This window comes from Cottoperca gobio, chromosome 15 (assembly GCF_900634415.1).
Source record: "Cottoperca gobio chromosome 15, fCotGob3.1, whole genome shotgun sequence".
Lineage (NCBI taxonomy): Eukaryota > Metazoa > Chordata > Actinopteri > Perciformes > Bovichtidae > Cottoperca > Cottoperca gobio.
In genome coordinates, this window is record NC_041369.1 from 5,710,899 (window position 1) to 5,854,454 (window position 143,556).

Here is a 143,556-nt window from a genome sequence, read left to right on the forward strand (position 1 = left end):
ACGGGAGTATGGGCTGAGTGGGTCACTTTTGAGGGCCATCCAATCCCTGTACGCCCAAAGCGAGAGTTGTGTCCAGATACTCGGCAGTAAGTCGGACTCGTTTCCAGTGAATGTTGGCCTCCGCCAGGGCTGCGCTTTATCACCAATCCTGTTCGTGATTTTCATGGATAGGATATCGAGGCGTAGTCGTGGAGGAGAGGGGTTGCAGTTCGGTGACCTGAGGATCTCATCGCTGCTCTTTGCAGATGATGTGGTCCTTATGGCATCATCGGTCTGTGACCTTCAACAGTCACTGGATCGGTTCGCAGTCGAGTGTGCAGCGGTTGGGATGAGGATCAGCACCTCTAAATCTGTGGCCATGGCTCTCAGCAGGAAACCGGTGGATTGCCTACTCCGGGTAGGGAATGAGCCATTACCCCAAGTGAAGGAGTTCAAGTACCTCGGGGTCTTGTTTGCGAGTGAGGGGACGATGGAGCAAGAGATTGGCCGGAGAATCGGAGCAGCGGGGGCGGTATTACAGTCACTTTACCGCGCCGTTGTGACGAAAAGAGAGCTGAGCCAGAAGGCAAAGCTCTCAATATACCGGTCGATCTTCGTTCCTACCCTCACCTATGGTCATGAAGGCTGGGTCATGACCGAAAGAACGAGATCACGGGTACAAGCGGCCGAAATGGGTTTTCTCAGACGGGTGGCTGGTGTCTCCCTTAGAGATAGGGTGAGAAGTTCAGCCATCCGTGAGAGACTCGGAGTAGAGCCGCTGCTCCTTTACGTTGAAAGGAGCCAGTTGAGGTGGTTCGGGCATCTAGTAAGGATGCCACCTGGGCGCCTCCCTAGGGAGGTGTTCCAGGCACGTCCAGTTGGGAGGAGACCCCGGGGAAGACCCAGGACTCGGTGGAGATATTATATCTCCTCACTGGCCTGGGAACGCCTCAGGATCCCCCAGTCGGAGCTGGAGGATGTGGCCCGGAGAAGGGAAGATTGGGGTTCCTTACTGGAGCTGCTGCCCCTGCGAACCGATCCCGGATAATTGGTAGACGATGGATGGATGGATATACGTGTATATATATATATATACATCTATATATACATATACATATATATATATACATATAGGTATATATATATGTGTACGTATATGTATATATACATATACGTATATATATATACATATGTCACTGGCATTACATTGAAGTTAATAAGATGTTATTTTCATACCCTATTTCAGTACTGCATTACACTGTATTACACATAACTATTTTGATAATCAATTTGAGAAAAAAACATTACAGTTCTCTGATTCCAGTTTCTTAAATGGGAATATTTTCTGGTTTTTTTAACCTCTATGACAGTGTTTCTCAAACAGTTTCAGACCAAGTACCACTTAACTCCCCAAGTCGGAGCTCCGTGCGAGAGGAGGTGCTGTCTGGTGGTCTGTGGACCACTAGCGGTCGCTCACGGACCACCAGATGTCAATAGATGGAATATCTTTGAGTTGTGGACTAAACAAAACATGTGAGGACATGATCTCTTTCATGGGGAAACACTGATCAACATCTTTCACCATTTTTGGGCATTTAAACAACTAATTATCTAATAACTAATTATTATTACTGATTATCAAGAAAATAATCGACATATTAATAGAAAATGAAGATAATTGTAGTTGCAACCCTAAATACACACACTATCTTTTAACTGTAAAGCAAAATGTTAAGAAATGCAGTGATGCATTAAAGATGACTTATTTCTAGAAGTCAAGATTGAAGTAGACAAGCTCTTATTTGTTTTTGTTCCATTATTAATCTGTATTGTCGGAAGGATAACAAAAGCTGCTGAGCTGATTCTGAGAAAAATCAGTCAGTGTTTCTATTCAGCAGGAAGCCAGAGAAATCAAAATCAATTCAGCAGCAGAGAATGACCTTTATAATCACATTGATTGGTTCCTGTTATTCTCACTGAATTGACTTTTCTCCCTGTTGCTCTGTCTGCGTGACTCACACACCTTCCACACACACAAACACACAGCCAAAAGTGTTACGTAGTAAACATGGTTATCTTCATTAAGCCAGGCTGTCTTCAGCCTCTGGCTCTGCTCTCTTGTCTGGCCTCTTAAGCAGATCTACAGGTCAAGTAGCAGAAAAGAAAACTGGAGGAAAAGTGAGAGAAGGGATCAAAGGAGAGAAGAGAATCAAGAATTACTGTATAAACATCATACATTTCCAACCTTCTTCATTTACTGTAGTTTTAGTAAAAGCAAAAGAAAGATTAGAAATCACTTCTGAAGGGACACAACACACGTAACAGAATATTAACTTCTTATATCACAATGAATTTAATACTCTAAACATCACACAATGAAGAAAGTTTTTTTTCTAATGTAACACATGCACGTAACATTTTTAACATTTAACAGAACAATTAAGATGTTCCTTTTAACAGATGACCTTAAAAGGACTTGTACTTTGCTCCACCCTCTTGTGTCCCTTCTGGATCCAAAAAAACAAAATGGTGATGGTCAAAATACCAAACTCAAGGCTTCAAAACCAAAAACCACGAACCAAAAAAGCTTATAATACAATATACCTTTATTAAGGCGCCATTTTTTTAGGTCCAAAAATGCTCATGGCCCCAGCGTTGACAAATTGTCAAGTGAGCGAGGGTATTAACATATTTGTATTCTATTAAGAGAGCTCAAAATGGGTCTTAGAAATTATTATATATTTAAAATGTACGTGTTTTTCAATTTCAAACAAATATCAATATCTTATGAATGTGTAGCCGAGGAAAGAATATTCTAAACCAGCCTGATGTGTGCCAAAGTTCATCTTGTGACCCTTTGTTCAGGTAGTGGACACACAGAAAAGCATTGAGCACGGAGCCAGAGGATCATGCCATCCAGTGGGCCGGCGTCACACTGATCTGTGGTGTGACAGACTGATGGAGGCGAGGTCACCTTCTCTCCGTCTATTTCTGTCCTGTCCTCCTCTTTGAGCTGTCTGTATGTCTGCTCGTTTAGCTCAATGTAATGCCTTCCAGTCAGTATGATAACTAAATGTCCTCACAAGCATGGAGAGATGGATACCCTCATCGTGGCCTTTGTCATTTTATCCACTCACACAGTTATCGTCACTTGAACATGGAGCTCACTAAACCTTGATGTTGCCAAAAAGTGAGCTCAGCTCTTCCGAACCTGTCTATCTCCTGGCATACACCGTCTTCCTGACACTTTTTAAGGAGCTAAATCTAATTTGAGTGAGGTGTGTGTGAAGTCTGTGACTCCATCAATGTAAATAAAGCTCCACCATTTGCTTTTAAGACAAGTCATTAGTTGACCTTTGGTTTCCTTTGAATGTGTCTTAATCCTATTGTAGATTTGCTTTACTTACAGAAACTATCAACAGCTTGACTGAACTGACTACTCCAAGTTTCTGGAGGTTTGTCATGTGGTCAGTTTAGGGATTGGTTGTCAGTGCACAGATAAGGAATAGCATGGGTGCTCTGTTTTTCTTCACATGCCACTCCAAAAGATGTTTTTGGGTATATGCCTTTTATGTTTGTGTATTGTATGTTTTATTTTATTTTAAATCTTTATAATGTATTGATTTTGGGTATGGTTAAATGTGTCCTCGTTCATATTTTTTATTTCTGCTTTTCCAGGTGAGTGTACCCCATGTTTAAGCGGGTGGAATAGAGTGGTGGTCATGTTGATTGTTTTATTTACCAAAAGAAAAAAGGGAAATATTAGTCTAAGTACATGTTCGCTCTATTTATGTCCTTGTCAACATTTCCAAAGAAGAAACATGAAACAAAATGTTGGTATCAACATTTTCAGAAATGGGGTCAGAGGTCAACTACAGGGCCAAAATGGCTCAACTACCAAGTGATAAAATTACCCGGATGATCCAGTGATCTTTCGCATTTATGGGCCCACGGAGAAAGCGCTCTAGTGTTTTCGCTAAACCCCACCTCCGTGCCGCTCCATCAGCCCGTCTTTGTTTACTCACATGAACAGAGGAGGGAAAATAACTCTGGATTTAGCTATTAGCACATTTTACAACTTTGATTGAAGTTGATTTAGACTTTGCGTCACGTGATTGACACGGAAGTTGTAATTCCACGTTTCGGTCACAATAAAAATTGGCATCCAATCCTGGTACTCTTCCTGCTAAAAATCCCAGTTGAGGAATTCCTTTGGGAATTCCTTCAGTGTGGTTGTCACATGTGACTGGTAGTGAGTGAAAATGCACTTATGGGAATGATTTTTCCTGTTTAAGTTCTCTTGATGCAGGAGATGTGTTAGGTTGAAATTTTCAAAATTCATTTTTAAGATTGCCTTAATTTTTAATTTTCCCCATTAATATAACAGAGACAACCAACCCCACAATATGAATGCACAAGATGTATTTGACATATCTTTTGAACAGAATAAGCTTAAGGACAGTAAGGTCACTCCATTTCTATCTGATACTTCAAATTTCCATGAAGTCAAAAGCGTGACGACCAACCCCATGAGGAAATTATTGAAATTATGAAGATACATCTTTCAGATATTCAAAGTTGGTATTACTTTTCTCTCCATGGTCTGTCTGTACATTTAGAACTTCTGTAGACAAAACTATAATCATCAACAGTCTATTACTTGACATGTTGTACGCTATAATAACTTTAGCCATCAGGGTAACATTACTCCCTTTATGTCTAAACAAAGAAATCATGCAGACCTCTTCTGTCTAACAAAGTTTCTATTATTCAATCTTGTATTATTGTGCCCCAATGTGTCAAAATGTGCCCCTCTGGTTGCCCAACCCTTTCTCACAAGGTGTCAAATACGGCAGCTTGGCCATTGGCCCTACGCTTCAAACTATGACGCTCTACGTGACCGTAGTTATGGCGTCAGTAAAGGAGTTAGTCTGGTGAGGTAGTATATAGAGTGAAAAGGTCTGCATAGGAAGGAGGTCGGGGTGCATTGATGCACCTAGAAGATGATTCATCTGTGAAAGAAAAAGTCAAAGTTAAGTTAAGTTAAGTAGCATACTTAACTTACGTTACGTACGTAACATAACTAACAAAGGTACTAACCCAAACAACGATCTTTTCCTACCAATTAGTTTTGATGCTTAAACCTAACCAAGTTGTTTCTTGTGAACATGGAAGTTTATTTTGAAAAGACAGCGTATGCATGGAAGGGGCAGAAACTGACATGGGCAAAACTGACGCTAGTGGGGTACGTAGATCATCATAGTTTGAAGCCTGGGGACACTGACCAAGCTATACTGTATTTGACAAGTTGGGTAAGAGAGAACGTATTGGGTTGGCCCAAATGCCTTTCTGGTGTTCAAAATAGTCACACTAAAAGGTGGGGCGAAAACATGGATGTAATTTGTAAATTTACCAATTGATCAAACAATCAAAAAAAAAATATCATTGGCTATTTTAATTTTGTTTTATGACACATCTTATACTTATACTTATACTCAATTCACTATAGCCTTAGATTTACCTCCAAATACAGTTTGAACCCTGTCTGCTAAAAGGATTATCTCTGATTATACACCTTCCTGTAGTGATTTCAGTTGGGGCACACTCATTATCTGCAAGGAACCTGTTGAATGCTGGCAACATCTTTGCTCCTCTGTTCAGATTTAAGAGACACGTTGGACATCCGATCAGAGCTGAACAGGATCTGGACCGCCTGCTGAGAGCTGGCAGCAGCCAATTTAACTCTTCTCCACTTTCTCTAAAGTCTCTGTTATCTATCTGGCTGGCAGCCTGTCTCTCTCTCCACTTAAACTACATGCACTTTTATCCAGGGAAGCTCTTCTGCAGCAACATACTGCTTCAGTTTCTGTTCAGATGCAAGCACTGATATCTGAACAGAAAATCATCTACTCTTGTCCTCTATGTATCTCATAGAGAGCAGTTTGAAGTTAGGTGCAATGCACCTGAATTCTACATATGGAAAATGGACATATGTGAGTTACTTTTAACTCATTTTCACTCATTTTGCAGCTACAATTATTGGATTCTTCAATTCTCTTCACACAAACTTGATCCGGATCTCTACCCTTTAAGGCATCCACCGCCCCATTTTCTGTCATTTCTGATCCTCCAACTATAGTTGTCTCCTCTGTATGGTTGAGCCTCCGGATCACTGCTCCCTAGATAAATCTTAAGTCTCCTTAGACTGTCTGATTAGTGCTACGTCATAGAATGGGGTAGTAATCCCAGTCTGGGACCAGGAATAGAGCCCTGGGAGGGGCCAGGCCACTGGAGAGACACTGCAGAGCCACTGTGCATGTGTCACCTGGGTAATCCCTTCTTAAAGGGCAGGAAAAAAGGGAGGGAGCTGGGGCAGGGAACGTTACACCGTGGGAGCAGATCCAGTCAGTGTCCTCCTATCCCTCGGACACAACACAGCAGCCGGAAGAAGAGAGGGATTCGGATACAGCGACTTGTTGGACTGTAGGAGGACAGTTCTTTGACCAGGATGAACTTTGCTGCCCAGTTATTCTACTCGAGCTACTTGAGCGAGCGACTTGAGCGTTTGTACTCACCCAGGCCTGCACTTAAAGACAGCGAGGAAAATGACCCCTTCTGGCAGAGGTGGGAAATTACAACATGTAGTCCCCTGGACTCTCCAGACCCCTCCCCTAACCAGCTTAGCCCTATAGCAACACATCTACCCTTTTCCCTGAGTTCGGAGAAAGCTTCTACCTACGACTGTTTCTTCAGTTACTTTCTTTTCTCCTCCTCATCCACTTAGTTTGCAGCATACCCTGACAAACACACCCACACATCTCCAATCTCTTCCTCTGCCACCTCCTCCTCTCCTTTACCACAAAAGGAAATCAACACAACCACCCACTTGTCTTCCAAATCCATGTTTGGATGCTGCAAACCCCAAATCAAGGTTTTGCAAACCCTTCCAACAATCCTTCTCCTCAGATGGTTCCTCCTAAACCTTCTCCTGCTCCAGCCAGGACCCCAGCCGAAATGGCATTCTCCTCTGCTCTCTCCCCATCTTCTCTTCTCCTCCTCTTCCTCAGCTCCTGCTCCTTTCAGAGGAGAGCTCCTCCCGACCTTCCAAGCCCTTGTAGACTTTCTCCTTCGCATTGGTCCCTTTATCTTATTCTCCTCTTTGTCCCCAGGTAATTCTCGATTAGATAGAAATCAAAAAACAGGGAGGCTGTTCCCAAATCCTTATAGTGCAATACTGTGCTACTGTGTTGGCATCACATCTAGGGTCCAAATGGAGTTGCAGGGGTTATCTTAGCCAACATGGAACCATGATTTGTCAGGATTTAATACAATGACTTCAATCATGAAAGACAAACTACAGTAAACCAACTTTCTCGGACTTTAGTGTGAGTGTTCTGGTGCTGCTTGGGGTAGCTTACAAACAAAACCAGACAAAGAATGCAATATAGTTGCATGACTGAAATGTGCAGAATTGCACTTACAACAATGCAACAATCAGGTTCATATAGTGCTATTCTCCTCTTATGTGAACATTGTTCCACTCAAGCAGCCATCTCAAGTATTGAGTTGTTAAAAGGACATTAAGAAGCTGAGAGCCTCTGACTTTTCAATTCGCAGTCGTGTTACGAGCACACTGTGTGCCTGAATAACTCACTGAACGTGACTGACAAGTCGGGCGGAGGGCAGTACTTGACCCCGGGGACGAGGTGAAAGGTCACGGTATTGTTTATGGCAGATCATTGTGACATAAATAGACTGGGATGTTCTCTGCAGAGAGTTTCAGACGGTTGTTTGGGAGAACTGCTCCATCTGGTGGCCTCTTGGTATTTGAACACACTGAAAGCGCACCCTAAAGCACTTCCATCCCTGGATTCTTTTTTATTTTACTCTTCTTCAGTTACTCAGCTCTATCTGGACTCTCATGATGCAGCAAACCCCACCCTTGTGGCAGGTTAACAAGAAAACACTAACACAACTTGTAGTTCAAACTGCAGACTGGCACGGATCGACTGCACAACTTTATTCAAACTTAGCTAATAACCATGTATCTGCTTTAGTGGCTAAGTGACAAGGTTAATCTCCAAAGGGTGTAATCCTATTATTATGTTTATACTGTGTAAATATACTGTGTAATGTCCGTAACTACGTGGTTAAAGAAGTTTAATCCAGTTTTGACGTGTTGAGAAAAGTCCTGCTTTCAAAATTGTACTTAAGTAAAAAAAGTATTAGAATCAAATTATACTTAAGTACTTAGTATGCAAAATTGCCCATTTCAGAATAATACTGTATATGATAGGGTTAGGGTTATTTAATCATAATTATTGATACATTCATGTGTCATTTTAATTACTTTATCTACTGCTGGGTGGCTCAACCTAAAATCATTTATTAAAACCTTTTTGCAAATTTAGGTTATTGATACAAAATCTAAATAAACTAAGTAAGTAAAGCTTTGAACTCAATATAGTGGAGTTAAAAGTACAATATTTGCTTCCGAAATGTAGTTGAGTAGAAGTATAAAGTAGTACATGCAAATACTCAAGTAAAGAACAATCACCTCAAAATTGTTCTTAAGTATTGTACTCAAGTAAATGTACTTAAGTACTGTCCACCACTGAAAATGAAATTAGAGTCAGTAGATTTAGAAATAATTTTAACTATTTAAGGGCGCTGTACTGTTTGATTGTATTCAATGGCCATTTACTGAGCTGTTATAAATCAAACTGTCCTGCCTTTGGCCCTGATCGTTTGTGCGTATCCTAAAAAGAAGAGCAGAATGACACCATGAATCATAAATCGGCTGCGAGATGTAATCTGTCACAGTGAGTGGAAACTGGGTTGACATGAAAGGTGAATCCATTCATCTTAGACTGAGGGACTGGGGTATGTGTGTGGGGGTACACACAGTAACTTTAGTGCCAGGGTCTGTTCAGTTTCAATTGAATCAGTTCAGGAATGTTCTTCCAAAAATGTCACTAACACCTAATCTCAAATATGAGCAGGACCGGTAGCTCTAACAGTGATGATTACAGTTTCAGTGTATAATGTGAATTTGGTGAATCAAGATGTGTTTCTGTTGTTTACTGTTTCCTCAAGAAAGAGTTTCACTGATATTGTCTTCTGGGTCACTACTTTCTATTCTGTCTCAAGTGGGACTCTTATTTGTAAATTGAAAGACATAATTATTTTGTTGATTTTGCGTTTTACTGGAAGTTTAAAAATCTCTTAATTAGGTGGGTGCTAATTTGGGGTTAACCCTGTTGTACATCATCAGGGATTGTTAAAAGAGATACTCTGCTTGTTGTGAGGTTGTTGATCATATTCCGGGATTAGAAAGGTTTTACTTTAGTAATTTCTACTGAATTGAGTGTACGTAGTTACAAAGCAAATATACTGTACAAAGCGTCCTACCAAAGTATACTGTAGTATTTGTAGTTGTTTCTAACTTTCAGTAGCCATGTGTTTCTGTACCGTTACCATTGAAAGCATGACATTGATTGAAAAGTCTTCTGGGGCGGTGCATTCATGTGTTTTGGGGAAGTTCGAACTTTATGATGTGAGAGCTGGCTGCTGTACACCAACCTTTTTAATTCAAGGAGCTATCATATTCATATAATTCCTTAGTTTGTGAATTGTTATTAATCGTGGTTTGATTTCTGATAATAGGCTACAAGAAGTGTAACGAGAATCTCAGCTTTCTGGACACAGCCAGAGAGGCCCTCTGGCCTTTGTGTGACAAAATAAAACGATATGTTCATCATAGTGAGTTTCATGGATCTGAAAAAGTTACTTCCTACCTAGTAATGTGTGTATCATCGTTTTTGCCAAAGTACAGGTCAGTTTGTTCAAAAGCATGATATCCCATTAGAAAATGAATAACATGAACGTCTGCCTGTTGTCTTTTTCCCAGAGATGAGTTGCAGCTGGGCCCCAGCCAGCCTGGCGGCTCTTACAAATGTGGCCACGTCAGTAACGGCTCTGCAGGCCGCGGATCCACCCTCATTGAACCAGAGCGGCTGAAGGACTTTGGTGAGGAGGAGATGGTCAATGGGGATGTTAAGGTCCATGCCACCAAGGTGGTGGGGGGTCCTGTTGAGATCAAGCTCATGCAGCCCCCCAAAACCAGACGCGTCAGCGAGTTCAGGGACATCCCCAGACCTCTCGTCCAGTTTCTCCGCTTTGAGGACATCAGTGCCGCAGCCTTCAGGATCCAGACAGGGATACAGAAGACACCCTGCACGGTACGCTAGCATAGCATGACCGTAGTGGGAAAGGATGTAGTGGGAAAGTAAGTGTTGGGGCCAACATGTTCAAATGTCTCCATTTTATAGAAACAATCTAAAAGTAAAGGCTACAGAAAATGTAGAAATGGGCTATATTTGTTTACCTTTACAAGAAACATACTGTAGCCTTTGCTTCGCTGCCCTCACTGAACAATTACTAACGCACATCTTTGGGTCTATTAGCCTACATATTCTTTTTACACTGCACAGATATTTTCATTTTATATTTTATATACATTTTTATAGTATCATGTTATAGCAATTTTCTTCTATTCTATATTTATGTTTCTGGATTTTTGTACTTGCTTTTTATATTTAATTTATTTTCCTCTACTACGTTTATGTTATGCACCGATACACTAAAGTAAATTTCTTGTATGTGAAAACCTAGATTCTGAATAAATATAGAGACAGAAGATAAATAAAACAGATTCATTCTAATAACAAGAATAACACATTGTCATACACTGACAGGTATGGATCACTTTCTGATTTCTACAGAAATATTTTATTGGTGAATAAACGGTTTCTTGAATTAACTGGGTAGAATTAACCGAAATGGTATTTTTTTATGTATTGTACAGTATAGTTCATAAACATAGAGCTGCTCTTAAAATGCTGCTTGTTTTTTGTGTGTGCAGTACTCCAGACTGTCCAAACAGTACGGGATGGAGATCTACCTGAAGAAGGAGCACCTGCACTACACGGGCTCTGTGAAGGAGAGAGGAGTCCTGTACCTGCTCAGCTCCCTCACACAGGTCAGAGAGAGGATGATCCCTTCCTGTCTGTCAGGCTACAGCTAGTGTGACCTACTATCCGTGTGCTTGTGCAGACACACATGTGTTAACTGGCCATTACTGACCTGTAGAGACGAAAATAGTCTGAGTGCAGCTTTAATTGACTGTGGCTTGGAAATGTGTCCCTTTGCATGTGTTAAAATGAATTTCAATCATTGTCAACAGAACAGATGTCCTATCAGCAAGTTTTGGTCTCAGAGTTTCTTATAAATTCTTAGTTTTAAGCTGGTTAAGTAGTGACAGATTGAGCACAGTGATGGAAAAAATGACTTCCAACGTCTTTATCCTCGTCTGTAAAGCCATGCAAAGATCTTCTTTGTGACAGGAAGCATCAGGGATTAAGGGAATTGTGGTCTAAACATTTTAAAAACACTGGTTTAAGAGAGCGGCTGCACCACATGGGAGGCCTCATTTGGTTGCAGAAAGTTTTCACATGTTGAAGTTGATGGTGCTTTTGTTTCGTACAAACACTACAAGCACATTTAAATTCAGAGACTCGCCTAAAAGTAATTCTGTGGTGATGTAATGTGTTTTACTCTTAAGCCTTTTAAAAGACTAGTTTGTTATTTTGGGAAATATGCTTATTTTCTTTCTGGTGGAGAGTTAGATGAGTTATCTTAGCTTAGCATAAAGATGGTAAACACATGGTAACAGCTAACAGTGTCTCTAAAGCTCACTAATCAATGTTATGTCTTTTTAAAATGTTTTTTTAATCTCCCACAAAGTATCTCAGGCACTCAAATAATAATCCTTACAAGTGGATTGGTAGATTGGACCTGACAGGGTGGATCATTCTGAGCTAAGAGTGATCCAGATTCAGCTAGCTAACCTTGCTGCACATAAACAGCAAAACATTTATAACATTATCAAATAAGTTCTTACATTTTTTAAGCGGATCAACTTTCGCCATAATTTTAAGTGTGACAAACAGATTAACATCATGAATCATGGAAAAAAAAGACATGAGTGAAAGTTAATGCTCACCCTACTTTACTCCTTTTAGTTCCCTTACAAAAATAGTTATAACCTTCCTGAAAATGGTCTAAATGGAATTATCTTTTGTAAGTCGAGAAACTACAAACTGTTTGTTGGGTGGAAAATGACTTCAGGGACAAACAGCAAATGATGAAAATATTAGAAAAATGACTACAGTTGTCCCTAAAGAGAGTTCAAAATGACCTATAAAATAATTAAAGAATATTTGAGTATTTTATGGCATACAGTTCTTGTAAAAATGGATTACTTTGCACTGGGGACATGGTACAATTGAACATGTGTAACAAAAGAAAAGATCAGTTAAGTAAAACAAATATTCTGAGTTTATGTGATGAAGAAGACCTCAATCTAGGGGTCGGGAACCTTTTTGGCTGGGAGAGCCATAAAAGCCAAATATTTTTTTAATGTATTTCCTTGAGAGCCATATAAATTTGAATGCAACTTTATGCGTGCGTTTTTTAAGAATAACACGTCTCCGAGTACTAATAGCGGTATCAGTGTTTCATTGAACAGGAGCTCTTTTATTAAATAAACTAAACGCTTACGTTATTTATCTCATTTATGTGCACGTTTCAGTGTTTACTGCACGGGTGTCAAACTCAAGGCAATTATATCCGGCCCGCGAGAAAATATCATATGTCTGTCATAACTGGCCCGCCAGTTTTGGTAATTAAATCAATGCATGGCACAACCACGGGAAATACATATTCGAGGAAGTATCTAAATGTGTGAATGAAATGAAAGTTTTTGGAAAGCAAAGGGAAAGACAGCACAGATCTCTGGGACGATGTGAGCTGGACTGTTTGTGCGACATAACGAAGCATCTCACTGTTAAACCTCCAGCTTCAGGGCCGTGTGATCGCGGACATGTTTGATGCAGTGAGAGCTTTCTAAGCCGAGCTGCCTGTGGGAGACTCGGATGCAGAAGGAAACTTTGGTCACTACGTGTTTCCAAACACTGACAAACATCTCCACCGCTGTGTTCCCGACAGCATTCTGCTGATCAACTGACCGTATTTGCCGACTTTGCAGCTCAGATATTTTAATTGAACTGCTCAGCAATCCGTTTGCAGTTGACTTAAATATGTTATATATCTTTTTGCACTTTATGTGTACCCTGTTCATACATGTGGACCGTGTTTGGCCCTCGACCTAGTCCCAGTTTTTAATGTTGGCCCTCTGTGAATGAGTTTGACCCCCGGTCTACTGCTTGCTTTGCGCAGTTTCGCGACGGGCGGGGCTCCGCCCCCTACACACACACACACACACACACACAGTGGAGGAAAGGAGAGGGGAGAACTAAAAACAAATCCGCTGCTAAATGTTTTACTTTAAAATGACACAGTATAATTATTTATTACTTCTTAAGTTAAAAAATGTCAGATCAAAATTGTCTGCGAGCCATATCGCGTTATCGAAAGAGCCATATATGGCTCGCGAGCCATAGGTTCCCGACCCCTGCCTTAATCTCTCATTTTCAAGCCATTTGTTATGAATATTTGACACGCTTTCAATAAAATATGAGGAAGCAATTAATGGGGACAGAATTGTTGCTGCATAATGACAGATATGTCGAGCATGTCTTTGCGTCCCTCCAGGCACAGCAGAGGAAGGGTGTGATCGTGGCCACTGACTGTAACTACTCCATGGCCGTGGCTCACCATGCAGTGGAGCTGAAGATCCCGGTGATGGTCATCATGCCATCATGCTGCTCCTCGCCTCGCCTCAGGATCTACCGAGACTACGGCGCTATGGTCATCTCCTACGGCAGCACCGGCCAGGACTCCCAGAACCACGCCCGCCATCTGGCCACAGAGAACGGATACCTCTACCTGGAAGAGTCAGTCCCACTCACGATCACATTAACAATTCACTGTAGGGTTGAAGTTCTCATTTAGCAATATTTTTACACAGATAGAATTACAAAAAATTAAAGAAGAAGCTCACTTGTAGTTTGCAGTTAATTTTTTTATTTTACAGGCAGACATTTTGACTTTTCAGAGCAGGAAAAGTCCAGGTGTAACTAATATTGTTAACGGAGTCTCTGTTACCAGCCAATCCATTGAGCCACTTCGCACATTACAAGGACTCTGGTAACTGGCGTAAATGTTATTAATTACTGTTGTATTCCTGCGTGAGTGGGTTTCTGGCCTAAGTTCACCTCCTTGCAAGGTACAAGTCGAGTCTTAAAGGGGACGTGCTCTGCTCATTTTCAGATTCATACTTGTATTTTGAGTTTCTACTAGAACATGTTTACATGTTTTAAAGACACAGTTTATTGCAAGATGAACACACTGGCCACAGCCTGAAACAAGTCGCTCACACAAGGGTTAGAAATGTTGTCGTAATATTTCTTGCCATGAATGTCTGTTCTCTTGTCACAGCTGGAGAGTTACTGCAAACTGTAAAGACTGTAGGGCGTGGTCAGAAGACGGATGTGTTATGTTTGTGCACAGTGCAGAGAAACTGGAAGGAACAAAGCTGAGAATGATGTAACAGAGGAAACCTATGAGGTCTGCTGACCATCAGGACATGTGGAGCCTTTCACCTAATGCTTTGTTTTTCTTTCTATGTCTGTTTTCTGATGTCCAGAGATGAAAGTGAAGCGTATCTGGCAGGACTCGGCACTGTTGGCATGGAGATATATGAACAAGTGTCCAAACTGGATGCAGTGGTTGTCCCTGCAGCTGGACAGTATGGGCTACTGGCTGCTACTGCTGCAGCCATCAAACACCTCAACTCACGAATTCTTGTCATAGTAAGTAGCTGTATATCACTATCTACTTAATTACAATACTTGTCATGTATAATATAAGTTATTTCACACCAGTTGTATTGTTGTGCTGTATCTGAAAATGAGGTCACATTTCCCATAACCCTTACTACTAATTGCAAAGATGAGTCACCTCCTACATCTCCCTGGTGCTGATCCAAGGTTGTTTTTCATTCTGCTCGGTTTCCCTTAACAATATAAATGTGTTTGAAATGTTCCCTTGTTCCACTATCTGCCCACAGCCTAAACTCTGACAGCTTATCTCTGTTTACACTGGAGGGAGAGAACAGCCCTGTCCTTCTATTCTCAAGCATACAGAAGTGTCCCTGTGTCTGAGGAAGCAATCTCATTTACTACCAAGTTTATCACAGTAGTGAACATTATAAAATGCAACATAGAGGCCGATTATTAAGGAGGACAATGGTCCCATAGATGGTCCTGTTTTCATCATAGTAACAGTATTAATGTTAGTACTGAAGATGTAATAATAATAATAATAATAATAATAATAATAATAATAATAATAATAATAATAATAAGCTTTATTTGTATATCACCTTTCATACAAGAATTGCAGCTCAAAGTGCTTCACAGCAAAAGCATAACAATTAGTACAAGGACAGAATAAGAGCATTTACAGTACAATAATCACAGTGTTGATGTAAATGAGTCTGAAGTACCATTATAAAAATAGCAGAATTATAATAGTATAAAGTATGTAGCGCATGTAATTACAGAATGCATTCATGAGCAAGTTTATTTAAGAAATGCATTCTGTCCAAGTATGCAACATTTCTGCAATACATGTTCCAGGTGAGTTCAAGAGAAAATGTCCTGAAGGACACTTCTATCATATAACAAAAAATGTAGACGAGGGAGAATATAATGAATTATGGGATTGGACCATAATATTTGAACTACACATCTCTAGACTATAGATGGCGATTATAGTGGGTTGGTAAGTTGATCGACCTCTTTGGTCCGGACTAAAACATATCTACAACTGTTTGATGGATTGCTGTGAAATTTGGTAGAGGTATTGATGTCCCCTTTAGGATGAATTATAGGAACTGGTGATCCTTTAACTTTTCATCTAGAGCCACCATCAGGTCAAAACACAATACTTACACTAAAAGCCTGAAGCCTAAAGTTTGGTGATCGTAATGTCAGCATGCTAACATGCTACACTAAAATGGTGACCATGGTAAACATCAGCGTGTTAGTATTGAAATTGTTTGTGTGCTTACGTTAGCATTTAGCTCAAAGCACCATGGTGTCTAAGTACAGCCTCACAGAGCCTAGTGTTGCTGTAAACTCTAATGCTGCCTTCCAGACAACTCGGAACTTAAAAATGTCCGACCTACTATAAAAAGTACAATGGATCGTCACTCAGCTGAGGTCCTACTCATTACTTTACTACTTAATCCATTCACTCCGACAACAACGGAAACGCACATTGTAAATGGTAGACCATCAACTCAAAGGAAACTTTGAATATATGTGCCTGATTTAAATAATACATTCTATAATATAGTAAAACCTGTTCTGCATGTAAATTGATGTCAAAATATGTTGCCAATGTTATTAGGTATCTGTCTACAGTAAGCAATCTCTGAACGTTATCTTCCCTGCACAAGTTCTTCAGGAAAACGTTAAAAATGCAATAAAAAGGTTTTGACTTGGTCAGCCATGGCTTTTGTTTTGCATTGTGCACCAGGACCGTTCCGAGATGTCTGGCACGCAGCGTAGGTCTTGTCTATGCATGAGGTAATATGGTGAAGCTACATGGGCTTTCTCCAACAGGGAATTGAACCAGAAAGTTTCCCTCTGCTGCTACAATCTCTGAAAACTGACGGTCCAATCAAAGGCATGCGCAGCAACTCCAATAAGAAACTCTATGGAGGTAAATCAGTTGAAAAGTTATTTGTCAGGTCTGTTTCTAGACATGTAGTACAGAACTGTCATTTGAATAAACTTTATCATTTCCTGCACCTTTTTCTATGAGAAGCTCACATGGCTTCATCATTTCCAGCAGTCACTGATCATATGTTGATTTTCTATTGCAGAACTTACGGAGCATTCACTGGGTGTTAACACCTTCCAGCTGGCAAAGAAGCTAGTGGATAAAGTCATCTCTGTCAGGTACTGCATCTCCACAGCACAATTACACTTTAACACTTCCTCTGAAAGGTTTTTATTTAGAAAAAGAGATATCCACTGTGTGAAATATGTGTTAAAATTCTGATTGTGGTTCACTGTTATGAGCCTTCTTTACATTTTGCCATTTGAAATATTGACTGCTTTGAAATACAGATACACATTTCAGTTATTTTAATGCAGGTATTGATTATTTTAAACTGAAACCCAATTTAAAAACTAATAAACTGTGGAAAACCGTTATTTGTTTACTAATTGTGGAATTTAATTGAGAAGGCTCTGTTTTTTCACAGTGAGGAGGACTCTTTGCTGGCGATGCTGCGGTTTCAGGAGTTTGAACGCTCTACTGTGGACACAGAGGGAGCCATGGGACTGGCTGCCATCTTGGCCGGACAACTACCAGAGCTGAAAGGCAAAAAGTGGGTCAGACTTGTTAATATTCTTGAACCTGACTGAGTCTATTGGGGACAGAAGTCAGGAGCAGACAGCAGCATTAATTTATTGCTTTTAATAGGCAAACATCTTATAACTAAAGCCCTCCTCTTGATGTTTATCAAAGAGCCATGTGTGTGTGTTTAAAAAAATAAAAAAATATTGAAAGTCCTAGCCGTGAGGCCTGAGATTTAGTTAATACAGTGACTTCAGCTGTGTATGTGTGTGTGTGTCTGCTGTAGGGTCGCTGTAGTGGTGAGCAGCGCAAACATGGAGCTGGAGCTGGTGAGGCAGTGTGTGGACCGAGCCCTGGTGCTGGACGATCGGGTCAGTAAGTTCTCTGTGCAGCTGGGAGAATGGCCAGGAGACATGGCTAAGCTGCTGGACGTCCTGTCCAGAGAGGACATCAGGTAGGGTCAACACCGTCCACTTTAAAGATCTTTTACTTTATCTTCATGCTGAGATCCAATCTGTTTTATGTTTAATATCCCTCGATGCCACCTTTGATTCTTTGCTCTCTCTTTCTTTTTCCTCCCAGGTTGTTGGACGTCTGCCACCGGAGACAAAGTGACAAGTCAGACCTCTTCAAGTCAAAGGTAGGCGACTAACCTCTCCTCTTCACCTCGTTCTTTTTCCTCCTCTTCAATCTGCACCTCTACTTTTCCGTCATTGCCATGGAACTCAAGGCTTTGAGTTGGCAGGACTCATCTGAACACACATGTAGTTAAATAGAGTGATATCTATCTGTCTATGCTGTTTCTTGTAAATCGTTCGTCCGGAAAAAACCTTTGCGTACACTGCAAAAAATACGGGTACCACTTTCTAATAAAAGACAATTCATTAAGTAACTAATGGCTTCATTAATAATTTAGAAATAATGTATTAATGCTTCATATATCAGTTACAATCTATTAAAAAAGAACACATTTTGGGTTGCCAGGTTGTGAAAAAACTCTGACTGGTTGGACCAGGATCTGGAAAAGGGCTGCAGATGATACGGACCAAAGATCCATTTATCAGTAATTTACATACAACTGCATATTTTGTGGTTCAAAATCGTAAATAACATTCCTAACTGCAGACTTGATGGCCTATTTGAAAGTGATAAACCTTTGAATATTTGTTCACGTGTTACCATTATACAGAACTGCATTATTACCAAATAGAAAATAATAAATGATGTAATAAAGACATTAACTACAGCTCATAAAACCTTTAGAAAGAGTGACATGTTATAGAACATATTGTACCAAACATTAAATAATTCAGCCTGATGTAAGGTTTCATAGAGAAACTATGTAACTATTCAAAGAAATCCATAAGCACTGAAGACCACAGTTGCTTGAGTCAATACACTCTTTACTGCTACAGCCGGTCTGGTGTGACCAGTAGCATATGTTAGCTAATGTTAGCTAGTGTTTGCAAACAATAGATACAGTATTGCTGAGTCAGTTTGCAAACTTAAAGACTCTAATTGTGCTAAAATGCTTTGGAAAGAAGCAGAATTGTCTCAATGACTACATTTGCATGCAGAAAATATTAGGGTTTTGGCCCTTATTCTGAAAAAAGCTGTTTATATGTCTAAGAAAAATTAATATTCCCGTTTACATGCAGCCGTGCATACTCCAATTAATGGAAAACGCCCCCATGACTTGCGTCCTAAGGCTACACTCTTTAAATAAAACAATATTTGTTTGTACTGCAAGTTTTCTGAAATGTTATGCTTAAATATGCAAAGCCACTTATTAACTATGTGCCAATTTGCAATTTCTGGAACAGAAATGTGTAAACACTGTTTACAAGGCAGGTTCAAGATTCTTGTTTCATTTTGTTAACATATTAGAGTCAAAGGTTTTTAGGGGATTGTGTATCACTCCATGAATCAGAAAATACTGTCCACAGTATTTTTTTAGGAATAAAATGTTATATAACTCAGGCTATGAATTATATATTAACAAACCCCTCAGAAAAACCCTTCAGAACATAGAGAGGAATGAAACTGGAAAGTTTGGTGTATGTAAGAGCTGCTAAAGTGGAGATTTCTGGCTCAGTCTGAGAAAAAAACATTTTAGTACATTTCACAAACTAGTACATATTACAATGAAACTTGTAGTTGATTACCTACATCAAGATAAAAAAATAGTTTTCTGAAATGTTATGTTTTCTTAGATGTTTTATTTAAATATGAAAATGAGGAATTATCAAATGCTAACTTTCGGTGAATCAAGGAAAGAATGTGAGTGAATTTAGTAAAATAAAAACCTAAATGTGTTTTCTTTCCACTAGTCTGAAAGAAGACATACTATGAAAGCAAAATAGCCAAAACTCTCCAAAGTCCCCACTGCACGAACAAATTATGGTTTTGCCAAGTGCTATATTCAGAGTAAATATTATCCAGAGCAACGGAATATGCTGTTTACATTAAATTCAGAATATTGTAATATTCTGAATATATTGTAATATATGTGTGCTTGTAAACGTAGTTCTTCATTATAGCCTCTGCAGTCTACACTGACAAATTGGCACCGCACTGTTAATTCACCAGCCGTGTCAAAAGGTGAAAGGTGTTGCATAATTAACTCACTGCCCTAATTCTAATGTGTGCAATGTCAGAGGGCTAACTTTATGTGTGTGTGTGTGTGTGTGTGTGTGTGTGTGTGTGTGTGTGTGTGTGTGTGTGTGTGTGTGTGTGTGTGTGTGTGTGTGTGTGTGTTTTATCAGGTGGAGTGTGTGGTGGAAACCAAGGATAAGACACAGAGCGCTCAGCTACGCAAGACGCTGAGTGAGCGCTACCCCTCTATATGCTGGCTTGGTCGGTGATCACAACAACATGAACACAAACTATATTTACAATAGAAAACCGAAGAAGAAGAAGAAGAAGAAGAAGAAATGACACATAAATAATAATAAATAATAAAATGTGAGATGACGTGCAAACACACCCTGTAACATACATTACTACGATATATGAACTCTGTTATAGGCATCGCATTAAGACAATGGCTGTTAAGCAAATCTAAGTGTATACAGAAGCCTTGAGATTATGTAGAGAATACTATTCATATTACTTATTTGACTTATGCTGCTATTGTTCTTTAATCATGGTAACTACAGTAAAGTGGTGAGGCTGCATTCAGAAGATGAATATAGTTCTTATAGTTTAATCACAGCATTAATCATGCAGGCTTACTCCTCTAGTGACCTCTGTCTAAAGTAAGTACATATTATACAGCTCCCTAAACCACATTGTTTTTGTATATATTTCTGTATTTATACTGTCCGAGATGGTAGAGACAAATCCACGTAAGTGTTCTCCAAATAAAAACTTGACTATCAATGACTTCTGATGTTTTGTGATATTTGGGAGAAAAAGAAAAGTATCTACACTTTCTAAATATTTTCCTCTACTTCTTTCTCTTGATGGTTGGTGTAATCTGAGGCAGGATGTGAAAGTAAGTTGTCTCTATACAACCCATCCCTGATTACTGGCTAGAGATAGCTCTAGTGGAGACTGGGCTGTTTAAGACGGCTAATGCTCTTAAGTTCATAAGCAGAGGACATCATGACCCAGTGCTGCTGCGTTAGCCTCGTTCAGGCAACACCCCACTGTTTTCAGGTTTCTTATAACACCTCTTGTGTTACACCCTTGTGTGTAGGCTATATAAGGGAGCGTCTCTATGCTCAGGGTCCTATGCTCCCCAGCTCAATATGTTCTGAACATGACACATTAAAAGTATTCTTTGTAACTTTCCGCACTAAAATATCTAAAAATGACTTGACCTATGTTATATATATTGCATACTTCATTATCAGACTTTTCATCAGACTTTTTATCCAGTTTCAAGCAACATTTTTAGGATACGCTTTTTAGATCTTGTTTGTTTTTAACTATATATTTTAACCGGATGAAGTATTTTAATTATCGGACTTATAGCTCTTAAGTTATCAGAGAAACAAGCTGAGCCAACGTTAGCAGTTAGCTCGTAGCCCCTCCATCTTGTGTCCAGTGGGAAAACACTGATTTTTAACGTGAAACTTCTTTATTCACTGTTTTTACTCATTGTGTCTGTTTGTTTTGGAGAGGAGACCTCTGCAGATAATTCGGCTCCTGGTAAAAACCTCCTGAACATTGAAGAAATCCTCACCAGGAGAAGCTGACTGCAAAGACGGCAATGTTGGTGAAGACAACTCCACTGATCCCACGCCACTTCACTGATGCCACCATTGTTTTGATTAAGAGACCCCTAGTGGCAGAAAATAACACGTTGTGTGTTTATGGTTTCCTGATATAGAGATGGGGAACATCGCACCCTGCTGTGCCACTACAGCTTCACTGAGCTGCTGGCCAGGCTGTAGACTCTTTTGTTATAACTTGTATTGAGTGAATTCTTCAGTAAAATTAAATATAAGAAGTCCGAGCACTTAAAGCATTTCAAGAGGGGGAAGAATGCAGCAGAACACATTTCATGCAGTTTGTAAGTCACTCTTTATTGTGCAATGTTAACATTAAGGTCTTCCAGTCAGTCGTTTAAAAAGTTGAACTCAAAGCACTTCAATTAAAGGCAAATGTCAATATAAAATGCATACAACAGCTCTCTTTATTTTTACCCTGGAGAACTTCTGAGGCTGATGGCAGCGTACCATCTGCAGTTCTATCTTCATTACAGCAGCTGAGAAAATATTCCAACTGCCATCACCCAGGCTCAACGTAAACATCATGAGAGCACTGAATCATTTCATAAAAGACTCCCCTTGTATTGTACTAAAATACTCAGCCCAGAGCAGATTCATCAAGAGAACTCTGAGGCTGAAATAATCTGTTAATATTATTATTATTATTATTATTATTATTATTATTATTATTATTATTAATAGAAACTTCTCTGGTTTATTAATAGAAAATCTATGGAATGAAATGGAGATGTGTGTCCATCACAGGAACACAGGAAGTATGCATTAAGTAGGAACATTGTAGTGTCTCTATCAAAGTTATGTCTTCACTTCACTACTTTCAAGTTAAAAGAGATAGAAAAGGCTCATGTGTCTTCCTCCACTTGCCTCTCAGCAGAATTTCACATCAAAGAGATAAACAGTGGAAGAAGAAGAGGCACAAAGGAAAAGATTGATTTTCTGGATTCAGCTTATGCCGTGTTGTTCTGTGGGCTTCCTCCTGCCGGAGTTAGTGCTGTTTGGGACGCTCGGGCTCGTACTTGATGAGCAGGCCGAGGGAGGCGAAGCCAAACAGGAAGGTCTGAACAAACCACTGGCAGCGAGTGACCGTGTTGGTGATGCCTTTCTCACTGCAGGGGCACAGAGAAGAAACACTGAAGCTCGTTTCATTGTGTCCACATTCTAACCCTGGTGCTCATCCCCATGCCCCTTCATGTGGTATCATTTGCCACTAAAACCTTGAAACCTCAATTCCTACTAAAAATGTTGTCAATAAGTGATGAGTGAAGAAGTATTAATACTTAAAGGATCAGTGTGTAGGATTTAGGGAGATTTATTGGCAGAAATATTCATAAGAGAGAAGAAACGAGGGCTTCCAAAGACGGCTGGTGAGTTTTGGTTTATTTGTGCTCTCCATGTGATGAAAATACAAGATCAAAATTGGACAAATGCAATTTGAGAATAGCTTATTAATAATGTCCCCGATGACAAGAGTTGAAGTATGAAGTAAAAAAATGCAAGAGTGTTTGAGATGAGCTGTGAGGCTCTTCTATGAAAGCCACAATTTCATAATATCAGTAAAGGGAACGTTTGTGAATAATGTGATTACATCACCACCTAGTGGACAAATCAGGTTCTTGTCACTCTTACCTGCACTTCTTCAACGCAACATAGGCCTCATAAACATGGACAGCCCAGGCAGCCCACCACCTGATCAGAAAGAGGTGTGTTACACATAACATAATACATATAATTACATGCTTCACTGCAGTCGTGCGGTCTGAGAACATGTTGAAACTGCACATGGTGTTTTGTTTGTCCGTTGTTTAGCTTGAGGAACACCCAGCTGCTCCTTCATCACTGAGTGCTGAATGAACACAAGGACTCACATGACAACCTAAAAACAGATTACCCACTTCACAAATGTGAATGATACACTCAGGCTTGATGGCTGACTTGTATGTCACATGACTCAAACAACAACAAAACATTATCTTTTGATTGCTGTCTTAATACTCTGCTGGGGCCACAGCAGTCATGTGACCTAAACGACAAATTAGCAGAGCGCTCTCCCAGTGGAAGTGGCTGCAACGATCTGTAAATGGGGGGAAAACATTAAGGAGTTGATTAAACGGTGTAGTTCAGCCTTGAGGGCACTTTGCACATCGTCTGATTGTCTTTGACAAAGATCTGCTGGAAATCTGGTGATTGCCTTTAATTCTAATTAGACAAAATCTCAACACTTTTATTGGAGAATGTGAGAAACGTTAAAGCTGTAGGAACAGTAAACCTACTCACTCTAAGGAAGTAATCAACAAGAATAACTCTAATACTAACAGGAGACAGTGTTAACAACTTTTCACTTACCCTTTGTACATAATGCCAGCATAGTTATCCACGAGATATCTGCAGAAGCTGCCAAATGGACCAAGGTGCTTAAATGGGATTTTTTCTGGCACAAACACGATGCACTGCAAAACACAGACGCAGGAGTTCAACATTAACCCATAAACTATTATTACAAGCTGTAAATGATTTAGCTTCTATGCTTTTCAAAGCATAGTGGTAATTCAGGTGTTTGACGCCGTTGCATAAGAAATGATAAATGGTTGGCGAATTGTAAAATTAACTCCGATACATATAAGTCCTTTTCAAACAAATTGGAAAAATGTGATTGATACTCCTCTTCCTTGGTTCAAATGTTTTATGTTTATTTACTGCTCATGTAGTTATTTATGGGCTTTCCAGTTACACATGTTCTATAAGATATTACCCACAAGAAAGATGCCAAAAAGATTACAGATAACTGAGGATAATATCTCTAGTGAATTTATTTTTTATTTTTGTATTGTCCAGTTGTTGCATCCTTTTGGCAGCATGCGGCAGATTGGTGCTCTGAACAAGCGATCGCTTTACTTCATCTCCTCTCAATATTATTTAGGGTTTTCAAGATGATCAAAATACATTACTGAACACAGCTGTGTTGCTTGGCAACGTTTATATATTCCATAATCCAAAAAAGGTGGATTTGAAGTGTTTGGTTGTTGTATTTCAATTACATATAGTACTTGACATGTATGTACAGTATATGTGTTATGTCTGTTGGAATTTGCATATGTATGTTTGTGACGCAAGTTACACTACATTTAGAGTTACCCTAACCCAGTTACATTTGACCAAAATGGCCCATTAATATTATTTTCATAACTTCTTTAGCTTAAAAAACACATTACGTATCACATTTAAATCACAGGACTGCATGAGTGGTTGCTCCATTGAAAGCTGACTGTGTTCCCCGATGTTCTGGTCCATTTGCTGGAATGTCCAGGCTGGTTAACTTGTATCTGTCTGCTCTGAGGCAGTGTCTCAGGCTGTTTCAGATGCACACTGACAATTATGATCTGTATCATATCATGTTTCCCGTTATATGTGGAACAGCACTATTGGCTCTTAGCAGCGGTTTGGATCATGACTGCATGTACCACAAAGTGTAGCCTTGTTGAGAGATACGCCACTGAAATGTAATTTGACACAGTTCTGCACCACGTGGTTTGGTATTCCAGTTTTATCATGTGAAGCATCCGTCAGAATCCATTTTTCTCCACCACAACAACAATAATAATAATAATAATAATAATAATAATAATAATACATTTTATTTGTATTTGCGCCTTTCCAAGCTAAAAGCAATCTCAAGGCGCTACCACAGATGGAAATCTGCTTACAAACATTTCACCTGATAACATTTCTACATATAGAAATGACATCTTGAACAGGGGTTAGGGATCAATCAAATGTGACAAACTGTCACATTTTATGCTAACAGTTTTGATCAATTATTCAATTCAAAAGCAGTCACTCTGAAACAAGTTTTTTTTTATAGTATAATGAAGTAAGTAAGTCAAAAATAACTACATAATACAATTAAATATTAATCTACCTTGTAAGTTTTGCATTTTGTCCGATCACATTCATTTATTATGTGTATCTAACCTACCAAGTGTGATATGACATGCATGAATTTCCAAGCCACTTACCAGCTTTATTTTTTTGCCAAAATACACATCTATAGCCCTCACAAGAATGCAGCATTGTACCATTCTGCTATTGTCCTCTTATGTGCACCTGTGACATGTCAGGTATTTGTCCTATGGACTATAACTGCAGCATGGACAAACACAAAGGGATATTGTTGGTAGGGCCCCTCTGCCCAGAGGCTGCAATTGATTAATAATTTGGATATCAGACACACACCTAAAAAGGCAGAACCACCATGTTGACTTGGGGTCCCTGTCTACATTCCTGTGTACGTGGCAGGTGGTGGTAGATTGGTAAATGTATGAACCTGCTTGTGATACGTTCGACATGGCGATTTGCACTAAATTGAATTTAAAAGGTTACATGTTGATGCATGTTACCCGTTTGTTTGATACTAAAACAAATCTCCATGTGTTGATTCAGCATATCATTTTTTGACCAATGATTACGACATTAGCTACAACAAAACCCCAATATCTATTGACTACCGTCGATGTGAGCATTTACCAGAGAATACACGATCAATAAACTAACGTAATCGCATTTTGAATGGAGTTTGGCACGCTACTGTTTGCTCTTAGAGGACAAATATTCGCTGGAGTTAACGGTTAAAGTCGACAGCTAACTTGCTCAATGGACTTGGGACACAAGTTAGTTTTGCTCTTACTGAGGACTGAAGGATCCTGAACAGTGACTTGGAAATAACTGTAAAGGCTACTTTGCCAACATAACAACATATTGTAACAAAATATCAAGTTTTACAGTAATACGTAACTACAAATAATATCAAACAACAGCATGAAAATAGCATTTTTGATTTTGAGAACAATATACGACCCGGAGGACACTTCTTGCAACACAACACGGTGGCATTTTGTGCAGCGAGACATTATGTGAAACACTTGTTTTTATTCTATTTTACTTCTATTATAGCTGATAGCATAATGAACTTACAGTAAAATATCCCATCCCGAGTGTCACGGAAATAAGCCAAAACAGGCTGGTTCTTTTAAAGTAATCGCATCCATCACTTTTAGCCATAGCTGCTGCTGTTCTGCGTTGGTTCCGCTGTCAAATACGCCCGTGTAGTAACAGCGGTGGTGAGAAGAGAAGTGACGGGAGGCAGGCAGGGTGGGAGGACTTTTCATTTTCATGCATGTGAACATATACAATAAATCACCCTTTAATTCTCACCATAAAATTAAAACGTATAACAACATTTAACAGTTTGCAGATTAATAACACCATTTCATTGCCTCCTTTTGTGTAGGTCTTTTATTTGTCGCGTAGGTCTATCTGTGTTTGTACAAGGGTCCTTTTGAGACGAGAAGTGGAAAAGATGAAAAATACAGGTTTAAAAGAGATGTTAAAATATTAAGAGAATTAGAAATACTGTGGTGGATCAGATTTCAGGTAGAGTATTCTAATAGGTTCAGTTACCAGAAAATATTGTGTATTTTTTAATATAAATAGAAGTTTCAGTTTAATAAAAGTAATTTCAGTGAACATTTGTGTAATTCTTTGTATGTATACTATACAATGCAGGCTACTACAGATATAATTACATGATAAACTAATAATAAGTACAGTATAATAATATAATATTTCTAATAACTATAATGTAAACACTATCTGCTAGTCCTCATAGTACTCTTTATGCAGATAATAGGTTAAACAACAAATGTACTTTTCCATACTACATGCAATTTGCAAGACAAAACATTACAACAATAAAATGTTAAAAATCTATCAATAAATAGATAGAATAAAATGAAATATAATAAACACCAGGGATAAAAATAATATAAAAAAAACAATGATTAAAGATAAAAAGTAAGACTGTAACACAACTCCAAAATAAAAGCCAGATAAAACAGATTTTATTTTATTTAAAAAATATACACAATGTATATTAAGTACACATTTATATTATAATACTCGTGTCATAATCATGTCTCTTGCCACACAGAATCCATCTATTATAAACCATTATTAAAATCACTAAATGTCATGCATGAAGACATGACAGGTTTAATAAAATGTGTTTATAAAGGACATACCTTCTTCTCAACTTGTAACCCTACATGTTTTCCACAACTACCAACCATAAGTAACAAATTACTATCACTATTTAACGTTTGTATTTTAAATGCATGACCAACTTCCTCCCCAATATGAAAAAGTGCAACTTAACCACAGGACTTCTTCCAAACTGTATAAGATGTTTTGTGTGTGGATTCACAGCTGCACCATGGCTGTGTTCCTGTTTGGAGGATTGTGCTTTGCAATTTACATGAAGAGATAAGCTGATCAGGTGACTTTTTACTTTTTCAAATATGCAGATCTCTTATCAAAACAAAGCTCTTTATGGTGCTTTTGCAATAGCTGAATAGCCTACATGCTGAACCAGAGCTTAGTTATCTTTAATCATTCGATCATTGTATGTAAACTTGAGTATGGCAAGTATTTTATCTGCTGGAATGGTTTATTGATAAGACTCTTTCCCATTTTATTTATTTATCAGCCAAATTTTAGATAGTGAAAATACATAGTGTTACTATTGAAATGTAAAAGGTTACAGATGTTAAAAATGTAATAAGTAATGTAACTATCTTAATTACTTCAACAAATGCAACTTACTACTTCTTCATTACTTTACTAACAATAAAGCAATACAGCTGAAAAGTCCTAATATCATAAAATTAAACCAGGCAAACCTCACAAAACTGATTACTGTCAAACTTGTATTAAAAGTTCCTCAATATAATCTTAAAGATTAGAACAGAGCAACAGAATTAATTTTATAATCTACATATTAGCTTTTTGAAAACCCTTTTTTCTCATTAACTGTATTGATTACTATTATATTATATATATATATTATATATATTATATACTGAATAAGTTAATGATGTAGCATTGTTTCATGTAACTAGTTACTCCCCAACACTGGAAATATAGGGTACATTTTTTCAATATCCAGAATTAATTTCAATCATTATTTCTAATTAGGGAGTTTGGCAGCTTCCACATTTGTTGTGTATGAGGTCTGATAGGATTTGGATAAAGTTCAGAGAGAGAGTTGGCGGGACTTTCAGGAGCCGTCTCCACACATGGAGACACTGATTCTGCAAGTTGTCCAGATAAAGATGAAAAGAGTCTTAGCTTGTTTCTTTGCGTTAGATAACTCTGGTAGACTTCAAGCTGCATTGTTTTCTAATATACCTACAAATACTGTAAATCTATTTACGCACTTTGCCCTTTTGTACTATTTGACTTTAGATTCAGTTTGTTAGCATTTACATTTTCACTGTGTTTGAGATGCAGCAGCTCAGAAATCATGAGATGCAACTAAGAGGAAAGAGGCCAAAGCTCGAGACTATAAGTAAATATGTATAGGAAGGGACATGAGTGTAAATCTTGATATTTCAACCTTATGGTGATTTTCTTTATGTCTTTTGTCTGTCTTTACCTCCACATCTTTATATTGTTTATTTTTTCATCCCATCGTATTTGCTGCTTATTATATATGAATGCTTTTGCAACACTTTGCTCGATATTAATTGAACTATTTTCCCATTATTTACTATTTTATATATATATATATATATATATATATATATATACAGCATATAAATATATATATATGTTTATTTTTAATTATTTAGCTAAAACTTTTCTCCATGTGTTGTTTATCTGTTAACATTTTTTACTTTTTTAAGTTTTGGAGCCAGAGGTCGGGAAAGGGGCCACATTCTGGTTTTCTTTACATTTATTGTATTTTTGCCTTTGTCATGGAAAAATAAATCGTGAAAAGAAACATAAAAACATTATATTTCATCAAAGTTATCGCATTGTTTTCCAGCAGCATGTCAGAGTGCAGAGTTGACACAGTGAGGTTAAAGGTCACAGAATCTGCATACAGCTCAGTCAAGGCCTGGACATGTTAAAGTGTTTGACAGGCTCACGTTGATAATCCTCTTCAGTGCACTGAGGCTGCTGTCTAACTGTCCAATTCATCACAGAATAATTACCCACCTTTGTTTTCCTCTCTTGTGATAGCAGCGAACTGCTCAGCATGTGAAAAGAAAACAGGAGCTGCTGATAGGCTTCAGCTCAAAAGGCTGTTTTGTATTTCGTTATGGCCTGTGAGTTAAATATTTATCGAAGTCTATTGTTAGTTGATCATAGTTCAACAGTTTGCTAAGCTGCCAATGTTTGTGCTTAACAATAATCACATGAGTTAAAAGGCAGCCTTGAATATTTTTGAAATATATGGTTATTATCCTAAATTATTAATTTTAAGTTATTACATTTGTGCTTAATCTGTGCCATTAAAAAATACTTGCAAAAAAATCTAGATTTATATGCATTATAGTAATATATATCACTTTTCAACATACACAAAACCCCAACAAACATTTGAATTGTCTTTATGCCATCTTTAAAATAGTAGCATAAAAAGACAAATCATGAAATATAAAAATAATTTCTGTCTTTGGGGCTTTGGGCTTTGTTTGTATTTGATATTAGTCGTGCAGTGCCTGGTCCATTTAATTCACCAGCTGGCACACCCTGCATAATCATAAAAAAAAATGTATGAGGAGAGAGACGTCTTCAGTGTTTTACAAATGTTAACAAAATAATTGATGACAAAAGACATTAAGAATGGCATTAATCGTACAAACAGGCGGCATCCTCAGTGAAGGTGTCTATGAATAAATAATAAATAAGTTCTAATGAGTCTTAATTTCAAAAGTTCTGATTTCTGATTAGTCAGTCATTTAAATATTAATTGCTATTTACAGACTATGTGGAGCTAAAACGGACAAGAAGCTTATTTCTCCTTTACAATAATCTACTTCATGTTTACAATTGGTTGAACACAACTCATTAAAATATACAATAATTAAGATCAGTGTATATGATGGAAATAATGGCGTTAGAAGTGTGGGCTTTTATGGCCAAATCTTTTTCTCCAGGGGGAGACATGCTAATTTTGGTTCTTTCACGCTATATTCCACAGGCACACTTTATTATTTTAATTAATATTTCTGCCTACGTGGTTGTTTAATATGTCAGATATTCAGCTGCACAGAAAACATAAACAATCACATGTATGTCGTCTTGTAGTTAAGTGGTATCGATGAGGCTAACAATCACAAAGACTTTTCTTTTGTCTCTCCCAGGATCATTCTGTCATATTTGCCTTTGACCTTGCCTTTGCTCTGATAGGGGTGAGGTGATAATGGGGGTGGGGGGTCCTCAAAGTAAAACAACACCCCACCCCGACACTCTCCTGGCTCTAACATGGCCTTCTGGGGTCTCAGGTCAATATAAAAGGTACCCTGACACAAGCATAAAACACAGTCACAGACTCAGTGAAGGAACACACAGTCGAACTGAACTCTGTCAGATCAGGAGTCCATTACAAATCCATTAGTTTCCAGAGCTTCATTAATTTAGCTGCAACTATGTGGAAGGACTCCAGCAATGGTAAGAACCTCTTTGTGATCGAGAAAGTTTGCTTGATGAGAGCATCAACATCAATCTTTGTGTAGTGCTTCATTTATTCATAATGTGCAGACATGTCTGTTTGTATGATCTAGCGCTGGATGAAATTGTTAGCAGAGCCAGGTGAATGAGTTCTTACTGCAGCAGGATGACTCAGACAGGTAGTGTCAGGCAATTCAATTCAATTCAGATGTTTTATTATTATTGCGCAAACACTTATTGCATGACGTAACTCACCAACCTTCTACCTACAGGCGCTTAAATAACTTCTTCAAGTCTTGGCTAATCTTATAACCAGGTTTAGTACAACCATCAGGAAAAACCACAGTGGCAGTAGAAATACAGAAATGATTTTGTGTGAGGTAGAATACGGCATCAGTGTAGAAAAAAACAATGAGCTGTTTATTCTGACAGAAAATTGCCTGTAAAACAACACAATGCTTGTTTTATGCTCGTTCAAAAACTAACATTTTACTGTATCTATTTGTTTTGACAGTACAGCGCCAGAACCATGCAACAAGAAAATGCAAGGCAGTTAATTATACGTATCACTGTTCATATTCAACATTGTGTGCCTGTGCATTGAATATGTGATGTCTACTTACAGCTTTAGAAAGAACAACTATCATAGATCCTCTCTCTTTTCTTGCCTCAGATGATGCCAGACCAGTGGCCTCCAGCGACGGCTCCTCTCGCAGCGCAAGTCGCAGGAAGAGAACCAGCTTTTCCAAAGAACACGTGGAGCTCCTGCGCGCCACCTTCGAGACCGACCCGTACCCTGGCATCAGCCTCAGAGAGAGCCTATCCCAGACCACAGGCCTGCCAGAGTCACGCATCCAGGTACACAGTCGCCCAGGCTGCCCTTTCACACAGCCTTACAATCCTTGTATCTGGGGGATACATATGATGATGGAATGAATTAAACTGAGCTGTTTATTGTCAGTGAAACGTTAGCTCATGACAGGCATTATCTTTATTTGGGGAATTAGGAACTGGTGTTGTTCCAAGATTAAATGCACTCATGCATGCTTTTCAATTTAGGCACAGCGGTGTACATTATATTTAGTCAAGTACTGTTCTTTGCTTGATTATTTCTATTTATTACAATTCAAAGTGAAGTATTGTACTTTTTAACATTTATTTGACATCTTTAGTTACTTTGAAGATTTAGATTCACATTAATAATACAAAATATAATCAACAAATAATGTATCATGTATTATTATAGATTAAGATAAAACGTTATTGATCCCTTGGTGAAGCTACCCTGCAGTATATGTAGATGTGTTGTAAGGCCTCTTGAACTGCGGTGTCTTATCCTAAAAAGGCTCTGTTTTCAAATGCATCCTGCATAGAATTGTAGATACCGTTATCGCTCTATCACTTTACTTCTTTATCTTTATAGATGACACAAGCTGTTTTTATCAGGATCTTGTTTGAGCTTACAGATAGACTGTGCAGCATACCAAAAATGATTAACAGAACAGAATGTGCTGTTTATCTGAACTGATCTAATTCTAAGCTTTCTTTCCTGTCCAGGTGTGGTTTCAGAACAGAAGAGCTCGCACCCTGAAGTGCAAAGGAGCCAAGAAAGCACTGTGGCAGTCTGATAGCCCGGGCCATGATGCTCTGCCTCGACTTCATGCTGTAGCCAGCAGGGGCCCGCAGGGTGGCTCTGTGCATCGGCCACCACAGGGCCCTCCACCTGCCTACCCAACCCAGGTGAAGGAGGAGATGGATGAAGCCTGCTACTACGGTCAACATCCACCAGCCTACTCCACCATTGAGGAGCACTATGGCTCCATGTATGGGCTCCAGCAGGGTAGAGCGCTGGGAGGCAGCTCCAGCCCACCCTTGAGGGGCTTCTGGTCCAAACCGGGCAGCCAAACCTTCCGTGTCCCGCCTCATTGGTGCCACTCTCCCGTGGAGATGAGAAACTATGGCTCCAGTCAGGCAGCCTTCGTGTATCCAGGATCAGCAGAGCAGCAGAGGTATATGCCCTGCTCCACCTCCCACTCCTCAACTCCGGACACCCCTGATTCTGGATACTGGGATGCAGGTCTGGAGAGCAGTCCACCAGTGGAAAGTCAGTACTCGCAGCTGGAGGATTCATGGAGCGGGGTTGCTCCAGAAGGCTGCAGGCAGTCCGAGCAGCACGGCCCGCTGCCTGAGCTGACCCTGCAGGAGATTCTGGGGGAGCTGGAAGAGCACTGGATGGGAACAGAGGGACTGGACATTCATGCTACTGGGGATAAAATGTATTTCTGCTAATGACTGTCATAAGGATACAATGGACAATTAGAAACATGTATTATTTTGATTCTAGTAATTTGTGTATTGCTTCTGTGATGTGTAAAAAACCCAGAACTTTTGGAAATGGGTTACACATTTTCAAACACCTCAATAATTTATATGTGTCTCATGCTGACTACAATTAATGTATTTCTTCATTCACCTATATTTATTACCTGTATTTATGATTTTGTGCACTTTTATAATAATAAATTAGTTGTAATAAACCATATAATTGTTATTTTTTGTTTGGTAGTTTTTTATAATAATTATAATATATATAATGATATTATAATTTGCTTTAGGGTAGTTTACAACCAATACTGTTTGGTTCAGTTAATGTCAAGAAAGACATGAATTCCTCTGGTATCCAGATGTGAAACATTTGCTATTTAGCTGGAAGAGAAAGTTGGTCATATATTCCACAACCAGCAGATGGTGCCTGTGAGTTGGGAGAAGGATAAGAAGGACAGATTTATTTCAGACCTAAAGCTCCTCTGTGGGAATTATTTGGTTCCAAATTAAAGAATATTTGTGTCAGTTAAAAATAAGATTTTCTTTCTACTATTTCGACAGGATTGAACGTTACACCATGTTATACACTAGCACATAGGTCTTCAACAGGGGGTCCGCAGGGGGGTCGCAAGATTGTTTGTAGATAAAGCAAAAAAAAAGCTCTTTTTTGCTTTGCGTATTCACATTCCCTCCTCCGCTGTGTTTCGCGAAGGGCGGGACAGAGCAGGACAGAGCGGAGGAAAGGAGAGAGGTGAACAAAAATGTATTTGCATCACGCATCCCCCCCCCCCCCCCCCCCGTCGCACGGACCTCTTTAAGCGTCTTCTATACAATATATAGAGTTGGGGGTCCCTGCACCACGCTACACCAGTTTGGGGGTCCTTGGTCTGAAATATGTTGAAGACCCCTGCAGCATAACGGGAAACACATGGTATGGCCATAAAAGTTATCACTTTTATCTCTTTTCATATAAGCAGAAACATTTTAAGTAGGCTACATATTTAAATCTGAATCTGAATGGATTTTTGTAGAGCAAAATCATTTTTGAGCTTTTGTTGAGCTTTTGATGAGATTTGACATGTAGCCTATAGCCTACCTTGACCAAATGTAGTAAAAGGTTACCCTACTCTTAAGATGAATGTAAAAGAAGGGTGTTTGTGAACTTCCAAGTAGCCTATTAGCTAGCTGACCCTGTTCACGTTAGCTTGCCGGCTAAAATTATTTAGCTACTGTTACAAGAGTTTATGTAGTTATGCTACTAGAGTAGTCTAATATTAAGATTAACATTAGTGCACCAGCTTGAGTAGCTTTATGACAAAAGTTAGCTTCAACTAGTTAGCTAGCTGAAAATGTTTGTGCTCAGCGTGTTTTAGCCACCAGTGTTTTGTTTTCAGTTAGGCTAATGTTAGCTACACAGACCTCTTGATTTGCTCCACTGTTAAAAATTGGAAATGTAACGAAGTAAATGATAATGTCTTGTGGGGATAGTGAGGAATATAGCCTATTTGATAAATAAATGTGTGGAAAAAAAAATATTAGAAAATAAAATGACCATGTTAATTAGGGTTTAATCAATTGAAAAAAGAAGACATTTTTGCCAACTGATAAGAGGTTAAAGTGAAGCTTTAGGCTACATTTCTATTTACACTGTTTTTTGAATATTATTAACAGTATTATTGATTGATGTATTCAGTCACATCTTTGACTTGTTTGATACCTTTTACTACATATTGCCAGCATCAGGGCTTTTGCTATAATGTGTTAATGATGTTAGCCTATTTGTTGTTTTATTTCATTAACATAGTTTTATTTCAATAGCATTATTTAGTAATCTTAAACTTATGGAAAGGTCAACTCTCTTTTTAATTTCCCTTTCTGAACCTCAGCCAGTTCCCAACCAGGTAGGCTACTGGGGATTAAATTGAGAGGTCAAGATCAGAATCACAATGGGCATGTAAGACATACAAGGAATTTGACTAAGAACAAGGACAACAAATGCACAATAAATATATATAAAAAGCACCACTGAACAACAACGAGAATAAAATAAAAAGTCTATTCCTGTAAGTTGTAAACCTTACAAATAGTGCCAAGAAATACATATTGAATGGATATAAATTGACTGGATCATAATGTACAGCATGTAGGCTACAGTACATGTATAGATGTCTAAGTATACTGATGGGAGCAATTGGATAATCTGTTGAACTGGTTTTCACTGTTCATCATAATTATCGCCTGTGGGTTGAACATTTTTTTTGTCAAGATAAAATAAATCTCGTCTCAGCCCTATGTTTTCCTAACCTATGACAACCACAACATGTTTCTTTATCAAACATGCAATGAAAAAGACAGTACACAGGATGTTAGGCTTGAGGCTTGACGGTGTTTCCCACAACAGTGAAACGTGCTTGTATTGTTTATACTGTTTTGGCCTCCTGCCTTCATCCTCAACCTGAGAGGAAGGGTGTTGTCCTTTTGTTTGTGTCTGCCGTGAGTTCCTGTCCCAAGAAAAAACACACAAAGGGCCGGGACGCAGGAGGGAATGTGGATCTTCAGCCTCCTGTACTTACTAAAGATAGATCAGCGGAGGAAATGTTGCAGACTGCCAGCGTATGACGTGTGTCAGGCAGGTGTTCGCCCAGCATGAGCTGCTCAATACACAAGATGCAGCTGGGTGTAAACAATAGTGCAGCGAAGTAAACCAAAGTATTTGATTGATTTGGAATTTCTAAGGACTAACACTGATATCAGTAATCTTGGACTAAAGTTGCCAACAGCTGACATGTCTCTTTTATGGTCATTATCTTACATCCATACAATGTGTTAATGCTCTAAAGCAGGGCTCCAAAAGTGGGGCTCGCTGGCCAAATTTAAAAACTATTTTAAATGTATTTTAAAAATAAATAAGAATCTATAATTATTCATTATGTTTTCATAATCTGAGCTCGGCGGGGAGAGTGAAACTCTGCTCAGGAAGTTAGTTTGGTGCCAGTGAAGTAAGACAATATGGAGAAGCAGAAAGGCATTTTAATTAAGGGAATTTAGCATCCTAGTACCATTTTGCATCTTAAGAAATAACACAATAGGTGTTTACTTTTGGTTTGTGTCCCACCATTAAGTTTCAGTTATGGCACTTCAAAAGGGAAAAGTTTGGGTGTGTACAGTATTCCTTTTGGGCTCAGGTTGTTGCCATCCTCTCTGACATATTAAGTCATTTCTTCCAGAAATCCTGTTGCTAAATAATCAATCAATCAATCAATCAATCAATCAATCAATCAATCAATCAATCAATCAATCAATCAATGTGACCATTGTGATGTCAACAAATTTGTACTCAATCTCCAACTGTTACTAGAGGGCAGAAAAAACTCTGAATTCAACAATACATTAGTAATTTTATAGTTGCACTGGATGAATTTGCTGGTATTTACATGTTGACGTGTGCTTGTAAATTTGTCTGTATAATTATTAGTGTGATAGAAATTATGTAATTGTGTTGCATGTAACATTTCAGTGTCTGTTGATTGTTCTGTGTACCTGCAAAGGGACAGCAGATGGAAATAAGCTAATAGCTAAATCTAGCAAAAAATAATCTCTTCTCTTTTTGAGATGTTTTTTGATGCATGGTTCTTGTTATGAAACCTAATAACATGAAGCCTAATAACATGAAGCCTAATAATATGAAGCCAAATAATATGAATGTAATATGAATAATATGTCACTTATCAATAGACCAGTTTACAGAAAATCATCTCAATTAAAGTAATCAATTTATTAACGATGGTTTCGCATGAGTACTTGTATGTGAACATAATGCTAAGTTAGATACTAGCTGGTAATTATAGCATTTAGCAACTAAACAGCCACATATCAGAAGTTAATAGAGACCAAAACAGAGCTAAAAGGGAGTGCCTATCATGGCTGGGTAGGACTTTAAACTTGATGAAACATTGGCAGACTGCTGTATCTGTTCAGTGATCACATTAGTTTCATTACTGGTCAAAATGGTCTGTAAGTAATGGAAGGTTATTTTGTGTTAATACAAAAATGTTGCAACCAACCCCGCTCTCCCCTATTTGACAAATGGACATTTGAACCAGATTATGACGATAGATAAAAAGTAGAGATTCATAAAGTCATTAGTAAATATCTGTACTTAACTTCATGGCATTGTGTCTATAAGGTAATTTCCATTATGTAGTACGCTGTACATGTGACCATAGTATTGATATATTGAAAACATATCACATTTTCATTTTGCAATATAAGTGGGATGCTTGTTTACCTTTACAAAAAAAACAAGCCAAGTGGTGTGATCTTTTGACAACTCCTACGCTGAACACACTTGTCAGTCAGCCATAAAAAACATAATTACTCATCAAACCTTTAGATGTTGGTGTAAATGGAACCTTCCCAATTATACATGCTTGAAATAAAAGGTTATGGTGCTAATCAGCTCTCTCTGTTCTCTTTAAATGTCTCCTCGCCTTGACCTTGTTCGCTCAGCAGTGATAGCACAACAGAAACATTTCCTCTGAAACTACACTCAATTACCGCGAATACAACATTCAACATGTGTAGCATCATGTGTTTCAGGGTCTCTAAACAACACAAAGGTCCTCCTCACCCAGCCCACGTTAACTTGTGATGAGTTGTGTGTGTGGTTGGAGGTGTCTGGCCCTCTGTTGCATGAATTATTATGTTTAAATGTGTTTGTATTACTTAAGGCGAGACACCCTAGACAAAAACATCGTTTTCTTATGCACTAGTCAATTTTGAGATTTTGGGCTGTTTTGCTTCATCACAGGTCTTTTTTCAGACTAGTAAAAAAAAGTGTCTTTCTGTGTCTGTAAAATTCTCTTAAATACACTAAAAGTTAGCATTAGATAAAGCGTCATTTACGTATTTCAACATAACATTTCAGCAAACTTGTAATACAAAATAGATTTGCCTTAATATAAGTAATTAACTGGGTAAGATTCATGGCGGTTAGTTAACATCTATACTCTGTTCACCTGCAGTGTCTCCCCTTAAACTTATTTTTTTTTTATGGATAGTTGGTCAATTCTTGACACACGGCAACAATGCGCAAGTTTCCCATAAAAGAAAATAAATATTTTTTAATTTCATTGAATCATTTTCATTAAATATCATTAATTTTATTTCATCAACAAGTTTTTCAATCAAATTCACATTACATTCTCCATTCTGACCCAATTTCAAAGAAGTCTAAGACGCAAAGACACACTTGAAGCACCTGCTCCTCACGATGACTTTGCATCATGGCCTCTCCCGTCTCCCGAGCAAGGGCCATGTGGTCTGTGTTGGACCTTCTGACCACATCAGCCACGGCCTTGTGTCACCCTCTTTTCTTTTCCCCAGCTCACCCAGTGGTGTCATTTATAATCCAGGTAAACCGTAGGCTGCTTTTCCCTTTTAAATGTAATCAAATTTTGTAAATATTGTCTCAGAGTAGCCTAGTGCATGTCCATTATTCCAGCTGTTTGAATGCACATAGATCACTCATTTTAACCTTTTACAAAACACTGATCACATTTAAACTAATTTAGATGATGAAAAGTAAAAGTTAACATACTACAGAGAGTATTAAAAATAAATTCTCAAAAGGAATTTAGCCACAATTTTAAACCAGTAGTCAATTTTGGGAGCCCTCAGATCTTGACCTTCTCAAGTGTCCATGGAAATGGAAGTGCAAACAGGATTTCCTGCTCATTTGATGGGATCAATTATTTGTCATATATTTAAGTAGAAGACCCCCTTTCTAAACTAAACTATAAAACATGGATTAAATATTACTTGATTTATTACTTTTAATAAAATTGAGATAAAGTAATGCATTAAAGGGCTATTGACCAACATGTCTTTCCTGCCTGTCAGCTTGTCTGTGACTGTCACATACACAAATGATCAAAACAATGATCATCAAACTCCTCAGCCAGAACACTGGAGGGGAATTATTATTTATAATTACATGCACACATATTGAAACACACATAAAGCAATAAAACAGTGAACTGTTTATAAGAAATGGTCTAATTTTACTCCTGCTCGCCAAAAACACACACGAACACAAGTGCTAACAGCTCAAGTGTTGAACAAACCAGGGCCAGACAGACGTGTGAGTGATGGCCCTCAGCTGCTGGCAGTTCCAGGGATGAAGCCTAGCCTTCACTAAAAATATGGCCTGTAATTTAACCAAACCCTCCCGGGGAGTCCACGCTGGCCACACGCTCTAATTTAGGAGCTCATCTGAGGGCTTTGTGATTGCACTGCGCTACTCGGCAGTGACAAGGAGGAAGTGTGTGTGTGTGTGTGTGTGTGTGTGTGTGTGTGTGTGTGTGTGTGTGTATGTGTGTGTGTGCCTGCATGCTCATATATTTGTACTATACGATCTGATAGTATCTAGAAACTGGAGAGGAGACATGAGGGTGAAGAGGTCTAGCATTTGTTTGCCTTTCCTAAAATAGAACAGCAAACCACTTGCTGCCCCGACTGCAGTCCTCTGCAAATAGACTAATGTAATACTATATACCATTGAATATGTTTATTCTCATTCATATTCCTACAACGTGCATGACATCCACGTGTACACAATTTAACTTCTATTCAAACTTTATTATCTCAGTTGAGAATACGCAAAGCGAACACACTTGTGTTTGTGTTTGTGTTTGAGAAAATGCTGAGATGCAGATTGTTGCAATATATTTTATTGAAGCCTCCACCTTTAAATTTAGCTCCATACAGAAATAGAGGGTTGATATTAAGTATCATCCACATGGGAAATAAGGTCAGCAGCTCTCTAATGAACTCCTGGGCAGCTTCGGGTTCCTGCCAGCGCTAACCTACAGTACACTATAGCAACCTAACAAAGCGGATTCACTGCATTACACAACATGTGCCCTTCAAAGAATGTCCTTAAAAATAATTGAAGTTCTACATGGATAACTCCCTACGGGATTATAACAGGAATGTTGCTGTGATAGCTAACCTGTGGAGGTGTAAGGTGACTTCAGAAACTCATTATTAAGGATACACCATATGAAACGGGGAGATAAAAAAAACGTGATATGTGATAGGATCAGTATTATTACCATATTTTCTCATATAAGGTGCTGCTGTGGCTCAGGAGTTAGAGCGGTCGTCCACTAATCGGCAGGTCCGTGGTTGTATCCCTGGCCTCTGCAGTCTACATGTCGAAGTGTCCTTGGGCTAGATACTAAACGGCATATTGCTCTGAGTGTATTGTGAATGTTTATCGCTCCTGATGAACAGGTGGAGCATTGTATGGGAGCCTCTGCCACCAGTTTGAATGTGTTTGTAAAACGCTTTGAATGGTCATTAAAACTACAGAAGCCATTTACAAGGTCTGTGATGCTGTAAATGATCAGATCCTTCATACGAATAACATTTTGACCCTATGATGCGTAAGGATGAAAAGTCAAAAAGGTCTCGCTGCAGAGCTCCGGGTTCGGGCCCATCTGTGTCGGACCCTTTTGGGTTTCTGTAATGACTACATTTGTTTTTTTTGCATTTTTTTTCTGTTGCTAACTTTAACGTTTAGTTGGCTAATGATATTAGCATAGCTAGCTAACATTAGCAAACTCATAAGGTTAGTACAAGTTATTTGTTGCTTAACGTTACGTTGCCTAACTTTGTACGTTACAGTTGCAGTTACAGAAATATTAAGGTTGCATTGTTTACCTTGGTGTTATTGGTGGGGGTCGTGTGGCATTAAATTAAATATATGCTCTGCAGGTTACTTTATTAACCATAGACGTCATATAACAATACACTGCGCAATATAACTCAAGGGTATGTAAATGTTATTTATTGATAAGCAAGCTCGATTAACACACGTGATTTTCCACGACGGGTCCTGCTGATGGAGACAGGTCACAGCGTCAGTGGTGGGCCCGAGCCTGAAGATCTGAAGCAGGACGCTATTGGAAAAGTCAGAGAGTCAGCAAGATCATTAGGATTCATCTCTGGGGACCATGAATGTCTGTGCCAAAAGTTGTGCCAAGCCATCCTATAAATGCTGAAATATGTCTTTCAGGAGTAAAGCGGTGAAATGACAAGTTTTAAAAGTCCCTTTGGGTCTGGCAGTGACCAATGAATAACATAACTAACTAAAATATATGCACAATGCATTCCTGTAGGAATATAACATAATGTGCCAGCACTGGAGAATATAATTTAGTGCAAAATTGACAAAACAAACAAAAACATAAATCCCTGTTGACAAAAATGTAGAAGAAGCCAACTTTAATTGAATATATCCTGCTTGTAATAAACATAATTTACCCACCTATTAAATCTTAAAAAAAAATGTTATTAAATAAAATGTGCTGCAGAGATATTTTTTCTATTTTATTTGACAACACACACATGTTCTGTTTCCGGTTGGTCAAGCGCTTCAGCTTCACATTATATCAAGGTGAATAAATCCTGATGCATTTTTATTGGATGCATCTGATGACAACATTATATCTTCTTTATTTAACCAGCTAAAAGACTCATTGAGATTAAAATCTCTTTTTCAGGAGCGACCTGGCCAAGTGGGCAGCATGAACATTGTTACAACAATAAACACAAACAATACAAGCAGATAAGTACAACTGAACAAATGAACACTATCCCAGTATTATGCATATAATGCATAAAACAGTTATCATTTTAAAACAATTTCGGTGAAAATGTAAGCACAGTCACATTGACCGAGTGCTGTTTTCTAGATTTTTGAAAAAGTGAATTTAAACTCCTCCAGAGGAATCAGCTCTGACAGTTTCAGGTCCTTCTGTACGTTATTCCAGGAAGAAGTATTTAAAAGCTTTTCTGCCTAATTCTTTGGACCAACATCTGTAGAGTGCGCAGGCCATACTGATTTTAAAAGACATCTTATATATCTTATCATTATAAAAACATGATATGATAGGGATGTCAAATGTCCCAATGGAGTTATTATATAACTTTCAGATCTTGACTAGAATTTAAAATAAAGCTCTTTAGGTGCATGAGTAAAGTGATGGACACATGGGGGTTAGCACTGATACAGTTCATGATATACCACAGTATAGTGGTATCCAACTTATGCACATGTTATGATGGACAGTAAAAGAACATGTAAAGTCTTTTTGTAAGGATGTACAGCAGACAGGTAGTTCGTTGCCTTGTGATCAGCACTGACTGGAAGATCATCTCGGCTGGCTGACTTTTGTCCTTTCAGCTGAGAGGTCCCTAGTTCCTCGCCTGCCCAGCCCAGTGCAGGGAGCTCCCGCTGTCTCCAATGCAACACCTTTAGCAGGAGTACTACATGTATGAGGTAATTGTTGTTTGGTCATGTGAGCTGCTGCAGCAGCTGTCAAATGTGGTGATAGCAGGAGGACCTCGGCCCCACCCCCTGCGGCTGATTGGACAGCTCGTGTCTAGGGATCATCAACCAAAGGAAAAAGAGAAGCAGAATATTAGTGTCGTGACTATGCTGAACTTTTACAGAACACTGCTCTTTTTAAAAACCCATACAAATTCAAATAGAAAATGTAATGTCATTTAAAAGTTTAACAGCATTCAGCATGTGGATATAAAAAATATTGTCATAGTATTTAGAGCAATTTATTGCATAGTATTATTATTTTTTAATGATAATAAAAATATATATGTAAATAATAATACAAATTACTTTATAGCATCTTTTGTAAAATAAATGCAGCACAAAGTACTTCACAACAAGGAAACATAATTAACATAAAAACAAGGATAGAATGCCAAGTTAATGTAAAATAAAACATTCTTGACAATAATAGTAAAACTAAGATTAAAAATGTAAAGAAAAGACAAAAAATAAGATGAAATAAAATAAACAGAATAATAATAAAAAAGTAAAACATTAAATCACTACTCATATTTGCAATATGCAATAAACACAGCAGCATCAACAAGTCTCCACTCAGTCTAACTTTCTCTGGTTCATTTCTATTGTGTTTTTGTTCAATTTCTGTTACTTTATATTTTGAATATGCCCTTTTTGATTCTACTTGTTTGTTTTTATTTCACATAATAAGTTATTAGTAATCAGAAGAAGTCCAGTTTCCTGTCAACTGTGACTCGCTTGATCATCATGCAGTTTGTGTTTCAGTGAAGTGTGTAACATAATACAAGCTGTCATCAATGATTCTTGCTCATTCAGACAGCTGTAGGATTAAAACATAGTGACTGTAAAAGGGTCAGTAAGCGCCAACAGGATAGGAATGATCTCAGATATTTGTAAAGTCAAATGAACATGCAGTTAGCTGATTGAGATAGCAAAAATGAACCAATCATATCCAACCTCCTTTAAAGTGATAGCAACCAACATCTCCCGAACAGGCTGGCAAATGTCATGTTATTGTTATTGTATAAGTGGATTTTATTTGTGATGCATTTGTTTCTCAGATGATCTGTGTCACATGGTTAAAAACATGTCCTTTGTACATTTTATGTAGAGGCCATAACAAGAGATACGGATGACATTTTACAGGCTTTTTAGAGATGAGGGATTAAGAGAGACAGACAATCGAAGATGGTTTGAAGTAGAGCTGCAGCGATTAGTCGACTAATCGATTAGACCAGTGGTTCCCAAAGTGGGGGGCACGCCCCCTAGGGGGGGCACAGAGCTATTGCAGAGGGGGCGCGGCAAGGCTTGAGCCCTGCTACCATAACATGGACAAGTTTGTGACAGGGCTCCAAGGGGGGGGCTCAAAAATATTCTTATCTACAAAAGGGGGCCACTGCATAACAAGTTTGGGAACCACTGGATTAGTCGTAAAATAATCGACAATCGTTTGAGTCATTTTTCATGCAAAAATGTCAGAAAATGCTGTTTTCAGCCTCTCAATTGTGGAGGTTTTCTTCTAAACTGAATATCTTTGGTTTTTGTAACTGTCAATACAAGACATTTAAAGATATCACTTAGGACTTTGAGAAACTGGGATAGATATTTTACACTATTTTTTGACATTTTATTGACCTGGCGATTAATATACAAGAAAATCGGCATATTAATCAATAATGAAAATAACCGTTAGTTGTAAGTGCACTCATTCACAGAGACAGCCACACCTGGCCAACTGCACCACAGAGGTCAAATCTCTGTATCTCCCCTCCTTCTTTCATAAACACATACCTCCTCCTGTGGTGTCTCCATCTGCAGCTCCCCGGTCCAGTCTCACATATCCCATCTATCCTGAACACACACACACACACACACACACACACACACACACACACACGCAAACGCACACACACACACACACACACACACACACACACACACACATACACACACACACACACGCACACGCACACGCACGCACACACACACAGTAGCACAGTACACATGTGTCTATCTATTCATCTCTTCAACCACAAAGTCATGTGAAAAGCAAAGAGAGACTTCCCTAAACTTAGAAATGTTTAATTAAGAGTTAAACTAAAGTTACAACATGTTCCATCGAAACACACAAGTGGGGTATAGTCTTACATGTGATTATGCCCGACTGTCTGACAGGAGTCTAGCCAAAGTGAAATTAATACAACATCACTATTGTCTTTATTTAGGTATGATATTATATGATTATATGATTTTATATATATATATATATATATATATATATATATATATATATATATATATATATATATATATATATATATATATATAGTGAGTTTAGTAATGTTCAAGGGGATTATGACACCCTTATAATGTTCCTAAAATATTACTATTTTGGTAATTGATTAATCAATTTGAAAAAATCTAAATTGTCTGATTCCAGCTTCTTAAATGTGAATATGTTCTGGTTACTTTACTCCTCTGTGACAGTTCACTAAGTATCTTTGACTTTGAAAACGAGACATTTGATGACGTCATCTTTGGCACATTTTTTAGGCCAAACAACTAATCCATTAACAGAGAAGATAATCCACAGATTTATCAATATGAAAATAATCCTAAATTGCAGCACCACTTTGCAGCATATTGCTTTATTTCCTGTGGCGTTATATAGTCATATAGTTATATAGTTATATAGTCCCTTCTAATATTCCTACATGCTATAGGACTACAATAATGTAGGCAGATGTTTGTATAACATCTTCCTAACATTTATGATGTAATTCCTTACAGTCCTTGGTTCACACCAGGCGGAGTGTACTTTATCCAGAGCCCCTAGCTTTCAAATCCAAGCTCCGCCTCTCCAGCAAGCGCACCCACCTTGTCCACCAGCAGCAGCACAGTGCGCCAGGCAGGCAGCGAGAGAACAGGCGTGGGGCACAACGGGGAGCGGGCACTACGGACCGGCAGCAACACTGAGTAACAGCCGCGGTTATCTTAACTTGTCGGAGAATAGCCAGTCGTTCATTGGACAGGGGGAAACCCGTATTAAGACCTCTTAGGACTGAGGGGTCTTGGTAATTGTGTCAGTCGTTGAAAGGGAACTCCTTCACTGCCAAATTTGGGGCTAACGTAACCGGTGGTGGTGGGGGGAAAAGATGCAGTTCAAGTCCGACTCTGTGCGCCGCACAGTCCGCCTCAGACGCTGGTGATGCCCTCCGTGCCGTGCGGGGATCACCGCCCAGCAGCAGCAGTAGCAGGAGGGGGTCAGGACAACAGTGCGTCAGGGGGCCGATGATGATGCTGGTAAGGTCGGGATCATGGCTAACGGAACCGGTACTATAATGTTAAAATGCGTCGTGGTCGGAGACGGTGCAGTGGGCAAAACGTGTCTTCTGATGAGCTATGCCAATGACGCCTTCCCAGAAGAGTATGTACCCACAGTCTTTGATCATTATGCAGGTAGGCATTTCTATTATTCTGTCTGTCATGGGCGTCTAATAATAACATCATGACATGTTGAACTGCTGCTATTCTGTGTTCTGTAACAATTGAAATCTAATAATAGTGAATCAGATGTTGCCTGAGTGAATTCTCTCTGCCGCTCTTCCTTCCTCCCCAACTGCATTGGCTTGCATCTGTTGCTATAATCAAAACCACTTGTTTGCCTTCTTCATAGCAGAGAGGGGTTGGGGACCCTGAGTCCCCCCTCCCTCCCTCCCTTTCTGCTCCCCACCATCAATCACCCTCTCTCCTTCCTCCTCTTAACTGCTCTTTTGTCATTTCCTTGCAGTAAGCGTCAACGTTGGTGGAAAGCAGTACTTGTTGGGACTATATGACACAGCTGGTCAGGTACAGTTTATTTTTTTCTCTGGCCAGGTGCCAAGCATGTCAAGGACATACACTCCACATTCTCTCTCTCTCTCTCTCTCTCTCTCTCTCTCTCTCTCTCTCTCTCTCTCTCTCTCTCTCTCTCTCTCTCTCTCACTCTCTCTCTCCCCGCTCTTGGGACCAATAACTATCCAACACGCCCACAGGCTTCATATTCAGGCCAGACACTAAGCTGCAACAGGTGATGTTTTTCGCACATGGGTTTACTGCCTAGAGTGGGGTGTGCCATGGGCAGTGATGGTAGTGAAGGGGTTTCAATAGTTCTATTATGTGGAGAACAGGGCTCCTATGTCCAGTAGTGATGTCACAGGTTTGTTAATAGGGCTGCCTAATGCCTGGGCTTTTTCTTTACAATGTGCCATTCAGCGGGAAAAGAGCTAAAAACTGTACTGAAAATCCAATGTGCTACACACACAATAATGTTTCCACTCAGCAGAAGCGCTCATCAGTGTAAACACAGAGACAGAGGAAACCATGTTAACACACAACAGACACAGGCTCATTGAGGGCATCAGCACAAGATATGGTGCATTATTGGACACCAGAACTTCCAGACTATAGTTTTAGGTAGGGCTGCAGGATATGGAAAATGTGTGATATGCAATACTGTTGTTGAATATGGCAATAGCAATATTACTTGCGATAAATAAACAGATATTAAAGTAAAAGGAAATCATTTCCAACATTCTTCTATTTAACAAATTGAACATTGAACTGAACACAAAAGGCACCAATAAAAAAGAATAATCATTACATTTTTAACTATGAACATATGCTTAATAAAAAAAAAGACAGAGAAAAGTCTTGATGAATTGAAGTAAATGGGTGCCGTGTTTAACAACCGCAAAACTATATTTATAACACATGAATTTTTGCTAAAACCTTACTATTTAAAACACTTAAGTATAAACAGTCTCACGCTTGTGCCGGCTTTTAATAGTAATGATTTATTGAAAATGCATGTTTTTGGGAAGTAGAGAGCATACGACTGGATGAATGAGACTTGCTGTTGTCAAACGCGCTCCTATTAACTGTTTTTTGATTTTACGATAACCATGGCATGCGAGAAAAAACTAATTTTCTTCATAAATTCAGTAATTAATATACATGGGTCATTTTGTGGGTGAAGTATTCCTTTAAGAACAGAAATATTAAAGCTACCCCGTGGAGCGTTGAACACTAAAGAGGCAGGTTTTGACGCGGTTCCACTGGTCGACAGTTGGCAGCGTAACACAGTACTGGCAGCAGAACGCATACACACAATGTAATCTGGTGAGAAAACACAAAGTATAAACACAATTGTTTGTTTGAAACTCCACAGAGCATTTTTAAGTTTGGACTCACTTCAGCTACGCTACAAGACTCGCCAACAGTGGTGCACCAATACTCTGCCCCTAGACCATTAACCTCCAGCAACTTAAAACTGTACACATGTCAAATGTTGAATAGTTAACGCTTTCCTCATGGCCGGATTTAACTGTGTGAAGTCGGAGTGAGTCACATTCTGTAATGTGATCCTTTCATCGGAAAGACAAAAACTAGGCGCTGAAAGGTCAACTGGGGAATATTCAGCCGTTTCTATGTTCTGTTCATTCATGAATGCTAAATGCACAAGTCCATAAATATCAAATCACAGCTGCCATCCCCCCTTCTTCCCACCCAACCTGTAGCTGCATTATATTTTTGTTCTCGAGCAAACAGGTGGAAGAGGTGTTACTACTCGGTTGTAAAAAGAGGAACACAACCTTGTTGTCTATTCTGGTGTGTTTAATATGGTGTGTCTGTGTGAGAGGAGGGTTTGCTTTTAGCTGATTCAGAGTGTCTCTGAAATGGAGAAGTTCTCCCAGATGTCTGCCATGGGTGCTGCCGGCCACCGAGAGTAGAGTTACTGCTCTTGAAAACGAGCAGTAACCCCCCCCTCCCCTCCGCCCCCGACTCTGCTGACCTCTTTATGCGGAGCACAAGGCCAGCTGGTAATGTTTATAGCTTCAGCATTTGATCAAAGAGCCGGTGCCCCAAAGAGAGAGGGAGAGAGAAAGAAAGAGGAAGGCAGAAAGAGGAAGAGAGAGAGAGACGGATGAGTGGGGGAGGAAGGGGTGAAATTGCTCAGAAAGTGGATGAATTAAGTTTCATTTTCTTTTCCCTTTCGCTCTCTCACTTAAAACTCTCCCTTCATCATCTCCACCTCTGCCTGTGCTACACATGTTTAATTGGCGTCAAGCTCTCTGTAATATTGATATTCCTGGCATGGCTGGAGCTCCCACAATGGGTATCAGCAGCATTACGATACACACTGCCGCCGCCGTGCCCTCATCGGAAGCGATTCCATGCTGGCACGTCGGTGTTATATGTCAGGGCCACATAATCACGGCCCGGCATTGAGCCGAGTGCCACTGTGCTCTGTCTGCTCTTGATACCGCTGCCCTGCCTGCTATTGTCTGCACGCTGCCACGTCGCTCCCCCAACCACTGCCTATTGAATTATTCCATATGGAAGGTCTGCGATGTCTGTTTTGCCGAATGCGACGAGGAAACAGGGGAAAGGCTTTGCTGCTGCACTCAAGAAAATCTAGCATTGCTGCCCGACGAGAAGCAAGAGGAAACAGGAAGTGGATGCTAAGTGGTGTGGTACCCATGGAAACGCTTTAGGGAGAGGAACTCAGGAGTTGTGACCCTGTGGGATTCTGTGCCCTGCTGCCCTAATAACCCCCATTTTCTTGTTGGACTGTTCCTTATTTGCTCATCCCTTCAACTGCGTCTCACACTCAACTGCACATCCCTGGATCACTTTTACCTCTTCACCCATCACCCCCTCTCTCCTTCCTGTTTGATACAGTCTGATGAGACTTTTTTGACTCAGCAATCCAATCCATTTTATACTTCAGAGTAGGGATGGAGAAACAATACTTTGGTACCAATTTGATGACAAAATTCTGAAAACGTGACTACTCGCTTCTCTACAGCAGTGGTTCCCAAATGGTGTGGAATGATTTTTATTTACTTCAGTGTTTCCCCTGGGTATACTGCTCTCCAGGGTGCTGCCTGGGCTGGATCAGGTCCGTGCGTGGCGCAGATTTTTAAAGTTCTCTCCTCACCTTTTCTCCACTCTGTGACTGTAATTGTGTACGTTCGCGCGCGTGTGTGGGTTCGGAAGCGGAGCTCTGCCCTTCACGAAGCAAAGCAGAGGAGAGAATGTAAATATGCAAAGCAACTGAAACGTGCACATAAATGAGATAAATGACATAAGCGTTTAGTTTATTTAATAAAAGAGCACCTGTTCAATGTGAAAAGTGAGTTGTGAATATATATATATAAAAAAAAAAAACATCTTGAATTTCAGGGGGGGGGGGGGCGCAGCGCAGGGAAACACTGTACTTTATTGGTACTTTGTCCTACACACTTATTTCACAATATAGAAACAATAGGTCTTATATGCTTTGGCCTAAATATAAATAAAACAAAAAAAGAAATCTGTCAAAGCGAACCCGTTTTAGCCATTTGCGCATGGTGGGAAATATTAGAGTGTGACACATCAAAGGCTCTCTGCTAGTGTGAAGGAGAATAGCTTCTTACAAGGACTAAATAAATAAATGTTCACAGAGTGATAACAGTGATACTCTGTGTTATAGAGGGGATTTTTCCTGGATATGAACTCAGGTGTGCCTTGAGATTTTGACTTGGTCTTTGGTGTGCCTTGGCCACAGAAAGTTTGGGAACCACTGCTCTACAGTACCGCAGGTACCTGGGGTCAGGCCTTTCCACTGATAGTGCTTCATTGTGAACAACAAATCTGTGTTGAAATTGTCAGGAGGAGAGCTACGATTAGCTGCTATACCGTCCTTCTCGGTTAAATAACTGAGCTAACAGCTAACGTTAGCAGAGGTTGAGTTACCCTTTGGTGCTCTATTCAGTAAAATGAGTATTGGGCGAAGATACATTCAAACGTTATCATGATGTGTTCAAATGTAATCTTGTAAAATGTAGCTTTTGGCGAGGAACTTGAATTAATACAGTTGTTAGAAGGAGATATTTCACAGCAATATATAAGAGATATTAGAGAGGGAACTATGACCTTAGCCTAACAGCCTCCTAACAAGAGATGTGGTGTTTAGTTTTAGTTTTTTTTTACCGTGGTATTGAATTGGATGTAAGAAAACACTTAACATAATCCAACGTATCCTCATAGAACGCATGATATCTTACAAAAAGTAATTTTGCCATTTTTCATGCGTTTCTTACGAATGTCCAACAACACGAGTGATTAATGCTTCTCTGCAACTCCCTGCAGTGCAGAACCTGTTCAGATAACAAAACTACTTGGTTAAATTCAGGCAATAAAAGTACTTAGTTAGATTTTTTGAAAAGATCATGCTTTGGGTTAACATAACTATGGAAGTGGCGTTACTTAAATACAGAAGTTATGTAACAAATAAGTCAACGTTTGGGTTAAGATAGGAGCGCACACAGGCTTATAAAAGGTCTGCAACAACCACAGATACTGGATTATTCATTTATTTTGTCAGAGCATTTGATTTATTGATTGCTCTCAGGATTCAAAGAGAATTTCAGCACATATAACAAACAATGCCTCTAAAATAAATATCTTACCCTGGCTTTAAAGGGGCACTCAAGCAGTTTATTGCAATTCCATAAAGTTTCCAGACTCAAAAGAGATAAATGTTTAAAAAGAGGGTTGAAATTGACACAGCAAAGGCAGAGATATCCCGACTTTTAGTCTCTAATATGGGTGAAGCTCCAAAAACACTGGATCCTACACTTCCCATGATGCAACCAATAGCATATTTCCTGATTGGTAGCTGTACAATTTTCAAACTCATTGATGTACGAAAACAGCTGGGTACTGTAGTTTTAAGCAAATGTTACTCAAACACGAGTAACTAGTGCATATGTTGGGAACTATTTTCATCTGTGGATTCACACACATGCGGTCCTCTAGTGGGATTAAACTGCAGTGTGTGTGTTTATGGTAATGAAGAACATGTCACCCAGTGCTACAGTGTGGATCATTGATGTGTTTTAATAGTTTTTGGACAACAATGGAGCTCTGTGGTGCAGAGGAATAAGATATACCAGGCCTTAGCTCCACACACAATACTTGTTAGTAGGATAAATCAATTGTAAGTTTTGGTCTTAACATAAGAAAAATATAGTATGTTATTAGTGTGATCCTTTAACAATGTTGTAGTCTCCAAGCTGAAGCTGAGATCAACCCTGATGACATCATGAGGGACTTGTAAAAGCTCCTCCAGAGTCACAGAAGACATTATACAACTGTTACTAACCACAGGCTGAGTAATAGTCACCATGGTGATGTAACCAAGCCTTTATAGGACAAATCTGTGGAATTCCCCTTTAAATATTTCTCAAAGGTTTGGTGATTGATTTTCTGTCGATCAGATTATCAAGTAATCAATTCAGCACCACAATCTTTGAAATCTCCTTCATCATCTTTTACACCTAAAGCCATATATTTAGATTTTTTAACATTTAATAGAAAAGGATGTATATGATAACATTTTCCTTTTAAATTAGGGTTGGGCAATATGGAGAAAATCAAATATCACAATATTTTTGATCGAATACCTTTATCAATATTGCGTCGATATTGTAGGGTTGACCACGCTTTCACAAAATATTTACACAATGAGATTTTTGATTATTATCTAAGTAGGTAAAGGCAAATAATACAACAGCTCGAAGAGTCTGGTAATTACATTACCTTACTGTAATGCAGCCTTTGAAACTAGGAAAATACATTTATGTGATATTACGATATCCAGAATCGAAGACGATATCTATTCTCATAACACAATATCAATATAATACTTCAAAATAATGTACATTAACTCAAATGTGTCTTGCAAAATGCAAAATGACAACTCGCACATTTCTCATTTCTTATGGCTAATCTACAAGAGAAGTCTGATTGTCTGATAGAACATAATTGACTCCGATTTAAGGGTTGTTGGGTTCTTTGTTGTTAGTGAGAGACATGCAGGCTCTGCATGCACACAGACCAGCAGTTATAATCATGCCCAGCTGCCTGAACAGGAGAAAAACACAAAAGGAAGATTTGGTTGCTAAAGGAAACACAACGTCATCTATATGTAAATATTTATAGTTACATATATTTGACCAAAAACATTTTCTTTGTTGTCATCTGGGGAAAGTTCCTGTATTTTTATATAATAAGAATAATCTGAATAATAATATATAATATAATTCATACTACAATATCAATTGCAGGAAAGAAAACATTCTGCATCCCTACTTCAAAGTATTCATTAAAGGTCTTAAGTTATGTTGTACCATGCACAGTTTATGTGCCACTGTCATTAGCTGCCATTAATGGCTACATTAAACTGTCAGATGTTTAATGGAGTACAGCAGGATGTCCTCACCACAGAGGCATGAATAGACAGAGTGCATCAGAGTTTGAGCTTTGATTGATGATCATTAATTACCATTAAAGGACCAGGAAAATAAAAAAGAGCATAAATAGCTTTTTTTTTTTTTTATTCCTGAGGTTAAATACAGTTCTGCAAAATGGGCAGAATTGCAGAACAAATGCAGAACTTTGCGAATAGAAGCGTCTTGTGTCTGGGCATGCGCTCCCACCCGACGGCCATGTTAGAGCAGGCGTCTCTGACTCTGTTGACATTGCCAGTTTATAGAGCCCTGAGGAGGCCATAGGAGTAGAACAGGAGAAAGATTGAAAAGAGAGAGTGGTAGGAGGAGGGTATGACTCACTGATATCATTGCACTCATATGTCACTGAGTCAACAGAGTGCAGTCACACTGTGGAGCTCAAATGAAGACGCAGAGCCATGGACGTGTATGGAGAGAAGTTAGCGCTAATAGATGACACACAAACTAAGCCAGGCTCGTCATTCCTTTCTTCCCTTTCCACTGATCATTTATTTCACTACCTTGGAAAGACTGTTTGTCTCAGCAATGTACTCACAAACTATTGAACTGTACTAATACAAACATTTAACATACTTCTGATGGGAACTTTTATCCAAAGCAGCTTCACATCAGCATGAATGTAAACATTTCTGGACCGAGCACTGATCAAACATAAGATGCTGTACGTAGGAGTACACACTCTATCTGTGTCTCGCTATGTACACTCTGAGTAGCTAGCGGGCATACTGTCTTTGGTAATGCGTCAGGGGTGCACTGAGGAAACGGTGTGAGAGGCAGAGATGGGTCTCAGAGAAGCTCTGGGCCTGTTTACAGTAAACTGCTGAGTGGCTCACACTGTTCCTTTATGTCTGCAGCTCACGGGGGGATCGGAGGGTTCACTTGTGCAAGCAAAGGTCACAAACACACACACACACACACACACACACACACACAGTGTATTTGATCCGATGTGTGTATCTTTGGGGACAGAGGAAGGCACATAATGTGTATGGAAAAACAGCTTGTGCTGTTGCATGTTCTCCCAAAGAGGGTCAAATGAGCGGGATAACATAAGTATCAGACAGGAATAGATACTATGTATGTGTTGACTGTTACAGATTTAGCTATGCTGTTTATACCAACATAGTTATTCCTTCAATATTTCTGGTTGCTTTAAGATAATATTGGATTTGCATCTGTGACGGTATAAACAGTATGGCAAAGTATGGTATGGCAAAACCAACACATTTATATTGTCCCACTGTCGTCATATTGACTTTATCCATATCACCCAAGCCCAAGTTATCACAAGTGTAATACAACTTAAAGTCTTTCTGTTCACCATATTTCAAGCTATACAACTAAATATCAGACATGTCACTTAGTGTTTGCGAATCATCTTCATCGTTTATCTCAGCCTGCATGGAGCACCAGATGGTTTGCATGCAATGTTAGGTAAGCTGTCAAAAACACTTTATCATCTAATGTGACAATCCCAAACCTGCTGGCATTAAGAATTATTTGATGTTTGCTGCACGAGCCGGGTCTGTGAGAACACAGTACTAACACTATACTCCACTCCAGTGAAGAGTCGTCTACAATACGAGCACAGGCGTGAAGATGTGTACACTGTTTTAATCATCTACTCCAAACAAATATAAAGTCAGTATATCTTACATTCATTACAGGCAACGAAAGATGACACATTCATCTTTGCGTGAGTGGGACTTGTTTCTGGGGGTACAGCCGTGTGATCGTATTGGATTGTGCCGTGTGCTCGGCAGAGGATGGGACTCGCTGAAGGCATCCGAATGAAAGACTGTCATGCCAGTGCTCCCATTGTAACTATCTCTGGCACAGTGGAACGTGGCATCCAATTTGCTTTGATTTCAGAGATGTGGACAATAAATTCCCCAGACAACAGAGTGAGATTGATTCACTTGGTCCGAGTTGGTCTGGTTGAGTCATATCTAATTACTGGAGATCCATTGATCGCCTATGTCTTCAAGCTAGCAGCAGAAAAGCATCCCGATGTGTGCCATCAGTAGAGAAAAGTGAAATGGCTCCTGAATATCTATATGTGTGCAAGTCAGACACTCTGTCAGAAGGGTTTATCTTTGGTGAAGGACAAAGAGGCGCTTGATCTGACGCACAAAGGACAGTCTTGCGTCTGTGAATTAGCCATTTAAACCACACAAATATGGGAGATGCCAGTGTGTCTGCTTTTCAATGTCTTGTGGCGATCGCCTTCTGCTGGACTGCAAATGTAAAATATTCCCTTGATGTCTCATGCGAAGGGCATCCTCTTCACATTCTGTTCTCTACATAACTTAATCCCGCGTATCTTTATGTGTATCATTCCTGTCATAATAGTCCACATCATTCCTATAAAACAGCCAAGGAGCGCTCCTGGCTCCAGTCTGTTCGGAGCTCATTTTTCACACGCTTTAATAATTCATGAGTAATCATTTCTCAGACGTTAAGAAACGGAAATTAATCATGTCTCATGGCTAACGGTCCTGACCTCTCATCCTCCCCTGACCCCGAATGCTAACTACTCCTGTCCCATCTCCTTCCAGGAGGACTACGACCGCTTGAGGCCGCTGTCCTACCCCATGACCGATGTCTTCCTCATCTGCTTCTCAGTGGTAAACCCTGCCAGTTTCCAGAATGTGCGTGAGGAATGGGTGCCCGAGTTGCAGGAGTATGCACCCAGTGTCCCCTACCTGCTCATTGGCACCCAGGTCAGTCCACCATTTGTGCCAGAGGTCTTCATGCTCAATTTTAATTACTGCATATATGTGATTTTTTTATTTATATACAGTATATCTCAAAAGTGAGTACACCCTTTAGATTTTTGCAAATATTCTGTTATATCCTTTCAGGGGATAACATTATCCTACTGAAACTTTGATATAACTTAAAGTAGTCAGTGTGCTGCTTGAATAACAGTATAGATTTATTGTCCTTTGAAAATTACTCAGTACACAGCTGTTAATGTCTAAACAGCTGGCAACAAAAGTGAGTACACCCCATAGTGAACATGTCCTAATTGTGCCCAATGATGTTGTTTTCCCGCCCTGGTGTCATGTGACTCGTTAGTGTTACAAGGATTCAGGTGTAAATGATAAGCAGGGCTGTTAAATTTGGTGTTTTGGGCACAATTCTCTCTGAATGCTGGACAACATGGCACCTCATGGCAAGGAACTCTCTGAGCGGCTGAAAAAAAGGATTATTGCGCTTCACAAAGATGGCCTTGGCTATAAGAAGATTGCCAACACCATGAAAATGAGTTGCAGCACAGTGGCTAAGATCATACAGCGGTTTTCCAGGACAGGTTCCACTCGGAACAGGCCTCGCCAGGGTCGACCAAAGAAGTTGAGTCCACGTGCTCAGCGTCATATCCAGAGGTTGGTTTCCAAAAATAGACGTGCGAGTGCTTCCAGCATTGCTGCAGAGGTTGCAGAAGTAGGATGTCAGCCTGTCAGTGCCCAGACCATACGCCGCACACTGCATCAAATCGGTTTGTATGGCGGTCGCCCCAGACAGAAGCCCCTTCTGAAACCGATGCATAAGAAAGCCCGCAAACAGTTTGCTGAAGACAATGAATCCAAGAACATGAGTTACTGGAACCATGTCCTGTGGTCTGATGAGACCAAAATAAACCTGTTTGGGTCAGATGGTGTCCGGCGTGTGTGGCGGCACCCTGGTGAGGAGTACCAAGACAAATGTGTTTTGCCTACAGTCAAGCATGGTGGTGGCAGCATCATGGTCTGGGGCTGCATGAGTGCTGCCGGCACTGGGGAGCTGCATTTCATTGAGGGACACATGAATTCCAATATATACTGTGACATCCTGCAGCAGAGCATGATCCCCTCTCTTCGGAAACTGGGCAGTTTTCCAACATGATAATGACCCTAAACACACCTCCAAGATGACAACGGCCTTGCTGAAGAAGCTGAAGGTTAAGGTGATGGACTGGCCAAGTATGTCTCCAGACCTAAACCCAATTGAGCACATGTGGGGCATCCTCAAGAGGAAGGTGGAGGAGTGCAAGGTGTCCAACATCCGTGCGCTCCGTGATGTCGTCGTGGAGGAGTGGAAGAAGATTCCAGAAGCAACCTGTGCAGCTCTGGTGAATTCCATGCCCAGGAGGGTTAAAGCAGTGCTAGATAACAATGGTGGTCACACAAAATATTGACACTTTGGGCACAATTTAGACATGTTCACTATGGGGTGTACTCACTTTTGTTGCCAGCTGTTTAGACATTAACAGCTGTGTACTGAGTAATTTTCAAAGGACAATAAATCTATACTGTTATTCAAGCAGCACACTGACTACTTTAAGTTATATCAAAGTTTCAGTAGGATAATGTTATCCCCTGAAAGGATATAACAGAATATTTGCAAAAATCTAAAGGGTGTACTCACTTTTGAGATATACTGTATATGCCTTGGTACTCTAGAATACAATACAACATATCTGTCACATCTACACTGTATCAACCAGGCCAATAGCCAGATAGTAAAGAATTAATTCATTAATTAAGAGACAAATATACATTGAATCGGCCTTGGTTGTGTTGCCATGGACATGTTTGCAAACCCTGAAGGAGCTTTGCATTATGCACAGAAGACATACATGGAGTATCCCAAAACATCACTAAAGAAGATTTGAGAGCAATTTCTTACTTATAGCCGGCAAACTGTTAGTTGATAGTAGAGCCAGACCTTTTAATCATATGTCATTTGCTGATAGCAGCTTTTCAAATATGTAAATGTTTTGCTTTTCTTATTCACATGTCAATCTATCAATATAAACGGAATATCTTTGGGTTTTGATCTCTGGCAAAAATATAATGGGCCTTTTCCCACTATTTTCACTAAATACATTGAAGACACAGATTGAGCAAAAAAGACAAAGCTATGTATTTCTGGCGCATACGTTTCATACTCACAACAGGACCTAGAATCTGTAAGGCAACACCTTGAAGTAATTGTCTTGCCAGCACCTTCCAACCACCTGGTGGTGCACGTCACACCGCCACCACCACCTTAGTCGTTAGCATTATGTTCTGTAAGTAGCTGAACATTTAAAGCTAGATTTACAGGTTGTGTGCTGATTGTTTGCATTGGTTAGGTTACATTAGAAATGGGGAAATTGGTGATGTGATCCACAATTTCTTACGAAAACATTGTTTGAAATTGAACTATGATGGATCATCAGCATTTGCTACATTTGCGTGCTATATGTTTTTTTATGTCAATAAAACAAATGCATAACACTCAAATGCTGTCAGATGGAAACCTGAAAATCATAGTAAGCGCTTTGAGCCTCAGTTGATAAATATATTTTCTTGCAAAATGTCTGGTGTAATGGGTAACAAGTTTATTCACTGGTGAGAAATTGTTTTAAGTAGAATTCATGAAAAAATGAATGTCACTGCAGCCTGTTGCCCTGAACCTGAGCCTTAGCAAAAAATAGTGAATTCATTCAATCAAAAAATGTGGCCAGTACAAACGTGTCTGGGAACCTCAGGCTGTTCTGGCTCATATAGGTTTTAAAGGTCTCTGGCTTGTTACAGTCCTCACTGCATTAAAGGTAATCATTAAACCAGCAATTAACATGTGCAAATATACTAAAGCTGCGCTCATGTCTTGTGATCTTCAAAAGAAACATCACTAAACTCATGAAGATGTTAAGAGTCGACACTAATCTTTAGTATTATCTTATTTCTTAAGCCTTAAAACCCACTGCACATAAAATATGTCCAAAAATGAGCGTTTACTTGTCGGTGAATTCGGTCTGTGTTCCCTGGCAACCAAATGCCAGTGCAGCTAAGGCCCAGCGGTGATGAGGAGGATGGAGTGGGTGTCTGATTTATCTCGTGTCAGCTGATGTTTACTGCCCTTTTTATCAGTCCCCGTCATAACAGGCTCGCTGCTCTTCGGCCAGGTGCTGATATGAACGCGTGAGCTTCATAAGAGCGAGCCACACTGCCACAAATCACGCCAATCGAGGAAAGGGTTAATGAAGGTCGCTCCCACTGAGAATGTGCAGGTGGATTCATTTATCATGGTTATTACTGACATAGGGATGAGTTGTGTGTGCCTTGTATTGCAATGCATAACAGAAGAGTGAGGAACCTTGTGGTTGGCTGTGAAATCCCTTTTGCACAAGAGCAGGAAGTGTGGGCCAACACGGCTTTGTTTCTATGTTTAGAAGTGTGGAGAAAAGCGCAGAATTCTCCCGATTTGATGTTGTCAAATCAGACAAGAAGTCACTAAGAAACTATTAACAAACTGCTTAATTGATATCCATATTATAAAGGTGACTTATCTCAGAGGAAGTGTCTCTTATCTCTTTCAGATCGACCTTCGTGATGACCCCAAGACTATTGCCAAACTGAATGATATGAAGGAGAAGCCCATACCCACTGAGCAAGGACAGAAACTAGCGAAGGAGGTTTGTATGTTTGTCTTACTGAAGAGGGGAAGTAATAAGTAGCTGGCGAAAGAGACTGGAAGCTTCCATTTTCACTTTCAGTGTTGTAGAAGTGATCTGTCAGGTCCAGTTAGAATCCTGTGTGTTGATTTGAGCCATGCATGTCTCTGTAGGAATGTCATTTCCTCCATGAAATGCCTGGAATCAGACCTCCGTACATTCTTTGCCCTGAAATGAATCCAGGAATACACTCTGGGTCCACATGGATGACCAGAGGAGTTCCAGGCTGTCGTACGAAATACCTAATGTGGCCTGTGATTAATCGCTCCCGTCAGGCAGAAACCAAATGTCTTGTCTATCCGCGCCTTTGCATTGACTTTGTATGTAATTCCGCTGCACGACAACTTCGCTTCACGTTTGATGTAAGCACACATTTACACTAACAGTTTTTTTAGTTAGTGTCTGTCTGTCTGTCCTTTGAGTTTCTCACCAACCGTTCATTGGATCGACTTCACACTTGCCGGGTATATTGCTCAGGACGTTAATGTGTTAATTAGTGAGCTTCACGGATGCTGGTAGACGGATTCAGTTACATTTGGGCAAAGCCAGGCTCGCTGTTTCACCCTGTTTACAATCTGTATGCTACACAAAGCTAACCAGCTGCTGGCTATAGCTTCACATTTACCATCAAGAGATGAGAGTGGTATCTGTCTTCTCGTATGCCTCTCGGCAAGAAAGACAATCTATTCCTTTATCATAACTGCTAGTTTACCGTTGGATTGTACTTTTTTGATTGATGTCCTTTCTTTTTCCCCCTCATCAGATTGGTGCATGTTGCTATGTGGAATGTTCAGCTTTGACACAGAAGGGTCTGAAGACGGTGTTCGACGAGGCCATCATTGCAATCCTGACACCCAAGAAAAAGAAGGGAGCTCTGAAGAGAAGACTGGGACCCCGCTGCATCAACTGCTGTCTGATCACGTGATGCATTAACCACAGAGATCATTCAGCAACCAACAATAAACCAAACCTGGACTGGAGACAAAAGAGGGGTAAAAGAAAAATGCACAGACAGCAGGGTGAGACAAAAGAGAGAACTGAAAAGGACAAAACAAGAGCAACTGTTAAGCTGCAGGGCTCTTGAAAGGCCATAACTCTCTCCTGCTGTTCAACACAGGTTGAGGATGCAGTTTACTACCAAAGGAGCACAAAACCCAAGTCTCTTCTTCTATAAGACTTATTGCCTCTAAAGTACCTTCTTTTATAACCATTTTTAATCAGTTTTCCTGTTGTGAGCTGTCTTGCGAAAAACACAACACAAAATGACATTTCAGTTTTCTTCAAGAGAAATGCTTCATTTTAAAGAGTTCATATTATTTCTGTTGTTTTGAAAGCTTTTTTGATTATTGATTTGTGCATTTCTCTATATAAGAGCAGATCAGAGAACGCCTGCAGCTGAGAGATAATGAGAGGCTAACTTAAGTGACACTGTGACAGTGGCCAGGATGCATTTCTTGATATAAGGGCCCAGTTTTTCGATTTAGAACTTGTGCTACAAAGACACTGTACAGACACAGTCTGTCTCCAATTATTTGCCAATTGAGGACCTGCAAATGAAATCACAGAAGGTGCTTCGCGTTGTGTGGGTGATAATTAACACAAATCAACAATGAGTGTAACGCTGTGCAGACAACACATTTTGGACCTAGAACTGTATTATTTGAAAGTTTTAGAGTCTTGCGTTTGCCTTATGAAAACCCCATTATTTTATAGTGTGGCATGCCAAAACATACTGTAAGTTACGGGCTGAGTTCTTCATCAGGAACTGAAGAGGTTTATTATCCATTTTTAAAATATATATTATCCAGAATTTATGATTCTACATCTCTAAAGTAGAGAAGGTGTAGTCTGTGCAGATATCATTTTGTCGGCTGATGACTTATCTCTTCATTTTTGTTATCCTGCAATAATATGTTGTCCATTTATCAGCAGAAAGTTTAAACAGAGAAGAAGAGGGATCTCATTTTAGAAATGACAACATCCAAAGAATCAAATGCACACTTTCATCAAAATCAGGTGGCCCAACGTGAATCACAGTCGGCGCCACTTCATTTCCCGGCACACCAAAGCACATTCCTCTGCTTTTAAACTGAAAAGGCTGATTGAAGCACAGAAGATGAAACACTGTTCCATCAGGCACAAGTGTGAGCATAGCACAATATCTTACCACGCACAATCATAGTCCATCAAGTCTCGAAAATACATACAGATATCAGCTTTTCAGGAAAGACAGACTCAAGAAGGGGATGCAGCAGCTTTTTAAGAGTTCAAACTTGACATAGTTTTAACGAAAATGTTTCTTACTTTGAGATTAGTTGCTGTCCAGTAACTGTCAAGTCAAAGAGTCAGAGTTAATAATGGACCATGGTCGACACATATGACCTGACACTTAAAATGTCCATTAAAAAGTCTATTTCACCAAAAAAACACAATATACCTAAAATTAGAACATGTCATGCCAATTATGTTATGACTGATGTAGCTAATGTTAAATAACATTTGTTAGGTTAGCATTAGTCTGACTCGCCACCCATCATTGGCCACGTATTTCAACACACATTGGCTATCAGTCTGACATTGATTTAGCTTAAAAGTAGCTTGTAAACCGGCTATTTATGAAACAATGTGGTCGTACGCGCCTACTCCAACTCCAATCTCGCTTCACAAGTTGCTAATTAATTCTATGCGCATGGAAAATGTAGTGTTGGCCCGGATACCCGCTGGCAACACTGGAACCCCAGAACAATTGCCACTTGCCCCCAGAGAGCCTTATTGTCGGCCGCTAGGTTCCGAGACGGAAATACTTATAACTCTGATGTTTCTCTCCCTGTACACGTATAGGAACTAGATGGGCAGACCTCCGTCAAGGCCAAATGCCTAATCTCGCAATGTTAATGAAAGTGAAAAATAATTTGTGTATCCGCCCCGTGATTCAGATCGGCTCCAAATGTTTAAAGGTTCGTCCTTGACCAATACTACACCCTTCCACCTAGTTTCATGAAAATCGGGCCAGTGAATCCTGTGAAATTGAAACCAGCTTGTAGTAACTAAGTACTCCCAATAGACTTTGCACACAAACTTAATGGATTTACCAATAGATGGTGCAACCCAATCTGTAGAAGTCAATCCTTCAAAGGTGTATTAATCCCATCTTTTTAGTAACACTGTAGAAACAGGATATCCTATAAGAATTCATTTATCTGGGTAATAAAGTCACATTCTACGACATTTCAAATAGAAATTGAGATAATATGTGTAGTTTACCAGGATTTGGAGAATAGTTTAAATACCTATAAGCTCCCAAAACAATTGTATGCAACAAAGGTTTCAAGCCTACATGTCTATAATACTGTAGATTATTAATTGAGTTTGTGACTGAACTTTTGTTGCAAGCCAAAAATATCAGCTCTTATTTTTATGCATTTATCGGCTTTTTCTAACTTAAAAAAAAAAAAAAGGATATTAATCAAAGGTGCCAACTCTTGCTAAATGACTTGTGTTGATATTGTGTTGAGTCAGATATGATGATTGATTAAAGCTTTAATGTAAATGGTGCTCCTCCTCTCTGTCCCAGCCTACGTTGTATAACCGTCTTTTTGCGGGGTGAACAGCCTTCTCACTCGGACAGTTTTGCTTGCTTACGTTGTGTGAAGGTCCACCCTCAGGATCCAGGACCTAAGTGCCGCAGCTACCAATGCATTCTCCCGTTGATGCTTCTCTCTGCTCAATAAATGTGTTTACTGTGTTAATAAGCAGGCTTGGAGGGTTTGACTTGGACAGCGGCATATCTGCTGTGGAATGCATTTGTGAAATTAACTTTTGCAGTGTTTATCCCTGGAACTACAGGCATTCATGTTCATAATGTGTCAGACATCGCTGGGTGGACTCCATAAACTGAATTAAAGTCTGAGGCGTATTTGAATGAATACACACAAATCCTTTATGTTCATCTGCTTTGATATGCTTTGTTTATCAAGTTTACTGAAAGTGGGTGACACTTCATCAATTTACTTTATTATTTACTCACTCAATTCAATAAGCTTTATCGGTTGTGTAACAAAGACAATTCTGGAGACTCTTGTCCACAGGCGGTGCCACAATCCAGACCAACTGCCCCACCTCCATGACCGGACCGTACCGCCGGCCGAGCTTGCCGCACCGCCAGCACCCCAGCCCTGGCATTTGAGGAGCCCTCTGCGGTGCCGGGCGACCAGACGCGTAGGCTGGGTCCTGTGGAGGAGCAAAGAAAGTCAACTGGGGGTTAGGGAGCGACTGGGGTCCAGCTGCCCCAGGGTTGTAGGCGGGACCCACGGAGGATGGCGTAGTGAAGGGGCTAGCGGCCCCCACAGCAGGCCGGAACCTCCTCGGGGCTGGAACGGGCCGGAGCTCTGGAGGAGAGATGGCCCGGGCTTCAGCCCCCAGGCTCCGCCGTGGAAGGGATAGGTGGTCCTCCGCGAGGATGACGGCGGCTTCGAGGCTGGCTGGACGGTGACACTGGACCCAGTTCGCCGAGGAGAGTGGGAGTCTGGCGATGAATTGCTCCAGGGCCACCTCTCCGACGATGTCCTCGGCGGAGTTGACTCCCGGCTGGAGCCAGCGCCTGACCGAGTTGAGGAGCTGCTAGGCGAAGGCTAAGGGTCGGCCAGCATCCTCAAAGGGCAGGCTCCAGAGCCGGCTGCGGTGGCCCTTTGGTGTGCTACCCAGCGGGTCCAGGATTGCCCTCCGGAACTGGTTGTAGCCGTATCTGCCGCGGGCAGGCTATGGGCGGCCCGCTGGGCTTCCCCGGAAAGCAGGGGAAGCAGCCGTAGCCCCCACTCCTCCTTCGGCCACCCGCACGCCTCTGCCGTGCCCATGAAAATGTCCAGGAAGGCCTCCGGGTCGCCCTCCGCTGTCATCTTCTGCACTGCGACCCGAGGGGGCTAGGCTGGCCCGCCTCCTGACTCACCCTCTGGGGCTGCCGATGACCGGAGCATTCTTCGCAGGAGGTCCCGGTCCGCCTTCTGGTACGCCGCCAGGTCTACCAGCGTCTGTCTCTGCTGTTGCTGAAGGGCAGCGGTGCCCTCATGTATGGCCGCCAGACGCTGGAGGATCAGCCCTAGCGGGCTCTGCACAGCTACCTCCTCCATCATGTCCCTGTTCAGGCGCCAGTTGTGGAGACTCTTGTCCACAGTCAGATATAAGGATGACAGAGAGGAGGTGTCACACACAGCTTTATTTGCCACTGCCTTCCGGCTCACACAGTTAACGGTACTTTCCAGTCACAGCAGACCGGTTGCTCTCCTGTCCGCGGCTCTGCGCTCTGCTGCTCTTCGGCTGTCCTGCGGCGTTGCGTCATGGCTCAAGGAGGGATCTCCGTCTACTCTGGAACCCAGCCTACTGCAAGAAAACAGAACCAGGCCATCACCATGCATTTATTATGTGACTGATTACCTGATTCCGTTCAGCTGTCTGGCCTCCAGCTGGGACACTCCTGTCTCTCCCCAGCAGGCGGCGCCCTAACCACACCCCACCGCCCGACTCAGGCCGGGAGCCCGACGGCCGCAAGCTAACTCCCCCCCTCCGCCGAGCGAGAGAGGAAATCAGCCACGACCATCCGGTTACCCGGCCTGTGGATCACCTTGAAGTTGAACGGTTGCAACGCCAGATACCAACGGGTGATCCGGGCGTTGGCATCCTTCATGCGGTGGAGCCACTGGAGCGGGGCATGGTCCGACCAGAGAGTGAAAGAGCGCCCCAGGAGATAATAGGAGTGTGTGTGTGTGTGTGTGTGTGTGTGTGTGTGTGTGTGTTTGTGTGTGTGTGTGTGTGTGTGTGTGTGTGTTTGTTTATAAGTGTCTCTATCTGAGAGGTACTTCAACCATTGAACACTCACTGTTGCTCTTGGCGATTAAGTCAGCTGCCCTTGTTTCACAGTTTAATTAAGCATCTCAGAAATGCATATTTAAGTCCATTTCAAATCATACATTTGGAATGTATCACTCTAAATCATAGATTTTGTCAAAGTAAGTTATGACTCCGTACCGGAGAAGTTAAAAATAACTAAATTCAAGGCATATGCAGTTATCTCATTTGCATTAAGAGGGGCAATAGCATGAAATGTGGTTTCGATCAGGTACCAAGTAAAACTCGTGCCAGGGTTGTCATATCAATACTTTTCATTAGTAAAGGTGGTTGATACACGATTGTGTATGGAAGATTTCTAGATTCATAAGGTCAATGAATCATTAATAGGTTACTTCTAAATGCCATATCAGTACCACCGGACGATTTGACAAACATGAAGTTTATTTTCCTTACCGTTCCTATGCATGTATTATCTAATCCCATGCATGGAAATAATGAAATATATACCAGCATACAATGAATTGGCATATTCTGGAAAAAAAATCATGTTTTAATCAAGAAAATAAAATAAAGGTAACAATACTGGTATCAGCTGGAGTAAGACCATAACCATCGCCAAATGGAGGAAACAACATTTCCAAAAAACAACAACCTCAACAACCCTCATGTAAAGGTGTTGCATGTTTTTTTTTTTAAGTGCACATTTTCCTCTGTTGAACTTCCTGTTTGTCTAATAGGGTACCCATTAGTGAGGGCGTCGAGTTTGGAGGTATATTAAATAACATGCTGAAAACGTTTGTTTCTGTTATTAGGATGATGTTCTGATATTTTCCAAGACCAAGAAGGAAATTGTGCAACATGTGTCCTCCCAACCAACTATTCATGAACGTCCTCTGCACTTTCTATATGTTGTTGTGCAGATTGATTTCTCTTCCACAACTCCAGCTTCTTCTGTTCTTCTTTCTTATTGTTACCATATATGGTAATAGCATCTCGTGCTTTGTGCATTTTGTGTATCTCAGTAATATGTGTACGTATGTTGGGTTTTGGAGCCCTGTTGGGTTTACTGTGTTCTGAATTCTTCATTGCTTCTTAGTAATACTAGGGAGCACCTTTAGCAGCAGAGCTGATTCTGCTAAATATAAGCGTTTATTGGGATATATGTATGGTCCTATAACGTTTGATATAAATGTCTTTAACAGACATAAAACACACAAACACAGACACCCCTTGGCTCCGGAAGTACAGCTGTGAAACTGCCCTTAGCAAATCAGTATTATGTGAAGTGAAACACTTCCTGAATGACGTGTCCTTGCTAAATATATCAACTTATCAAAACGTATCTCACTGTACTAGCAGGCCTAACAGCTGCAAAGAAAATGCTGGCATTGCGTTGGTCTGCCTCCCACTCACAACATCTCAGTGGTTATGTGTTACTAGTTTCAATGCCTATCCTAAATTTCAATAACAATTATTTGATCACAAAACAAAGTGTCTGACGTAGAGCAGCCAGCTGAACAAAGCTGACCTTCCTGCCGCTCAACGTTTTCCCTTCCTTCGTTTTCCACATGATATCAATGGAAGCCTCACACGGTCACACATGCGTGAAGTTAACATTCCGTTTATATGCGAGCGAAGGGGCAAAAAAACATTTACTGCATTGACTTTGCATTCTTTATTTCACTAAATATATTTTAGAGTCAGCCTAAAATTGATGACTGTTTGATGAAATCAGAGTCCTTATTGTTACCATTATTGTATTGAGTACTGTGAAATGAGGTGCAGTAGAGCTGCAACGATTAGTCGTTTGAGAGAAAAAGATTGGCCAATTATTTGAAATATTTTCTGACATTTTATAGACCAAACGATTAATCCAACAATTTCAGGCTGGAATGAGATGTGGCTACAATGAGGCTTTGAGACACTTACCAGGGATCAGTAAATGGGACTTGGATGTGGATGCAATTTGTTTTCCACCCTGCCACAAGATGGCAGCCTTGCCTTTGTCACTATGTGAGTAACTTCCCCTGTACATCTAGATTCATACAATACATTCAGAGCAGAACTTTGTTTTTTAACAAGTTGTTATCTTATGTCTCTCTGTATATGTACTTTGAATAAAAGACATTACTTTCTACGATAACTACTGAATAATATCCCCAATATTAGTGGCACGATACTGTGCATCAATGTTGTCCTGAATTTGTTAAATTTGTATTTTTAGAGGCACAAACAAAATTCTAATTTCAAAGCAGAGCGGTAGGATGAGAAATATAAGCAAACTGAATAAGAACAAGTCTTACAATAATTCAGGATGAGGTCAGATCAAAACACACAAGCATTAACATAGTAATTACAAGATCTGACATGGTAAAATAAACTGTCAATTATTCAATTTTTTTATACCCTTAGTTTCAGTGGACCAAAATAATTTGCTAAAGGGTTGATGTTCCATTATTTCTTTTGACATACACCACCAAAACATTTAACAGGCACACTTAAAGTTTCAGTACTCAAGTTAAATAAAAAATTGAATATGAAACGTGATCTGCACACCACACAAAATAATCCTATCTATCCATCCAAGCGTCTGCATCTGTCAATCTATTCAATATCATGACTGAACTGTATCCAAATCTATTTGCATACTGAGTGAGTGCCAATGCCCAAACATCATCTGTCAGCATTTATGATTTGTTTTAGATTATTGGATGTCAGAGAGTAGCTTGCTGCAATAAATTAAAGTTTACTATAACTGGGTTCTTACAGCTTAAATGTTCTTAATTCAAAATTCTGAGCATTAATATAGCAGCAAATGCCGTGTAAAGATATAGTGGAGTGATGTATACTTAAACACAGAGAGAATGAAGTCACACTCCCTCTGCGTGGTGTAATCCGAGTTTCTCTGTGTTTTGTAGCCGGGCCGTCTGCGCGTGCATGTTAGTGCCTGCGAGTTTCTGTTTGTGTGCCCTACTGGCTAGTTAATGCTAATGGCCGCCGCTCTGCACTGCGCTCATATGGTAGTTACCACTAGCGTCCTGACCGACGGCATTGCCGCAGAAGCGTATCGGCAACCCACTAGTTCCCCCTCAGGTTAACACTGACAGTACAGTCTATGGGTTAACACTGTTAGGCTATCAGCTCTGTTGTTCTCCGTTGTTTGCACTGTTTGTGCTATTAGCACCTTTAGCTGTGTGGAGGCAATCCCTCTGCTACGAATTGAGAACCTTTAGGCAAGTTAGTTTTAAGACATTTTACAGACGTTTCTTAATTCCTCGGCATAATTAAATCATTTTAAGGCCAATTTTACGTGCAACTAACCCCATCTGTGTGATGTTAATACAAGATGAAAGTTCTACCAATTATTTAGAGATTTTATAATGCAACATCAGAAAAAGCAATTTATTAAATCCTACTTCAGTTTTAGCATTTTTAAGACTAGATGAAAATGTGATTCAAGCCATTTTAATACCACTTAAGGCTTTATTTTTAGATTAATTAATTCAATGCCTTTTAGGACTTTTTAAGATCCGCTGGAACCCTGCAGGCCTATACACTTGAAACGTCTTTAAATGATCCTGCCTGGTAGAATAAACTCCACCACTTGAGGCTTCAATCATTTGCAAAATATTAGTCTAAGTAGTCTAATATGTATTTCATGTATATCAGAACTGATGTGATATTGTCATCAGACCTTTGTCTTTCAGATATAAGTGAATCACCCTCAGTCACCACAGTAGTAAGTTATCATATCCTCATTGTGGATTGTTTGAAGATGACACAGCATAGACCTGGTGGGAGAAGTCTGGTTTGACTAAAATAGTGTGAATCACTCCTGGCAGAAGAATCAGTGCTAATGCAATTCTCTTTCATTTCCTCTCATCAGCACAAATTAGATCAGAAGCTTGGAGATGTAAAAGCTAATGTGTTCGGACTGCTGGTGATTTCCCCCTGAACTCACCCTCCGCTCCAGCTAACTACTACATTACTCACACCATTTCCACTTCCCATTACTCCTCGTGTCATGTGCTCGTGAACGATCCGACTCCAGGAGATGACCTCATGTGTGGGTGTGAGTGACCATGAATGCTCCTTTTAGACATTTTAATTGTTCTAAGATTTACTTTGCACATATTCACTGGTCTGAGATATATAATGCCAGATGTTATTCCTAGGGGGATGTCTGTATTAAGGGTTTTACTTTGTTCAATTTAGGGGGGACACTAGCTTTTATCATTCTACCATTTCCACAAATACATTTATTTTGTACCAAACATCTGCTAATGGGTCCCACTTAACCCCCTTACCTTCCACTGTCTGTGCAATGTGTAACGTTTTTATATGCTGCCATTTTATCTGGCCCCAGGTTTGCTGGGTGGTAATTAAAAAAATAAATATATATATAGGCTACCAAACACATTTTCAATTAAATTAGTAAGCTAGAAACTACTTGCCTGACCTGGAACTTTCAGGTGTCCCATAGTTTTTTTTTTGTGTGTGTGTGTGTGTGTGTGTGTGTGTGTGTGTGTGTGTGTGTGTGTGTGTATATATATATATATATATATATATATATATATATATATATATATATATATATATATATATATATATATATATATATATATATATATATATACATATATACAAACGTGGGGTAAGTGTACAGTGAGAATATAGTATTTATTATATCTATTATAATATATTTAAGTAACACATCTCAATAGGGACCACATATCGACAGAACACCGGCCTGGCCATAACACCACTACCATCACTTCACCTCTCCACGTTTCCAAGTAGCTGCCAGTGGAGAGCCTCATCCTCCTCTCTCGTTCATTGGTGACACGAGACGCCCATCACGCGGAGCCAGCTCCGGGGCATTCCCTATCCCCGTGCTCTGCCGGAAATGGCCGTCTTTTCCCTTTCCTTCATTGGACTGAGCCGCTGTCAGTCGGTTTCCCTCACGTTCAACGCCGTCCGCCTCTCTGGCACTCTGTCTGCTGAGACCGCCGTCATATTGGCTGCTAGAAGCAGCAGCGACCACGGCAGAAAAGAAGACCCCCACCATGATAAAGAACGGGTTTTCGCGGCACCCAAATAATAATTTAGCCTTTTAAACCATTTTGATTTGTATTTATATAATTAATTTTAAGATATTCGGGATGATACCATCAAGTATCCGCGTACCTTTAGTGCTTTCATCCGACACCGTGGTCCGCAAGGGGGATGTATGCCTGACTTCTCTTAATAGCCATTTTTTGCAGACAAAGAGAGCTGTTGAATAGGGCTTTCAAAAGGCACAAGGGTAAGCTATGAATTCAAGAAACAAACTACTACCTGTCGAGCATGTCATGTTTGTCAACTCAGCATATATAAGCAACAAGGAGCCACTTGATTTATTTGTGTATTTTCTTGTCGCTTTTTCACAAGCTAACAAGCTAACCCCGCTAGCTTGCTGGTTAGCCAAAGCTAACTAAATCGCTAAAAACTCCCATTCTAGGAAATGCTAACAGTTAGCATTTGTGACAGCTCGTAAGCCTGGACCGCAAGTTGGACAAGCAGTCGGCATTTAGCGCTAAGATAGTTATGCATCTGTTTCCAACCAACAGAAAGCAGTTTAAGATTTTTTTCTGAAAAATATTTCACATCTGACTGAAGTCACCAAGCACATTTGCCAACTACGAGCGTTAACGTTATCGTCGCGGCTACATTTAGTGGTGTATTGGGATTGACTGGATGGTTAACGTGTTAGCAAGTCCGCTAACTTGGCTCAGACCAGGGAAAAGTGGGGCCTCCAGAAACGTAAAGGCCTTCCAGCTATGTCTACATACCAGCTTTAATAGCGTTATATCTCTAGTTGTTTGCCTTCTATTGCCATTCAATTGGTGGTAAAACATATTTATAATCTGTCATGGTAGTAAACGTCAGTATAATGAAACTTTACCGTCCACGTCAATCTGTATACGATCAGATTCAAACCAAGGCAGTTTTGGTATTATAGGGTTGGCTTAATGTAACGTTAGTTAACATTATCTCTAAGTGTTTGTCTTAAAATGCAAGTTATGGTATTTTTTTCCAATTTGACTAATGTGAGGTACTTAGATTTCTGCCTGACTAAAATGTCTTTCGAGTAATTACTGAGCGCAAACTAGTAATAACGGGCAGAATAATTATTATACAAACACCATACCATTTATATGCATAACAATGCACTATTTAGTTGCAGGAATATGTATTGCTGTACATATTTTGCCTCTATTTGAAAAGTTTATATATCTATTTATTTTTAGCTGTGGCGGCAAAAACTGGATAGCATAGACAACATGTCTAATGAAAGTTTTCATATTTTCTGAGATTCGAATGATAAGAAGAGCCAGTGTGATTTATCAGTAATTTACAGACTCTGTGTGGCTTTCTGCCATCCCACATATCTTTCAGAATGCAAAACGCTGCAAATATCCCATTAAGTCTGGTCTGGTCTGAAGAGAGAAGGCGTCCTTCCTTAATCTTGTCTTCTCTACAGCCCTCTCTTAGATCAGTATGATCCCAGGAGAATGGGTGTGTTGGGCTGCCGGAGAGCAAAAGTAACCTAGTTCTGTTTCAGGCTGGCTTTAAATGGTTTTGGATTGGATCGCACTATTGATGGGGCCATTGTTATCAATGGCAACAGTCGTAGAGAATTAGTGAGTGACTAGTTTTGAAAAATCAATCCTGAATTAGCTGAGCAGCGTTCATTCTAGGGCAGAAAGCTGCAATATGAGATGCCCTAGTGTTGTGTGTCCTGCTGGAGACATAACAATTTACTTCTAGCTTATAATGTTACATAAATAAACAAAGCAAGAATTAAACTTAATTATAACTTAGACATTTTGCAGTGAAGCACCAAAAAAGAGCATGCCACAATGTAGTGACAAATCAGATTTCTGCTATACTGCTATTGACATTTGTTTTGGCAAGCTCCAAGAGTTTCTTGATGTCTAATGAGAATGGACTCAAGATAACGAGGTTACATGGCAGATTAGCAAACTAACACTCTGGCAGAGTTTTACGATCTCCCTGGTCATTCTTAGCGATGTTAACTGTTAATCGTTTAAGCATAGACAATATTTTTGACCTGTTACGCATGTTGGTCTATAGATTAAATTACGGTCTATAGGTTAATTTAACATTGGCATTGAAAGGAAGCTTCGGAATGTTATTCAATTGGGCTGTTCAGAAAGGATGCACTGTGGCGAGCTCCGGGGTGCCGGGCCCAATGAGTGTGCGACCTGATCTAAATGCGGCAATAATGTTTAGCAAGGCCAACAGAAAATAACATTAACATTTCATCACCTCTAAATGTTTAGCGCTTCAAAATGCAGCACCAAAGCTCATTGAGTCAATGGTGCGCCGGACAAAAAAAAAGCGCATTTTGTATTTCATGTCATTTTGCTTTAAAATGAACCGGTCAGTTGCTGGTTAATAGGTGTTGAGAGATCAAAGGCAAAATAAACTGAAACTGGCATTTTCTCACATTTGTAGTAATTCACATACACCTATTTTCACGGTACAGCTAGCCTTCTGTCTCTTTGCTTGTAAGCTAAATGTTCTCAATCTTTGCCATTATCAGTTGACAATGAAGCCATCTAAATGTGTTAAAGTGGACATGGCTTTAACAGTCTAGTAAATACTGTTTATTATGTAATTCTAGTGTGATTCAGTATGTGGTGACTAAGGGTATGCCGGGTTGTTTTTTTCCTGTTTAGGGACCTCCATTTCTGCCTATACGAAATGGGTTTATTATTAAATTGTGGAAATAATCCTACTTGGGTACAATTAAAGTGTTAGCTCTTAGTCTCGGTCACTGGAAGTTTTCATTGTTTATTTGTTTGAGGCGATTAGCAAGCTGAGGGATAAAACACACCAACCCAGTTGGAAAATCTGGCTTCTCAAGATGTAGCTGATATAACATTTCCCTCACAATTCCAGTTCATCGTAGAGGGAAGATGGCAGGGTGTGAACATGCAGTTCATAGATCAGTGTTTTCACGTTGGCGAATTTAGGTTGCGGCTGGTAAGACTTTGTGCTCCAACAATAACTTTGACGAATGAGAGACTGTTGTTTGCATGTTTTGCTTTCTAAAACCGAATTGGCTGGACAAATAGTTCACGAACATTTTGAACCATGTTGCTCCTTTGGTGAAACCTTTTGATTGCCCGTCTATCATCGTGTGGTATTGATGTAGAGATGAACGGCTGTAGTTGAGCATATTTTAATTATATTGTTTTAGATGGTTTATAAAATTGTATTGGTTTAGACTTACAAAAACTGACTAAGAACCATCTTGGATTTACAAGAATATATTTCATGAAATTTAAATTGTCACTGGTTGTAGGACTTTTGGACCAAACCCTTAAAATAAATAATAACTTGAAAGAGTTGACTAGGAATGGTAATGTTAAGAGCACAGCTTCAACTAATTATTAGTTTCATAATCAGATTATATTTCGATTGTTTGAATTATAAAACATCAGAAAACAATACAAAACCCTCCGCAACAGCCTAAGGCGAGGTCATTATATATAATAATATAATATGCAGTGTACTATAATGGAAGCAACAGCAAATTCTCACGTTTGAGAATCATCAAATTCCATTATCAAAGTAGATCAATTTTCTTTTCTTTGTCTGATTTGATTAATTGTATAGTTAAGTAACATCTTGAATAGTATTAGCTCATTCACGATGTACTCGGTGGACATAACATTATTTGTGCATCCCTAGGACAGATGCATTTCCACACTTTGTCGATACTTGACGTGAGGAACTAAGATCAGAGTGCCAGTTTTCCACACAAGAGGAAAGGCACAATAAAAGGTGTTGCTTACCTAGATGATGTGTTGCAGGTTTGAGGTCACCCGAACTGGTGTCATCTCCTCTTACCTGCGGCGCTTTATCTGACCAGTTCTCAGTGACTGCTTCTTTTACTATTGCTCAGTATCCCACAATTTGTTTTTTTTTGTCACCTAGGGGTCATCGTGTACAATGATTGTGAACCTTAATGTTCTCACATTGTTAACTTAGAAGAAAGCCTGTGTCAGGACTTCAGTGCATCCATTAACGCATTTGAATATTTCCTTCAAATTCAATAATACAGCACTGCTCAATTGACAATAATATTTTCCTTTTTTATAAAAAAAAAAGGGAATTATAAAGATAAACATTTTCATTTAGTATGGCCACATGTAAAAAGATTTGCGGAAGCAGGAGTAGTAATCTTGACGACATAATGTCTTTCAAGTGATTTTTCTTTTTTGATATTTTAAATCGGAAATTCTATTTAATTATGCATTCCAAGAAAATAGCCTATATAATTTAAATTGAGGCTTCAATGATAAGATTGTTTACACATATGACCAACAGTTGATTATTAGGTCTTTGCAAGTTTTACTACTAAAGCTCTGACAGCACACAGTCATTGCAAACGTGAGTTTTTGGTTAATGCTGCAGACCTCGGAGATGAGATTCAGTATACGGTCACTATGACACTACAAGCGATAGCAACAGCAATACCAACTCTTTTACATCAAGACTAAAAATGTATAGATTCATCTGTCATTCATGCAGAAGATGACAATCTAATTCATACGTGTCAAAAATGAAGAGTTTGTAATTAAATCTATTTTCAAAATAATTCATGGCCACAGCTTGCAGCACGTTAACAACTTGCTGAGGAGTTTGTGTATGACATTGGCTTCATTGAGCAGAGATCCCAGTGGTGATCAAATTTGGAGTATAGTTAGTTACTGTGGAGTTTTTTACTGGTACAACCCCTTGAGAGGATAAAAGGAAGGCGTCCTACGGACCTGACGATGCACAGCACTTACCAAGGCTTATTGTTCAGATGCACATGGAGCACACAACAGGATAAATCACGGCAAATGAGTCATGTCACATTTGGTGATTAACTGCGAGTAAGATTGACTTTTTATAGCATCAAATTTATTGCACGCTGTTTTTGTAGGCGTATATATCGCATACATCGTATGTGTAGAGACGTCATATGAGTACAAAGCATGTCGATAAGAGGGATGACACTGACGTCATGAGTTTGATAGTGATAGCCTTGGAACTGCCCTCATCAAATCAACTTTATCAGTCATGTGCTAAAGACCAGTCTTGTTTCCTGTGCACCACAGAACCCTTGTCTATCAGAGCTGACTGTGCAAAGCCATCATGTCTTTTTGTCAATGTTACAAGGCAAACTTCACTCTGTAGGTAGGTCGACATGATGTCTGGTAGTCGGATTGCTGCTTTTAGCCCAGAGGCAGATGGAAAAGAAAAGAAGTGGGAGGGATTGAGAGAGGCTAGCAACAGAGGGTCCAAAATCCTTTTGTTGTGTGCCTTTTAGTTTAGTAAATAGCACATGCAATTAATGCGTTAGGGATTTAAATGTTCAACAAGAACTTCCATAATTGGAATGCATAATGCATAGTCTTATAAATACTGTTTAATGTGCCGCTTGTGCTTATGGATGAAGTCAATGTTGGATGATGTAGTCAGTTACAATTCAAGTGATTAACAATGTTGTGATTCACTTTTGAGAACTAAGAGCTAAAACATGAGTAAAGATTGGTGAAGTGTTTGGTCTTGGATACTTTGCATATTGGCAAGTAATTCAACTATCTGACTGTTTGTTGCAGTGATTTGAATTTGCCAGCAACACCAGCTTGTGACCCTAATAAATCCAGAAATGGTGTCTGAATTAGAGAAAGAAATGCTGCATTTTGGAATCCTTCAGTGTTTTGTGTTTGGCAGACCACCTACCTGTGGGGACTTTGCTCAATGTAAAATGTGCACCATTCAAACACAGTTTGGAGCTACTACGTCCAAATCCCTGTCAAAATACTAGGAGTGATAAATTGACAGCATATGAGTGTGCATGTGCCCTATTTGCTGCTGTTACAGGGAACGTTTTTGGTCAGGTCTAGACTGGCTCTGTAATACAGTACATACCAGCAGATCAGCTGTGAGCAGATCCTGGGTTCATTTATAGCTGTGGCCTTGTGTTCCTGCACGTCTGCCTGGCAACTCCTAACTCTGCTGTTCCAACTACTCAAGCTCACCTACCTCTCAGACACTTTGGCCCTGTTATACTCTCACCATGTCAAATTACTAGATACACAGTAGTCTGGGGAATTTAAATGTAGGACATTCTTTAGGTAGCCTGTCCCTCTGTGTTTAATGTACGCGCCATTGCTGTTGCAAGATTTCTCCACCTGTGACTTAATCAGTTTTGTCTCCTGTTATCTTCAGGTCCCAGGGGCTCCTATTGATGAAGAAAGTGGGCAACATGTGGAGCAACCTGAAGAGCAAATGCCAGACACTCTTTCAGAACAACAGTTCAGGACCCAGTGAAAGCAGGGTTGAAGCCGATGCCGTCCACTGTGTGGTGGATCTGGGCCAAGGATGCAGCTCAGGTGAGGCTCAGGCATCAGGAGCCTCCAGCCCATCACGGAGCCTCCTGCCAGTGCCAATGGTAACAATAGGACGCCGCCATCATAATTGTGTGTCAGACATCCCTCAGATAGTAGAGATTACAATTGACAAGGACACTGAGGATGTGCGGGGGGGATCAGGGGATGCTCCGATGGCCCGGAGAGACTCCTATTCCCGTCATGCTCCATGGGGGGGCAAGAAAAAACACTCATGTTCCACCAAAACCCAGAGCTCTCTGGAGGCAGATAGGCGGTCTGGGCGCCTACGGGGGAGTGGAAACCGTAGGGACAGGCGTTATGGAGTCAGCTCCATCCAGGAGATGAGTGACTCTGTATCCGGAGGACGAGGTCTGAGTGCTCGCTCTATACGCCAGCGGCTCAGTGATACAGTAGGGCTGTGCTTACCCCTGCCCGCTCGCAGACGCTCCCGTTCAACGAAGAACCCTGTCACCTCCAAACGTAAGATTCACCTGACAGAGCTCATGCTGGAGACCTGCCCCTTCCCACCAGGCTCAGACCTTGCTCACAAGTGGCACTTGATCAAGCAACACACAGCACCGGTCAGCCCGCATTCCTCCACTGCCCTGCTGGATGCCTTTGACCCGGCCCACCCCTCTCCTGAGGATGAGGAGGAACGCCTGCGTGAGCGCCGGAGACTTAGCATCGAGGAAGGTGTGGACCCACCACCTAATGCACAGATCCATACCCTGGAGGCCTCAGTGCCGGGCTCCTCTCTCTACAAACTGGGACCAAAGATAGCTCCTTGCATTGGAGAGGCCTCTGGGGAAGGCAGGGCCTCAGTGGCTAGCAGCTCTGTGAGTGCTGGATCATCAGGGGCCTGTGGGCAGGTGTTGGGGGCTGCAGCATCAGCCCAGGACTGTGACTCTGAGGAGGATTCGACCACCCTCTGTCTTCAGGCCAGGAGGCCCAAGCAGAGGCACGCCTCTGGGGACGGTCACCTGAGCCGGCAGCAACCGGGGCCCTGGAAGGTTCACACTCAGATAGACTATATCCACTGCCTGGTGCCAGACCTAATGCAGATCACAGCTCTGCCCTGCTACTGGGGCGTGATGGACCGCTACGAGGCGGAGGCGCTGCTGGATGGACGGCCAGAGGGCACCTTCCTGCTGCGTGACTCAGCCCAGGAGGACTACCTCTTCTCCGTTAGCTTCCGCCGTTACAACCGTTCACTGCACGCCCGTATTGAGCAGTGGAACCACAACTTCAGCTTTGACGCTCATGACCCTTGTGTTTTCCACTCTTCCACCGTCACAGGACTGCTGGAGCACTACAAGGATCCCAGCGCCTGCATGTTTTTTGAACCGCTGCTTACAGCGCCTCTCCATCGGACCTTTCCCTTTGGCCTGCAGCACCTGGCACGAGCCGCCATCTGCCGCTGGACCACTTATGATGGTATAGGCTCTCTGCCGCTGCCCCCTGCCCTGCAGGACTTCCTCAAGGAGTATCACTATAAACAGAAAGTACGAGTTCGCTGGCTGGAGAGGGAACCGCCACTCAAGGTCAAATAGGGTGGGCTTCTCCATTGCCTGTACACACACTGCAGGAGGATTACAGAACTTAAGAAATTCCTCATTAGCCAATTAGAGGCTATACTGACATGGCACTCTTTCTGGTGAGGGATGGAATTTAAATGTAACAAGCTATACAAGATTCATTCTAATCTTTGTTTTAGTTATTACTTACATCACAGAAAATACATATGATTATATTCAGTATAACGCTGTCTGGCAAGCACATGTTTTTGTGTTGAACAGGTTGTTTTAACAGGGAGGGAAGGCACAAATATCAGTGCTTTGTGTCTTTGCTCTCCTGCTTTGTGCTAAATGTCTGCCTGATCCCACAACATCACCCTGCGTGTAGACCTGCCTGCATGTCTCCCTTATTCATCCCAAATTGCTATTTAGGCCCACATGGCTAGTTTGTATAGTTCACTTTGTGCTTTCTCTATTTGTTTTTCTTCCTTAGCTTGTCAAAGCACCTAGTGGAGCACCTTCCCAAGAGGGTTTTAAGGTGTGTGTGTGTGTGTGTGCGTGTGTGTTTGTGTGTGTGGGTTGAGAGGGGGCATCTGGAGATGCTATTGTTTTATTGCAGTTAGAGCTTGTCCCATGGATAGAGCTACAAAAGGCACATTCTTTGCCTTCACTTTGCACGCATGAGCATCAGCTAAGTCAGGGACAGCTTCTAAGAAGGTCCTTAAGTTCAGGACAGCACATCAGGGAAATGAAGTGCTTTCTAAGGACTATAGATTAGTCCTTAAAAAAACAGTAGTTCCTCCTTCAGCAGTAATGGTAAATGATGAATCCGTCTACTGTGTCCTATTTAGTAAGCAAGCTGAACTTGTCAACTTTATTCCCACTGTGCGGCATTGCTTTCAAAACAGAATATGTTCTTCCATCTTTCCCTGCTAACAATTCTTGCCATTGTTACAGTTGTCACAGCAGTCTGTATGTTCTTCATTGGCCATGGACGCTTCAGCTCCTTCAGTTAGTATGTTTTGGTGGCATCTGGCATACAGAAAGCTTCGACCCTGTGTATCCCAGTTGGTTATTTTTCTTCACCAGACACTTGTAACATTGTTGCAGATAGCTTTGAACTTTTCTTACAGTAAGGAATGCTAACACGTCTTCTCAGGAGTTGAGGGCATGTGTGATGAGCTGGAAGTGAAGACAAAAGATGAAAATTCATAATGCCAGTGTCTCTTTAAACATGACTGAATCGATCTGCTCAGGCTTGTTTGGGAATGGGGCTGTTTCATGGAAGGACCCCATATAGTCAAAGATCATAAATTGGGGAGGACAGCTGACCTCATGAACCTTCAAAGACTTAACAAGAATCAGCTTGTTAAAATTGTAAACTCCCACAATTTAAATTGCAGTACCATTTTCATCCTTTAATTTATATTTCTTTTAAGAAACCATGTTAACATATGTTGAGCTGTTTTTATAAAGAGCACTGCGTCACCAACAGGAAAGGGGTGATGTAGCCTTTTCTTTGGAGTTGATGTCCCTCACTTTACAACTTATAAATATATAAGGTGTCGACCCCAACAAATCCCTTCATTGCCCAGTTGCATTTATAGTCATAGTTATAGCACAGTGCAGGCAACACTCAACTCTCGAGAGGTTGGCATAACATTGAGCGCTTTAGTTGCGTAATTTGAAAGATTTTAGTTGTTACTTGGGACAAAAACACTGCTGCTGGCGAGCCGGTCATTTGTTATGTTCTCATCATGAAGAGAAAATAAGTGTAACCTATGTGCCTTTCAGAGAACCCTTTATCTTATTCCATAATCAGTTGCTTTGTAGTCTAAACCTGCAACAGGAGGTGCTTCAACACAGTCCACTCAGATGCCATCAATTAAGACTAGAACAATAATAAAGAGGTGCATGAGCTGTAAGCTCACTGATTTATGGTGCACGTTAATTTTTTTCTAACTGATTACATTTCAGTGGTGCTATGTTGGTTAAGCTATGACAGAAATGACATTAGTTACATCTGTTTTCACTCACTAATGCATACATTAGTCTATCGCCACATTATGGCCTGTATGGTAGTATTAGGTTGTCTGTGGGTCCAATGTAGCATATTTCAGTGCAAGATATCAATGTCCAGCCCTCACCTGTGTAGGTTGTAGTCTGCAACTGGACATACAGATCTGAATGAGAGGGTATGAAGGCAAAATCTTTACCGTGGGAAATTTTGATCCAACCTCTGATAAAATTGTGCAAGTTAGCCATCAGCAACTACGTATAAACTAATACATCAGCAACAGTGTTTGTCCTTACTCTTAGTAGTAGTAATAATAATAATAATAATAATAATAATAATACACATTGCCTGGCTTTTTAAAAAGTGTGCACATGACTTTGGGAGGATGACATGGGTGGAGACAAGCAGTGCGGTTCCCTTACGGCACGTTTTTTAAGAAACATAATTAACAGAAAAACCAGCAGGTAATGTGTATAAACTAAAATATTAAAGCTGAAACACACATGAAATCATGATCACTGGAAAGCTTGAACTTAAGCTTAAGTTCTCAAACTAGTTCATATTTTAGTGTGTATGCATCAGCCTGCTCATATGATTAAGGTTATTGTAGTTCTCTCAGTGAGGATACATCATGAACAAATGTCGGTGTGTTTTTTTGCCCATAAATATCTGAGCCTGTGACCAAAGCTCTTGCACACAGCTATTTGTAATAACTAGTAGTAGTAATATTGTTCTCAATTGTGTTTAGAATTACGCTGAAATGTATTTAAGATTGGAAAAACCAGTGAAAGCTAGTTTCATACTACAGTATGTTAGACGGCTCTTTGTTAATATATATTCAGAACCTGGCCCTGTCAAGCTCGCACCTACACACTGAAATTCAATGCCGAAAACCTTCTCTCTGCCAAACCATTATTGTATTTTCACTTGTTTATCAGGCAGGAAACGAGACACTTTTTATGCAGGTGGTAAAAGATAATTGGTGACAGTAAAAGGGTTATCATTTCTCATATCTCCCTAACCAGTTTTTATGTTCTCTCCTGCATTGTGAATTGACTGAATTCACCGAACATTTCTTCACATAAAAGTCCCAAACATTTTCCACTGCCCTGCACTCAGAAAGCTTGAATATCGCATGTGGTCACCTATATGTGTTAAGAGTGGCAGGAGTGAGTGTTGAGCGGAGGGGAATAAGGTTGACATATGAGTGGCTTGCATGTGCACTTTCAGGATTTTTAGTATCCACACTGTCAAATAGAAGAAATGTATCTCTATTTGAAAACCCATACACATACAATCTTGCTCACTGTCACCTGTCTATAATGCTACTGCATAGCAATAACATGCAACTCTTTACAGTGCCCCACCCCACTTGCAGGCACTAATCACATGCTAATTTTACCATGTTGGGATATAGATTTACTGGGTACTAAAAGGGCCACTCTGTGTTGCCTTATGGCTGCTGTGTGGCTGAGAGAGAGGCCTTTTTTTTATTATTCTATCCAACTGTTCTCTCTCCATCTGGCCACATCCCTAACATCACTGTGCTGATGTGGAGGTGACTGGTGTAGAGTGAACTAAGGCCCATTTGTCCTGCCCTCTACTCTCTGTCCAACCCTATTGGGGCAATGTTAACATTAAGGAGCCAGGAGGAGGAGAGATAGAACTGGCGCGCTGAGAGCCGTGACTTCCTATTGTGGCAACTGCTTGCTCACATGCAGGGCTAGGGATTCGCTGAAATAAATAGCACTTTAATTGTGTATTTATGTTCTACAGTGCCGTCTGCAAGTATGAGGACAGTGACATGTTTTTCGTCTATTGGTTCTTTACTCCAGCATATTGGATTTGAAACGACAGTTGGGCTTAGTGACAACTTGAGGTGTTAATTTGCATCCATATTGGGTGAACAAGCTTTTTTGTACAAAGGCTCTCTCTTTTAGGAACTTAACAAACTTATGTCATCATATTTAGTATTTGGACACTTTGTCTATGATGGTGTTCTGCAAGATAGGGCTGAACAATTTTGAAAAAATATAGATAAAGATTTGTAGGCCAGGACATCTCAATACTGAATTCAAAATGTATTTTGACACATATTTTGCCTTTTTTAACAAATATTGCGCCCCCTGCGATTTGGATATTGCAATGGCCCATATTGACATTTAGATAAAATTCCAATTCATTGTTCAGCCCTACTGTGAGGCCTTTATTTGTTTTGCTTGCTTGTTTTGCAAAAAAACTTATTTTACCAGTCTGGTCTTAAGCAAGTAAAAAAATCCTCCAGTTGACTTAAGTCAGGTGACTTGGCCGGTCAAGGACACTGGGTTTTGGCCCTCATTGGTCGTCTTGTGTGTATGTTAAGGATCATTGTTTGACACTACTTGGAGGACTCTAAACATCCAATATAGATTTGAAAACACTAAAAGCTAAGAGTTGGCACTTTAACTTTTTTTTATAGTCGTTTCTTTACCAATATGCTGCAAAAACTGAAAATGTCCTACTGTCCAAGTCTTTATGGACAGCACTGTCTGTGTTTTAGCTCAAAATGGCGAGACTTGTGCGAGTGTTGGGAAAAGACGGCGGTCCTGAAATATTTCACTTTATATTCAGGCATTGTAGGCTGTGTCGATGGAGTTGTTTTCTCCACCATGCTGCAGACTCGGTGCCTACGTGTGTGTTGTGTGGGAGTATATTAGTGTATGGACAGAGCCACACAGAGGGTTCCAGTGGAGGGGATGCAGTCTACTGTGAGGGGTGATGACAGTGACTCCTATGAACAATGCCTCTCTGCCCCCCGTCCCACCCCCCTCTTTATTCTCAGGCAGGCCCATTGCAAGGAGAGTCCCAGGACCCTCTCAACCCAGTTTTCCCCATGGGAAATATCTGACATTAACCGTAGCACATGTTTGCCATATAATCCGTAGATTTAGGAGAGAAAAAAAAAACGTATGAATGATGGAGTTATGTAATAGGAGCCTGGTTGAAAAGACGTTTTATTCTTCTGTGGTGCATTAACTGTCTGGAACACATAACATTTGCACACACTTGCTATCACACTTCTTCTGACACCTGCACTACCCCAGGTATTGACACACATCCACACCCTCCCACCACCCCAACCCTAAGCCAGGGATGTGTAAACATGGACCACATTTAGCCAGCACCACCTTTCTGTGTTACTCCCCCCAAAAAAGGGAGAGCAAAGATTGGTGTTTACGTGTATATTCTATGTTCTTAAGAAAAAACAAAATGCCGTGAATTGAACTATTTTGACCTTTATATTGTCATTTAGTATGACACCATTTAGCTGCACTATGAGAGCCTCGTTTGTGGCGAGAAACCACTGGGTCTGGTCCGGATGAGAGACGGGCTGGTTGGGCCGCTAGCTGTCCCACTAAACTACAGCAACAACCCTGCATGAAGGACTCCTACCCCCCACCTCGGTACGACTCATGGTTTCAGCTCTTAGAGGACAAAAAAATATTTTTAACATTTTCTTTCATGTTCCCATATATATTTTAGAAAGCTGGGTTAAGTGCTATATGCAAACAGAAAAAGATGTATGAAAGAATTATTATTTTTCATTATTACTTCTCCCTAATATGCAATGGAGTGTAGTGTAACAATGGTTGCAATCCTCTGTCACTTTAATGCTGTATGTGCACATTGGTTGCTGTGTGGATGTGGGTGCCGAGGCAACAGGACTTGACAATGATGGGAACTAATGGTTGTCACTCTGCAGCACCGCTGTGTTCCCAGACTGCCTTATTCGTTCTGACCAATCACAAGAGCCCTTTTTAAGTGCCGGGCCGCAGCCACTGCCACAGGCTGACCAAGCTGTCGTCAGACGAATATCGCTGTTCCATTTTCTTCTGCTTTTCCTCGCTTTTTTTCTTTTCTTTACTTTATTTTTCTTTCTTCTGCTGTCAGGTAGGATTTGGAGCGTGTAAATGGCATAATCATGTTCACATTTCGCTGTCTGTTCTGTGTATCTGCTTCACCATTCAAAGAGAGAAAAAACAGTTGTTTTCCAGTATAACCTGTTCATTTTTAAGAGCCGTATGATGCGACACTTGTAGCTGTCACTCTTGGTGCTTGGCTTACGCTTCATTGTCTTAATATTCCAAATAAAACTGTTAAGTGTAATCCACACTGGCCCATGATATAATATTGAGTTTGTTTTTTCTTTCTTTATCTTTTTCTTTTAGTAATGCACTCATTGTGGTGGGAGACATGTGGGTGTTTGATTTTAGTTAATGTTTAAGAGACAATGGTGGTGGCTCACTGAAACCAAAAGCTGAGCATACAGCACATGCCAACAAACGTTTCTAAACGGTACCTCTCCAACCGGTGTATTCAAGTTGCCCTCCTAACGTGTTGATCACGTCACCCTTAGATCATAATTTGATTGACTAGTGGATGCAATAACTTCTGATATCTTTGGGTGTTCAAAGCCCAATATGACTTTATAAAATGAAATATGACCTAATACAACATACTTTGAGTACAGTGAAACCTACATATCGCCATATATATATATATATATATATATATATATATATATATATATATATATATATATATATATATATATATATATTTCAATTAAAATAACAAAGATATAAAAATAACCAATTTCACAAATAGTCCAATTAAGTCCTGTGAAATTTGACGTTGACAAGCAAATTCCAAGCGTTTGGCTATCTGCACACACATTTTGCAGCTAAAATAAAAAGTAATTACTTTTAACAAAAGACACAGCTGCAGGCTTGAACTGTGGCATGGAAGCCAAACCCTAAGATTTTCAGTTTAATATAATATGAAAACAAAAGCAGGAAATCCACATATTTGAGAGGCTGAAAAAGTTAATGTTATATATGAAGCTTTGAAACCATGCGGCACAGCCCTTATCTATTTACACAAACACTAGCACTGGAGAGAATGAAATCCCTTTGAGTTACAGGTGGTACAATATCTCCCGAGTCCTGCCCTGCAGTCTCACCTATAATGTGCTGCTTCTGGTTCAGCCTTTCCGTACCCACAGTCTAACTGCCCAGCAGCAGCTATGCTGAAAGACACCACCAAGCTTCCTGGAACTTCACAGTTAAGTATTTGTTCATTTGAAATAAGGTATAAATAGCATGTGGGTTATCGGTTTCAAGTTAGCTACCCAAGACTTATGAATAATTGACGCTCACCCAGGAGGAGGGTGAGGGTAAGCTACCATGCAGAGGAGGAAACGTTCTGCGGGCTCAAAGAGAGGACAAGAAACCAACAAAACTGAGTAACAAACTCGTATAAACGTACTACTGCACACTCGTATCCATGCTCTCAACTCTAACCCTCCAGTCTCCTGTTAAAGCCTCTGGCACACCATAATATAAACCAAGCAATAACTGCAGCAATAAATTGTGGAATCTGGAGTTGGATGTGGGTCACTGACGATAGGAGGAGGATGAAAGTGCAGATGATGAAGTTCTTGTCAGTTTATCAGCAGGCCAAACCTCCAGATTTCATCTCAGTGTGTCCCAGTCAGCCCCGTCTGAGACGCCTCCTTATCAGCCCAGCATGCCGACCTCCACTGTACACGCTGCTCTATCTCTCGTTGGCACATTGAGCTGCAATAACCAGTTGTTGTTGGCAGAAGCATCAAAAGACACGGGTGAGAACTATCACACCGCTATCAAGATAAGTGAGGTTTTTTTGTCTGTTGCTCCATGCCAAGAATGTTACTTTGTGTTTTTATGTAATTTGATAATGAGGGTTCACACAAAAATACAGTGCTTTTTGGTAAGACACACTTATTCAACACACTCAAATTGCCCAGTTTCCAAGTGTTATCACATGCAATGTACTCTCTATGCTTCATTTTTTTGTTTTAGTGTGTGGGAAAGTGCAAACTGTTTTGGTGAAGTAAAATATTTCATGAATGTCGGATGCCGTAGGTATTTAAGCAATAGTTCGACATTTTAGAAATATACATACATACATCGATACTCTCTATGCGCTAAATATGAAGCCACAGCCAGCCGCCTTTTGGCTTAGTTTAGCACAAAGACTGGAACCGGGGTCAAACGGGTAACTTGGTACTGTACAAAATTAACAAAATCGGCACACTTGCACCTCTACAGCTCACTAATACTTAATAGCGAGCCGAAGAAATTCCAGGTTCTGTTGTAGAAATAAGAAAACCTCATTTAAAATCTCAATTAAATATGTAATATTGTAAAAAAAAATAAAGAAAATCCAGCCTTGGAAAAATAGCCGTTCTTAAGTGGTTCACTCGATATGTCTAGATAAGGATGGTGACCGAGTATCATTGTTTAGTCAATATTTCAGTTTTTAGCAGCATGTAACGTATACCAATATTTCCCAGAAGCCATCACAGGTAAAGCGTTACGGCAACAGACTGTGTAATAGAAGTGGACATAGCCTCCTGGTCTGAAAAGTGAAACCGATGTGAAAGTGCCTTAAACCTGCGTTCTGTCTAATGGCCAGCAGGGGGCGACTCCACGGGTTGTAAAACAAATTCCGACTGTATACAATTATATGAGCCATTGATCCTACTTCTTACTTGATTTATTACCAAAGTAAACACTTTCCTACGATTCCTATACGATAAAGCAGGGTGTGCTTTAGGGCGTGGTTATCTTTTGATTGACAAGTCTTTACCACGGCGACCTCTTCCAAGTATTGTCACTTCTGGCCACAAAAAACCAAGCTGGTACCAGTCAAAATGCCAACCTTGAGGCTTGAAAAGGGTAGTCCTCAAAGCAATGGCTGACGTCACGGTGGCTACTTCCACTTCTTATATACAGCCTATGATCACAATGCAACAAAAGAGTTGAGTCCATGGGCCGGGTCTCGTCTCCTAATATGAAGAGTAAACCCCAGAAACACTTTCATTTTTTCCGAAAGTTGCCAATTGCCAAATTAGATAGTTAGAAAGCTAATGAAACGGAGACATGCCCAGACGATGTCCTGACTTTGCCTCTCTGTGTAAAGCTCGAGCTCGCAGACGGTTAGCTTAGCTTAGTACAAAGACTGGAAACAAGGCGAAGCGGCCTAGCTCACTATTTAACACATTTTACATTTTGTGATTTTGGGTTATGTGCCAGACTATCTTTGTGCGGGGTTTTGAACCGAGTTAATTAAAAAAACATATAAGGTGTTAATAAGTGAGAGGTGCTGTTAGTACCTTTGGACAGAGCCAGGCCGACTGAATGCTAAGCTAAGCTATCCGGCTGCTGGCTAAAGCTTCATGTTTGGCGTACAGTTGTGAGATAGGTACTGATATTCTCATCTAACTCTCAGCAAGAAAGCAAATTAGAGTATTTTTCCCAAAACGCTGCAACACATTTGGTAATCAGGTCAGTATTATTGTGTTTTTTTAGCATATCAGTAATACCTGTGAGGCCAGCCCCGTTTTCTGAAATCTTTGGCAGTGTGTGGGGAAAACTTTCCTCCTGTTACATTTTCTTGGGCTCATCTGACTCCTGTCTCACTTGTGAACTAGTTAGGCTTTTCATTTCCTTCACTTCTCCTGCTCTGAGCCCACGTTTCTCTCCACACCCACAGTGCTAAGCCCAGAGCTCAACGCAGATACACACCACATGGCTCCCTGCATGTTATCTGCACGCAAACTACAGCAACACTGGCAAGAATAAGAGGACGGGCAGGAGACATCGAGAGAGGGATAAGACAGAGTGAGTAAGAGACACTGCTGTTGCTTCTCCAACGTTGGAGCATGGCCAAATCTGTGGCGGCAAAGTGAGCGTTGACCTCAAGTTAACCTTACGCGGATGCACGTACACAGGCAGGCGCGCGCTCACACAAGGCTTACATCCATATTTCATTGCAGAAATATATCTGCCCGACAGTATTTTACACCCACTGCGGAGCTCACCTCCCAGTGCCTGAGAGGGCTGTGGAGGGCCAGGCCTGGAGGCTGCTCCTCTTCCACCGACTGAGCCAAGAGCAACAGGGCCAATCATCTGGAGCAGAGGAGTCGGGGCTTAAAGAGGAAGATCCATCAGTCCATTTTTGCCCTTACTTGTCAAATGTATTGATCAATAACTCCACTCTGACTGGATCTGGTACAGCTGGATCTTTATCACGGAAGCTTCTGAACAGGCTACAGTAAACGGTAGCTTCACCTCCTGACCTGTGCCCCCCACAGACCTCCTGGAAACTTGACTCCCCGGTCCCACCTGTCCAACATCTGCTAGCCAAATGGAATCCAGGTTCTGCTTCACATAAATCAGATTAAAGTCAAACCCCCATTTATAACCCACCCCCTCCGTCCCAACCACGCTTAACCTTCTGCTTCAACACCTCTTTACTTCGTCAATCTGTCCACCACTCCGCTCCGGAGAAGTTGGACCACATGTGAACAGTCAGTGAACAGCATCTGTACGTACCTCTCTGTTTTTGTTGTTCTCTGGCAGAGAGACTGGAAAATTTCAGTGGGCATGTCCTTTTAATTCCTCTTCCACCCCCCCCCCCCCCCCCCCCCCCCTCCTTCACTCCTTTACTCCTTCTTATTCTCCATTACTGTCTCGCTCCCCTCTCAGTCTCTTTCTATGTTCATACGTACATATCCTTCAGTTCTCATGGTGGAAACTATGTGCACCAAAGTATGATTCAGATTTACCAGCATGGTAAAAAAAAGTGGTTACTCCATTCCTTTGGAGCGGATATAAAGTTAAAATATGTGTCCATTCTTTGATTATTTGTATTCCTTTAGTCCGTGAGGGTCCACTACTTTATTTTTATTTTTTATAAATGAATCCAAGTTGTGAATATTGTGAAATCCACGGCTCACTGTGTGCTAACTGCGTTTGTCAAACAAAGAGCGCATTTTATCTGACATAAACAATATGTTCTCTTCTTCCTGCACCGTGTTGTTGGTTATTCTTTTGTTCGTGTCTCCTTTTCCTTTTCAGTATGGCAAACAGGCTCGTTGCTGACGGGCAGGTGGGTTTGAAGAGGAAAAAGAGCGGTGCTGTGTCGGTACACAGGGTGCCGTAATAACCGAGCCTTGTTAACTATCTTGGAGCTGGATCAAATGTATGATTTGTAATTGATGTTATTCGATAGCCTAAGTAATATTCATACGGGTTCAAAAAAACTATTTGATTGTACTTTACATCTTTGCTTAGCTGAGTTTTATGTGAATTACATTAAAGGCCTTTTCCCAAATATAGGCCAGTTGAGTTTAGTGATTGAAGCTATTAACTGCAACCTTACGGTACACACATGACGGGGATGTTTTGATTCTGACCTATCCAGCTCAGATTGCAGGGTTCTAGTATGTCCAATCGCTCCTTTTCTTTCCCTTTCATTCTGGTTCCCTGCTCCCATTTCTACCACTTTTCTTCTCTCCCATTCCCCTGTGTCCTTCTCCTCCAGTGCAGTGTATCATTGCTGCTTGGCTGGCCTCTGCGTAAACCCTGGGCTCGTTCAGCAGCCCTGCTTACTCTCACCCTCGGCCTCCCCATCGCCCAGCGAGCCTCCGGAAAGTTCTGCTCGCTCAGAGCGCTGGCATCGGGAGCCGAATCCATGTATGTGTTTACGGAGTTCTGACAGATTCCTTCCTCCTCGCTCCCTCTCTTGCGTTGCAGACTTGACATGCGAGCATTATATTTAATCCCTCATTCCCTGTGCAGGCAGAGGCAGTGTGGTGGAGGAGCTATGGGGCCTGGAGCTGGAGCAATGGCCTCTGCGGTGGCTGGTGCACCATTATAGAGGCAGCAGGACAGGAGAGCGATGGGTTCAGATAGGCCTTGTGGTAGAGCTAGGGGATATGTGGTGGAGCTCTATTTTCTTATGGCGGGGTACTGCCTGGGTCACTGGTATTGGGAATACTGGTCACTCTTTAATTCATTAAATTATGAATAAGCTTCTTCAATCCACTGCGTGTTAGGTTCTCCAGCAGATATTTAAAAAACAAGAAAAAAGTGTCTGTGCCTGCTTTTGTGATAAGTAGACTCAGTGGTACCGAACCACAGTACGGCTAAAGTAAAACATAACATTTTATTGTAAATGTAAGTGTTACCACACATAATGGTATACCACATATGTAGCTATAATTATAAATCAGACCCTTTACAACACTGTTAGAAGACAGTTATGTATTTGGCCTGAGGTCAAATTACAGTCGCAAAAAAAACCTGAAGCCCCATTTCAGAAGGGAAACTATTTATCATATATTATTATAGGTTAAGATAAACCTTTATTGATCCCTTGGTGAAATTCACAATCGACCCTGGCAGTATATAGGCTATATTAAAAAGAAAAAGAAGAGGCTTAAAGTGAAAACACTAAAATGATGAACACATTAATACATCAATAATTAAAATGTTATAATATAATATATATTATTCTGAAATAAGCCATTGTGCATCATAGTTATTTTACTTTAAGTACATTTTGATGCTAATGCTTTTGTACTTTTTGAATAATTTCGAATGCAGCACTTTTACCTGTGACTGAGTATTTCTACACTTTGGTATTACTACTTTTAGTAAGTAAAAGATCTGAGTACTTTGTCCACTGTTTAAACAATTCATAACATCCAGACTGCAAAAACACCCGGGTGGTGATGAGAGCGGTGAGAGTGAACCAAAACATCAGAGTTACAGGCGGTAAGCTGTAGAGATGAGGGGAATTACAGAGTTGGGTGATAATTCTCTGTGGGTTCATCACATGAAGTGATTCCTTTCATTATCTGGCCCACTATGAATATAAATGTATTATTAGAGCAGCTTTAAAGTAACTGCCATTCTTGAACCTTGCTTCTGCAGCAGTGCTATGCTGTGTCTCAATGTGGATACTTCCCTTAGTACACTGTCATGTTGTACACTGTGAACACTTGGGTACTGCGGGAATTTTGACTGTGTAGCAATGTCTCAGATCGGCTGCTGTGCCCTAACAGGAAATGGCAATCGCCATTTTTAGCTAGCTAGCTGGTTAGCAACGTTATCGTTCCCGTTACTAAATCAAACAGACTTCTCAATTAACCCAATACAATTAACAATGGCTTCTATCTGACGTCAGTATAAGTGGTACATTTATTACCTTACTTGGAGCAACCGCAACCACTGCTGGTCCTGCCACCTCCGTTACGTAGCCAAGATGGCGATCGTTGAAGGTGAGAAGTGTTCAGTGTTTTCAATTTTTTGACTGCTGTGAGTGCACCATCCGGGTACTCATAGTGCAAATGCAAGTGTAAACGCACTTATGCACTTAAAATAGCAAGTACTGTAAGTACAGAAGTACGCAAATTAGGACACAGCACTAGAAATGCAAAGGATCCTTTGTTATATTACTGTAACCGCAGTGATACTATGCTAAAGAATCATGTAGAGCTGGAACAATGAAAAGCATCAGCAGCTCTGTCCCTTTACTGTCATGGTGACTAAGAAAGAAAAAGAGAATGAGAGGGGGTCAAGACAAGACATTCGAGAAGAGGCTGTTTTGCGGTTTCCTTTAGGAGCTGGCTTTCCCAGAAGTGTGAATCAGCAAAGGGTGATCACAAAGGAGCCCAGATCTTCATCCAGGCCCCAGGGTCTCTACTAGGATACCAGTTAACTGTCTCTCTGGCCCCTCTCTCTGTTCCCAGTGACTCGCACAGCTGTGCAACCCACCCAGGTCGTGGAAGGTTCAATGGTTTTGTTAATATGTTGACATATTTTCACTGGCAGATCTGGTCCCTATACGCTGTTTACATGCTGCTGACATGTTTTATTTTGTCTGGCAACTATGACACTCTGCTCCGGGGAGAGAAACAAAATATATGAGCTTCTGTGGTGTTGAAGGATCTTCTTTGACCTACTATAAATGTTGAACATTACTTTAACTCTTTGCCTTACCTTTAGTGGATATCTTTTCACTTTGACTCCACACTGTAGACCATATTCTGTACTTTTGCTTTACACAGAAGCTTTATTATCAGGAATGGAAATAGTTTCAGCTTCATTGGGAATTTTAGCTGCTGTTTCTTGTAATCTTTGTTCCCACAGAAAAAGGTTCTTGGAGCTCCGCGCTTGTTTCTCAGCAAGGCTCAGCTTCACATCTTGCATGTGAGCTGCCCAAATCAACCACAGGTCATTGAGCAACTCCACTGAAGCTGCTGCTTGTTGGGCAACTTGCTCAAGGGCATCTGCGTAGCTGAAACTGTAACCTCATTAACTTTGTCATAAGTTTTCTATCTACCCAATACCAAAGTAATCTGACTCAAGCATTTGCTTTGTTCTATATACTGTAAACACATTCATGCTATTTATATGAAGGTTTAAATAATAATGAAGCAAAATTCTGGTTTATTGCAACTTGGGTCTTTTTTGTAGTTTTGTTCTATTGTTTTCTTATTGTCTATGATCAGTTAATGTTTCCTCCTAACAAGTATTGTGTGTGTTTCCAAAGCCTGACATGTCTTCTGTGCTATAGAGCTCCATTGTTATCAGTGCACCACATTGTTGCTCTCGGTCACATGTTGCTTTATTACTACGAACACACACGCTGTAGGTTATTTTGAGTAAATCCCACATACACCGTCCTGCTGCCCCAAATACTCACTAGAGCACCAAATGTGTATTAATACACAACTGAAAATAGTCCCCAACAAATGCACTATTTACTCCTGTTTGAATAACATTTGACCAGCTGTTTGAGGGAATTATTTTGACTTTGTTAAACATGAAACTATATATTTGTGTTTTTAAAGATTTGCGTAGGAGTAGGAATGAATAGGAAAGTATTAAGACATGTACTAACAGGTCAATGATTTAGATCTTCTCATAGGGTTTGTTGACAGCAACAAAACATGTGCCAGCCTTATGACAAAGCCCCATTTACATTTGCTTAAATACATTTGACAACCAAATAATCCAATTATTACCCAAACTGACCATTTTAAACACCCAACACAGTTTACTGACTGACTTTTATCCTTCAATACTTACCGTAATTGTGCACACTTACAGGGTTCAGTTTTACCTTTAAATTAAGTTATTTACATAATCACATAATACCTAATTTTGGCGATGTCACCATGCTGCCAGAACTCAGCAATTACTTATAATGATGTATTTACCAAAATGTACCACATTTAACCTTTAAAGAGATCATTCTTATTATAACATTTAGTTTTGTCTCCATCTTTGGTCATAAGCTTTCATTTGTGCTTTACTTTGTAATAACTTGTCAATCCGTCAGTCAGTGAGACACTTCTGTCTTCATTAACATTCTATTTCTTTTCTTTTTTTATACAGTCTATACATTTAACACATTGCACATACATAACTGAACCTTCCCCCAAATTGAACAATTGGCGTAAAATGTGTATAAAATAATAATAATTAAGAAAATATCACTTGAAAATAAATAAATAAACAAACATAAAGTTAAACAATAAAAATGAATTAAATAAACGAAAATGATAAAAATAAAATAAAATACAGAATCAAGACACAAACATCGAGTACACACATTCCTCACAATAGATTCCTCTTCAATCTCACCATTTCTTAACAAATTCCGAAAACCTTTCCCAGATGTTGTAAAATCAGAAGCTTTCTTTATAACTAAATATTTTAAATCCCCATGTGCCAAACTTGATGTTAGGTTTTTGAACCAGTGGCCAAGAGATGGGCGACCAACATTGTTCCAGCACAGAGGGATCGGGCACCTGGCTTGTTGTAGACATAGATCAACCATTTTTCTTTCTCTTACATAGTAAACCATTAGCATTTATTCTACCAATGCAACACCATATGTTTATCCTTTTATTGCACTCAGTTGGAGTAACATGCAGGAGATGAACTGACGTGTATTATCTCGTAAAACAAAACGTTTAAAAATCTTATGTTAACCCCAGCTTTCTCCACAGTGTTCGCTCTCATAATATAAGCATGTAAAAAGGATACTTCAGATACATGTGGACACTCACCATGTATCTCACTGTATTCAGTCCCTGAGGATGAGATGGATGCATGCACAGGTCAGTTACTGCACTTCCCTCTGCAGCTGCAGCCATGCTGTGAGCCTCGCTGCTTGAATGCACACAGCCATTCTGCTGCCTGTTGGATGTATATTTGTGGAGTGATCTGTATAGTCTACTGTCCAAACTTTGTCTTGCACCGTCTCTTTGCGCTGCATGTGAGGTCCTCGTTCCTTGGTAGCACCTGGGATTATTCTGCACGATAAATTATGTCTCTGTACCAGCGTCAAGATAGATTTCTGTGCATTAATTAAACTGATTCTGAATCTAAAATGACTGCAATAAATCAAGGCAGAGATTGTTGAGATTTTTAAAGGGAACACCACCAAAATTACAGAAATAATTTCAATAAATAATTTCCATGGCCTCGGAAAGTTCATTAAATATTTGTGAACGTGAGCTACTCGCTCTCAATGCCAGAAAGCTAAGAAGTAAGACTCAAACTGGAGACGTATAAAGTATAAAGTCTGAATCTGCTTTAGAGTGCTGCAGGGAGGACATATTGTTGTAGGCCGCCCAGGAAGGTAGCATCTCCCTGGTTCCCTCGACACAAATCTAAAGGGATTTTGGATTATTGTAGAAAGTAATCTCTGTGGAAAACAAATGTTTATGGTATTTACACTTTTTTCTTTAGCAAGATAATCTTCACAAATGAACGGTACTTTTAGATGTAAAACGTTAACGTAGCATTACTTTGCGTCAACAACACTAAGCTAAAGGTGGACTCGTTTTTGCTTGATGACGTTTAGTTGTCTCATTTAGCCACTTGTTAGCAACCGCCTTTTTTAAGACATGTAAAAGCTTAAGAATTCAGGAGTGATGTTTTCACTGACGTGTATTATCTCGTAAAACAAAACATTTAAAAATCTTATGTTAACCACAGACTTTATTTCAAGCATCTAACCAAAAACCAAATTCAAAAAACCCATTGATTTGGAGGCGAGGGAACGCTGACTCATTTCCAGGTTTGAGGACTCATTCCTGCAGCTCTCGCTGTTGTACGGTGAATGGAAGACTGATTTTGTGGATCCACAGAATGTTTTTTTTTCTTTTTTCTTTTACCCAAATGAGCTTTATTCTGTTGTAGTGTTCTCAGTTGTGAAACTGAAAATGTCTCCATATACTCAGAACATTCCCCTGGGTGCTCTCAGTGTCATCTTAACATCTTTCCCAATTCATTATCTATGGACCAGTTCCACACTTTTTACTCCATGACATCACAAATGTGAGTTTTAGCACTCTACTTTTTTAAGATTTAAGTTAGAGTTGATCATGTTAATATGTTTGGGCTGTGTTAGATCATAGGAATAACATGGATGAATTTGGAAAATGGGCGTAGTTCCCCTTTAAAATGGTTTGCAGAGCATAGTAAAATCCATTGTTAAAACAGTGTTGCTTTGTTGGCTGAATTGCTCATTTGCATGAGTAACATGAAACAATGTAACAAAGTTTTTTTCTCTTGTTTTACGAGATGATTTTAGGTGACAGTTGTACATTAAAGGCAGTGCTGAATCACAGCCCCAAGTGTCTTGTGCTTTATCTCTGCGGTGGATGTGAAGACACAGACAGTTCACTAGGGACCTGCTGTGCTTGGGCGTGAGAGGAATGGTGTGACGGTGGGAGTAAAGCACAGAGTGTTTAAGTCTGCTTGTGGTCTAAAGCACAGCGAGCCCTGCAACAGGAAATGACAGAACTCAGCGCAGAGGCTAAAAATAATGCCCGTTGTTAAGGGAGAATAGAGCCGGGGAGGCAGCGGAGTACAGCAAATATTATTGCAATTAAACCGCAGGCCCAAAACCACTGCCTTCTTTTCAGAGAAAAACCCAGGTGGCTGCCAGGGAAACAAAATAAAGTGAGGAGGAGGTGAAGCTCTCACAAATGGAGTCAAAGGGTGGGTGATGGGGGTGGGGTGAGGGGGGTTTCTGAGTAAGATTCCTGTGAAGTTATGCCACAGTGCACTGACTCAGAGAAGACAACATGCTTTTTTTGGGGGTCTTTTCGCAATGACTTCCAGCAACTCCTTCTCCTGACTTCACTATTGTTACCAAGAGAGGGAGGGGGAAGGAGGAGGGGGCATGCAGGGCTGTAATGTTGGCATCAAACTGACAGTAACGCCACTCCAGTTCACCTCCCCCTTTCCTAACCCCACTCTCACACACACACACACACACACACACACACACACACACACACACACACACACACACACACACACTGGCAAGCTCAACACACCCTGGCACTCAGCGGTGCCGAGCTAAGAATGGAGCACTCCTTCGGCTCACGCAATGTGGTGTGCTGAAATTTCCTGCAATAAAAAATGTGATTGGGAAGATACCCATTAAAACGTGTGAGGAAAGAGGAAAGAGGCGAGAGCCTGCCAGCAAGCAAAGAATGAGAAAGCAAAGTCGAGGAGGTTGATTGCAAGGGGGGAGGCTTGTAGAGAAAAGTTAGAGGAAGAGAAGGAGGGAAGGTTGAGGGATATTCTCCTCGCTGACCACTGGATACCCTGCCACCCCTCTGCAAGAAAAAAACAACACATTTTGGCTTCTTTTGTGTTCTTTCGCACTCCTCTTTTTCAAATCCTGTTTTCATTTAGCACATGGCAGCGCTCCCTCAAACTCTTGAGTTTCCCAAACCAAAAGCTATTTCCTGATTCACTCCCTCTCTCATATAATTATTCTGCTGGACCGTGTTCATCACTTCTTTTTTTTCAGGGCTTCTTTTCCAGCTGCCTGTTCTGTACTCGGGGTGACATCACAGCCTCAATGGGGCAAAGGCGGCCCAGCTCGTACTCGATAGGTCAGAGGTCAGGGCTGCTCCCACTCGTTCACACATACTTAATCCCTGTTTGTGCTAGCATTACGCATAGACCTGATGTCATTTTATGAAACACTTTTCATAATTAAATTGGCCATATGTCCTTGAATACTGTCATATAAGTAAAAGATTTAAGGGAAGAATATGTTGTGGAAAAAAATACTAAAACATGTAGGATTGTAGTAACTGTAAGTTCTTTTTAAAATCATTTTGGCTGTAGGGGTATAGGAAGAGATCTGGGGCTCTCAAGACATTTTCTGAGTTCAAGCGGGTCACATGGTTAATATGTTAAGGGCCCTTGTTAAAGGCTGCGGTATTCACCTCATAAATGGCCTCATTGTTCCCGTTCACACACACACTCCCGCGTACACTGAGGCTTTTTATGCCATAACTATTCTGAATCACTCGTAATGTGCCCTCAAGTCGGCTGTTAAAAATGCACGCTCGGTCGCACAGGGCATTAAGGGGGCATTTTAGCTACTCAACCTGTGCACTGTATGCTTTCTAGGCCCTCTTCATGCTGCTGGTGGTAGAAGTGTTAAGCTGCGTTGACACTCGCCTCTCTCTCCCTCCCATTTGTGTGCTTCTGTCCTCTTTCCAGCTGTTTGGGTGCGGCTGCTGCTGGCACCATGACAAATCTTCATGAACTTGGGGAAGTTACTCGGTTACTCAAGTTACTCAGATACTTATTTGTCTGAGTTATTGTGTGTGTGTTAACGTATTGATTAGGTCAGGAAACTCATGGGCACTTTAGATTGTAATCTACTGCTGCAAGGTAGAGGGTGATAACATCCAACAAGTCGCAAAGTAACACCAACACATTTAAACACCACGTATGAAACTGACAATTAAATAGGGATAATGGTATCTAAAGCTGCAGTAATCTTTGGTATATTAAACGCAAAGTTGTCATTTATTTCTGCCACATGAGTTCTCTGAATCAAAACAGTAACAAAGGACAGAGTTTGGTGACGTCATGAAGTAGCATGGGATCATGGGAGTTTGTCATTACCGTCATTCACACGGTTAGGATTCCTTCATTGTTCGTCGTTCAGGAGGTTTTTACCGAGCCGAATTACCCACAGAGGTCACCTCCGCTCCAAAACAAAAGTTAAAAATCAGTGTTTCTCCGACACTGTTCGGCTGCCGCTAACGTTTGCTCAGCTTGTTTCTCTGATGACTTTAGATCCAGACGTCCGATGACTAAAATGCTTTATCTTGTAAAATAGTTCAAAACAACCAAGATCTAAAAGGTTTATAGTAAAGATTAAAACAACAGTCAATGTATGACTTCTGGCATTTAACCCCAAGGCTGACACAAGCTCAAAGGGGAAACTACACCATCACATGCAACCAAATGTAGGTTTGAAAATGTGTTGGAAACATTTGGGATAATGTAAGCGCACAACTCAACAACGTATATAACAAAGATGTAGCCACACAAAACTCTTTTTTTTCTCTCTGAATTTGCAGAAATTAAAAATGAGCAAATGAGCAAAATGTTTATTTTAAAAAGTGAACTTCTAATCAAAGTCTGACAAATCTGCCAATGCCAAATGTAGGTGGTTGACAGTTTCCAATACTAAGACTAAGAAGAAATGTTGGTTTGTATCCAAAAAGTATTAAAGTTTAATACCCAGCCCTACTGATGTGATTGGAAGTGATTGGAAACCATTCATGCACGCTAAACATAGCAGTAGCAGTAGCTACAGGGTAACACAGGGACAGAAGATTATATATAGGACCATCATACCAGGATTTACGACAGAAAATATTTCACATTGAATGGAACTGTAGCGTTGCTTTCATGACGAGTTCAACTCTGGTGAACTTCTTACGTGTAAATGTATACTGTTGACCACATAATGGGTGGTCAAATTATGAATCAAATTGAGTCCAAAATGCTAAAAGATATCCAGCTCATTCCCTTTTTTACGATTCTCCTTTGGCAGAGTACAAGTTGCAATGTAAAAAAAATAGTGGCATGGTTTGCACTGTTTTGATACATGTTCAGATAAATGCCATTAGTGGGTGTTTTTTACTGGGTTCTTGTTTTATTTCTGAATGTTTCCCTATTTGTCCCAACTTGGAAAGAGCCAATTCCCCTCTCACTGCACACTTCCACTCCTCTCTTCCACGGCCACTACTTTTCACATCCTGGAGGCCCACAACTGGGTGTTTTTAATTTTGGTTTAATGTGAGTAATGTAGCTAGTTTGAGAGATACAGCTTCTAGTACTATAGTGACAGTAAAGGAGACTAGTATGCATTGTTGGAAACAACGTTATACCTTTGACTTGGAATTACTTTTGTCAAAAGTTACAAACTCTCAGTGTCTTTGACAAAAACAAGCGGAAACAGAATAAGACAGCGTAGGAATCTTTCTGTCTTGCTGCATCAGATATTTAAGTTGATGATTTGCTGAAGTATGCAGCGTTTAGAAAGCCTCTAAAACCCTTCCAGCTTTCCTTCTCGTGTTTTCACTTATAGAGGCGCTAAGAATAGCCTGCAGACTAGACTACAATATGCACTGTAATAGCAGTAGAGATCCTATACCAGTCCCGAGGTCAAGCAGTGTGAATGCAAGCGCTGATCTGAGTTGAGAGAGCACGTATGAGTTTGCGAGGCAAAATATACTGTAGTCTACATGTATGTTAAATCGGGAAGCATGCATGTCTACATGAGTATAAGTATGTGCGTGAGTGGCCTGACAGAATACGATTGGCTGGTGATGAACAGGCATCTGTTCCGCGAGGTTAGCGTAACGTGGCGGGGGTCAGAGCAGGGCTTAGCACAGATGACCATGATATTGCAGCAAGAGTCTAGTACAGACATGCAGCTTTTTTTACAGCTTTTTTAGACTAGCTGCCATCACCATGACAACGACCACCAAGACGCGGACAAACCCCGCCAATGGAAAGCAAGTTGTTGCACAAGAGGAAGCGCTTGACAATCAATGCAAATAGATGCTCATAAACGAGGTTGCACAAGCAAAATAGACATAACCAGAGGGTTTTGGAGGATTGTTATTTGGGAGTCCAAAATTATCTTTTTAGTAATAACTTAAAGGATTTTTTTTTTAAATCTGTTTAGTGTTTTTAATCGATTATTTGTTGTTAGTTCTTTAAATTGTATTCAATTGACTATTTGCTATATCCTCCCTAGGGTCCAATCATAGCTCATCAACCATCACTAGGCACGGCGGGCAGGCCTGTCAAGTTCTCTCATAAGTTTGATGCATGTGGCTGTGGAAACAGAGGTATTCCAGATTTTGGAGGTTTTTTTAGCCTTTCCAAATCTCAAATTACAAGAGCAAGTGTAAGAAATTGATAAACCATGTGTTTATCTGCTCTGAAAACATTAGCATGTGCTAAGCTCACTACCTACCGTGGGATTTGTCGGTTTTTACATTGTTATCTGAGCCATAAAAGCCATTTATTTTGATACTATCTCTTTTCATGTTAAAAGTCAAAGTGGAACATTTAAACAGTAAAGCATATCAAGTATGTAGCCTATGCTAAGTAGCTCAGCGGTTATAATGAACAGTGTGGTCTTATATTGTTCCTTATTAAACTTAATAATCAAGTGACATAGTATGTCATGATCCTAATGAGTTTCAATCACAATTTTTAAGTCTTCTTCATTACTGCATGATGTTCATGCTGTAAATTATGGTTCTATTAAAAGTACAGTAGGCGATGAAGCAGGGTTAGGGTTACAGTGTGGCTCCCCAATTGACAGGTCCTACCACAGCACTGTCCGGTTAAGGTGTTGTCCGTGTTTTCTTCTTAGAACTTTAACCCTATCACAGTGTGTTTTCAGTTCATGACATCTAAAAATGTCTTGTTCAGCGTTCGGTTGTACTCCACCCGCTCGTGTCACTTCTGATTCCAAAAAAACAAGATGGCGACGGGCAAAATTCCAAACTCCAGGCTTCAAAACCGTAGTCTACCATCCAATGGGTGATGTCACGGTGACTCCGTCCAATTCTCATATATAGTCTATGCTTATAATATTAGGACTAATATTTTAGAAAGGTTCACGTGTCTTTAAGACTGTGTTTTAACCAACTCATAACGTTAGCTTAATTAGCTAGCTAGCTACAGCTGATACAATCTGCTGCGACAGTTGTCAGACCTATGTCTGAAAGCAAGGGGCCATTGTTTAAAAAATAAATGAACTATGGATTTTGAGGGCTAAAGAAAGCATGACAGGTGTCGCAACCGTAGCTAAGGCTAAGCAAATAATAACAGTCAGCAAATTATAATATCCCATCAGTCATTGCTTTAATTTGTGTGTGGATAATTTGATATAAGCAGATTTTGCAGTGGTACATTATATATCTTTGGTGAGTTACTGACACTGCTTAAAGTGCAAAGTTGAGTCATTGAGGTGTTATGGGAGGTGTCATGAGGAAACCAAGGTGAGGAGAGAAATGTAGAAACAAGATAATTATAACGTGCCATTCTCTATCTCCTCCAGGCCTTTTCCTTTCCTGTGGCAGCAGATAAGGGCAGGTCTGGGGTGGCAGGGTTGGGGGCAGAGTATCATGATTGAGTTTGGGGAGTGCCTTTGAGGATCACAGGAGACCTGAGGAGCCAATAAATGGCTGTCGGGGGGGAAAGAGGACACCACCAAGGGAGTCTGGAGCAGGAGGAGGCATCCAGACAACAGCTCTGCAAATCCACTGGCCCTCCCTGCCAAACAGCTGAACCTTGAAAACCTCACGCAGGGCAAGCTGTCACACGCCACCATTAACTCAATCACTCTACAATAATGCTGACGTTTTCATGGAAGTGCAACAGAAACAGCAAAAACTAAATATTTGTTGAATTGCATTTAAAGATACAGTCCTAAATGTTCTTAGTTTTTATAACATTTGAGGTTGTAGGACTCAAAGCTGCATTGTGTTACTTGCTGAACTGGACGTCATTGCAGTGTCAAGGACAACCTGTCTAGTTCAAACCTGGCATTCTTGGCTTTATATCCGTAGCTGGGAAAGATGAGATTCCCACGGCGCAGGGTAATATGACGGCCTAGATGAGTTAAATGTAATTAGAGAACACAGAGAACTGCTGCAGGCACATGGACACTGAGAGGGTGGTTCTGCATACCGCACCGTCTGCTGAGTCATAATGGCCGCAGTGGTTCCCACTTCACCCTGTAGACTGACCCAGTGGTCAGACAGACCAATAACCAGATTGATTCGGGTTTTATTGGATTGAACAGCATTACTTTTTTGCAGAAACCATGTGTAAGAAACGGCAAATCTGTCTGAACAAAATGTAAAGTACAGACAAGCTTTCAAAGAACAAATTTGAAAGTACTGAATACCCACAACATGAAGCTGTAATAATCAGAAAACTGAAACAGACCTATAACTTTGCTTTACTCAGTTTCAACTTGTGAAACAAACCGATGTAGAGTTTGGTATCAGGGTGGCGCCAGAAACAGAAAAGCCATGTAATTACCTAAATATCTTAATCAAATCAGCTCTATTTGATCAGCCTCATGGTAATTAATGCTGCATTCAGGTCGTGTGGGAAGAAAGGTAATGATGAGGAGGACAAGCGAGTAACACACTCGAGGATTATTTATCCTTGCCACACATTAAAAAATGTGTATTTGAACAAGCATTTATTGATTTTCTGTTACTGCAAAGCAAATTTTAGCCTTGCTTTACCCGCAGTTTCACAGTGGGATCATTTGTGTTTGTGCTGTATTTGTATTCATTTTATGGTTTACTATTGCAGTATAACCTCTAAATAAACTGATTTTTCCGTGATTTAATTGCAATAAATGGATCAAAAGGACGCCAAAATATGATGATCATGATGCCGATTTGTAGAAATTCTGAATAAATGATTTGTCCAGTCTGTCCGCAAGATGAGAAGCAAACAATTGTTTTTTAAATACTTAGAATGATGCTTAACTTGAGTGGGATTCTGTTCCTCCTGCTCCTCATGACATCTTTTCGTGACAAACAAACTGTTTGTTAACCTACGTTTATAGCAGCTGGCTAACGAAACGTTTGCTTCTCTGCGCCAGTGTTTCTGTTTTGACGAGTGACAGTGTTACCTGGTGACTTTCAGCCAAATGCTAAAGTGCTCGTAGTAACTTATGTAAATGTCTGGCGTAGATTGAAAAAAAACAAAAAACACGAAGGAGAAGCCTATTTATTTAAAACGGATGAAGTAAAATCGAAGGCTTTCTGTTCGTGTTTCAGCTGACGTCACTAACAGCAACCACGATGCATTCGGCTGAGAGACACCAGTTAATACGGTCACTCATTAAACCGAAACACCGGTTGTACACTGAGTGAGAGAGGAGGGGCTGCTCGCAATCTGGCATTTGCAAAATGTAATGCCTCTCAAATTTTATTTGTATTTTCCGTAATCAGATAATTGAAACAGCTCCATTGACTGCTGTTCACTTTCTTGGTGGATTTGTCACTATGAGTAACAACTGTCATATTATATATAGTCATTTGATTCATTGTGTATTAAAAAATATTGATTAGTGCAGCATGCACATTAATTTCACTTCAATTGTCAATAAATATAGACATTTATGGCCACTCACAAGTTAATTGCAGGATCAGAGACATGAGCTGGTCTGGGAGCAGAACCAGTTGACATTGGCACACCAGAATGGCAGTGGATCATCTCTGGCAGCCATAACGGAGCTGGAACGTGATGCAGCCGCGTGCTGTGGATTTTGGGGGTAACACACTTCATAAATAGCATTCACTTATGACAGACAGACATGTGTTGGTAGAAATAGTGTCCGTTTTCCAAAATTAGCTTTCAATCAGGGTATGGGTATCCCATTTAGAGCTCATTAAAGCTACATGTCCAGTCATAATTAGCACTTGGACGATGATGTTTGCTGTATTTACCAGTCAAATGACATTCATTTGATGTAAACGCAACATTAGGCTTTAACATTAGCTTTGTTTTGAACTTACTGCTAAACTTAGCATGCTATTCCTGTTACTGTGTTCACTGTTGTTTGTTGGTGTTAGGAGTTATGAATGATATGGTGGCTTTTGTTCCTCTTTGTTTTCGCTGGAGTTATTGCGGAGTTTCTTTTCTTGCCCTTTGTTATTGCTGTCTGTATTTTCGCTTTCTCAACTCTTTGTTGCTGTTTTTGCTCTGTTGTGTTTGTTGCTACTATTTGTTATTGTTTTGGTGGGACTGGGAGTATTTTGGACTGGGAGTTGCATAAGAAAAAAAAATTAAACATATGTATTGGACTTTCTTTTGGAACTTTAGCGACGCCCAGCCGTCAAACAGAGATGAATCTTTTACACAACGAATACTTGCCAGTCTTCACAAAGACGAACATTCGCCAAGGCATAGTGAGGAGTTTCATGAATTGGTAGGAGATAAAAGATATCCATCTCACCCTACAGCGCCGTGCGTTTCTCTCTCTGTCCTCACACAGCTGGGCCGGCAGACTGCTGGATGGATGAGGGGGGTGTTGAGGGTGAGGCGTGGGGAGTTGGGTTACATTCCTTCCATCGGGGCTGTGTGTCTGCCAACCAGGTCACTCCCAGTTCAGTCCCGGGAAATTGGGAGGGAAGAATTTCCTCTATGTGTCCATACTGGACACGGCCACAACTACACAGAGGCCTGTGTGCACCCGGGGCACATGTGTGTGTGTGTGTGTGTGTGCATATGATGCTTGAAACTGAGCACCCAGTGTAATATGTCTTGCATGTTATTTTCTTACAACTACATGGTTGTGGAGGTGGAGTTGTATGTGTGTCATACCTTTTGAGTTCTCATACCTTTTGCAAAATATGTCGTTTCTCCGTGACTCCGTTATAGTACGGGTGTTCATGTTCGACAGCTAGTGCTGCCGGCCCAAGCGACAACCTCTTGTTCTGAAAAGTGAAGCCACTGCGTGTCTTAAATCTGAATTCTCATTGATAACCGGCAGGATGCGAATCCACTGCTTTAAAAAATATTGTATAGAAGTTTGTTTTCTTTTTCTAAATGACCCTATTTCTCACTTGATTTATTATCTCGGTAAACCTTTTTCTAATAGGTTTATCGTTTCAATCGCTATTTTCAAGTCTTCTTATATCAGCATGATATTCATTTAGTAAATGATTTGGTTGACTCAAAATGTCTTGTTCACAATTCGGTTGTACTCCACCCTCTCGTGTCACTTCTGGTTCTAAATAACTAAGATGGGTTTTCCTATTCAAAAAGGGGAACCAGAGAGTGTGTGCCAACTACAGGGGTATCACACTTCTCAGCCTCAGAGGAGAGAGGTTGCAGTTCGGTGGCCTGAGGATCTCATCGCTGCTCTTTGCAGATGATGTGGTCCTTATGGCATCATCGGTCTGTGAACTTCAACAGTCACTGGATCGGTTCGCAGTCGAGTGTGAAGTGGTTGGGATGAGGATCAGCACCTCAAAATCTGAGGCCATGGCTCTCAGCAGGAAACCGGTGGATTGCCTACTCCGGGTAATGAATGAGCCTTTACCCCAAGTGAAGGAGTTCAAGTACCTCGGGGTCTTGTTCGCGAGTGAGGGGACGATGGAGCGAGAGATTGGCTGGAGAATCGGAGCAGCGGGGGCGGTACTGCAGTCGCTTTACCGCACCGTTGTGACGAAAAGAGAGCTGAGCCAGAAGGCAAAGCTCTCGATCTACCGGTCGATCTTCGTTCCTACCCTCACTTATGGTCATGAAGGCTGGGTCATGACTGAAAGAACAAGATCGCGGGTACAAGCGGCCGAAATGGGTTTTCTCAGACGGGTGGCTGGCGTCTCCCTTAGAGATAGGGTGAGAAGCTCAGCCATCCGTGAGAGACTCGGAGTAGAGCCTCTGCTCCTTTACGTTGAAAGGAGCCAGTTGAGGTGGTTCGGGCATCTAGTAAGGATGCCACCTGGGCGCCTCCTTAGGGAAGTGTTCCAGGCACGTCCAGCTGGGAGGAGACCCCAGGGAAGACCCAGGACTCGGTGGAGAGATTATATGTCCTCACTGGCCTGGGAAGGCCTCGGGATCCCCCAGTGGCAGCTGGCGGGTGTGGCCCGGAGAAGGGAAGTTTGGGGTTCCTTACTAGAGCTGCTGCCCCCGCGACCCGACCCCGGATAAGCGGTAGATGATGGATGGATGGATGGATGGCAACGGCCAAAAACCACAGTCCACAAACCAATGGACGACGTCACTGTGACTACGTCCACTTCTTACAGTCTATGTGCGCACCCCACAAAACTTCTCTTCAATGCATTATCGGTCATCATGTACAAGCTTACATTATTAAAGATACAATATACATTGTGATGCATTGATTCTGCATCCCACTTGTTTGTAGGTAGGCTATGTAAACTCAATACAACCTGTAGTAGGGCATTTGTGCTACATTCAAGTGGTGTCGGAATAATCGGAAAATGTTTTTAATTCACTCATTCATATTTTGTAGCGATCTTTGTCTGATCTGTTGCCTTTGCTCTTCGCTGTCACACAAAAACCAGTTTTTTTTCCATGTTTTTATCTACGACTTAAAGCTCATGAACACACCGAAGTCGGACTTCCCAACTCTGGAAATGGGACCATCAGAGGAGCATGTGAATACACCATTAACCTGCCGTGCCATCAGTCCTCGCTCATTCATTTCAGTGTTGCCGACTTTCGCTAAATCTAGCGACTTTCCAAATCCGAAGTGATGGCCTATTTCAATGGCAAAATAAAACATTTAAAAACAAGAATTAACAGAAGAAAGTTCATTTTTTCGTTTTTTTACACACTTTTTGTCCCTCCCATAACGTTATTCCTCTCTCCTACAGCGTCCATCACAATTACATACAAATGCAAATTAGACGATGACGTCATTTAGCGACTTCTAGCGACTTGTAGGACAGCCAATAGTTACTTTCCTTACTGAGGAGTTGGCAACACTGGTTCATTCACGTCCTTGACGTCCTTGTTAAGGACAAAGGTTCCCGCTCATTAATTTATTCTCATGCTTTGTAAGTTTTGAACGACTGCACCACCGTAACAGGCAACATGAACAGGACCCTGTGATAACAGCGAGTGGGAAAAGTTGGGGATTCATGTAACACTTGCTACGTTCGACAGGCTGACTGTAAAATACTGGACAATACAGGTTTGAACACTGTTGTGTGTGTAAGACAGAAAGTGAAAATGCGAAGTTACGTACATACAATTTACTGACTCTTGTGCAGGTTGAATTACAATGTGCAAGAAGACATCAGTTCACAACTCACTGACAGTTGAGTCGGACAGGTGCTGATCAAACCTGTGACCTTTAATGATCTCTGTAATGACTTGGTTTCAATGTCACTGATGAAGCCCAGATAAAGGTATGTATATTTATTGTACTTTTCTATGAAAAAGAAATCCGACCCATGCACTGGGGCAATGCTTTAGCCTCCCTCCAGACATGTCTGCATCTCCTGTCCTGTTCACCACTTACACACTATGCACACACAGATGATAGATGCTTCCAGGGGAATCCAGATCCTCTGGCTCTCACCGCAGCCTAATAATAGAAAGATGGAAAGATACATTTGCGGGAAGAGAAACATACAGAAGTTTATTCTTTGTGTGTTGTTGGTTTGTGCTGCATTAGACACGTTATACTGTATATGTCAATGAGAATGGCTTAGTTGGTACATTAGTATGAGATGGTTGTGTGTTTTCGATGTACTGTATTGTGTGGTGCGCACAAAGAAAGGATGTGTTTGCAGATAAAACCAGGTGCATTAGCACTTCTGTCTAACTGAAACTGACAAATCATTAGAAACATTTTGTTTCGTTAATTGTAACATTTTGGTAGCCAAAAAATTTCTTATTCAGCATTCGGTCATCATTCATTACATTACAGTTCATTTAGCTGACGCTTTTGTCCAAAGCGATGTACAAAAAGTGCAAACAATCATGGAGATACAACTCCGAACAGCAAGAATCTTGCAAGTACAATAGCTTCAAATAGGTACAATCGTTTAAGTGCAGAACAATAGCTTCAAATAAGCCAGTTTGAAGTGCAACATACAGAAACAATAGAATACAAATTCAACTATTAGCTATAAATAAGCCAAACCAATATGTGCAACATTCAAAGAACAGTTATTTTGTTTTCTTCATTCACCGAGGTGCAGTCGAAACAGGTGAGTTTTCAGTCTGAGAAGGAAGGTGTGAAGACTGTCCTGACATCAATGGGGAGGTCGTTCCACCATTTTGGAGTCAGGATAGCAAACAGGTAGGTTTTGTTTGAGGGGAATCTGGGTCTCACTCATAGTGAGGGAGTGGCAAGCCAATTGGCAGATGCAGAGTGAAGTGAACGTGCTGGGGTGTATGGTTCGACCATGGCCTGGTTAGTCGTACAACATTCCAAACTTGAGGCTTGAAAACCATAACCCACAAACCAATAGTTGATGTAACAGTGACTACGTCCACTTCTTATACACTGATCAGCCGTAACATTATGACCACCTGCCTAATATTGTGTAGGTCCCCTTTTGCGGCCAATAGAGCCCTAACCCGTCTAGGCATGGACTCCACTAGACCTCTGAAGGTGTGCTGTGGTATCTGGCACCAAGACGTTAGCAGCAGATCCTTTAAGTCCTTTAACTTGCGAGGTGGGGCCTCCATGGATCGGACTTGTTTATCCAGCACATCCCACAGATGCTTGATCGATTGGATTGGGATCTGGGGACACACGCACCCGGCCATCCACATGATGTAAAAGAAAACGTGATTCATCAGGGCTTTTTTCCATTGCTCCGTGGTCCAGTTCTGATGCTCACGTGCACATTGTAGGCGCTTTTGGCGGTGGGCACCTTGACCTGGTCTGCGGCTACGCAGCCCCATTCGCAACAAACTGCGATGCACTGTGTGTTCTGACACCTTTCTAGCAGAAGCAGCATTAACTTGTTCACCAATTTGAGTGACAGTAGCTCTTCTATTGGATCGGACCACACGGGCCAGCCTTTGCTCCCCACGCACATTAATGAGCCTTGGCCGCCCGTGACCCTGTCGCCGGTTCCCCGGTTTTCCTTCCTTGGACCACTTTTGGTAGGTACTGACCACTGCAGACCGGGAACACCCCAAAAGAGCTGCAGTTTTGGAGATGCTCTGACCCAGTAGTCTAGCCATCACAATTTGGCCCTTGTCAAAGACGCTCACATCCTTGGTCCATTTTTCCTGCTTCCAACACATCAACTTTGAGGACACTTCAACATGGACAAACAAAATGTTCACTTTCTGCCTAACATAATCCACCCACTGACAGGTGCCATTGTAACCGAGATAATCAATGTTATTCACTTCACCTGTCAGTGGTCATAATGTTATGGCTGATCGGTGTATACAGTTTATGGTTGAACCTGCATTAACCAATTTTTCTGGCCACTTGGGGGCAAAATCAATAACACTTGAATAATTCTTTATTTTAAAATGACAATATTGAATATAGATTTTAAAAAACAAAAATGTTTTATGTATATATGGAATTGAACTCTGACTCTGTCTGGGGTCAGAGTTCAATTCCACGTGCAAGCTAAATCTCCATTTCCCTTTTTGCTGAGACAAGCTAGCGGGAGCAGCTACGATGGAGTGCTAGGTGCGTTTTTTACGCTAAACATGGAAGAAAAGCGAAAGTAAACTAACTATTTTCATAATGATTGGGAGGAAGAAAAGTTTGCAAAGCGGCACATTGTGGAGAGACACTTCGGTACGTGTCACAAAAGCTACCATGCTAACTAACTAACTAACTACCCACCTGGCAACACTGCGGGCAGAACAAGCCGTGAGTTAATTAAAGGCACCTTTGGACAAGCAGTCTCTTTTCACGAGGCCGGTGTCACAGAAAGCATCGGAAGCTTCATTTTTAATAAAGAACAAGAAAGCCTTTTTGGACGGAGAGGTCTTGAAAGGTTCAATGATGGTTATTGCAAACACTGTTCTAAGATGAGGAGAAAGGTTCCGATGTCATATCCACTCTCTCCGATGTTACAAAGTTAGTGTTTGTACAAACAGGATTTGATTTGAAGATTGACAGTTAATGATGTTTTTACAGAAGTGATACTTGTACTAAAATATAGATTTTGAACAAAATGCTACAAATGTGCTCATTCATACAAAACTGTCAATAAAGATATTTACAGAAATATCAGAGATGTGATAACTCTGACTTTCAAATGTTGAAACAGATTGAGAACATATAAATAATGTTGCATGTTAAAATATATCTGTGTTTCCTACCATCAATCATTGTTAATAATTATTGTGAGGAATAATTAACAACATGTGATCAGACAGTCTCTTCACATATATGAATATTTATTATGATTATTATTATTAATGATAATATCATTCAAGGTGAACCGTGCAACTATGTTGTTCAGGAAGTTTGTATCAAACAAGTAGCCCTTCGTATTATTCAGTACCTTTGAAGCAGCTCTCAGTATCAAAAAGGTTGGTGACCCCTGGTTTTAAAGCAACATATGCTGCAAACACCAGCCAATCTTTAAAAACAATAGCAGCCTCATCACTGCATTGTATTAGGCCAACTGTTTTTGTTCAGGAAAAACTGCCTTACTGCTTTATAGCACAAAGAAAAATCACTTTATGGCACTAAACAATAAAAATATTTTACTCAGCCACGAATCCAAGTTTTACTTCAGTTTCAATACTAATGCCAAATGTTCATCTTGTGCTTTTTGTGCCTTCAACTAAATTCCTGTGGACCCACATCTGGGTTGAAGAAGCGGACACATGGTAACATCCTCTTTGAGACAGGATGTCTGGGTTTTCTATGAAATATGGTCATGATTTTGAGATATAAAAGTGATATAGATAGAACCAACATAGCAGTTATTGCTCATTTGTCTTCGGATAAATGCAAAGATCTCCCAGTGAGGTGAGATAACTTCCTGTGTGTTAACCAGCCTCCTCCAAACCTTTATGCTAATAAATAAGAAGATAATACATTTTAAGAGTGGTACATTATGCTGTATATGGTATTTATTAGGGAGACAAACTGAAGTGGAGGTACAGACAGAAAACAGGCAGGCTCAGTGTGCTCTGCCAGGGTGAGTTGTTGTCTGGGACAGGAAACATGTGAGCTGAAGAACCGTAGAGGACTTGGCAGCACACACACACACACACACACACACACACACACACACACACACACACGCACACGCACACGCACACACACACACACACACACACACACACACACACACACACACAGTGCAGGAAAGATATATGCTCTTCCAGGACACAGGACTTGGCCCTCGCAGACAACGTGTCACAATAAATCAAATTAGATGTTGCTATGCAGAACGGCCTGAACAAGTCCAGGGATTTTCTCATGGAATCAAAAATAAAGTTGCTTCAATCTCAAGGATAATTAGTCAATTAAAGCAGAGAATTAACATGTCAAAGAAACCCCTAGCGGCTTCTACAGCGTTCATTCGCTGCATTTTGTCTATTACGCTTTCCTGGCAAGGATCCTGGGCCGGGTGGGGTGCTCAATCTACTGTATCAGTGTGACACATCTCCAGACTGCGTTTGAACTTTTGATTTACTGGTTCTTGGTAATCACATGTATCGCTGAGGCTCAAATGGCTTATGATATGACAAACGTGCCCCACAAGAAGGAAGAGGGGCCACTCAGAATCAAACACGCTCTATGTCTAGAAATTAGATCAAATTAGAAATCTGATCTAGTAAATAGTATCCTTTCATATGCTGCCTGTGCCCGCATTAGTAGAGTTTTCAAGTACACATTACTGCCACTATATAGATATATATATACACATAAGTAAATAGCATTGTTCAACAAATTACTGTCTTGTTTGAGCACTGATAAAAAGCCAGCTGCTGCTCTCCAGCTATGTGAGCTGCTTTCCCTGCTGTCCTGTCATGACTCAGTGCTGAGTGGGACATTAGTGGGTCTCTTCCTAGTATCCAGAGTTTAGCATCATAGGAACTGCTGATAGCAGCCGGGGTCCCGAGAGGTCGCGCAGGAGTTCATCTGAGTTAATTCAGCGGACAGGGTGCCCTGTCAGTCAAGGCACAGAGAAGCAAACGCAGTGACTGACCTGAGAGGGGTTGTGTTTATGGAGCACTGAGGAGTGTACTCAGCTGGGTGGTCTCCACACTCACCCCCCTGTTTAAAAAATATGAGCAGATTTGGATTCTGCATTTTGTATAATAAGGTTTTGTCATTCAGTTTAGTGCCAAACAGCCTGACATAACAGAGCCACCTGGTGGACACACAGGCTAATTCAGCTCGGGAAAAATCCATGAAGTGAACACAGATATAACAGCAAAAGCTGAGTGCCAATGCAATGAACAATTATTTTAGTATTTTATTTAGTTTAGTTTATTGTTGTTTTCAACTTATACAACTCAAATACACACATAACAAATAATAAGTAAACAATAACAACTTTTGAAGCTGTGACAAACCAAAGCAAGTTTATTGAGTGAAGATGAGTCGGCTGAAGCCTTGCTGATCACACCTACGTTTTTCAATTTTCAATTCCCATTAAATATGTACAGTGAAAATAATAGAAAGAAACAAATACGATATTATGTATGTTATATATAGTCCCAAAAAGTCCAAAATTAAAATGCATTTACACACAAGTGTTCATAACTCAGCTTTTTAAATGTTCTTTTAAATGTATTAAGTATATTATACATGTTTATTTCCTCCTCAAAGGTATTGCACACATTAACTAATTTGACTGTTATAATCTTTGTTTTGCCTTTGCTCTAATCTTTGTATCTGTAAATATGCAAAATCCTTATAGTTCCGACTGACTCAATCATTGATGGATACAGTGTGGAAGCATCAAAGTTTTTGCTTTATACAATATTTGTACAGATCCACTAAATATGTATATTTCAGAGCATGTAAGTTTATAACTAATATGTTGGTTGGTTTCACTCAGTTATCATTTCCTGCAAAATGCACACAAAGACTTCCTCACCTGCATTACCTGAATTAAAATGCAACACATATTTACGAAACAAACGTAACATATCCTCAGTGTGGAAATACTCCATGACAACTCAAAGTCCTCCTCTCAAAATCATAAGAAAAAGTACAAAAGTGTATCAAAAAGTATTGAATACACCAATTTGTGATGCAGACACCCACACAGGTAAAGGTAGACCAGGAGGGTTGGACATGTGACTGAATGGTCAGTTGTGTGTGTGTGTGTGTGTGTGTGTGTGTGTGTGTGTGTGTGTGTGTGTGTGTGTGGGGGGCTTCACACGGTGCAGAGCTGCAGTGATGGCCCAGCAGGTAAAGGTAGCAGGAGGCGCAGTCAGGAGCCACCAGGACTGTGCAGACCTTTACTCTGATATGGCGACCGTCAGCTCCAGTGCAGGTGAGTCAAACAACACTTTATGTAAAAGATATTAATCTGATTTTATTATCAGTCCATCATGTCATTCACCAGCAACAGAGAGAGACCTGCAATATAATGTTTCTTTCTTGTCATGTTTTTCATGTTCTTGCATGTTTTTAGTAATATTTCTCATAAATTGTTAAAGCTACGTCAATGCAGTGTCTCCTTGTGTTCAAAGAGTTATAGTGTTGCGTGACAAAGCTTTTTACAAGGGTTTCGAGAAGTCTTTAAAACGTGGAATTTCTCTAACATTAAACTTGTTAGATTTAACAATGACTGGCATCACGACATGTGTAAGAAAAGTGGTATCTGAGGATCAATCACTTGAGATGTATCATCTCCTTGTCCCAAACAAACACTTACAAAACAGAGAAAGTTAAAGACACGATGTAATGCAACACAACACTGACAAAACAAAGAATAAAATACACTGTTACTGATATTGCATTACTTACCAAGTTTTCCAATTATTATTCAAAGTATTGTGCTCTCAGTATAGTTGTGTACTATGTAATCTAATTAAACTATGAATATGTAACAAGGTTTGGGGAAAATAAATAAATAAATAAATACAATACAAATCTTTGTGAGAGAAGTAAGAATATTTCGATAGCCTTCATCACAGCAGCCTCCTCTGTCTCTTCTCTAACCACCATGATGTGAACAGACAAGGTCAACTCAGAGCACCAATTTGTCAGATTACTCACTTTGTGGTAATAATCTTGGTCAAATCCCCCAGTTTCTGGTATCTTTTTCTCACGAGCTTGTCTTTGGCTGCTAAAGCTGTGAGGCTCTCAGGTTGCCTGGTGGCAGTGGGAACCATAAAGTCAGTGTAATCCTTCTTTTTTGAGACAGTCATTGGTGAAATGGGCCCTTACAAGTTCAGGCCACTTTTTTTGTATCATGCCAAGTAACTCAAGACACAGGAGCTGGAGAATTGTCTGCAAAATAGTAAAAGCCTCAAACTCTTTTTTTCTTCTTCCTGAAAACAGATATAGGAGAGTCGGTGAGGAAGGGCTCATTGTGTGAGACCTCCATGGGTGTCGGCCTTGGCAGGCGGAGCAGGGCCTTCCCCTCCCCGGCCAGGAGACGACACCGCACCACCTTCAGCCACAAGCAGCTGGAACATCTGGAAGTGGCCTTTGGACAAAACCAGTACCCTGACATCTACTACAGAGAGGAGCTGGCTCGTATTACCAAGCTCAACGAGGCTCGCATACAGGTGGGACAGCCCTCAAATTACACTTCTCCCACAACTTTCTGACAATGAAATTATATGCAGGTGTTACTTTATGAAGTCCACATCACTCTGATATTCAGAGGGAATGACACCAAAACTTAATTTAAAGATATGATGTGGAACATTTCCGCATTAAAAACAACTAGAGCTACGTTATATATTTAGTTGAGTTGTGTATTTTTATTATCCCAAATGTTTCCAACAGTTTAAAAATCTATACAGAATAATCTGTAATTTTTACTCAAGGTAACGTCCGCTTCATTTGGTCTCCTGTAATGGGGACGCATCCCCTTTGAACATGCGTCATAAACTGACTTTTTATCTAGTTTTAAGCAACATTTTTACAAATCAATTTTTAGATCTTGATCCTTTTTAACTAAATATTTTAACATTCACATATGAAGGATTTTAGTCATCTGACAACTGGATCTAAAGTTATCAGAGAAACAAGCAGCCAAACGTTAGCGGCAGCCGAGCTGCATTAGTGAAACACTGATTTTTTTTCTTTATTCAGAGTTTTACCGGTTTTTATCTGCTCCGTATGTTTTGGAGAGGAGTATACATTCTTCAAAGAAGAACTACATTTTGCAAATATTGTGCTTGTTTTACTTTACAGCGAATATATTAGAAGCTGGGTCAACTTTAGAATCCAATCCAGTTCAATTGAATTAAAAAATGTGTATTCATCCCCATGAACATAGAGAGATTACGGGGCATATACGTTCAAATGGAATGCAAATAATCCAAACACACTATTGTTTCCCACAGGACTTTGTGAGACTGTGGTGGGTGGACTTTAGACCCTAGTGGGGTCCGGGGGCATGCTCCCCCAGAAGAAAATGTTGTACATTGAAAAACATTGTGCTCTAGAAAACAATTTAATCATAACTGATCTGTCCTTGTCTCTAAGCCGTCCTTGTCTCTAAGCCGTCCTTGTCTCTAAGCTGTCCTTGTCTCTAAGCCGTCCTTGTCTCTAAGCCGTCCTTGTCTCTAACCTGTCCTTGTCTCTAAGCCGTCCTTGTCTCTAAGCTGTCCTTGTCTCTAACCCGTCCTTGTCTCTAAGCCGTCCTTGTCTCTAACCTGTCCTTGTCTCTAAACTGTCCTTGTCTCTAAGCCGTCCTTGTCTCTAACCTGTCCTTGTCTCTAAGCCGTCCTTGTCTCTAAGCCGTCCTTGTCTCTAATCCGTCCTTGTCTCTAAGCCGTCCTTGTCTCTAACCTGTCCTTGTCTCTAAGCCGTCATTGTCTCTAACCCGTCCTTGTCTCTAAGCCGTTCTTGTCTCTAAGCCGTCCTTGTCTCTAACCCGTCCTTGTCTCTAAGCCGTCCTTGTCTCTAAGCCGTCCTTGTCTCCAACCCGTCCTTGTCTCTAAGCCGTCCTTGTCTCTAACCTGTCCTTGTCTCTAAGCCGTCCTTGTCTCTAACCTGTCCTTGTCTCTAAGCCATCATTGTCTCTAACCCGTCCTTGTCTCTAAGCCGTCCTTGTCTCTAAGCCGTCCTTGTCTCTAACCTGTCCTTGTCTCTAAGCCGTCCTTGTCTCTAAGCCGTCCTTGTCTCTAAGTCGTCCTTGTCTCTAAGCCGTCCTTGTCTCTAAGTCGTCCTTGTCTCTAAGCCGTCCTTGTCTCTAAGCCGTCCTTGTCTCTAAGTCGTCCTTGTCTCTAAGCCGTTCTTGTCTCTAACCCGTCCTTGTCTCTAACCCGTCCTTGTCTCTAACCTTTCCTAGTCTCTAAGCCGTCCTTGTCTCTAACCTGTCCTTGTCTCTAAGCCGTTCTTGTCTCTAACCCGGCCTTGTCTCTAAGCCGTCCTTGTCTCTAACCCGTCCTTGTCTCTAAGCCGTCCTTGTCTCTAAGCTGTCCTTGTCTCTAACCCGTCCTTGTCTCTAAGCCGTCCTTGTCTCTAACCTGTCCTTGTCTCTAAACTGTCCTTGTCTCTAACCTGTCCTTGTCTCTAACCTGTCCTTGTCTCTAAGCCGTCCTTGTCTCTAAGCCGTCCTTGTCTCTAAGCCGTCCTTGTCTCTAATCCGTCCTTGTCTCTAAGCCGTCCTTGTCTCTAAGCCGTCATTGTCTCTAACCCGTCCTTGTCTCTAAGCCGTTCTTGTCTCTAAGCCGTCCTTGTCTCTAACCTGTCCTTGTCTCTAAGCCGTCCTTGTCTCTAAGCCGTCCTTGTCTCTAACCCGTCCTTGTCTCTAAGCCGTCCTTGTCTCTAACCCGTCCTTGTCTCTAACCCGTCCTTGTCTCTAACCTTTCCTTGTCTCTAAGCCGTCCTTGTTTCTAACCTGTCCTTGTCTCTAAGCCGTCCTTGTCTCTAAGCCGTCCTTGTCTCTAAGCCGTCCTTGTCTCTAACCTGTCCTTGTCTCTAAGCCGTCCTTGTCTCTAAGCCGTCCTTGTCTCTAAGCCGTCCTTGTCTCTAACCTGTCCTTGTCTCTAAGCTGTCCTTGTCTCTAAGCCGTCCTTGTCTCTAAGCCGTCCTTGTCTCTAACCTGTCCTTGTCTCTAAGCCGTCCTTGTCTCTAAGCCGTCCTTGTCTCTAACCTGTCCTTGTCTCTAAGCCGTCCTTGTCTCTAAGCCGTCCTTGTCTCTAACCTGTCCTTGTCACTAAGCCATCCTTGTCTCTAAGCCGTCCTTGTCTCTAACCCGTCCTTGTCTCTAACCCGTCCTTGTCTCTAACCTGTCCTTTGTCTCAGCAGGTTTGGTTTCAGAACAGAAGAGCGAAACAGCGGAAGCAGGAGCGAGCCTCTCAGAAAGTTATCCCTGTGGGTGTGATGCCAGGCCACAGGGCGCTACTTGGAGGCATGCACGTCCAGCCCTCCAGCATGACCCGACAGTACTATAGTCAGTCCCTGGCTCACATCCCCCGCCTCCCCCCCATGCTGCCCTCTGGGGCGTACTCCTGCCACCCAGGACCGGTGGGCCAGTGCCCCTGCCCCAGCATCCCACCACAGCCAGCCACCCAGCGGCAGCATGAGGACTGGTACAGCCCGCTGAGGAGCAACCTCACCTCCCCCATGTTCTCACTGGCCTCAATGCAGCCTCTAGATCCTGCCTCACACTGGAGCTGAGAAGTAACACAGGTCAATTTAAAAAGCTGAATATTACATTAAAATAATTTTTTGAAAATTGATGCATCATTCTTTTTTCTCCTCGTTTAACATTCACACACACATTCTTACACATACTCATCCAAGAGTCTGAAGTTTCAAACACACCCTGCTGGTCAACTTTTGTAAGAGAAAAGACTCAAGAAGAAATTCAAGTGTGTGAATGTGTAGAAAGAATCAAAATCAATTATGTGCTAAATGACCTGACCTGTAATGTGCACTGATAATATCAGTGACGAGACTAAACAGATATTCAAAAAAGCACACATTTATTTTGTCTGAGTGCATTTAAAGCAAAACACTTTGTGAGACTCAGCCTTCAGTTACCACTCTGTGACTAAACATGCAGACACACATTTAGGTCACAAGCACAAATCCTGGAAATCTGTAAGCTGTAAATCAGTGCTGTAATGTTCAGTTTTTCACGGGTGTTTAAATTATTGCTGAACATCATTTTACAAGCTCAAAAACTACATCTAATACACATATTAAAATATTATTTAATATCGTTTTCCACTGCTAATGTTAATAGTGAGTGCACCGAGGGTCGGTCTTACATGTCAGTACTTATTAGTTAATTATGCATATTCATATTCTACACTAAAATGTAAAGCTAAATTTACTTTTCTTTTTCCCCCTCTCTGCTGCACGTTTTGTGCACCATGCTACATGTTTAATGTTCATCAACACACTTTCTTGAGCAATTCATAGCACTGTACAACTTTGACAACTTTAGTGTCAAAAAAGCTTTTTAGTACATCCAACAAATAAGGATATAAAATATGTTTGCTCTTATGCCTTTCAAACGTGATTTCATGAATGTAACATGTACACACCGCAATCCATTGAACAAAAACAAACATCACAAGTCAAAGTCTGTAGATTAGTTTTTAATATCTCACATTTCAAAGACGACATAATTGTATTTGTTATGCTTTTTAAAATGTATATATATATAATCAACAACCTGAACTGATTGAAAAATCAATACTGGATGGCAAAAATATAGATTTCATTTATCCATCAAACAAAAATAGATTTTTACAAACGTCGACACACACACACACACACACACACACACACAGACCTGACATATTTGATCCGTATCTGTTTGAAAGGCAGTTAATGATTTGAAGCAACATATCTTGAGTTTATAACAAATGCTTTATAAACGGCTGCAGTGGCAGCAGCATCAACCAGTGTGCTTTAAGTGGAGCTTATCCAGTGATAAGGAATCAGCAGTACGGCGCTGCTGCTTTACATTCATTCTATGACGTTAGATTTATGTCAAGTATCAGCTGGCTCGCAGATTACAGTGAAGATGGTGATTGGCTCATATAATTGTGGTAATCTACAGACGACCTGAGAGGCAAGTAAGAAAAACAAATATTCTGGTGATCCATTTTCTACAAAAAATTATTTGGTGTTTGTTGCTGTAATACTCATTTCGGCCACAAGAGTGCACCACAACCGAATGTTCTTAATGAAACTAAAAGCAGTCCTTTCCTTCCAGGTGACATTTATTTCTCGATGCACTCTAAACACAAAGGTAAATCCCAAATGTTGCATCTGAAATGAGCGTTGCAACAATAAAGAGTTGATCCTGACAAGACAAAAATTCACCTGACTTTTTTCCCCCATCCTTTAATAAAAATAAAAAAAACATATTTGGATCAGACTTAGAAAACAGATTTTCTTTGTTCACTTGCCTCTCAGGGCTTCCGTAATGAAAACAGCAAATACAACTTTGGAAAAGAAAACGTGTGGCGCTAACGTGCCACTATATGCTGCACGGAGGTTCTACTGGCAACATTCAATATGTGGTGTTCTGCCAGCAACCTCACAAATAAACTTACCTCATCACAACACACACACACACACACACACACACACACACACACACACACACACACACACACACACACACACACACACACACACACACACACACACACACACACACACACACACACACACACACACACACACACACACACACACACACACACACACACAAGTCAAGGCCACTTTCAAAAGTCATGAGAACGACCAGTTTGCCTCATCACAGTCAGCAAATAGGATGGATTCACAGAAGGAATCATTTAGTCCACCATGTGGAGCGTCACGCAGCGACGGTGTGTTCGCTCGTGTTAATAAGTGTGTAGCACCACTAAAGCTATAGTGGTGCACTATAGAGCTCCTGTACTATAGTGGTGCTCCTGTACGTATAAAAAGGGCCAATTCACCCAAAATGACAACATACATTCTCACTTTCCTCTATAGTAGCAATGCAGATAGTTTGGGTTGTACTATTACTTTAACTATTTTGATCATAGATTCATCTCTAAAATACATTTTCATGCAAATAATTGAAGAAAATGCTGATTTTAGCCTCTGAAATATGGAGATGTTCAGCTTTTTCTGTTTTATATATAAATTTAAACTGAACTGACTGACAAAACAAGACATTTGAACACATCACCTTGGAATTAGTTTGGACTCTCATTTGTTGAAAGTATATATTAGATACCATGAGGGGTTAAGTAGAAAACTGATTCTTAGGGATATTGGGTAAACTGACCCTTTAAAAAAAAAAAAAAAAGGCATGATTTCAAGGAACCTATAAACACAGAAGGTGCAGAATGTCATTGTGAGTGTAAGCACACACCAGAGTCAGACTAACAAAAAGGCCAGTTAGTTTTCCCTCACTTTTTTGTTGCTCATTAAATTAATGTCATCCAGCTTGGACATCGCATAAAAAAAAAAAATATCACTAGCTTAGAAAGTACAAAAATTTCCAAAACTTCAAAAATGCCCAATAACCCTGACCCTTTCTGTGAGAGAGAAAGCAAACATAACGTTGGGGACGGCCTCTCCGTTGTCCTTCTCTTCTCTGCAGGTTCCTTGCCGTCGTTGTTGTGGACATGAAGAATGTCAGATATCTCACTCCAGTGATTTTGCAAACTCTGCATAATCTATATAACCATCATTGTTTTTGTCATCGTCCCTCAGAACATCATCAATGAGAATGATGAGGTCATCCTCTTTCATTGGCTGGCTGTGCTCTCCTTTCTCCTGAGAAACAAAACATGTTTAACATTATGTCATTATTCATTAGATACACTATGTATATCAGCAGGTAAACTTAATCTGTTTCGTTCCGCTTTATGTTCACCCCTATCTCTTTTAGATATTTACTCTCTCTGTTGTTTTCTCTCTAATTTGGGGAGAAAGAAAATTATTTAGGAAAATAATAGGTGGCTTTTTTAGACAATGTGATTCATGCGCATGTGAACATGTGAACTTGGGGGGTAACGGTCAAGAGACAGTAAGTGGAGTTCTCTCTGACAAGTGCAGAACAACTATTCATACGAGACAGAAAAATATGATAGTGTTTACTTTCAAATAAAAACTATAAAATATATAAATATAACATTTATCCTATTCGCCTGTGGTAAAATATATGAAAATTAGCTTTTTCTCATACAAATCTCCACTTCAGCTGCACTTACATACACCAAACTTTCCAGTTTCATTCCTCTCTATATTCTGAAGGGTTTTACAGAGGGTTCATATATCATATATATCATATATCATTCCTAGTCTCATTTATAGAACATCTTATTCCGTAGCAAAAGTTGTATTATTTTGTTTATGGTTGTTGACAGCATCTTCTGATTTATGGAGTGATACAACAAGATACAAAATCCCCTCTGTAAAAACCTTTGACTATAAAATGTCAACAAAAAGGAAACAAGAATTTTGAATCTGGCTTTAAACAATGTTCAGATTTCTGTTCAGTAAAAACACACCTACCTCTCTGTGTACATGTGTGATGGCCGTGGCTAGCTCCAGCCCATCCAGCAGGTTGTTGCCATCGTAATCGTGCATCTTAAAATAGTGCAGCTGAAGCTCCTGGGGTGTCATGTCTGTCTCCGGTTTGTCTATCACTCCCTCTAAGTGCTCCATGATGTGGCTGGGAAGCAATAAGAGGAAAGTTAGAAACCACAGATTACACAGAATCTGGAGCCCACTGTGTTCAAAGTTCACCATTCTGTGCAAATAAGTCCTGAATGTTGCTTCTACAGTACTAGCAGAGAACATGTTTGAATGTGGAGATAGTACTCACCCTTTGTCCTGGATCATGTTTCTGTCCAGGCGACCGTGACCAGTTAGGTGAGCTCCACTCTCGACGACCGGCAAAGGCTGCTTCTGCTGCTCCTGCTGCTGCTCAGAGTGAACACACAGCAGACAGCAGGATAGAAGGAGGAGCAGACCCCCCCACTGCACACCACTCTGGTCATTCCTCATTCTGCTGGGCACACAGGCACACAGACACACACACAGAGAGCAAGTTGATTTAAGACTCTTGTGCTGTTTTATAAATTTATGGTGGATATCACATTTTACATATCTTGTTTATATACACAAAATGTACACATTTGTTTATACGTTTCAACATTCTGTAATTCAGTTTACCTGACCTTTTCATTATATCCCAAATAAGTAACCTCCATTTATATCAGAATCAAAATCTGGTTTATTGCCAAGTAGGTTTTTTATTTTTTTACATACAAGGAATTTGATTTGGTGTATTTAGAGCACAACACAAGAGAAAAAGAGAGCAAGTACAAACATCAAGAAACATAAATATAGAATAGAAGAAAATTACAATAAAAATATGAAAAAGACCCTATAGAAATATGTACAATATCTGTGAATTAAAATAAAAGAGCTGTGCAGTTGGTCCAAGGAAAGGCTCACAGTATGAAGTATAAAAAGCACACTTTAGATTATTAACCATAAAAAGGTGTTCCTCTTGCTGTTTCCCCCTACATCTGTTTTAAACACAATTTTAGAAGAATGGCAACTACGCCACAGTGTAAACAGAGGAGACACTATTCAGTAAAGTCATGATCTTAAATCAGTGTAACGTTAGAGACATTCAGCCATATGCTGACGTGATGTTAAGAGGTTAAAACAATTACCTTAGTAAAACAAGGAGCTAAATAGCGATATTTAATTGCTGTGAAAACATCACAAGAAGGTACATACTGTATGCACCACGAGGTATCATAACTAACGTTATCTTAGAAAAAGTTAACGGAAACATTAACGTTAGCAAAAAGGCATAACATTTGCTAGCACGGAGTGTCGTTTCAGGACTGCGTTAAAATGCCATAACCTGTTTAATGCACAAGCAGTACAAGACGTTCAATTATATAATTAATAAAAATTTAATTTTATACGTACCTGACAATAATTAGTATATTCACTTGACTCCGTGGACAGTTATGTTGTTTTAGTCGTTGGCTGGCAACAATGATCAGTCATAGCCTTTAAGGACCGAGTGGCTTGCCGTAGCTGTACTTGGACACGACAGCTCATTATGATTGGTTAAAACGGTCAAAGAGTATTCAACCGAAGCGAGAGGAGTCATGGTACCAACGTCTGTATTCACGGAAGCCTCGTTAGACGCGCGAGACAAATTACATTGTCATTTTAAGATTCCTACGACATAATTAAAATGGTATTATAGTACTTAAATAATCTAACATTATGTTTAAGGTTATAGTAAGACACTGATACAGCTATACCACTTAGAAATACCTTTAAGTAGATACCAAATGCATGCTTCCTGTTTCATAGGGTGGCGGTACGCGTGGTGAATTGTGAAGTCGCTTGAATAAAATATCTATCGCTGACACAGGTTAAAGTTTAAATGATTTGACAAAAATATTGGCATTGTCGCGTTGTAATTTGTGAGCACTTTACACATGGGACTTTCCAGGGGACAAAGTACTTTACAATGTTGTGAATTATCTTGACAGATGCGGTGACTCTTTCATTACGTCAGCAGGGGGCGTGAAGCAGCCGCTCAGCTGTCAAATCTACAGCGCGCACTCAGTGCACGTTGTGTGCTGGAGTTTACTGGGAGGAAGGAGAAGAAGCATCGATTTGTGTCAAGCAAATGTCAAGTTTCCAGAGAGAAAATGACGCTGCTAAATCTCTGTTCAGGAGGCTTGAGGTTTTTTTAATGTCAAAAAGTAGCGGATCAGTAAAACCCGTCAGTAGGCTACTCAGTGACCCCTGTCTCCCCTTGTATTTACACCCTGTGCTGTGGATAATAAGACAAATGTTAACTGTTGTTCAACTGCTGGTTGATTCATGTAAATCTTTCCGCTATCCCTCAACTTGTTCACAGTTTCCCCCCATTTAAGAGCGCTGGTTAGTGTGAACTGAAGAAAAACATAGTTTTCTGTGTCTGGTTGGTACAGCCTTAATTAATACAGTGCAATTACATGTCCCAGTGCAATAGCTGACAGATGTATTATTTTGTAACTGAGCCAGGAGGTTAGCCAGCGTCAGCCTGCCAATGCTGCTGAACCCAGAGCAGGCCAAGCAATTACAAATGGATTTTTCCAATGAACTCATTTATGAAATGAACGCTATTAAAATAAAAAAAACTAAACAGCACATTGTATGCATGCACCCTGTCTCTTTTGTGTTATGCAGAACGGCTTTCTTTGCATTACTGCTTCATAAGCCCTACCTGATCCAGTTAAAGTGTTAACGGAGAAGATTAAGGACATGGCTGTTTAGAGGAGGACACCCTTTCTTTTTCTTCCAAATACTACAGTTTCTCAAAATTAGGGCTGCAACTAACGATTACTTTCATTATCGATTAATCTGCAGATTATTTTCTCGATTAATTGATGCATAATTGTTGCATAAATTGCTTTGACAAATAATCAAAATGCCACACTCATTTCAAGAAATGACCCTTTAGCGACATGAGACACTAATGCAGATGAAGATATTTTGAGTGCTGCAAGATGACAGTTAAGAAAAAATTGTTAAAAGTTTGCTTTCTGAATATTGAAGATAATTTCTTTTTAAATGAAGACCCATGCTTGCTGAATATTTAAAAATACAACTGATGATGAATGAGTTCCTATAATAACAATAACATCTTTACAATGAAACCCACATTGAAAATAAAAACAAACAAGCATTTATTTCAATATTTAATTTTGCGCTCTCTGTCTGATGACCTTTTGGTAGAAACGTAGTAACTCACACCACACCCCTCCGCACTCAAAGATTACACGTTTATTTCTCTTGGTAGTCTGCAGTTACTCCCATCGTGTCCGGGGAGTACATTCACCACCGGGAGAGAGCGGTGATGGCATCCCGGGTTTCCTTCACCCAAGCCCGCCTAGAAGCGGAGCTGGAGCGCCACAGGGCCGAGTGTCAGTGGGACAAGATCCCGATGATCGTCGACCAGATGAAGGTTGCGCGGTTCCACGAGGAAGGTGAGTTTTGTCCACTACACCCGGAATAGCTGAGGTGACGCTTCCTGGCTGTTTTTAAACTAACTCGCTGATGTTCACACTGCAAAAATTAACTATCGAGAAAAATTCTCCAATAATAAATTCACAAAATTGTTAAAATTCCACTTGTTTTTTAGGGGAGTTTCAGAAAGTTGTTTCCAGAGTGAGTCTTAGTTGTAAGAAAAACCTTGATAAAGATGATTTGAAATTAGTTGATTTACACTATTAAACAATAAACTGCGCCTCAACCTGCAGATTTGTCCAACTGAAAATCATAATTTTTACAAAGGTATGATTTTAAGACTCAGTCATAATCTTAAGTGTTTGTCTAGGATGTGTGTGTGTGTGTGTGTGTGTGTGTGTGTGTGTGTGTGTGTGTGTGTGTGTGTGTTGTGCAGTGCATGGGTCGCACTGTACACAAGTTGGACTTTGGACTGTCAACACGACAGTGGGCAGTAGTGGAGGAAGTACTGAGATCCTATACTTACAAAATACCATCGTTGAAAAATACTACATTGCAAAGTGCTGCATTCAAAATGTTATTTAGTTTTATCAGCAAAATGTACTTATTGTAAAACGGTAAAAGTACTTATTATACAGAATGGCTTCTTTAAAGGTGTTATATTATTCCGTTTGTATCACTAATTAATACATGTAAGTGCATTTTAATGTTGTAGGTCCTCAACGTGAAGCCAATTTGAGATACTTTGTATATATTGTAGTAAAGTGCTGCATCATATCATATACATGTAATTAATCCTATGTTTTCTTGTGTAAAAAGTAACTATAACTGTAAAATAAATGTAGTGGACTAAAAAGGGCAAACTTCCCCTCTGAAATGCAGTGAAGTAGAAGTATAAATCATCATAAAATAAAAATTAAAAGTACTTAAACATTTGTACTTATACAGTACTTAAGGAAATGTACATTCCATCACTGAGAGTGGGTCACTGTACTTAAATGCTTACTCAGAAAAAGTATTCCACAAAAAATAGTTGCTTAGGGGTCATACAGGGGTTACTGGCTGAGAGCAACAATAAAACGTCACTCCCTGGAAGTTTACAGTATACACAATGATAGAGTGTGTGTATGATCAAAGGTATTGTATGACCCCCATTAACACCCCTCATGCAGGATTGACCTGGTACCACCTGCTGTATCTTATGCAAAACAAGATTTTCCAGTGGACAATTCACTGCCTGCCTTTACCCTTGAAATGATTCCACATTGTACATGTGCTCAAAGAAATGCAAACACACTTATCATTGTGTGCCTCATAAAGCATTACTTTGCTAAGGCGCTAATGCACCTGCCTCCACCTCTCATCTCAGCAGAGTAAATATGGGTTCATGTGACTTGACTTATTGGGCCCATAGCTGGCTAAGCAGCAGTTTCTCCCTGCCTGCACATGCACTGAAGTGTTAAAATCATAGTGGTTTTACTGTGTGCGTGCATGGTTTACATTAGCATCTGATAATGAGTGTGCATGGAAGGCATGGTGCACCAGCAGAGGCAGTTTTAGATTAGAGATAGAGGAACTTCATGGCAGTTTAATAAGTAATTGTAAAATCCACCCCTCTGTAAAACAGTAAAAAGCAGCCAGGTCTTTAGTTGTTTGACGTGTTTCACTTTGAATAATTTAAAGTGAAGAGATGTTGTGATTATCTGTGATAGTCTTATTTGATGTCAGTCAAACTCAAAGAGGAAGTTTGCTTTTGGAAGCTGATGTTGTGCACCACTAGTCAACAATATCACAAGGAGATTTAAATGTAGTCGTGGTAAATACATCCATTCACAGCCGTTTCTACCAGTTAGGTTACTGAGGTCAAATGTGCCAGTCCTCTATATTTGTTCTGGGAATTTGTTTTTTTTAGTGATCTGTGGGAAATTACTTTCTTCAGTTAAAACACTTGGTGGCTATATTATAGACTGATTCCAGTATTTGTAGACTCTAAGCATTTAAAGGTACCCTGTGGAGTTTTCTTGTAAACCAGAAACTGCAAGTTTGAATTCAGTGTTTCTTGCATTGTGTGTGTTCTTAAAGGGAAACATTGCCAGTCAGCCAAAACCCTATAAAGTAGGCTATATCTTTTTCCATGACATCCTCTGCACTAATATTGTGGGATGTTATTTATGCTGTTGGAAACATAGATAGTTTGAGCGGCATCTTGGAATCCTAGTTTAAAGTCTGTAGTTCTTCCTCCACTACAACTACGTCACTGTCACGTCAAATGTCGGTTGCTGGATGCAGGAAGATTTCTTGGTTAATACAGCACACACTGAGGTATTTATTGCTTTAATAGACTATATTTGCTATCAACATATTGGACATCCACATAAAAGGTGGCAAATTGGCATTTTTAGCTCTAATAAACATGTTTCATGTATTTCGTTCCACATGACACATTTGCAAAGCTGTGTTTTTGTGAGTTTTAAAGCTCCAGTGTTTACTTCCATGTTTGTTAACAAGCAGTCTTCTTCCTCGCACTTATCTTTCTTCACGCATTATCAGTACAGACTACAACTACAACTCTACAGGGTACCTTTACATTTATATATTAGGAAATACTATTTACAAAATTTGTTTTTGAATAATGAACTCAATGTGGTCACTGTAGCTGGTTGTGTTCTGATTTAAGTACATTAAAACTTGTGCTAATTTCTTTTTGACCACTTGGGGGATCTTTCCAGCTGATACAGCTAGCGTTAGCATGTTAGCAAACACTTGCTAATTTACACACAACAGTGACATGAGCATTTGTTTTTAGCTTGTGTTTCCGACCACCATCTTCACTCTCCTTTTCTGTGTCTTCATCACCTACTGAGGGAAATATCTGTCTCTTTAGCTGCTAAACGCTCCACAGTGTTACTGCTAGTTGCTAACTGTGTCTGTATGCGGTTTGGTGCTACAACATTAATGCATCACAAAACGACCCATAGGAAACAGTAATCACAGATAAAAGAATAAATCTTATCAATCTTATCTTCTTGCATTGAAACAAGAATATTTTATCTCAAACTGTGCAACAGCACTTTTACTTCTTGGGTTACTTATTGCAACACGACTCTTTCCAAAGTCTAGGCTCATCTGAAATCATTAAATAGCTCTTTCTGAAGTTATGGGCTGAGACATGTCCTGCTGTTTATCCCTCACCTTCTCCTAACTGATAGCTTCAACCTTGACTGTACTGATAAAACTCAAGTCAAAAATGTCAAGTATATCAGGACATAAACAGTGCGCACAGAGTTGGTGTCAGAGCGCACGCATGCAGAATGGAAAGCTAAACAGGAAGGCTTTAATCGAGTGTGTGTACACACAAACTGAGCTTCACTACTGGACTCTGAAGGCCCAGCCAGAACACAGTTAGTTTACTGTTTAAGTAAACTGTAATATCTCCAGCGTAGGTGAACGTGGAGTACTTATCTTCTGATTACAATGTGAGTAAAAGTATGGTGGAAATGGAAACTGTAGCTTCTAAATAGTCTCATGGGCTCTGACATATTTGAACTGCTCCCCCTGAGCTGGTGGGAAATGCTGTTTTTAATGGACTGAGTGAGGTTTTCTTTGGCTACAGAAACAAATGATCTGTGACCCTGAGTTCAGACCTACTCCAACAAACTCAGTTTGTGAGGTTTCTTTTGTGACTTTTTTAATCCCACTCCCTAGATGACTTATGGGATGCTGCTGATGGCTGAGGCGCTCCTGGAGGAGAGCTTGCAGGAAAACATGGACCTATTACGGAGCTCCACACCTCTGATGGACAAGGCCCAGCCCAGACTGTGCCGGGCCAAAGGCCACCTCAATTCTGTCCTCAGCCGAGGCCGTCTCACAGTCTGTACAATCTGTGTTCCTTCAGTTCCTCCTAGTTGTAGATTCCTCTCTGCCTCTTTAAACCTTGTATGGAAGTCCATTTCTGCCAATGTGATGAAAAAAACAGATCCTGTTAGTCATTATAGTGAGTTATTATCTCACAATAATGACTTAGTATTGCAAAATAATGAGAAACTTACTCAAAATAATGACATAGTATCTCAAAATATTTTAAATTCTAACTGACACGGGTCACGATTCAATTCAGAATCAATTCCTGGTTCAGTACATAGGGTGCTGATTTTAAATACTGAGATATTAAACCATTATTTTGTTAGTATCAGTTTTTCATCCTACTTTTACTGGTGAAAATGGGTTTCCATAGCTTCAAGCTTATTTACTTTATTATAATATATATTATTTTCTAGAGTAGGCAACACATTTTTGGTTTAATTGGGCAAAAGTTCCATAATAACTTCTCAGCGTATTGTAATTCAAGTTGTCTGACAGAAAACAAGACCCCTACACCTCCTCATGGCTCTGTTTTCAGGCATCGGGATCACAAACGTGATTGGGATGATGTATGAAATGAATGACTCGTGCAGGTTACTGTGTGAGGCGCTGTGTACAGAGATGGAGTGAAATCAACATACCGTGTGGTGCCACTTGAATTACAATATGCTAAAAGAATATTAAAAATGTTTTGCCCAACACTGCCTGAAATAAACGGCCTCCCCCAGCTTTACCAAATAAATGAATTACTGACACCATTATGGCACAGAGTACAGAAAGTTCTTTTTATACACATATCTTCCATTCAGTAACCATTTACTTCCTCTTGTCCTCCAGCCCAGGTACTTGAACGAGGCTCTGCTGCTGATGGCCAAAGTGCACTATGTGCAGGGCCGCTACCGGGACTGCCCAGGGAATGTGTGCCAGGGTGGGACTAGAGGAGCTGACGTGGGATGAGCAGCCGACCTACCATCTCCGCCTGCTGGCCGAAGCTTTCGTCATTAAAGGTACCTGTCACCTCTGGAGAATTGACGTGACATTTCGCAGCTTGGGTCGTATTTCTCATCATTACGATGGGTAGTCAAAACATTGTACTCCTCAATAGTTGCAAAGATCTGCAAAAATGGTCACAAAAAAGTCAGACGGGTCAAAAAACACGAGCTGATGGTCATTCATTCACCAAATAACTTTGATAAATGCACTGTACACTAACTGCTCAGAACCAATCAGCAGACAGAACCAGTTAGCGGTGTGTACTGTGGAGCATTTAGCAGCTAAAGAGAAAGAGAAGGAGAGGGGCAAAGCAGGAATGACACATGTTGTATGAAGAAGATAGTGCTCTCGACACGTTAGTTAGGCCTGAAGAATATACCGTACATTGCAATCTGACGAGAAATGATGAATGTAAAGATACGCTGGAGTTCAGACGAGCTGAACAAGATGACTGGACACCTCCCTGCATACACTTCCTTGGTGATCCCACTCCAAATCACAGCCCTGAATTTAGATGACCTTGTAAGCAGTTTGGAAGTGGAAGGGAGGGGGGGGGGGCGGCATTTGTAGAAATCCAATCTGTGGAAATGAATGCAACACGGCTGGAAAACATCAGCTTGATTGAACAGATAGTCATGTCAGTAACCCCTGCAAACAGTCTTAACCTCAGCCTGTGGAGGACACTGATGAGGTTCAAGGAGAAATGGGAACATTGCTGTGCTTCCTCTGGAGCTGCCTCTGCTGAATACAAAAGTGCTTTAACTACAATAACACCTCAGCAATAATATAATATCTATATATAATGAATGTACTGAAGCCCTTCAGGGAACAGATTAAGTACAACTGGCAGATTTCTAAACAGATGCTGTTTTTAAACCCTGATAATTGTGAGTCATATGTCGGGGAAGTATTTACTGTTACTCACAGTCACACATGCTCACAAGCTGTCTGAAGTCCAAACATGTAGTTTCATTATAGCAGATTATTTCTGGGTCACTTTGAAAATGTACTTTTTTCCAGTCACATGCAATCTTAAGTTTGTCTCTATTCTGACACGTTGAATAGTGGCGTTATTAAAGGTCAAAGGTCACATCCACACAACATTACACTGTCTGTAGTCCTTTGAGCTCTGGATAATGTTGTTACGCTCATAATGATCTTCCTGTTATTACACTTCCTGTTTCCTATAATGGGACATGACTTCAAGCATTTTATTACAATAACTGCAAGATTTTGATTTCCTTTGATTGTTTTCAAAACCCACTGAATAATATTTGCGGATCATGTTTTGCTCTCACATGCTACAAGAGAAAACAGATCAAATCCTGTGGGGGTTGCCTAGCTCCTTCTCATGGTTTCTTGTGTACATATTGCGTATTGTTGTGGGAATGAAGTCAGATGTGAATATTTGGATGATGATGTCTTGTCTGTCGGCAGCTGTCTACTTATTTGATTAGACCTGGCGTCTGGCCTGAGGCTGCTGTCTGTCACAGGCTTCCTGCGGTCTAGAAATGTTCCTGCTCGCTCCATTTATTTGTATCAATAAGTCCACTAACGGACATCAGACCCGGCATCTGGACCAGGAGGGTCCTGCTCTCACTTCTTCCTGCATCAGTAGGACATGCAGTACATCTGCACGGCAAAGTACATGAAAGAAATGTAGAGCAAAGTTCTGTTGGTATTGAAAAATTAACTGTGATTTTGAAATCAAAATCCTTTAGAAACAACATTTCATGTCAAGTACCAAATGGTATGAAATGTTGAGGATATAATACATCTTCAAATATCGTCAAATATTCTGAAAGCCCAATCCACCACTGTGAAGGACTTGCTGAACACTGGTTAACTGGATAACTGGAGATTAGCAATGCACTTCCTGGTTGCCAATATATATTTTATCCTCCACCTGGCTTTTCTATTAGTACTGATAAACAAGGTGGATGACTTAGCAGTATATCATAGTGCATGCACAAAGAGGAAATATCAACTTAATATTTCTAAAATGAGGTTAAAAGAAAGTCACAGCTCCAAAAACTATGCAAAACAACAAACTACTTTGCTTCTTCCAACATTAAAATGGCAGCATCTTTTAAAACATCACATTTGAGACAAAAGTATGTCCAGTCCAATTTCTATTTAAAAATAACATTGTCATTCAAGTCTGACGTCCGTATCTCTCTATCTTCTCAATCATTAAGAAGAGGATCACGTGTAGATGATGTTGTTTATGAACCTCCTGATAAAATAATCAATGATGTGTTTTACTCATTTGAATTACAAATGTGACCTTCCTTTCTCTCATATATCTTTATTATAAGACACCTGATTAATCATTTTACTTTTCCATCATCAACACAGACATTTTCATGCACATGCTACTTTAAGCTTATAACTAATTATGAACTGACAATTATAGTTTTTGTATTACAAAATATATTGTACATATCATTTTCTGTGTCTTGTGCATTCACTCCATTACCTGCAGTGTTCCCTGCATACGTAGAATAAGTAAACCATAATTCCCAGCAGTCTGTTGGTATGGGGTGATGGTCTCCTTGTGTTCCAGGCCTGTCTCTGGACCACCAGACAGTGTCTGCAGTGTCTCGTGTCCGTCTGTCAGAGAGGGAGGAGGAGAGTCTGTCCTGCTACCTCAGGGCCTGCGACGCTTCCCTGTCCTACCTGCAGGAGCTCGATAAGGTAGATTGTCATACACGTAGAGAATGCTTGATATGTGTGCATGTTTTCACGAGTATGTGTTTATGTAATGTCACTAAAGTGTTTTAGGGCAAGGCATAAGGAGGGAAACATGAGAGGGATTAGTTTTGTTTTACACTTCTATAATAAAGGTGACATTTTGAGAATAAAGTTGAAATGTCAAAGATTTTTGTAATCTTTTTTTGCATTTAGAGAAAAGTTATTATTGTTGATAATAAAGTCCAAATATTCTGTTGCATTTTTACTTTATCCTCAACAACTTAATGTTTGACTTGCAAAATAGATCAAACTTCCTCTCATTTCCCTATCAATTCTCTCTCTGCTTGTAGCTTTGCAATTTCTCCTTTGTTCATTTAGTTTTTATCATTGCTACTTACCGGTTGCCAGCACTGTTTATTTCACTATATTTTTATTTGAGTTCTTTAACATTTTTCAACACAAATATTTAGTATTTTGTAATATTTATTGGTTCTGTATCTGTCAATTAACTAAGCGCATTTAAAGTACCTGTGACTTGCGACGTCATACTTTAACTTTACTATTACTATATATATTTGGCAGCTATAGTTGTTGGTTACTTTTCAGATTAAGATTTTACATACGTATGATATGTATAAAATATGATGCATTGTTATGGATTAAACTGCACAAAGGAATACAGAGTAGTTATGATTAGCTGCACGTCAACAACTTGTAATCAGTAGTAATGATAGGATAGGGACCATTCTGCATAATGACAGCTTTCTCTCTTGACTGCAGTTTTTGTTGTCAAGTACTAAAGTAGTAAAATATAGTAATATATCTGAATACCTTTTTTCCACTACAGTTATTTGTATTACATTGGGAGACCATGACATACTGATGGTACTCCAGAATACTGTGCAGTATTCTGGAGCCTTAGTGAAACGATATAAAAGCATTAAAGTCTAACTAAATGTTTACATAGAATCAATAAATACTTTGTTGTGCGTGTATTTTCAGTCAGTAACAACGCCCCACACCAAGACAGCCAAAGCCAGTCTGCTTCCTCCACCTGTGGACATCGACCTGGGCTACTTCGTCCAGGCTTCCTTACAGAGTGCGTACCTGTGTCTGCTGCAGAGAGGGTGAGTCCACCAACCCTACGCCAAGCGTCTCATGCTTTCAGCCTTATTCTTGTATTAAAGAAACAGTTCAGCCCAAAGTCAAAAAGACCTTACCTGTAGCACTTTTCATTCATCTGGAAGGTTTTGGTATGAGTTGCTGTTCACAACAAAGTCTGGGGAGTAACCAGGTCAAGAGACGTTGCTGTTAAGTTTCAAATGTTTATTTTTTGATGCTTTGAGCACAACAAGCCACATTCCACTATGTTGGAATCCTGCGCACAACACAGACACAGTGACTGCCTTCTTAAACCAAATGTCTGTTCTGTGAAAAGTTTGTTTCCCAAATAATTTTGACTTGATCTTAAAGAGTTAAACAATGTCACCTATGAGCTTCAATACCAATGACGCTCACTTAGTGATGAAGTGAAAGGTCTAGCAAATATAACGGCTTTTTTAATCTGTGTAACGTTCAAGACAAAAATAAAAGAATAATAATGCATCTCTTCAAATTGATATTTATTGTTAAGTTGTTTTTTGGCCTTATATAATTACCAACTGAAGTCCTAATGTATCTCCCTGTGTTTACATTACATCACTGGTTATGCATTATGTTTAATGGCTTCAGTCTTTGCTTAGTCGGCCTTGACCGTAATGAAGGGAACCTTGGACTTTTTGTTCTGTTTTAGAAAGTGAGGAGGAGAAGAAATCAAGCAAAAGCTTTTAAGCAGCCGACCACTTGATCTCAGTGCAGCAGAGATGCATTGTAATGTGTGACCAGCAGGTGTCAGTGCTGCTCTTGGACTCAGTAAAGCAGTCAGACTGCTGCACTCAGTTCCCAGTTCAGTGGGGACACCCAGCTAAAACTAATGCAGTGTGATACAACAGTAACTCACCCCTTCATGGAGGATATAATGTTCCCTGGTTCTTAAAACTGTTATAGAGAGGTGTTTTCTCCCATCACTGGTAAATAAGGTGGACAAATCATTAGAAGCAGTAGAAACACCAACAACTGGGTGCATTAACCCGATCATAGAACTTCAAATTCCAATTCAAATGTGTTTTATTGTCACAAATGTTCAAGTTAAATTATTGCCAAAGCTAAATTACATATTATTAAAAACATTACTGTTTTACACAAGAAAAACTAAATCTAGAAAATGAATATATCTCGAGCCACAATGTAACACATCTGTTGGCTGCTTCTTCTGGTATTTATGTGTTCAATGCAGCACCTTCACAAACTATATATCAAATGGATATACGCCTACTGTGTGTGTGTGTGTGTGTGTGTGTGTGTGTGTGTGTGTGTGTGTGTGTGTGTGTGTGTGTGTGTGTGTGTGTGTGTTTGTTAGTCATCTAGCGCAGGGTGCTCACCAACTGCGTAGGGTGCTCAGGGTGGTGGAGTCACGAGGGTCTCAGAGCTTCAGAAAGGTGAGGTGTGACACACACACACGCATGCACGCACACACACACACACACACACACACACACACACACACACACACACACGCACGCACACACACGTTTTGTGTGTTTTTTCATTCTTCATAAAGCGAACAATGACCCCTTAGAGTAACTTATAATCACATTATGATGCATTTTAACATTTTATAATGTATTACAACTATGAGAATTATAATTCACTATGATCCTTACAAAAACAATATCAGTGAGTGACCAGCAATTATGAAGTATTATGAGACTTGACCTTTAAGTCATTATAAAATACTATAATCTGTTATAATTATTGTTCTAAAAGTATTATGAAAGATTACGAGTGCTTATAACTATAATTACAGCGCTATAAGCAGATTATAATGCATTATACATATGTTTATAATGCATTATACATATGTTTATAATGCATTATACATATGTTTATAATGCATTATACATATGTTTATAATGCATTATAGACATGGGTGTCATAGCAAGTATTAGCAAAATATCTGAGGGTCAATTTCCACATTAGTCTACATTACTGTAACTTCTCTCATCTGAATGTATTCCATTAATACATTGTGGTTTCCTTCTAGTCGGCAGCGAGGAAGCTAGCAGAGGTGCTGCTGAGCTCCGTGAGTGAGGACAGCTACTGGCCCCCGCTGGGCCCCCCACCCTCTGCCTGGCTCCACAGAGAGGGAGCCGCCGCCTCCAAAGACGCCATCTACCCCACTGTTAAACCACCGCAGCGTTACAGCACTGAATGGTGTGTTTGTTTTCTATGTCACTGCGTGTTTTATTTTGCTCTTGTGTTTCATCTTTGTGTTAATTAATTATCTTGTCCGTGCAACCCAACTGTCAGTGTACTAAGAGCAATAACTTTACCTTCATCCCTCATGGGATTTATTATGTCACTCAGTAGCAGTGACCTCTAGGAGTCCATTTAACTTTGTCAAAAATAAGACTTTCAGTCAATGTTGCATCAGTTTTGTGCAAGATACCGTCCTCCCAACAACTGCAGCACTCGGTGTCATCATCAGGGAGGCAGGAATCTGAGTCATGTCTCTACAAAGTAAAAGTATGCCTTTTTACATGGAAAGGTAACAGACTTTCCCACAGAGTGCTCATAGCTACCAGTTTACACAGAGGTCATTCAAGATGAGCAATCCCAGCACACACACCTCTCCTCCTCTTAGCAGCGTGCTCTAGAACTGTACCCGTATGAAGAAGCAGCAAATACTACACACCTATAATACCTGTGAATATGCATAGGGCAATGAATGAGACTTTTCTATCATGGTCCGACAAACACATGATTATCTATCCACCTAATTAATTCATATTCATATTCATATTCATAATGTTCATATTTAGATTATTATAACAAACGTATTACAAAGTCATTGAGAAAGACAAATATGAAAAAAGACATTTAGGTTGGACAAGTACAGACCTGATAACATACAGTATGTGCCTAAAGTACTGCTTTGACAAAAGGACAACACTGTAACAAAACATAAGCAGGTTCAAGCTTGTGCATCGTATTAAACAAGCAAGTAAAAGAGCATGTGGCAAAACCACCATAAATAAAGTTTAAATAAGAAATTAAACTTTTAGACTTATTAAAAAAAACTAGAATAACAATAATAAAACATGCACCTAATATTGTTTGAGAGGTTTTCTTAAATTCTGTCCTCAGCGTTTAGTGATGTGTTCAGCTGAACTGGGAAAACTGAAATCTGAAAGCTAAAACAAATGACCTTAATTACCCTTTAATCACCTGTGTGGGGCCGAGCAGCACAACAGTCGCTGCATTTCTTCACATGTTGAAACTAGAAAACATAATATGACATAGCACAGAAAGCATAACATACCATCACATAACAGCATGAAATAAATACATAAGAAGATAACATGACCGTCACATAACAATATATAAAAGCGTTGCATAACACTGATAAATAAATCAAACTTTATTTGTATGGCACCTTTCATACAGGTTTGTGCAGTTCAAAGTGTTTCACAGATGACGGACAAGCCAAGACAGAACAAGTGAAAACAGAAAAGACAAAAGCAGTTCAATAATTTGACAATTTGAGACCAATGCAAGCAACACAATAAAATGATACAAATGTAATAAAATAGAAATAAAAGCTATAATAACCAGAAATAGTAGTAAAATAGCATGAAATAAAAAGTATATTAATAAAATAACAATACAATTGATTAAAAGTATACAACTCAAATACAATCAAATAAGTTGTTCATAAAATAACAATAAAATAGGAAAACATTTTACAATTTAAATACAATTAAAAAGGTAAATAAAACAATGTAAATAAATCTTAATCAGATGACAAGACAATATGACATGACAGCACAAGAGAGCATAGAATAAGATGACATAACATAACAAGACATGTAAAGTTATGACAAAACATAACATAACAGCTTAACTTGACAGCTTAACATATATCATAAAGTGACATACTGTAACATGACATAATATTCACCAGGGATGCAAATGCATGGCACAGTCCTGACATAACAAACTGCTTATTAGCGTCAGTATTCTCAGTTGTATATCAACGTTTTGTTGCCTCGTGCATCTCCCTCTTTGCAGGGATCCTGCACTCGTTGCTCAGGCCCTGCGAGCCATACTTAGTCACCATCACATGACTAATCCAGCCCACACTATCATAAGTGAAGATCTAAATCCATGTCTGAGATTAGGAGGAGAGGAGGAACAGGAGACTTCACCCTGAGGAATAGTTGTACTTGAGTATTGTTCATGGCTTTTGTCATCAGTTAGCTCTTTTGAAAAGGCCACGACGGTGTCTGGTGAATGTGTCCTTTGATAGGACAGGGAGCCGGCCAGAGAGGGAGGAAGAAAGTGATGAATGAGAGGAATGGGAGAGGTAGAGAGGGAAGAAATGAAGGAGCCAGTGTGTGTGTGTGTGTGTGTGTGTGTGTGTGTGTGTGTGTGTGTGTGTGTGTGTGTGTGTGTGTGTGTGTGTGTGTGTGTGTGACATCTGAGCTAGTGCTGTGTAGTGATACAACCAGGGTGGTCCGTGTCGTGTTACAGCTCCACAAGTGAGACAGAAACTGGACACTCCCAGCAATCTGGCAATCTACCCCTGGATAAACTGTGTGTGTGTGTGTGTGTGTGTGTGTGTGTGTGTGTGTGTGTGTGTGTGTGTGTGTGTGTGTGTGTGTGTGTGTGTGCGTGTGCGTGTTTTTGTGAGTGTGTGTGTGTGTGTGTGTGTGTGTGCGTGTGCGTGTGTTGTGTGTGTGTGTGTGTGTGTGTGTGTGTGTGTGTGTGTGTGTGTGTGTGAGGGATAGACTTCCTGTTTTTGGTATTATTTCCTGTTTCCTGTGTCCTGGCAGTTCCTTCTGTCCTCAGGACGTGGTCGAGGAGGCTGTGTTGCTGCTGCTCATCACAGAGTCCATGGTGAGACACACACACACACACACACACACACACACACACACACACACACACACACACACACACACACACACACACACACACACTGCCTTCTCCAGTATTTCCCTTACACTCAGCCTTTTTGCTTTAAAAAAAATACAAGAAATAGACACTCCCTTGTATTTTTCCTCCTCCTCTTCCTCACTCACCATCTCTGTCCATGCAGGCCAGCGGCGAGGCGGTGATCAGTCGTCTGCCAGACCAGGCCGAAGCTCGTCAGAACAGCCTGCAGGATGCCACCTCTGTCTATGACCTGCTCACCATCGGCATGGCCAGGAGGGGGCAGTATGGCATGCTTTCTGAGGTGTAGGTGACACCTCACCATGGGTGACACACACACACACACACACACACACACACACACACACACACACACACACACACACACACACACACACACACACACACACACTCCATGCTGCAGGTATGAGGGGAAGAGAGCAAAAGCGGGAGAGATGAGATGTGTTAGCGAGAGCTTTGCCTTTGACAAACTTTTTAATGAATGTCCTTATCACTTTGAGCAAGAGGATTATGTGTCTTTTTTCACTTCTTCCTCATTTTTTCTTTTCAGTATCTAACTCCCAATTCCTTTTTTTTTTACAAACTCCGTTAGCCCACTAATATGACCTCTACCCAGATGTAGGAAGTTGGGGAGGCGGTGGAGAGGTCGTCTAAAATTAGGTTTGTACACCTGTCTGACTGATTCATAGATAGCATCAGTCATGATATAAGGAGTACCACACACACACACACTCACACACACTGAGGTAGTTCCACTTAGACCAGTTTGCTGATATATGAGGCCAGTATGAGCCATTTATTAAGAATTAGATGTCAGCCAGTCAGTGCCATCCATCTCTGATGTGATGAATAAGATTCACATTGATTGATTACAGACTTACTGAAACATTAATCAATCCTCGAGGTGTCTGCAGTGAGATCTGATTCTAATATCACATTTCAGTTGGAGGATACACAGGTATGTATTAGTACTACTATAAGGTTGGATTATGTAGATGCATACATGTTACATCCTTATAAGAATATAATTCATGAAAAAGGCTGGAGGCTTGTAAAGGAAAATACATTTCAAAAGTTGACATTTCTGCACAATAAATTTAGGTAACGGAAATAATCAAATCCTGAGATTAAGTGAAAGCAGTAACACCGCAGTGTAAACATATCCCATTACGAGTAAAAGTCCTGCATTCAAAATGTATTCAATGAAATGACCTTCTGTTACTACTTTCAGAGTCATGTTTTATCATACATGTTAAATCATTGGATTAATATTACGGGTGCATTAATGTGTAAGTAGCTGGTCAAAGTAGAGACCGTGTCAGTCAGACACTTTGGTCCATCGGTTGGATTGCCATGTGGTTAAGATATAAGGTCTAATGACTCTGGTGATCCTTTAACTTTTCATCGAGCGCCACCTTGAGGTTGGAATTTTGCTTTCGAGTTAAATATCTCGACAAATATTGGATGAATTGCCATAAAATTAGGTACACACATTCATGTTTCCAAAAAGCGATCCCATAATCCATCAACTATCAGCCTGACGTGGATACGCCTCTAGAGGCAAAGAGCTATATTCTGGGGTTCCTGTGTAGCCAGCGGATATCCAGACGTCCTTTTCCATGCTGCTCATTGTTACAGTCCTCTTAGCAACTTCAGACGCGAGAATGGAGTTGAGAGACGACAACCACGACCAGATTGTTTCACAAGTAACGAGTTTTAAAAGCTCATTCCAAACTAGTAAAAAGCTAAATCGGCATCAGACGGTAGCTGATGGGTTACGAGATTGCATTTGGCCAATGTGTTCCGACTCTTGTGCTCTCTACACAGACTGTTATCCTGCATTCAACCAAATCTTGCTCGAACGTGATTGGTCAATACTACTGGGACTACAAATGGACACTAGAATGCTTCTGATACCAAAGTGTTGTCCCCTTGAGATTCTAACAACGGGAATTGTAATAACTTTTGAGATGCCCTTAATATTCATCCAGCGCCATCATCTGACATTCCCAACACCTTCCGGCAATTTCCTGCATCCCAATTTGTCTGAACCCTAGTTCCAACTCTGCATATTAACTCCCGAACCAGGGGTTACATGGGGATCATGTGGGGGGGCTGCCTTTAAGGATTAAGGTCAGCACCATTACGTATGTAGCAGCAGCAGTGACAGTTGCAGTTTCATAATAGCAGACTTTACAAGTATTCTTGTAATACCCAGTTTAGTTCATTCATTGTATTGTTTAAGAAATACCCAAAGTACTTTCAGTAATACACTGTGGAGCTCTATACAGCAGGACATATTTGACAGCATGTTTAATAGCCATCAGCGTTTCTAATTATTTATACATTATTTAATCAGAGTAATAGGCCGACCTTTTCCTTGTTTAGCTCACTTTCTGACTGAGCGGCGCTCCACGCCATCCTCTGCTCGTCCACACACACATCAATCACATCATTATGTACTGAAGCAGCGCCGAGTGGGTGGTGAGTGGTGACTGACAGTCATTTCAAGCTAGAAAAATGTAGTCAAGAAGAGTGGCCATTCAGTTTAGTGACTTTGTAAATGAGGGGAAATGAGGGAATACATGTGATGTTCCTAACCCTGGCTTCCCTGACAGTTTGAGATCACATTTTTCATGCATTTCACATCTTTTTTTGTTTACCAGGCCAGACTATGTACCTACGCATATGTATAAAGTATATCACTAAAACACATTTGCGTGTCTCCTTGCAGTGTCTGGAGCGAGCCATGAAGTTTTCCTTCAACGAGTTCCACCTCTGGCACCAGCTGGGCCTGTCACTCATGGCGGCCGGGAAGGTGAGCTCATATCTCCTTATATACCAGCAGCAGCCCCTCACACACACCACGCCACACCCTAATGTGACATACATCTTCAGCCATACCTCTGTCCTGCACACTGCTGCGCTCCTTCCTCACCCTCATGTCAAGACGTGGGGCAACAAATAGTATTCACAGATAAATGTGCAGTCTGTTTGGAGTGTTTTATTTGATGTGGAAAGTCCAAATATTGCCAAGTAAATTAATTTCAAAGTAAGGGCATTCAACCACCTAGTTGAAACCATCTAGTACAGAATGCATTGTCCTTCATGGCAACTCCCTTCTGCAATTGCAAAAAGCAACTTGTGTGAAATGATTGGGAAATACTATTGAATCCATTTGCTGCTAAATAAAGATAAATGTTGTCAGAATGGTAATTCCTTCTCTCTCTCTCTCTCTCTCTCTCTCTCTCTCTCTCTCTCTCTCTCTCTCTCTCTCTCTCTCTCTCTCCCTCTCCCCTTCTCCGTCAGTGTGTGCACGCCCATGTGTGTGACAGAAAAATTGATCTGGCTTGCAGTATAAAGTGACACTGCAGATCAATGGAGAGCTCTAGAAATAGGCTGCTCCCTAGAAGGAGAAGGGGCTGCCTCAGTGTCGTCAGATCCGCATCTATTTAGGGCCAGCCGGGTGTGTGTATGTGTGCATGTGTGTGTGCACGTGTGCGAGCGCATGTGCGCGTGCACGTGGTCCATTAATGATTGACCTACATGTATTAAGTGACTGTGTGTCTAAATGGGTCTATTAGGGCTGTGTAAGGACAGTTGATGTGTGTTTGATACACTCGCTTAAAAGAGATCCATGTCATCTGTGGCTGCATGATAACTGGCTGCTGCGTGCGCATGAATCACAATTTGTGTGTGTGTGTGTGTGTGTGTGTGCGTGTGCGTGTGCGTGTGTGTGTGTGTGTGTTCCTTCCAGGGGGTTGGTGCCGTGTCTGTATTTAAAGAGTGTGCCAGGATGAGACCAGAGGACCCCTCATTGCCCCTATTGGCTGCTAAAGTCTGCATTGGTGAACTGCACTGGGTGAATACACACAAGCCATTCACACACACTTGTATACAGAACGATACACATTACATGCACATACCTGCACTAATAATAAATCCACATGCAGTTAGGTCTGATGAGCCCAAGCCATGCGCAGACATTACGATTTAAGTAGAGCTGCAACGATTAGTCGATAAATTGATTGATAATAAAAAATAATTGCCGTTAAATCGTTAAAGTATTTTTACATTCAAAAAAGTCAGAAAAAGCTGTTTTTAAGCCTCTCGGAAATACAGATTTCCTGCTTTTTTTGCCTGGTTATATCATATTAAACTGAATATCTTTGGGTTTTGGCCTCACGAAATGTCAAGGACTTTGGATTTTGAGGAACTGGGATGAACTTTTTCCACTATTTTCGGACATTTTATAGACCAAACAATAATTGATTAATCTAGAAAATAATCAGCAGATTAATTGATAGTGAAAATTATTATTAGTTGTAGCCCTAGACTTAAGTATATATATATTTTATGCTTCTAATGCTCTTGCTGTGATGTTTGTTTGCTACATTTCCCATAGAACCTGTTGCAGTGATATCTTTGAGTTTTATATGGATGAGTTCCTGTAGGTGGAGCTGTTTGTTCTGTCTGTTGGCGTTGTGGCTTTTACTGCTCCTGCTAACTCCTTTATTTAGAGAGTAGATACAGTAGCAGATGTTTACATTTGCATAAAGGGATCCCTAGATCATTCTGAGGGGCCATGAGAAGATTAGGTTTATCGTGAATG

At 40.4% G+C, this 143,556-nt stretch overlaps 8 protein-coding genes across 9 annotated transcripts in view; 6 read left to right on the forward strand and 2 right to left on the reverse strand.

Moving 5' to 3' along the window:
* The first annotated feature begins 10,085 nt into the window (after positions 1–10,085).
* On the forward strand, positions 10,086–20,715 carry LOC115020351 (L-threonine ammonia-lyase). The gene is made up of 10 exons (XM_029450321.1): positions 10,086–10,220; positions 10,904–11,020; positions 13,654–13,895; positions 14,648–14,813; positions 16,632–16,731; positions 16,895–16,970; positions 17,279–17,404; positions 17,660–17,827; positions 17,956–18,013; positions 20,139–20,715. Exons 1-10 carry the CDS (start codon positions 10,086–10,088, stop codon positions 20,235–20,237), a joined length of 1,287 nt encoding a protein of 428 aa, XP_029306181.1. The 3' UTR covers positions 20,238–20,715.
* A 1,169-nt stretch (positions 20,716–21,884) lies between these two features.
* Positions 21,885–26,744, reverse strand: tmem254 (transmembrane protein 254). Its single transcript, XM_029450023.1, has 4 exons — positions 26,580–26,744; positions 23,955–24,058; positions 23,238–23,297; positions 21,885–22,717 (listed from the first exon to the last, which is right to left on the reverse strand). The coding sequence occupies exons 1-4, from the start codon at positions 26,664–26,666 to the stop codon at positions 22,597–22,599; spliced, it is 372 nt and encodes a 123-aa protein (XP_029305883.1). The 5' UTR covers positions 26,667–26,744; the 3' UTR covers positions 21,885–22,596.
* Positions 26,745–31,099: 4,355 nt separating this feature from the next.
* On the forward strand, positions 31,100–33,528 carry mxtx1 (mix-type homeobox gene 1). The gene is made up of 3 exons (XM_029450184.1): positions 31,100–31,121; positions 31,795–31,979; positions 32,679–33,528. Exons 1-3 carry the CDS (start codon positions 31,100–31,102, stop codon positions 33,408–33,410), a joined length of 939 nt encoding a protein of 312 aa, XP_029306044.1. The 3' UTR covers positions 33,411–33,528.
* A 12,190-nt stretch (positions 33,529–45,718) lies between these two features.
* On the forward strand, positions 45,719–63,587 carry rhoq (ras homolog family member Q). The gene is made up of 5 exons (XM_029449367.1): positions 45,719–46,299; positions 46,631–46,689; positions 55,736–55,900; positions 59,527–59,622; positions 60,425–63,587. Exons 1-5 carry the CDS (start codon positions 46,158–46,160, stop codon positions 60,584–60,586), a joined length of 624 nt encoding a protein of 207 aa, XP_029305227.1. The 5' UTR covers positions 45,719–46,157; the 3' UTR covers positions 60,587–63,587.
* Positions 63,588–70,309: 6,722 nt separating this feature from the next.
* On the forward strand, positions 70,310–84,662 carry socs5b (suppressor of cytokine signaling 5b). Its single transcript, XM_029449424.1, has 2 exons — positions 70,310–70,810; positions 76,801–84,662. The coding sequence occupies exon 2, from the start codon at positions 76,820–76,822 to the stop codon at positions 78,509–78,511; it is 1,692 nt and encodes a 563-aa protein (XP_029305284.1). The 5' UTR covers positions 70,310–70,810; positions 76,801–76,819; the 3' UTR covers positions 78,512–84,662.
* Positions 84,663–113,597: 28,935 nt separating this feature from the next.
* prop1 (PROP paired-like homeobox 1) lies at positions 113,598–118,007 on the forward strand. The gene is made up of 3 exons (XM_029450185.1): positions 113,598–113,694; positions 114,708–114,937; positions 117,636–118,007. The coding sequence occupies exons 1-3, from the start codon at positions 113,598–113,600 to the stop codon at positions 118,005–118,007; spliced, it is 699 nt and encodes a 232-aa protein (XP_029306045.1).
* Positions 118,008–118,915: 908 nt separating this feature from the next.
* Positions 118,916–123,433, reverse strand: mcfd2 (multiple coagulation factor deficiency 2, ER cargo receptor complex subunit). Of its 2 annotated transcripts, none has more exons than XM_029450583.1 (4): positions 123,300–123,433; positions 122,176–122,358; positions 121,863–122,022; positions 118,916–121,121 (listed from the first exon to the last, which is right to left on the reverse strand). In XM_029450583.1, exons 2-4 carry the CDS (start codon positions 122,355–122,357, stop codon positions 120,990–120,992), a joined length of 474 nt encoding a protein of 157 aa, XP_029306443.1. In that variant the 5' UTR covers position 122,358; positions 123,300–123,433; the 3' UTR covers positions 118,916–120,989. The 2 variants fall into 2 exon arrangements, with proteins under 2 accessions (XP_029306443.1, XP_029306444.1); XM_029450584.1 differs by having other exon boundaries at positions 122,176–122,361; positions 123,300–123,390.
* Positions 123,434–125,229: 1,796 nt separating this feature from the next.
* The window catches only part of ttc7a (tetratricopeptide repeat domain 7A), a 50,431-nt gene continuing 32,104 nt past the window's right edge, over positions 125,230–143,556 (forward strand). The window contains 12 exon segments of the mRNA XM_029449860.1: positions 125,230–125,362; positions 129,048–129,212; positions 130,041–130,109; positions 130,111–130,210; positions 132,763–132,893; positions 133,893–134,017; positions 135,349–135,427; positions 136,033–136,202; positions 138,824–138,887; positions 139,090–139,227; positions 141,679–141,762; positions 142,702–142,806. Of these exon segments, the coding sequence (XP_029305720.1) occupies positions 129,048–129,212; positions 130,041–130,109; positions 130,111–130,210; positions 132,763–132,893; positions 133,893–134,017; positions 135,349–135,427; positions 136,033–136,202; positions 138,824–138,887; positions 139,090–139,227; positions 141,679–141,762; positions 142,702–142,806 (1,230 nt within the window). The 5' untranslated portion in view covers positions 125,230–125,362.

What these genes read in the sequence shown, in the direction of transcription:
- socs5b (XM_029449424.1), top strand. Translation starts at nt 76,820, where the DNA reads ATGAAGAAAGTGGGCAACATGTGGAGCAACCTGAAGAGCAAATGCCAG.
- mxtx1 (XM_029450184.1), top strand. Translation starts at nt 31,100, where the DNA reads ATGTGGAAGGACTCCAGCAATG. An exon ending in GTGGAAGGACTCCAGCAATG is followed by an intron (nt 31,122 to 31,794) that starts GTAAGAACCTCT and finishes TTCTTGCCTCAG; the next exon opens with ATGATGCCAGACCAGTGGCC. An exon ending in TGCCAGAGTCACGCATCCAG is followed by an intron (nt 31,980 to 32,678) that starts GTACACAGTCGC and finishes TTTCCTGTCCAG; the next exon opens with GTGTGGTTTCAGAACAGAAG.
- mcfd2 (XM_029450583.1), bottom strand. Translation starts at nt 122,357, where the DNA reads ATGAGGAATGACCAGAGTGGTGTGCAGTGGGGGGGTCTGCTCCTCCTT. An exon ending in AACATGATCCAGGACAAAGG is followed by an intron (nt 122,023 to 122,175) that starts GTGAGTACTATC and finishes ATTGCTTCCCAG; the next exon opens with CCACATCATGGAGCACTTAG. An exon ending in TCACACATGTACACAGAGAG is followed by an intron (nt 121,122 to 121,862) that starts GTAGGTGTGTTT and finishes TTTGTTTCTCAG; the next exon opens with GAGAAAGGAGAGCACAGCCA.
- rhoq (XM_029449367.1), top strand. Translation starts at nt 46,158, where the DNA reads ATGGCTAACGGAACCGGTACTATAATGTTAAAATGCGTCGTGGTCGGA. An exon ending in ACCTGCTCATTGGCACCCAG is followed by an intron (nt 55,901 to 59,526) that starts GTCAGTCCACCA and finishes TATCTCTTTCAG; the next exon opens with ATCGACCTTCGTGATGACCC. An exon ending in GACAGAAACTAGCGAAGGAG is followed by an intron (nt 59,623 to 60,424) that starts GTTTGTATGTTT and finishes CCCCCTCATCAG; the next exon opens with ATTGGTGCATGTTGCTATGT.
- LOC115020351 (XM_029450321.1), top strand. Translation starts at nt 10,086, where the DNA reads ATGCAGCCCCCCAAAACCAGACGCGTCAGCGAGTTCAGGGACATCCCC. An exon ending in TACAGAAGACACCCTGCACG is followed by an intron (nt 10,221 to 10,903) that starts GTACGCTAGCAT and finishes TTGTGTGTGCAG; the next exon opens with TACTCCAGACTGTCCAAACA. An exon ending in TGCTCAGCTCCCTCACACAG is followed by an intron (nt 11,021 to 13,653) that starts GTCAGAGAGAGG and finishes GCGTCCCTCCAG; the next exon opens with GCACAGCAGAGGAAGGGTGT.
- tmem254 (XM_029450023.1), bottom strand. Translation starts at nt 26,666, where the DNA reads ATGGCTAAAAGTGATGGATGCGATTACTTTAAAAGAACCAGCCTGTTT. An exon ending in GCTGGCATTATGTACAAAGG is followed by an intron (nt 23,298 to 23,954) that starts GTAAGTGAAAAG and finishes CTTTCTGATCAG; the next exon opens with GTGGTGGGCTGCCTGGGCTG. An exon ending in GTTGCGTTGAAGAAGTGCAG is followed by an intron (nt 22,718 to 23,237) that starts GTAAGAGTGACA and finishes GTGCCCCTGCAG; the next exon opens with TGAGAAAGGCATCACCAACA.
- prop1 (XM_029450185.1), top strand. Translation starts at nt 113,598, where the DNA reads ATGGCCCAGCAGGTAAAGGTAGCAGGAGGCGCAGTCAGGAGCCACCAG. An exon ending in GACCGTCAGCTCCAGTGCAG is followed by an intron (nt 113,695 to 114,707) that starts GTGAGTCAAACA and finishes TCCTGAAAACAG; the next exon opens with ATATAGGAGAGTCGGTGAGG. An exon ending in TCAACGAGGCTCGCATACAG is followed by an intron (nt 114,938 to 117,635) that starts GTGGGACAGCCC and finishes TTGTCTCAGCAG; the next exon opens with GTTTGGTTTCAGAACAGAAG.